The 144,179-nt window shown below is 35.6% G+C and overlaps 3 protein-coding genes across 10 annotated transcripts in view; 1 reads left to right on the top strand and 2 right to left on the bottom strand.

Moving 5' to 3' along the window:
• The window catches only part of LOC115215633 (cation-independent mannose-6-phosphate receptor), a 161,033-nt gene extending 137,997 nt beyond the window's left edge, over positions 1–23,036 (top strand). For both annotated transcript variants that reach the window (XM_029784884.2, XM_036505949.1), the window contains exons 36-44: positions 6,157–6,286; positions 7,505–7,573; positions 7,946–8,029; positions 10,591–10,787; positions 14,148–14,254; positions 15,505–15,590; positions 17,115–17,249; positions 18,528–18,597; positions 22,815–23,036. In XM_029784884.2, coding sequence (XP_029640744.1) covers positions 6,157–6,286; positions 7,505–7,573; positions 7,946–8,029; positions 10,591–10,787; positions 14,148–14,254; positions 15,505–15,590; positions 17,115–17,249; positions 18,528–18,597; positions 22,815–22,916 — 980 coding nt within the window. In that variant the 3' untranslated portion in view covers positions 22,917–23,036. The remainder of the gene's footprint in view (positions 1–6,156; positions 6,287–7,504; positions 7,574–7,945; positions 8,030–10,590; positions 10,788–14,147; positions 14,255–15,504; positions 15,591–17,114; positions 17,250–18,527; positions 18,598–22,814) is intronic.
• Positions 23,037–47,341: 24,305 nt separating this feature from the next.
• LOC115215937 (ras and EF-hand domain-containing protein homolog) lies at positions 47,342–108,068 on the bottom strand. 7 transcript variants are annotated; one of them, XM_036505953.1, is made up of 7 exons: positions 106,056–108,068; positions 105,143–105,899; positions 70,271–70,396; positions 67,982–68,060; positions 64,181–64,362; positions 51,727–51,870; positions 47,342–48,131 (listed from the first exon to the last, which is right to left on the bottom strand). In XM_036505953.1, exons 1-7 carry the CDS (start codon positions 107,675–107,677, stop codon positions 48,018–48,020), a joined length of 3,024 nt encoding a protein of 1,007 aa, XP_036361846.1. In that variant the 5' UTR covers positions 107,678–108,068; the 3' UTR covers positions 47,342–48,017. The 7 variants fall into 7 exon arrangements, with proteins under 7 accessions (XP_036361846.1, XP_036361845.1, XP_036361844.1 ...); XM_036505952.1 differs by having other exon boundaries at positions 105,143–106,065; positions 106,150–108,068; XM_036505951.1 differs by having other exon boundaries at positions 105,143–106,124; positions 106,203–108,068.
• Positions 108,069–112,210: 4,142 nt separating this feature from the next.
• On the bottom strand, positions 112,211–139,814 carry LOC118764668 (cilia- and flagella-associated protein 251-like). Its single transcript, XM_036505669.1, has 3 exons — positions 138,318–139,814; positions 112,829–112,870; positions 112,211–112,231 (listed from the first exon to the last, which is right to left on the bottom strand). Exons 1-3 carry the CDS (start codon positions 139,065–139,067, stop codon positions 112,211–112,213), a joined length of 813 nt encoding a protein of 270 aa, XP_036361562.1. The 5' UTR covers positions 139,068–139,814.
• Positions 139,815–144,179: the final 4,365 nt, after the last annotated feature.

The raw sequence follows: 144,179 nt of genomic DNA, 5'->3' as shown, positions 1-144,179 counted from the left end.
AGGACAACAATTTGTACCCTGCTCGCAGTTTATGATGGTGTGTAGAGGATGGCAGGTTGTTCTGGCTTAGTTTCCCTGAGTTGCTGTAGTCTTTTTAGTTATTGTGGGTAGAGAGCACTCAGACCAGCTGGTATCTCTCTTCCACGTTTCAGCAGTCTTGACAAATCTCCAGATTTGTCCATCTTCCCGAAGACTGAAGCTTTCCTGTAGAGCTGAGTTCCTATTCAGGGAAGCCACTACACGTAGCTTCGGACGTACATCGGACGGTAAGCCTGGGCGTGTTCGGAAGGTGGTCCGATTTTCCCGCCCAGCTTTAACTGAGGCCAGATGGTAAGAGGTTGCCTCAGTGGGGTCCGTAAAAGACAACTTGATGAGCCTAGGTTTTGGGCCAGGTCGTCCAAGGCGGATAGCACCCGTTGGGGGAACGCAGCCTAGGTCTTTGGCTGAGTTGGCAGCAAAAGCCTGAAGATCAGCCATGTCTTCTGGTACCCCAATGGCAATGACTTCATGGGTGGCAGAATCCGCGGTCTTAAATGCGACAAGAGGTACAGGTACAGGGAGGTTCTTTAGCAGAGCATTCCGATAAGACCCCTCATTGTGGAGTCCAACCTGAATGGTTGCTTTTATTCCTGCTACTTCCCCTTTTAAAGCACAGATCGATTGTTGCAGTTCTGCAAGAACCGCACTGGTCAATTGGTGTTGTTGTTGCTGCTGCTGCTCTGGTTGTGGTTGATTTTGTTGTTGCTGTTGTTGTTGTTGATGTTGTTGTTGCTGCTGCTCTGGTTGTGGTTGATTTTGTTGTTGCTGCTGCTCTGGTTGTGGTTGATTTTGTTGTTGCTGCTGTTGCTGTTCCGCCTCCTCCACGGGAGTGGCAGGGGGAGACACAATCGTCGGTTGTGGAGGCACGCAGGCCTGACACTGAAAAGTCCAAGATTTAAGCTGAACCATCTTCCAGAGTCTATCCATCATAGCATTATGATGGCTCTTTTTTTGGCCTGGGATCTTCTGAAAGTCCGTGGCACATTGGAGGCAGACAGAGATGAGACATGTCCCACATTCGACCCAGCGATTACGGAACGTATTTTCGGGTTCCGTACAGATGTGGCAGGTGTGATTTTCTGGGCAGTGTTCTATTTTAGAGCAGCGACCAGTCTTATCGCACGCCGCTATGGATTTCACCATGGCGATTCTGTTGGTTCTGGTCATCCGTAGAGACAGAAAATGTAAACAACAATACGATAAAAGTAAAATATAAAATATTTGTTTTTGATTCGTTCTTTTTTGTGTATATTCCTTGTTCTTAAATATTGTGTGTGTATATACACATGTTTCGTTCTTTTGAGCTTATCAATGTTTCGTTCTTTTGAGCTTATCAAAATAATTTTGTCATTATAAAGCTGGAGTTTAACAGCTTTAACATGAAATTCTGAAGGAAAACAAAATTCTATCATAGAAACAGGGTCAGTCTCAGGCAGGCTGTCAAAAGGGTTAATGTGGCAAGTCTAAATGGTTGTGTGATCGTGTTAAACTAAGCGATGAATTAAATTTTAAAAATAGAAAAAATAAAAAGAAAGAAATGTCATACAGAAGCTTATACTAAGTTTCGTTGGTATTAAGCAGTCATGAGAGACATTTTGTACTTATGTTTTGTTTTTCTTAAAATTTATTCATAATTCATGATATTCACTTGAAGGCATGTCGCAAATGCCAAAGAATAGTATTCAAGTTCTTTAACATTTCTTCTGTCTTTTACTTGTCCTATCCAGATATATATATATATGACAGGTTTCACTCACTTTCCATCTACCAAATCCACTCCCGTGGCTTAAGTCAGCCTGAAGCTATAGTGGAAGACACTAGCCCAAGGTGCCATGCACAGTGGGACTGAACCTGGAGCCATATGGTCGTGAAAAAAATGCATACATACACACACACACACACACACACACACACATACATGCATGCATGCATGCAAACAAACAAAAATTAAATCCAGTACAAGGAAAATAGGGATGAAAACATCCAATCTTTCACTGGCTCCACTGTTTAATACCCAATTTTGTAGAGAAAATTCTTAGAATTCACATGGATATGAATAGAAAATGAAGATATACAATTGTCAATTTAAAAATTAAAATTTATTAACATAATATTATATTATATTATTATAATAATATAATAAATATTAAATACAAATTACGTACAATTGTTTCAGTTCTTACCCATAATAAAATTATAAAAATCCATTCTTTGTAGATAAGAATCTCTTCAATTTAATTTTTGATTGAGGATTCACGGATCCAAGGAAAGACTGAATTTAAATATTTTTATGTTTTCAATCATGAACATCAATAATTAAAAATGAAAACAAAGATAAAGAATAAAAAATAAAATATGAAAAATAAATTAATTATGGTCATAAGATATATTTGTATATTATTAAGTATTTTAAACTAAATATATCTTAGCTCATTACTTTTTTTAAAATACTGGGAACAATATTTAAGAAAATATTTTTGGAAAATATTTTCAAAAAATCATGGCGAAATAAGAAATATCCCTTCCATTCTTTCGTATTATTGAAAAATACATGTTATAATAATAATATGCTATTTATTTAATATGCTATTTATTTATGGGTAAATAGCTAAATAATATATTTAAAATACTTTATTATCTCTAGTCAAATAGCAAATAATATTATAAATAACACTGCATTAATTATTGCAAATAACATAAAGAACAACTACCCTAACTGCTTTTAATGTAAAGTAATATCATGATTGTTTTATAACCACAAAGAGAAAAGTTGTTAATACTAAGTTGACCCTGATTAAAAACTTAAAATCAAAAACATCCCTTCCAAGACCATCTCATTTATTTGTATATCTAAAACTACATTGACCAGTGTGTCCATGTTTTTATAAAATGGTAGGATAGGATTTGAATAAACTTGACTGTTATTCTCAACAGATTGTACACCTGTTTGCAAGCATCCTAGTGTATTCTCCACACATGCACAATTTAAACATGTAATGTGCTTGGGCCAGTTTTACACCCAGCTGGTATAGTTTTATCTTGTACATGTTTCAGCTATCAGAATGTGGCTATCTGGAGCACTACCTTGGAGGTTTAGTTGGACAAATTGACCCATCTTCATACTTTTAAATCTAGTACTCTATCATCATCATCATCATCATCATCATTTAGCGTCCGTTTTCCATGCTAGCATGGGTTGGACGGTTCAACTGGGGTCTGGGGAGCCCGAAGGCTGCACCAGGCCAGTCAGATCTGGCAGTGTTTCTACAGCTGGATGCCCTTCCTAACGCCAACCACTCCGAGAGTGTAGTGGGTGATTTTATGTGCCACCGACACAGGTGCCAGACGAGGCTGGCGAACGGCCACGCTCGGATGGTGTTTTTATGTGCCACCGACACAGGTGCCAGACGAGGCTGGCAGACGGCCACGCTCGGATGGTGTTTTTATGTGCCACCGACACAGGTGCCAGATGAGGCTGGCAGGTGCCAGACGAGGCTGGCAGACGGCCACGCTCGGATGGTGTTTTTATGTGCCACCGACACAGGTGCCAGATGAGGCTGGCGGACGGCCACGATCGGATGGTGTTTGTTACGTCCCCAAAGCACGTAGTCCAGTCTATGCGGTACTGGCTACGGCCACTTCGGATGATTTTCTTGTGTGCCACCGGCACTGGTACCACAAAGATACAAATTCCATTATGTTCATCTATTTTGATTTGTTTTGATTTGATTTGATTTGATTTTCACTTGCCTCAACAGGTCTTCACAAGTGTCACTTGCCTCAACAGGTCTTCACAAGTGTCACAAGAAGGAAGGTATGCACAGGTGGACTGTCTACGTCGCCGGGTCTTCGGATGGTGTCTTTATGTGCCACCGACACAGGTGCCAGATGTGGCTGGCGAACGGCCACGATCGGATGGTTTTCTTGTGTGCCACCGGTACTGGAACCACAAAGATACAAATTCCATTGATGTTCATCTATTTTGATTTGTTTTGATTTGATTTTCACTTGCCTCAACAGGTCTTCACAAGTGTCACGCGTGTCACACACTTGCCTCAACAGGTCTCCACAAGTGTCACACACTTGCCTCTGCCTCAACAGGTCTTCACAAGTGTCACACACTTGCCTCTGCCTCAACAGGTCTTCACAAGTGTCATAAGAGGGAAGGTATGCACAGGTGGACTGACTACGTCGCCGGGTCTTTGGATGGTGTTTTTATGTGCCACCGACACAGGTGCCAGGTGAGGCTGGCGAACGGCCACGATCAGATGGTGTTTGTTGTGCCCACAGCACAGAGGCCAGTCGATGCGGTACCAGCTACGGCCACTTCGGATGGTTTTCTTGTGTGCCACCGGTACTGGAACCACAAAGATACAAATTCCATTGATATTCATCTATTTTGATTTGGTTTGATTTTCACTTGCCTCAACAGGTCTTCACAAGGGTCACACACTTGCCTCAACAGGTCTCCACAAGTGTCACACACTTGCCTCTGCCTCAACAGGTCTTCACAAGTGTCACACACTTGCCTCAACAGGTCTTCACAAGTGTCATAAGAGGGAAGGTATGCACAGGTGGACTGACTACGTCGCCGGGTCTTCGGATGGTGTCTTTATGTGCCACCGGCACAGGTGCCAGATGAGGCTGGCGAACGGCCACGATCGGATGGTGTTTGTTGTGCCCACAGCACGGAGGCCAGTCGATGCGGTACTGGTTACGGCCACGTTTGGGTGGTTTTCTTGTGTGCCACCGGCACTGGTACCACAAAGAATACAATTCCACTGATGTTCATCTATTTTGATTTGTTTTGATTTGATTTGATTTTTACTTGCCTCAACAGGTCCTCATAAGTGTCACAAGAAGGAAGGTATGCACAGGACTGACTACGTCCCAGGTCGGGGCCACGGGTTATGGCCTGACTAGTCTTGCCGGGTCTTCTCATGCACAGCATACTTCCATAGGTCTCGGTCTCTAGACATTTCCTTAGTGAGACCTAAAGTTCGAAGGTCGTGCTTCACCACATCAGTTATTTTACTGAACTGCTAATTTACTGGAACATAAAGAAACCAATTCTGGTTATCAAACAATGGTGATGGGGGAAAAATACAACACAATGACACACATAGATGCATGTATGTATGTGTATGTATGTATGTATGTATATATATATATATATAATATATATATATATATATATATATATATATATATATCGTGCCGGTGGCATTTAAAAAACACCATCCAATAGTGGCCGTTTGCCAGCCTCGTCTGGCACGTAAAAAAGTACTCATGGAATGGTTGGCATTAGGAAGGGCATCCAGCCATAGAAACATTGCCAGATCAGACTGGGCCTGGTGCAGCCTTCTGGCTTCACAGACCCCAGTTGAACCGTCCAACCCATGCTAGCATGAAAAGCGGACGCTAAACGATGATGATAAAGTAAATGTAAGGATAATAATGTTAGGCAAGAAATATTAAATACATTTAATACCAAAAAAATGTACATATCTTTACATATAAAAAATCCAACTTACACAGAATAGAAATGATATCAGGAATTAAACACTTAGCTCTCCACAAAATCATTCCATCTTTAATCCCCTTTATGTCAACACCTCAAATGTAAAAATTCTTCCCTGAAAATATAGGCTGGTGTTATCTGATGATGGAATCAATTTACAATCATTATTTTGGACCACCAAGCCTCCAGAAACAGTTGTTGGATTCATAAAATTTTTATTCTGGTATTTCTATCCTGTGTAAGTCACGCTGTTTAACACACACGCACGCGCACACACACACACACACACACACTTTTTCCAGTTTCCATCTACCAAATCCACTCACAAGGTTTTGGTGGACCTGGGGCTATAGTAGGTGTTTGCCCAAAATGCTGCACATTTGGACCAAACCTGAGATCACATGGTTAGGAAGCCAGCTTTTTACGCACACAGTTACACCTGCACCCAATGTGCATACACAGGTTTTGCATTCAGATGAGCATGCACAGGTTTTACACACAACATCCGTGTGCAAGTTATGTAGATCGTACGTATGGCCAACTTATATAAACTGTTTTAATCTATGTTGTTGTTACTCTGTTTTGTAAATGCTTAGGGAACAGTCCAGTAAATAACCCAGTGATAATCCTCCAGTATTCCAGTGATACTCCTGTCTGCAGCAATAAAAGGGCAACGACCATCATTAGGTTTTCTTGTTCTAGAACCATGGGCAGGCCCGTGTTCAGGTAAAGATTATAAATATTATGCATTTGTTTATTTGCTTCTTTCCATTGTTTATTTTTATTTTTCAGATTATTGTTTTGTTTTTCTTTTCTCTCTTAAATGTATCTCCACACACACTGTGTTTGTGAATAGTTAAATGTGTTCATTTAATAAGCATATACCTCATTTATTTGTATATCTGCATTGACCAGTGTGTCCATGTTTTTATAAAATGGTAGGATAGGATTTGAATAAATTTGACTGTTATTTTCAACAGATTGTACACCTGTTTGCAGGCATCCTAGTGTATTCTCCACACATGCACAATTTAAACATGTAATGTGCTTGGGCCAGTTTTACATCCAGCTGGTATAAGTTTTATCTTGTACATGTTCCAGCCATCAGAATGTGGCTATCTGGAGCACTACCTTGGGGGTTTAGTTGGACAAATTGACCCATCTACATACTTTTAAATCTAGTACTCATTGTATCAGTTATTTTACTGAACTGCTAATTTACTGGAACATAAAGAAACCAATTCTGGTTATCAAACAATGGTGATGGGGGAAAAATACAACACAATGACACACATAGATGCATGTATGCGTATGTGTGTGCACATATATATATATGTGTGTGTGTATGTATGTTTGTATGTATGTATATATATATAACGTAAATGTAAGGATAATAATGTTAGGCAAGAAATATTAAATACATTTAATACAAAAAAATGTACATATGTTTACATATAAAAATATCCAACTTACACAGAAGATAAACGTCAACTAGTTTCAAGAGTCATTGCCATCGCATTTTAACATGCCGTCTGCAAGTTAACCAACTTCGAAAAATAGGGTCTATTTACTCAAGATAAGGTACAGTGTAGTGCATGGTTTTGCACAATATTCCTGCATATTTGGAAGTTCCAGATTTCTTGAAGCTGGATAAGAGTTCCAGTACTGTACTACAAGAATCAAATGCACTTTGGTTACAAAGTGAATGAGCACATCATTAAAAATCTCACAAAACTGAACAGAACAGTGTAGTGTATATTTTCATCAGTAGGTACATTTGAAACTAAATGAATTTGATTCTGTAGAATGTACTTTGATTTTTTGCTCTGGACTTGGTTGTTAAAACACTAGTAATTAGTACCAGTTATTTTTAAGTAATCTAGTATTGCCATACAATTATCTTGCTACAAAGTTGAACCATATTGGCCTCTATTTCTTTTATAGTAAAAAGAATTTGGAAACATGTACATATGAATTTAACTGGGCTACATATTTGGCCTGCAAAGAGGATCGGTAAGTGGCTTTCATTCTTTCCTTTGGTTCTTAGTAAAATCAACTGACATAACCTTATTATAATGGAGATGTCATACCTAAATTCATGATCTAGTCAGATGCAATAGTAAATTTGATTTATTCGTTTGGAGCCATTTGATGATAACTTTCTCCATGAAAAAGTCCTGCACAAAATATTAGCCTCATTTTCTTTTTCACAGCAAACCTATTTATTTCACTTTTGTCAGTCTATACAGTCACATCATTGAGATCTTGAAGTTTCAAGATAATACATGTTTAACTCAAAACAATGTGAATAATTATTAATTTGACATAGTAATCTGAATGCTAAAGTGTTAAATTTAATATGTAGTCTTTAAATTCTCATTTCAGGGAAGCTATGAAGGAAGTTAATGGAGTACTTATTGACTATAAATCTTCTAGAAAAATATATTTTGGCAACCAAACCCAAGGAAGGTGAGTACCATTTAGTTAGTTTTGTGACTTTGACTTAATTTCATCATCATCATTATTTAATGTCCGTTGTCCATGCTGGCATGGGTTGGATGGTGTGACTAGAGCTGGCAAGCTGGGGAGCTGCACCAGACTTCAGTCTGATTTGGCATGGTTTCTACAGGTGGATGCCTTTCTTAATGCAAACCATTTTACAGAGTGTGCTGGGTGCTTTTATGTGGCACTGCATGGACGCTTTTATGTGGCACCACATGGGTACTTTTATGTGACACTGCCACAAGTGCCTTACACCCCTAGCAGGATCAGTCTTAACACTTCTGCTGCAAGGTATGGGCATTGAGTACAGCCAGGTATCTCAGTCCTTAATTTATCTTGGAGTTTTAAATACTGAAAACAGTACAAATCCTCTTGCCACCTCAAGTATGTGCGTTCCTGCTATACAGGTATTTTTTAAAAAATTTCTTTTCCCAGGTCTCCTTCAAACAACTTTATCCATTTGGGACTCCAAGTACTGATTTGTAGAAATTCAAGAATTCAAATTGAAATCTGTTGTAGTCATTGTAGAATTTTCAGGTCTGAGGCAGATGACTTTTATATTTAGAATGTTCTAAAAATATGTTGTGTGCAAAGATTTATAGCATGTAAAAGTGGAAGCTATATGTCTCCTAAAAAGCCAGAAGGTATTTAAGAACTGGTACTTAACTCCACTTTTATGGCATTACGAAGATAACCAGTATTTTGTTGAACGGGATTTCATTTTATCTTGGCTAACATTCTTAGAAAGTAGAAGATAACTTCGAATAGTTTCATACACAGATGTGGCTGTGTGGTTTGCTTCCCAACCACATGGTTCTGAGTTAGTCTCACTGCTAGGCACTTTCGGCAAGTGTCTTTACTAGAGCCCTGGGCTGACCAAAGCTTTGTGAGTGGGTTTGGTAGACAGAAACCAAAAGAATCTTATATCTGTGTGTGTGTGTAATCCAAATAATAAGACAAAGAAATACTTTAACTCATCCTTTGTAGTCAGCTACAATTGTTTCTGTTCCAACTCTGCTTGCAATGCCAGTTTGCACAAAAATTCCAAGTGAAAATTTATGCAATATTTGTGGTTTTAGACATTAAAGTGGCACTTCATCAGACTTGCATTAAAGGTGCACTTTCACATTGTCTTCTTGACATTGTTTTTTTCTTTTTTATACTCATCAGGAGGAAACAAAAAGTAAATAAAATTATGGTTAGGGGATGAATAATCAGTATAGAGAGCATATGAGAAGGATGAAGAAGAAGTACTAAACCCACAAAACAGTTTTACTGTCATGAAACCAGGATTTTCTACACCTAAAGAATTTCGGTATTTGTCTGGAATCCAACAGTGTTAATAGCCCAGAACACCCTACCTTTATATCCTGCCAGGACCTAAAAATGATTGTCAAAATCATATAAGCAGTGACATTAATTTCCAATATTCTGTGTCAACATTTTTAGCCATAGGGAAATATTACTTTGCTTGGAAACAGGTGGAGTTGGCAACTGGAAGAGCATCTGACCAGAGAAAACTTACCTCAAATGAACTCCATCTGATCCATGCAAGCATGAGAAAATGGATGTTATCTGATGATTACACATGGGTGTATGTATTTCATGAATCACTTGGGTTTTTATGCATGTGTATATGTGTGTAGTCTATGTTACAAGTCTGCTCGACGTGGCCTACATGTAACCCAGCAACAGTAACAGATGAATAAACATAATGAGTTGAGTGTCCAGTTTGTTTGGAAATTCAGTTAGCTATTTAATGCCATGATATCTTTGAAAAGCTTTTTCATGTGGAAAAGCGTAATCTGGGTAAAGAATTCAACATAACAAAATTAAAAAGACCCCCTTTGGTCATGAATGACCATGGGATTGCATCTAGAAAATTACCTGCCAAGGTACAAGCCTGGGCAAGCTTGTTTATGGAAGACCAGCAGTTGCCCATGCATATCAACCTTCCCTCTCCATGCCACTGATGTTATCTGAGGGAAAGGCAAAGGCTGATACAGCTTGGCACCAGTAACGTCACAAATCAGGTTTTATTTCTTTACTATCCACAAGGGGCTACACACAGAGGGGATAAACAAGGACAGACAAACAGATTGTCAATTATATTGACCCCAGTGTGTAACTGGTACTTATTTAATCAACCCTGAAAGGATGAAAGGCAAAGTCGACCTCGGCGGAATTTGACCTCAGAACATAGCGGCAGATGAAATACCGCTAAGCATTTTGCCCGGAGCGCTAACATTTCTGCCAGCTTGCTGCCTTATCACAAATCATTTCTACAGCTGAGTGAACTGGATCAATGTGAAATAAAGTGTCTTTTTCAAGAACACAACACTCAGCCTGGTCTGAGAATCAAACTTACTACCTCATGATTGTGAGACCAATGCTCTAACCACTGTAGTAATATTCTTGTATTGTTTCCATTCCATAATTTGATAACTTGCTTTTTTTTCTTTTTTTTTCTCTGCTCATTCCTCTACCAAGTAGTTAAACTGTTAACTGAATGTCATTTATTTCAACAGAACATTCCGTGTTGAAGAGACAAGGGGCACTGAGAAATTCTACTATGACATAAGCTTTGACGGAAAGCTTTACCCAGATGATGAAAATGAAGGAAGTGACACATGTAAAAATGCAGCTGTGTGCCAGCGCAAAAAAGGGGACAGTTCTTATTATAAAAATCTTGGTAGTGCTACTAAAAAACGTTTCTATATGGATGGTAGGTATTTGTTAATCAGTTTTTAACCTTTCAGCTCCCACCCTCTTCATGAATGTAAAAGGTAATTCAAGCAGGAGCTCCTGCTTGAATTACCTTTTACATTCATGAAGTTGCAATTCTCTCTTGAGTTTTCTTGAAATTGGAATTGGGAAATCTGTTATTTCTTTAAATTTATTTTCATGCCAATGTACCTAATGCCACATCCAGGGCTATAATACAGTATCCTTTTTAAAGCATTCTATGCTTCCTGAAATTTACTAATAGAGTACATGTGATGGCTCCTGCCCCTTTTTTAATTCATTCACTCTTCGCTTCTTGTGCATTATTCTATTAACTACACCTGAGTATGTAGTACACCTGAGCACTGTATACAATAAGTTTGTTTTTATTATCTTATATCAAATTTTAACCTCTTGTTACAATTTTTACCATCATTATTTTGTATCTTAAAACCTTTTGCTCTGTTTCAAATATCGGTTTGATAAGAAAATACGTTATTTTATTAGTTCACTTTTTTATTATTATTATTATTTTGAATTCAACATTTTAAGTTGCAGTTATGGCTGTATGGTTGAAGTCCTGTGGTTTCAGGTCTCATCCCACTTGAGTAGTTGTTTTCTGTAAGGCTTGAGCTGGCGAATACCTTGTGAATAAAATTGATTGAAGGGAAACTGTACTGAAGCCCAGTGTGTGTGTGTGTCTATCTGTGAGAGAGATTGTGAGTTTATTTCCATGTCTTCACATGATATTTTGGGTGATGTTGGTACCGTCCCTTCTGATAAAAGTAATTATTAAAATAGACCATATTTTTGTTTCATGGTGTATTGAAAATATCTTGATCATTTATCAGACAGAAGTTTGATAAATAACCATTTCATTCCTTTAGTTTACCTAATCAAAATATAGCCATATAAACATTGAAGTTCTGAGAGCTCAGTATAGCCAATATTAGTAATATTCAGATTATTTCATCATCATTGTAGAGAGGTCAGTTTTGGCATGGTTTTTACAGCTGGATGCCCTTCCAAATGACAAACACTTGACAGTGTAGACTATTTATTCATCATATTTTGTTAGTGCACTTATTTCACTAACATTCATCATCATCATCATTCAACGTTCACTTTTCCATGTTTCAATGTATCAGATGAAATTTATTGAGGCAGATTTTCTATGGCCAAATGCCTTTCCTGTCACCAACTATCACTTGTTTGCAAGTAAGATGATTTTTTTTCCACAGTGCACACGTTTTTCTCAGAAAAATGGAAACAAATGACAGTGCTGTTTGTTTTACAAGCATCCCATGATGTCAGGAAAAGAGTGCACAAACTCATGCAAATATATATATGATGGATTTCTTTCAATCCCTGTCTACCAAATTCACTCACAAAGTCTACGTAGGCTTGAGCTGTTAGGAGACATACACTTGCGTCAGAAATTAATTAGCACTTCTCAAATTTGTACATTAAATAGGTTAAATCAATTAACCTATGAGCTGTTCAAAACGTCTTACGCGATGAGAAAACTTAGTATGGTGTGATTTCGGTCCTTGCGAGGCGCTACCTATATCTATTAAACAAAGGAAGATTTGTCTGCATCCGCACTCCAAGTTGTTGTTGCACTGCTATGTCAACATCATAAGGCTGTAGACTCGCAAACTGCTCTGCAAACAAAGTTACGTCATCGTTCTGCGCAACAGTGAACTTGCAACAAAGCAATAGTTCGAGATATGGCCACTAGGTGACAGCACATACCTTGAGTGAAGAGCAAATCAAGGGTGCTAATTAATTTCTGACGGTAGTGTATGTCCAAGGTGCTGTGTAGTGGAACTGAACCTGAGACCACATGGTTGGGAAGCAAGCTTCTTAACCATACAGCCACGCCTGTACCTATTTATAGCAATTAAACTGTTGAAGAGGCACATGAAAGCTTTGTGACACACACACACACATCATTATATTTACTCACTTTTCTTGTCATAGGACTATATACAATAGTTACCTAACAAATATAACACTTGGTGTTCTTTAACATTCAGTATCATGGAGGGAGCTTTCCCTGGATTTTCTTTTCTTTCACATGTGCTCTGCTGCAGCACATCAGAAAATAGACTTCACTCTATTTTAACCTTAACTCTATTTTGCATATAAGTCCCAGGCCAGTGATTCACTTTGTTTCAAGATGACCAGAGTACATGGTATTGATAATAAGGCATAATGATAGTAACATGTCAGTATCTACCATTCTCAGTGAGTCCAAGGCAAGTTGTCTCGCCTGGTCTGTAACATTGTGTTCTTTACTAGAACTGCTTTTAATTCGTAATTTAACAACTCTGAAAATGATTTATTTTTGTTACTGTCTTTTTTTTTTTTTTAATATAATTTGTATGACTTAGAACAGGAAAGACAGCATCCATAGCCTGTTCTAGTGCTTCTGAGATGGATGGGAGGAAAAGGAAAAAAAATTGTCAGACCAGAGACCTGACTCAAATGTTTGCCACAGAGTAAACTATCAAGAGCATTGGAAAGCCAGTTGGTAGTGTTAAACTGAGCAGTAGATTAAATCTATCATTTAAGAACATGAACTGCTCCCTCCCAAGCTTATTTCACTACCTAATTTCACTCATATTTGACTATTTAATTCAGGGCATAGGTTTTAAAAGCCCTCACCCACCCCATATGTACCCTGGCATGTGGTAAAGCTTAATGTGGATAAAGAATTGTCGTCATCATTTAACACCCGCTTTTCATGTTGGCATGGGTTGGACAGTTTAACGTGAAGCTGGCTAGCAGGCAGCTGTCCGAACTCCAGCTGTCTATTGAGGTAGAGTTTCTACAATTGGATGCCCTTCCTAATGACAACTACTTAACAGAATGTGCTGGGTGCCTTCCATGTGCCTCCAGCACAGGTGCATTTATGTAGCACCAGCATGGGTGCTTTTTAGGTGGCACTGGCACTTGAAAGGGCAAATATAAGTGGAAGACAGCGATTGTACTTAGCTTGTACTTTTTGTATTTGCCTTTAATACTTAAAAAGGATGAAGGGCAAAGTTGGCCTCAGCTGGGTTTGAACTAAGAATACAAGGAGCCAGAAATCCCACAAAGCATTTTAGCCAACACTCTAATGACTCTGCCAATTCACTTTCTATGACTGAGGAAAAGTGCCCCAGGGGGTACATTTGTACACTAAATACACTTATTGTAGGGTCTCATACATGGTAGCATAGCACTTGCTCAAGATGCTACATTGTGGAATGGAACCAGAAACAGTGTTATCATAAAGCAAACTTCTTAATTACACAGCTATATTTTATTGTTATTGTTCAATCCTACTTAATCTTTGTTTATCGATAATTTCCAGCTGATTACATGGACCTTGAAATTACTTCACCTGAGAAATGTCACTCAAACCCATCTAAAAATATCGTCAGTGTATTTGAGTTCTTTTGCACCCGTTTAGCATCTCAGGTAAGTCAAGAGTTTCACTTCTGTCTAATAAACATCATATGTGGTTTGAGGTAGAGTTGGCTGTTATTTCTAGCAGCTTGAACGACCATATTGTCTAGGCACGGGCAACCTTCTTTGGGAAGTGGATTACCTAAAACATAGCTCGTCAGCAGGCTGGCCACACTACTAAAGAGATTCAAGGTAATTTGTCATTGGTGTACCAGTCCAAAAGACCAGCGGGTCACAGTTTCAAATTTTGGCAGAAGGCCAGATATTTGTGGGGTGGAGGTAATTGAATACATTGACCCCAGTGCTCAACTGGTATTTATTTTATCATCCCCCCCCCAAAAAAAAAAATTATGAAAAGCAAAGTAAACCTCAGCAGCAGTGGAGCTCAGAACATAAAGCTGGAAGAAATGCTGTTTCATCTGGTGTACTAAAGATTCTGCCAGTTGTCACCTTAGTAGTGGTAGTAGTAGTAGTAATGATAATAATCCTTTCTACTAAAGACACAAGGCTTGAAATTTTGTGGGAGGAGGATGGTCAATTACATCAACCCCAGGATTCAACTGGTATTTACTTCATTGATTCCCAAAAGGATGAAAGGCAAAGTCAACTTTGGTGGCATTTGAACTCAGAACATCAAGACAGATGAAATGCTGCTAATCATTTTGTCCACTGTGCTAATGATTGTACTAGCTTACAATCTTTATAATAATAATAATCACAGCAATAATGGTTTCAAATTTTGGAACAAGGCTTGTAATTTTAGAGGAAGCAGTTAATTGAATATCGTGGCCACATTGCTCAATTGCTACTTATTTTCCCTTCATTCCAAAGGATGAAAAGTAAAGTCATCCTGGGTAGCGTTTGAGCTCAGCAATGTAAAGGTAGAAGAAACACTGCTAAGCATTTTGTCTGGTGTACTAAAGGCACAAAGCCTGAAATTTTAGGGGAGAGGGCTAGTCAATTACATCAGTCCCAGTACATAACTGGTACTTATTTCATCCACCCCGAAAGGTTGAAAGATAAAGTCAACCTTGGCAGCATCTGGACTTGGATAGTCCAGTATGCTAATAATTCTACCAGCACACTGCCTTAATAATAATAATAATAACAGTAGTTGTAGTAAAAATAATAAAAAGTTTCAAATTTTGGCACAGGGCCAGAAGTTTTTGAGGGTAGGGGGAATTTGATGTTTTGTGTATAATTTGTTTTAAATTTTGTGTCACTTTTTTTTTTACCTGTGTTTCATTTATTTTAATTTACAGGAGAATCCTACCTTTGTATATGAATCAAACGAATGTGTCTTTCTGTTTTATTGGCATTCCAAATTAGCCTGCCCTCATTACAATAAGTAAGTAGTGTCTCCAGCTATTGTTTCTATTTATAAATGTATCAAACCGACCTTCCACCCTTCACACATACCTCATCTCCCTTAGATTCTGAATGGCTCACTCTTCATTTCAGGACTAGTGCCTAGCTCTAGCTTTATGGTGTTTAATAGATGAAAGTTATTAACTTCTAATTCTCTATACACACACACATACATATACTAAGATAGGGACCTATGAGAGAACCTCCATGTGGCTTTTTGAGTTGTTAGAAATACCAGCAAAATCTCTTTCAATTAACATTTTCTACCCCTATCTCTAACCATCTGGCACTCTCTCCTCACACTTATAACTGTCTTACATATCATCTCTTGCTTCTTCAAGGTTTTACTTTACCACTTCATCACTACCTTATTCCCAGATATTTCCACCCATTCATATAAATGCAAGAGTTACCATCTGTCTTCTTTATAGCAAGATATCTCTGCTTGTTCCTGGCATAAAAATCATGTCTCCATCCTTTGAGATACCACCAATAACACATAGTTGAAAGAGCAATTACCTTTCTCCCAGGTTTTTTTTTTTTTTCTGTCCACTTTTCTGTACACTTTGTTAGATGCTTGGCATTAGAAAAGACATCCAGCTCTAGAAACCATATCAAAGTTGACATGGAGCACAATGAAGCCTTTGTAGCTCACCAGATGCTGTCAACCCTCCAGCCTATGCCAGCATAGAAAACATAGGTTGAATGATGACCATTCTGTTATTCTCTAACAAAAAAGAGAATACACTAAATAACCCCAGATAACTCTAAAAATATAATTTGTTCTACAGTAGAAATGCTTTAGATCATAAGTCTGTTTGATCAAGATTCACCTAATCTGAACTATCTGTGTGATAGATGTAGTCTTTTGTCCACCTCATGACCCTTGGGTGCCTTAGTGGAAATCCAAATCCACTCTGTGACAAGCATTCAGGTTAGGTCTCCATTTTGAGGATAACACTTTCTCTCCTCCAGTTGTCCTAAGAGAACTTTAAAAAGGGTTACTTAAATAGTTGCCTATTCACCACTAGAAAAACATACAGATATATATTCAGACATATTTTCATGTATATAGACAAAATGGGTATAACTAACTGTCTACCAAGGAGGTTCTCAGTTATTAAAAGAGATCCACCATTAGTTGCTTAATTTGTTTAAATCGCAAAATTAAAATCAATGTGAGATAATAATTTAGTTGAAAATAAAATTAGAAAATAATTTGGTCAGAGACTTTTGTACAAAGTCGTAAGGGAAATAATTCTATACTCTGAATCGAGAAATATTCTCAGAAATGTTATTATCTGAGTCTCTGTTTTTTAGGTAAATGTTTTAGAATCCATAATTCCTCTACATTTGTGTGTGTGTGTGTAGATATATATGTAAAATCATTTGGGTTTCTTCTTGTGTGTGTGGGGGTGGGGGGTAACCTTTCCATGCTAACATCCACACAGACATAAATGTGTTCAGACATATATATTATAACAACTTTACTTTTACATTTCAGTTCTGACCAGTCACCCAAAAAGCAAGTTTCTGTGGCATCAAGCAATTATCACATATTAATTATTGTTACCAGTGTTACCTTCAGTATCATTATTATTGCTGTCTTACTGAAAATACTTATGAAACCAGAACAAAAGTAAGCTCTCATTTCATTTCTTTCATGTTTATTTCTTTTTTTTTTTTTAAACTTATTTCTGTTTTAAAAAGTTATTGTTGTTACTGTTATTGTACACCCATTTTCCACTCGTTGAAGTGCATGTGGTTTTTCTCTTTCCTTTTGGCCAAATTCAAACACGTACTCATTTCTATGATAATCTTTGACTGCTGAACTCTCCATATCGAAAGTTGGGTGACAACTAAGAAAACTAACTGGAGCTGGTAAGCCAGTGTTGCACCAAGCTCCAGTCAGTTTTGGCTTGTTTTCTACGGCTTGATGTCCTTCCTAATGCCAACCACTCCAGAGTGTACTGGATGTCTTTTATATGTCACTGGTGCCTTTTAATATGTCAACAGCTAAAATAGAGAGTTACTTACTTGCAAATAAATGTGTTAACATTATTGACCGAGGTTACCGTGGTCTTTTCCGTAGGCTTTTCTTTCCACGGATAAATCTCATCTGTTTCCCCCTTTACACTTTATATCATGACATTTCTGTGATATACGATCCCTATTGATCATTTTTTTCTTTTCTTTCCTTTTACGATCCCTTTTGATCGAAAACCTGTGCCCCCCCCCCTATTTTTTTTCTTTCTTCCCCCATAAAAAGCTCTAACTTGTAATTTGTCCTGTCTGTGTGAAGTCCTGTGTGGCTAATAAAGAAATATATGTCAACAGCTATCATATAGTGTATATTTCAGTGGGTTTTTTTTTCTTTTTTTTTTTTAGCAGGGTTTATTTTTGCCAATACATTGAAGTGATTGCTATGAACTTGCAAGGCAGTTGTGAGGAAGCCTGCTCCATATTTTATTTTTTTAGTAACTATGTCACTGAATCCATGCAATGTTGCCTCAGTCTCTTGTGTCTTATGAATCCTTCCAGCTGGTTAACAGGAAACCACACAGTAGATGGATGTATCATCACTACTTAATGTTCGTTTTCCATGCTGGCATAGGTTGAATAGTTTGACAGGAGCAGGCAAGCTGCAACAATTGTCTGTTTTGGCATGGTTTTTATGGCTGGATACATCTTCCTAACACTAGCCTCTTTACAGAGTGTACTGTGTGCTTTTTATGCCGCCAGCAAGAGTGCCTTTTATGTGGCACCAGCACAAGTGATTTATACGTGGTACACGCACAGGTGATTTATATGTGTATGTATAATATGTATATTATAAATGTAATTTTCTTAGTGTCTGATAAATTTCCTACATTTCTGATTTAATTCTACAACTTAGATTTTTTTTATATATAATCAGGCAAATTATGAAGGAAAATATAAAAAATATCTTCACCAGAAATCGAACAGTTAAAGCACGATACATTAATGTAAGTATTATTTATTATATATTTTATCTTTATTTCTTTCTCTAAAAGTTTATCATATAATTTAACGTCTACTTTATACTTGTTCCTAGTTTTATCTGATTGTACTATAATTCCTTCCATATTTCACATTTCTCTTATTCTAATAGCTAGATTTCTTAAATATTCATTATGTCTATTTGGGTATTTATGAAATTTAATATTTTTCACCACCTTCCCAATATTATCCTCTAAAACCTGTATTTCCCTATTATAAGGGGGTTCCTTTCTAGATTTAAATTTTGAATTGATATAATTATTATTCTCTACATCGTTAATATTAGATATGTTACAATTATTATAGTAGGCTTTCCATTTAATCCTATTAATAAAATCTTTAATATTATTAATAAGTTTCAAAATATATTCTTTTCTAGATGGTATAGGAATATCCATCAAAGATGAATTCCAAACTAGCAATTCTAATTTACCTCTAAGTTCCATAACTAACGAAATTGAGAGTTAAATACAATGATAAACATTAGTTATAAATATAAAATTATAATAATAATAGTAGGGAATATAATTCCAAACTTACAAGGAAAAATTCAATTTAGCAATTCTAAAATCAAATTTCACAATATATAATATTTGTATATAATTTATAGAAAAAACCTCTATTAAGCAATTTAATAGTGAAAGACGTTATTCACACCATAGAGAAAAAAATTAAATATACTATAAAAAACATTATTCTAAAAATCAATAAAGTACATAAACAATAAATAAATAGTAAATGGACTACGTGCGTTTCATGGCTATATCTTCAAATCGATAATAATAAAATCGATTTAAAATTAATTCTGCTTAAAAATATAGTCACTCATCAGGTCTAAAATAATAATAAGAATAATAAAATAAATGTACGTATCTTAACTTAATACATGTTTTAACAATAAATAATTGAATAAAATTTAACTATTTCTTAAAATAAAATCATAACTTATCTTATCGAAGAAATTCTGTTAACTAAAATTTTAAACATAAAACATAGGACTTAGCGTTTATAAGAAATTTATCACGTGAAAATGTGGTGTAAATAAAAATTATAGAATAAATAGATAGAAATATGCATTTTAGTTGTGAAAATGACAAAAATGAATTTTAGCAGTGAGAATAAGAAAACAACTGTAATATACCATTTACTGGAAAATTTTAAAGTCTATATAATTTAAAACTAAAATACATACTATACATAAATTATGTTAAATTACTATAACTTAATCTATATTTATTAATTTATGTATTTATTATGTAATTATTCTAATTATGTAATATACACTATATAATCTCATGCTAATTTCTACACATTATACTGCTACAAATTATAACTACAACAATTAGTAAGATAAAATAGGGTTTATTTATATGTATATATATATATAGATACACACACACACACACACACACACACACACACACAATTAGCTAAACTTATTATATAAGTAATTTAACTTATGTCTACATTTAATTTTTTGCTCATCTAGATAATTAATTTTTTATTATTACCTAATAATATTTCCTTAAATTCATTAGTACATAAACAAACAAAAATTACTACCTATTTGATAAGATTTTGCCTTACAAACTATCTCCCAATTTAAATTGTACTTAATACATTTAGATTTTAGTTCCCATATATATTTACTAAGGCCAGTAGAATTAATTAATTTTCTATTCTTAAAAGAATTCATGTGTTGAGCCACCTTTAATTTTATTTTATTAGCAGTCAGCCCTATGCAAATCGTGTTTAAATTATAACCATTCCTATTATTATCATCAATCAAAGTCACTACACATTTATAAACTACATCATCCAAATTACATTTATTGTTAAATTTACATGTAGACTTATCTCTACAATTACATTTATTTATATTTCTGGTCTTTATTATTATTATTATTGGAATAATTATTTGATTTGTTTTTGTAAAACTTATTCAGCTTAAATTTATTAAAAGAAGAAATAATGTTACCAACATTATTAGTAGTATAAATAATGTTACCAACATTATTAGTAGTATAACCAACTCCAAAATTATTACTAGAAAAAATGTTATATTTGTTATTATCTCTAATGAATACTTCAATTAAATTTAAAATCTCTTTAATGTTTGTTTTAACTTGAGCCCCATAAGGAATAATTAACCAAATTTTGTTATTATTTATATTATTATATTTATTCTTTATATTATTAAATTTATTATTATCATTAAACGAATTAAATCTAATCTTGTTTTTTTAGTCTATTATAATATACATGTTTTGTATTATCATAATACCTATTATTAAGACCATAATTACCTAAATAAAACTTATAATTCTTAACATTAGGTTTATTATTATAAAAAATATAGGAATCATTTATATTATAATCTTTTATATTATAATTATATTTACAATTATTAACGAATTTAATATTATCATTATATCCCGCCTTCCGCAGTGCTTCATTATAATAAGGTGTATGTTTTTGGAAAATCTCAAAATTAGAAGAAAGCAACAATATTCTTTTACCTATATTATCTATCAACGATTTCTTAATTGAGGGTGGATGATTACTATTAACATTAATGTATCTAAGGTTTTCATTAATTTTATGGAATGGTTGGGTTTTACCTGTTATTAAATTAAAATTAGCATCTAAATAATTAACATTATAGTTCTCATTATATATAGTAATACTTAATCCAGATCTTTTAAAAAGCTATATAGTTTCTTATATAATTCTAGTGTTCTATTGATGCAATTCTTAGTAATAAAAGGTCATCCCTATATAAACCACCCTCCAACTTTAATTTTTCTAATTGAAGTTCCAACAATCAATAAATACCTACTAAATCAGTTGCCCCCATAGGTATATCAAAATAGTCCCTTGTATCCTTCATAGCCCACAATTTATTATATCTAATCAACAATTTCCTAGCCGTTTTAACTACATTAACTTCATCATAAGTCATTCCTACCTTATTCATTGCATAAATTAGGGCCTTATTGAGTACAATCTCATTAATAGAAGAATAATAATTATCTATATCTATTTGAATGAATTTATATCTATTTTTATCGTTAGTATCATTAAACCATTTTAAAGTATCATTAGTACTAGTCCAAAGTTTAAGGTAATTAAGTTCATTTAATCAACTTTCTAGGAATAGCAGTGAAACTTACCTTAAAAGTACCTTCTTATCCTAAACAAAGGCTACTAGGGTGCAGTATAATGGATATAATCCTAGATACACAATGTCTAAACCCCATCCACACACACACACACATCATTTCCAGATCTGAACACTGCTGACTTCTATCAGAGAGAGAGAGACAGACAGAGAGGGGGTCAACACCAGTACATTCTTCCTCTGCTATCTGATATCTATTCCTTTATGCTTGTAACTGATCTTATTGCTTAGCTCAAGGTTAGCCCTATTAAGCCAAACTATGACTGAAGACCTACAAACAGTGACCAACCAACCATTCTTCCAGACACTACATTTATCTAAAATGATCTTACTTAATTTACCTAGATCTGATTTACATGGACAAATAAGTCTAAATTTTGGGTCAGAATAAAAGTTATCCTTATGATCTTTTAAAGTAATTCTAGGGTGCATAGGTACATAAGTTTCAGTTTTATTATCTAGCTTATATTTCATCATGATTAATTTAGAGGCCTTATTTATATCATAAAGAGTATTTTCTGGAACAGTTTTATATTTTTCATTTAATATTTATTTATTATGTACTTTATTGATTTTTAAAATAATGTTTTTTGTAGTATATTCAATTTTTTGTATATGGTGTGAATAACGTCTTTCACTATTGAATTGCTTAATAGAGGTTTTTCTCTAAATTATATAGATATATATATATATATATATATATATATATATATATATATATATATATAAAATACAGTGTACATTTAAACACATTAAGAGGTTTCCATCATAGGAATCCTTTACACTAGAAAGAACAGCTAAAGTCCAAACCACTAATTAGGGATAAATTCTCGAAGGGAATGAAAAATAAAAGCATTTACCATTTCTTTCCTGGACCATGGTCTCTGACTTATTTTAGTTAGATGTTTTTGTCTATTGTATATATCAGAATTGCTTTACATGTACCACCTGATTATTGTCCCATTTCCACAATTATTTATTAATTTATTTATTTTCTTGCAGGTGCCTCAAATAGATGATGGTGATGATGAAGGTCTGCTGGTCATGGAAGATGAACACAACATAACATATCATGACGACAGTGATGAGGATATGATATTGTGATGGAACCTTTTTTAACCGCCTGTTTTGTTCCCCTACCCCATATTTTTTTTCAGTACACCACTCCCGCTAAAAAAAAAGGTCCATAAAAATATTTTTCCCTCTGTTAATCATCATCATTATCATCACTAATATTATCATCATCACCAACATTATCATCATCATCATCATCATCGCCACCCTACTTATTTGCTATGCCAGTGAGAGAGAAACAATTTTGTAAAAAGAAAAAAGACAAAGAAAAAAAGTAAGAGAAACTCCCACTCTCCCTACAAACAAATAACAAAAAGAAAATCCAATGTAAAAAAAAAAAAACAAAGTCATCCCACTTTTTCTTCTTTCTTTCTTTATTTTTGTTATAAATGTAACAATAAAATAATAGAGTTAAGAGGGTTTAGATGGTAAAATGTCAGGTAATCAATTGTGTAGGATTATCGGTTTATATTTTGCCCACCAGCACTGCACTGTACCCACAGCCAAGACTTTAGGATCTTACTGGGTAGCTAGATACTGTGTTTACAACCTACAGAGAAGTGAATGACTCATCTTGTCTAGATAAAGGGTAGTTGCTTAAAAAGTAGGAACACTGCTTTGAAACTTGATTGCTTTACTGGGTTAATTTGCAGTACCAACCAACCTCCCTACCCTAACCTGTAGGTACAGTTTTATATTGTGTATGTGTGTATATATATATATATATGCCGTGGCACGTAAAATACTCCAATGCAACCGTACGACAGGCACCCATGCCAACCCCCCTCGACTGGCTTCCGTGCCGGTGGCACATAAAATACACCAATCTGACCGTGGCCGTTGCCAGCCCCGCCTGGCACCTGTGCAGGTGGCACGTAAAAAGCACCCACTACACTCACGGAGTGGTTGGCGTTAGGAAGGGCATCCAGCTGTAGAAACATTGCCAGATTAGACTGGAGCCTGGTGCAGCCTTCTGGCTTCCCAGAACCCCGGTCGAACCGTCCAACCCATGCTAGCATGGAGAACGGACGTTAAACGACGATGATGATGATGATATACACATACATACATATATATCAGTTACAGGATTCATTAGAATTTAGGTATATCAAGTAGGACACCAGGAATGACTGGGTATTTGGTATTGAGATCACAGTTATTTGTTGGCATTATACTGTATGTGTGAGAGTGTGTGAGTACACACACATGCACAAATATATACACATGTACCATACAGCCAACACAGGGTAGGTTCCAGGTGTGGCATGTGTGTGTGTATATATATATATATATATATACACACACACACATGCATACATACATACACACACACCTACATATATTGCTATAAGTTACATTCTGTGACCCACCCACACTTGTGACTTATGAAGGGAAGGTTTCAAGATTGTATTTTAGCATATCTCATTTATGATATAAATTTCAAAGGGTTGAATTGTGACAATTGTCACAGGGTATATATTTAGGCACACAGCACACAGTCTCATAAGTCTGGGTGACCATGTGCATATGAAAGAATTGTTTGACTGAACTGTGAAGAGGTTTAACTATTGAAACAAAAACTGACAGGAATTTCACACAGAACCTCTTCATCACACTGTCATTTGTAAGATATCAGTAATAATATCATAACAGGTTGGTTGATTGCAGAGTAGAGATGGATCGGTAGAATCGACAGAACAACAAAATGTCCAAGGTTAATAATTGCATCCTTTCAGGTTCTGACTTTGAATCTTGTTGAAGTGGACTTTGCCTTTCAACTTTCTAGCAGAAAGGGTCAATTAAACAAAGTACCATTTGAGTACTAGAGATGGATTTAATTAACTATACCTTGTACACAAAATTTTAGACTTCAGAAATTATTATCATAGGTGTGGTGGGAAGTCAGTGAAGTATGGCACAGACAACATTAATGTTCTTAAGGAATGCATGGAGGATGGTGCAGCTGTGTGGTAAGTAGCTTGCTTCCCAACCACATGGTTCTGGGTTCAGTACCACTACATGATATCTTAAGCAAGTGTCTTCTACTACAACCTCAGACCAACCAAAGCCTTTTGAATAGATTTGGTTGTTGGAAACTGAAAGAAGCTCATCATATATATATATATATAGTGTGTGTCTGTCTTTCCCATACCACCACTTGACAACTGGTGGTAGTGTATTTATGTCCCTGTAATTTAACAGTTTGGCAAAAGGGACTGGCAGAATAAGATACCAGGTTTAAAGAATAAATACTGGGGTCAATTTGTTTGACTAAAATTCTTCAAGGTGGTACCCCAGCACGTCCTCAGTCTAATGACTGAAACAAATATAAGAATAGCTTGCATTTCATTTCACTCCTCCCGTCCTTCCCACCAACTGAGGTCTTGCAAGGCTGGCCTGGTGTCTGTGTAAGAATTCACTCCAAGTCATTTTGGCAATGCTAGTAGTGTTGTCAGTTAGAGGTAAAGAGAACAATGAAGAAGAAAGGATAAAACTTAGAAAAGAAAAAAAGCAGATTGGAATTCTGTGTGATCTGGTGTGTATGTGTGTGTCTGTATATGGGAGTGAGGAGTTTCCAGTTACTTAGAGTAATGTATAAAACATGAACCAAACTTGCTCGTCTTTGAAATTGGTTGTTGAAACCTGAATCTCTAAGAAAGCTATGCATTCTTGTAAACTTGGTAGGTTGGTTTATCCTTCCTTCATCCATTGATCTCCTAATTTTACTTCTTACTTATGATGTATAATATCTGTTTACCACACCTCCTCCTTTGTCTTTCAAATGCACACACACACACACAGATATATAATACACATGAATGTATGTACATACAAACACATGTATTCAATGGTGTGACTGGATCAAAGGAGAAGGCTTTGGAAAAATTGAGATTTCTGTGATTTTAAAAACGTTTTTTAATATTTTTTTTTATATTCCTTACTCTCCAAGATTCATTCTTTGAGATTGTTGTTACCAGATTGGCAGAATTGTTAGAGCATTAAAAAAAATACCTTGTGGTATTTGTTACCGCTCTTTACATTCTGAAATCAAATCTCTCTAAGGTCAACTTTGCCTTTCATCCTTTCATTGTCAATAAGTAAAGTAACCACTCAAGTTACTAGGGATCAATTTCTGGCCCTTATGTCTAAGGGAAAATGGTTTGGCTTCACCCTGAACCATTCAGTTTTTATTCTTTTTTTTTTCTTTTTTTTTTTCTGAGATCATTCATATCCCACTGAGGTCAGCTTTAGCCTTTTATTCTTCTGGGGTCAGTGAACCACCTGTTAAATACCAGGATTGATATAATCAACTGTCCCTGTTCACCCCAGTAAAATTTCTGGCTTCATTCCTGGCTTAGAAATCAAGGGATGTGGATTTGCAGTGTGTGTATGAGTTCAAATTCTGCTGTAGTCAACTTTGCCTTTCATCTCAGGAATTGACCTAGTAAAACAGTAATCATGTACTAAAGTCAATTTACTTAATTATTATCAATTAACCCATGTTTTGGGGAAAGGTTCAAATTTTATTTTTTTTAATAAAACTAAAGTAAGTTAAGGAGAATTATATAGTGGTGTATTTACTGCTGTCTATAACAGATATTCCAGATAATTACGAAATATATGCTTTGCATTTGTGAATGATTGTGTGTGTGTCCATCCCAGAATGTGGTTATTTTAAGAAAAAAGAAAGAAAAAATTGAAGAATAGACTGTGTTGTTTATATTCCAAGATGTTAATATTTGAATTTAAATATTTAAAAGAGGAAATTAAAGAGATTTTAATTACTTTTTAACAGTTTTTTTTTGTTTCTTTTTTGTTATTTTGTTGTGTATTTTTTTTTGTTTTGTTTTTTTTTTTTTACTTTTTGCTACTTTCTTATTAAGATGAAAATTTAAAGTCTTGTTGATCAGCCCTAAGTCTTGATTCAACAGATTTATGGTCAAAGGTATTCCAACCCTAACCTTACTATCTGTTTTAAGTCTAAGAATACATACATTTTTCTTTAAAAACAAAAAAGACTGTAAGGTTGTCTTTGAAGGAGATTTGGCTGCTATTTTTTGCAGATCATGCAACCATACAGCTCACTTGTTTTCACCATCCAAATTTAATTAACCCTTTAGTATTCAGATTACTCTGTCAAATGTAATGCTTATTTATTCACATTGTTTTTAATTAATCATGCAGTATCTAGAAGCTTCAAGATTTTGATGATGTGATTGTTTATTTTTATAATGACACTGTAAGGTAAGTGTGAGAGGCTGTATATGACCAGTTTAAATGCAAAAAAGTTTAAGGATAATTAAAAAACTTTACATTAGATGTTTTACAGTCCATATTAAGCTATACTACTACTACTACTATGTGGTACCTACATAAAGCTCAGCAGACTGGGTTGCTGAAAAGTATGTATCTATTTCTATGAATTAAAGTGTTGTACCACTGAAGTTATGTATCAGCTGGTCAACTTCATCTGTTTCAAACTAGCAAAGGCTCTCAGTGTTAGATGTGCTAGAAATAGGAATCCAATCTCCCTCTAATCACAACTCTACCATATTAAAAAGAAAACAGTAAAGCATATAAGATTGTGTCCAAGATATACAAAAAGATGGTGTGTATATAGCTGGAATGTGTGTGATCATAGGTCTGCTTAATTAGGAATGGCCTAGAACTATACCGGCTAGAATTCACAGCCAAATTGATCTTTTTGTGGGAAAGAGTGAAAGAAAGGCAGGAGAATCATGGATGAAATACTTTTGATCCTGCCGGATCAGAAATGACCTGTGGGTAAAGAACTTATTGGTCAATGACACCTCTAAATTATGAACATTAAATATTTCCAATGGTATTGATCCAAGGACCAAATGGATTACAGATCAGCTTAAATACATTATTTAATAATATGTTCTTATATTTTTACAATGAATTTCATAAATTTGTAAGCTTTGGTTACAACATTGATCTTAGGATGGAACGAAATGTGAGAAATGCATTTGTAATTCAACTCGATACAGACCTACTACAATAATACTATTCAGCAAAGTTAATGACTTACAGTACAATCAACTAGTATAGTACTAATACATTGCCTTTCTGTTGTGGCTTTATACAATGCCAATATATGTGTGTGTATATATAATTTGTTTGAAGCTGCACATTTACTATCTCTAATCTCAGTTTTTTTTCTTTTGTTTTTGTACATTCATTCAGATAACAATTTAATGTTTACAAGCAAGAAACTCAGAGTAGCAACAATGTAACTTTATCAGTGTTTGAATGAAAGATTGAATACACTAAAAACATCACTCTACTATTGATTAATTTTTACTGACATAAACTACCATAGTCTTAGAATGTTTTATTTGTACTGTTCATTTTTACCTGTTTTATATACATATGAAGTTTCACTGTGATAAGTACTGGCTTGTACTTAATGTGTAAACGATTTTTGTATGCTTTAGACAGGTTGTACTGAACATATGCATTTGTGTGCTTTTTCCATGAACCACAACAGAGGGATATATTAAGCATTTAGTTCCTATTCAGTCACTAGTATTATGCAAGTGTCTGTGATCACTGACCTACATACTTAACTCACAACTACCCTGACCTCCTAAATAGTAGTAACCTTTTTTTGTATTTTATTACTTGCTAGGTCTGGTGGGGTAAAATAACATAGACTATAGCCTTTTTCAAGTCCTGTGAGACCGGTGAGATTGATGCTGTTGTTAATGTTCTGCTGAAACTGTTGCAGGTCAATATCTGCAGGGATGGAGTTCTGGGGTGGAAGGACTGAAATGTAGAGGTTAATGCAAAAGGAGAGATAAGACCAACAAACTCCAGAAAACATACCACCATAGAAGTAGTAATTGTAGAAAAGGCTGAGACAGGAGATAGCACATTTGTAAACCAGAGGCTGGAAATGGTCTGAGTATTTATGCTAATCAGCTGAGATAACATTGCACCTAAAGAAGTTAGTGGTGGCTTGCTTCAGTAATTAGCATGTATAAACAGTTCTAAAATGGGATTAAATTAGTTTGCTATTAGGAAGCAAGAAAGCCTTACATTTCATGCTGTACTCTTTGTCAGAGAATGAAATTCTCCAACAATAAATACATTTTTTTCCTTCCTCATTCCTTATTTGTTCTGTACCATCATAAAACATTGCCCCCAAAATTAGATTTTCCCTACTTTTTTTTTTTATGACAGACCAGATTCTTCCACTTCTGAATGGTTTACCTCTCAATGGTTCAGTCAGTGTTCTTTTTAAGTACTGACAACAGCCCTGTAAACTTGATGGATATGTTAGCTTAACAGTGTTGAGTTCAACTTTCTCTAGGTATACATCTCTCCATTGATGATACAAATAGTATGTTTATCTATCTCTTCTGACTGCTGTTATTTTTCTCAGAAAACAGATTACTTTTCTTCTCACTTCCTGTTTTGCTCCCTTTTTCTGTTGAACTGTTGAGTTAAAAATCTTTACATTCTGCTGATCAAAAGGCCCAACCTGTTACCAAATGGTAACATGTGCATTCAGTAGGTCTATTCTACACTCAACTTTTATGCCCAGTGTGGTTAGACCATATAACTCCAGATTAGGCTAGAATGCAATCAGCTCGTCACATATAGAAAATAACACAGTAAACATAGTAAGTATTAATGCTTTATATAATGTACACATGTTTTGCGAGATTGGCAGACATCAGTTACATGGGCATAAGACCTAGTTACATGAAAATACTGCTAGTCATATTCATTGGCATTAATTGGCAGAATTAGCTCTCCTTACATGAACTCCCTGCACATTTCATGTCCTATCTGAGTTGTAAGACTATTTACATTTCTGTCAAATTTAAAATCCAAAAGCTGGCTACATCTTGATTTTATGTTCTGTCCCTGTTCTTATTTTTAATCATCTTATTCTACCTCTACTTCTAGCTATCAATCACTGCTCAATATTAATAGTTATCGCCAAGCTAATATAGCAGTCCAGAAATATAGGACAAATGCTGCCATTGATTAGCTCCAAGAGGCCATCGCCTCTAGCTAGCTATGTGACACACGAACCTGTGTTCATTATAACCTTTGAACAGGGGAGGTCAGCCACTTCCCCTTGCTGGTCTGGCATCTGCAGACTAGTTCAGGGTATTTGCCCCTTATCAATGCAGAGCAGCCGAACCCAATTATCCCTCAAGTATTCAAAACCATGTTGTAATTTGTTGAGCGATGAATTATTTTATTGTCCTGTTCATAATGTCTGTCCTGTTTTCTTCATAAATGGTGGGCTTAAAACATTCCATTTCTCCTTTCTCTCTTCATTCTTAAATCTTTTTTTATTGCTGTGTCAGTTTAGTTTCCTGATTTTGTCTTTGTCCTTTTCATACTGCACACTGCACACCTTTGCATATGTATGTGTGTGTGCATGTGAAGGTACATGGCCTAGTGATTAGAGTCCTACAATCACAAGACCATGGTTTCAATTCCCAAACCAGAAGTGCACTGTGTTCTTGAGCAAAACAATTTCACATTGCTCCAATCCACTCAACAGTAAATGTTAACATTTAACTTTAGTATCATAGTACTTTCAATCATATCAGCACCCTTGTCATATGATTGCACCCTACAATCACTCAGAGCAATGATGTAGTCTTCCAAAGTGTCTACAATTAACTAAGTAATACCTTCTCCATGTTTATTGCTGTATTTCTGTTGGCAGTATATAAATTTAAAGAAACCCTGCAATGGATATGTTGTTAACTTAACAGTGTTGAGTTCAACTCTTTGTAGATATACATCTCTCCATTGATGATGCAAATAGTATGTTTATCTATCTCTGCTGACTGCTGTTGTTTTTCCATTCAAGGGTAATGTTGGCTTACCTATCCAGTATGGTGGCATCACTCAAAAGCTATAATAATGAGAAGAGCATTGTGACCAGCAGTGTACAGAAACATCTGACAGTCTGGTCAAAACAGTTATATATATATACATATACATACATATATATGGCTGTGTGGTAAGTAGCTTGCTTACCAACCACATGGTTCCGGGTTCAGTTCCACTGTGTGGCACCTTGGGCAAGTGTCTTCTACTATAGCTTTGGGCTGATCAAAGCCTTGTGAGTGGTTTGGTAGACAGAAACTGAAAGAATCCTGTCGGATATATGTGTATATATATATATATATATGTTTGTGTGTCTGTGTTGGTCCCCCCAACATTGCTTGACAATCAATGCTGGTGCGTTTACGTCCCTGTAACTTAGTGGTTCGGTAAAAGAGACCGATGGAATAAGTACTAGGCTTACAAAGAATAAGTCATGGGGTTGATTTGCTCGACTAAGGGCAGTGCTCTAGTATGGCCGCAGTCAAATGACTGAAACAAGTAAAAGAGTATATATATATATACATATATATGTGTATGTGAATGAATAAATGGATAGCTGGCTAGCTTAGGGACTGTTATTTGCTCTGCAAAATATTAACTGCAGATATCCTCATAAATGCTTTTCTGTCCCCTATCTTAGAATTTACCAACATGTTCTTTGCACCCATTTACATTGTGGACACGTTCTGTACAATTTTTTTTTTTTTTAGACTTAGACAATAATGCATATTAGTATATTTTCACAGAGTAATCCAAGCAAACTTCTCTCTTTCACTCACACACTTCACCTGATGCTGAAAGTTCACTCTCTTGCTACTCCAAGTTTTTCATTTATATATAATGCATAAAGTTGAATAACCTGAAGGAGTAGTAAAGTGAATAATTTTTGCTTTAAACAAATAGAACTCTATTTCTTGTAATGAGTACTTTCACTTCTATCTATACTCTCAAGTATATACACACATAAGAAGTTGATCGCTCACTCATTACTACCTATTTTCTCTATAAATGAATTATATACTACATTTGTACTTCCCAATGTGAATATTATATATATATATATCTGTGTGTGTGTTTATACATGAATAACTAAATATTTCTTCTGTATCTATATACATTCCAAACAGACTGTACAGTATATGTACAATTCTAATATGCAGTCTTACTGTCATCATCATAATTTTCATCTTTGATCTTCAGTCTGTTCTTTTTATACCTCTTTAGACTAAATAGTCTACAAAAGAAAAATGAAAAGCCAGTTATGTCTATGTTTTATTTCTATCTTGAATGTTGAAACAAGAACAGGCGAGCAAATATTGCTATAGACTGTGATATGTGATAAATTATACTGTTAATATGTAATGTGTTTTGAGATGATTGTTCACAACACTACCACCACACTGATGCTCTCACTTTAACAGAGGTAGAGGGAGCTTCGATGTGGTCACTTGACTTGTCCTTAAGATACAAGCCAAAGCTCCCCTGCATCACACCCTGCCATAATATGATAAAAAAAAAAGCAACATATTGGATGTAAATGTTGTCCGATATACACTATGCCAAAATAAAAGACAGGAAGATCACAGCTGAGATGCCTTTCTTTGATCACTGGTCTGATACTAATCTCTTTTTCTCTTTCCCTCTCACACACACATGCACACATACACTTTTAATCTTTCTCCAGTTACTTCACAAAATTCTGTCCACAGATATTTACACACCTCTACCACAAGACTGTTGAGCATTCTTGTGTTTTTGTACAGATATGTAAAGGGGCATGAAGTGTGTAAATGGATCTGTCACTGATTTTGATGAAACGCATTCTAGTTGTTCAAACAGAACCACTGAGTCATTGAAATATAAAGTGGTCGAGTATTCCATACACTTTTGTATTGTTTAACACATTTTAGACAGAACCAGCAGGAGAGTACAAATGGTCAATCAAAAAGTCAGTGGTTTGTATCAGATTACTGGAGCAATAATGTTCCTGGCTTGTTCCATCTGGTTGTAAATAATTTGCCACCCTGTGATTAGAGGGAATAAGAACAGCTTGGTGAATAGAGGCAAAAAAACAGAAGACCAAAATGCTGATCTCAGCATAATAAGAGCTCTGGCCTGCTGACTAATCTGATGCCCTGGCAAGGATTTTTAAAGATTCTTTCAAATTTCACCTCTAAAGAGTTTTACCAATTCTCCATCATCCAGGGACATCAGATTAATCAGTAGACCAGCGCTCTTATTATGCTGAATTTAGCATTTTAAATTTTTTTCCCCTTCAAATTATGAGTTCTGTAAGTAGTTACAACTCTGTAAACATGTTTTATTAGCATGTGGTACCAAATTCATATCTTCCCATAGGAAATGTTATGCTATAGGTCAACACTCTATCCCATGTAGAGATTTGTTTCTGGCCTACTTCTTGCTACAAAAATATCCTGATTTAGTGGATTCTGAAAGTCTGTAAAAGGAATATATAATAACCAGATGCATGTACTCACACACACGAAATACAGAATTTCTTATTAATTGTGAGGATGATTGGGAGAAAGAATATGTAAGCAGTTGACTTCACCCAGCAAAGTACTGGTGTTTATTTTATGAGTTTGTGATTGATAAAATGAAAAAAAAAAGCCACATCTCCAGTGACTTGAACTTGGAAAAAGAAAACTCTAACTAAAATTGTAATTTGAACTCAAGACAAAATTTAAAAAAAAAAACACATACATACACAAACTAATTTGTTTGAATAAAAATTTGAATTTGGATAAATTAATTTATTTTAAATTGTATTTGGATAAATAAAAACTTCAGTATATATTGAAATTTTTGATTTGTGTTTGCATTTCAGTCTTTTAGACTTTTTTATTTTCAATTATCTCAGATTTCAGTTTTTGTAAGTACTAGTATACCTGTGTCATCAAAAGTGGCAGTATTTTAAAAGAAATTAATCAAAAGTTCTATAATAAGAATAATTTAATTTATATTTAACACTTTAGCATTTAAACCAACCATATCTAGCCCAGATATTTTACCTGTTTTATGTTCAAATCAGCCAGACCTGGCTTTTCACACCTACCTTACAATGTCATTCTAAGAAGAAATGATCACATCATTGAAATCTTGAAGCTACAAGATAATGCATTATTAATTCAAAACAATGTGAATAAATAAGAATTACATTTGACGGAATAATCTAAATGCTAAAGGATTAAATATCTTGAAAGATTGGACCCAAGGAGAATTAAATACGAGACAAGATTTCTCCAATTATTACTTTATTAAATTACTTCTAAGCCTGTGTCATCAAAAATTAGTGATTCACACATCTATTAAGTTATATGTAGGACTTATGGAAGGAATGTCGAAAAAAGTCTGTGGAGTTTATTATCCACAATTAAGTTACTTTGGTTCATATCTAAATATCACTGCCAAAATGCCTTGAAAATGTTCATCTTTAAAAGGAGTTAAATTTGTATTGGCTTTTATTTTTTATTTCTGTCACTGAATTACATGATAAAAACCATGTAAACAGAAAATACAAATGATTTAAGAAAGACAAAATATATATTTAAAAAAAATAAACATTTCCAGTATGAGACATTTCTGTTTTTGATATTTCAGCATTCAGTATGTTCCTAAATATGTATGCCTGTGTTAATGTGGGACAATTTTTGAAAAGTGGATGGGGAAAATACATGTATTCATCAATATAAATACACACCATGCCAGCATGGAAAATAGGCATTAAATGATGGTGATGATGATGGGGTTAAAGAGTTCCTGAAGAGGTCACAGGATGTATGATGAAAGAGCTTTGATAAGGAAACTAAAATAATAGTAATGATAGTAGAGCTGAAGTGAAAATTAAATTGGGCATGTGTTTAATTGGCAAAATATTATATAATGTGATAAAGTATATCAATATTTGTTTCAACACACAATTTCACATCAAGAATCTTGCAAAACAAATATATATGTGTACATATATATCATTTAGCATCTCTTTTTTTCCATGCTTGTATAGGTCAAACAATTTGTTGTGGTGTATTTTCTATGGCTGGTAATATTTCCCATGGCCAGTCATGTTTTCAACAGACGTCTTCACACACTCTTTTGTATCATCATCATTTAAAGTCTGTTTTCTATGCTGGCATGGGTTGGCTAGTTTGACAGAAGCTGAGCAGCTGAAGGGCTGTTCAGGTTCCATGTCTGTTGTGGCATTGTTCCTGCAGCTGGATGCCCTTCCTAATGCCAACCACTTTACAGAGTGTACTAGGTGTTTTTACATAACACTGGTACATCCACATTTTATGTGGTACCACCAGCACTGTATATTTATATATATATATATATATATATACATACATATGTGTGTGTCTTAAGGAGTATCATTTGAGATAAATTTAGCAGCTATTTCTAGCATGGCAAGTAACAATGAAGAAGTGGTGGTATAGAGTCAGGCTAAGACCTATTCTAGTTAACAAAATGATGCTTCTTTGTTTGACACATGGCCAGCAATTAGGGAGATAGTTGATTACGCAGACTCCAGTACTTGACTGGTACTTTATTTTATCAACTCCAAAAGGATGAAAGACAAAGTTGACTTCGGTAGATGAAAGCACCTTCTAAGAAAATTCTACAATGCATTCATGGTTCATATTGCGATTCGAATAGATCGACATTTCTATCCTTTTGCTCTAAAATGAAAATTAATAACAAAACAATTTGGAAATACCAATCTAAATTTACAAGGAGATAGTTAATTCAGACAAATCAGGTTTAATTATGGATTTAAATGTTAATCGGATGTACAGCATTAGAAACTGTGTCCAAAATTGGACATATCTGACAATCCTGTTGTATAATATTTTCACTCATACATTCACAAAAGTAAAACAATCCATTTGTCTCATAGAGAAAATAAACATATTCCGGGGTGGGTGGAATATCTGACACATTGTCCATTATAGTCCAAAATAAGCAAAAATACTGACGAAGCTGAAAGACCAACACAAAAATACTGTTTTGGACAAAGCAGTAAATTAAAACTAGAAGAACTGATGTGGTTTGAAATCTTAATTGCACACAATTAAAAACTATTGTAGATTTTGACATTGTGGTGCTTGACTTTTCATTGTTTATGATATATATATATATATATATATATATATATATACACACACTATAAACTATAGGTTGTTTGCACCCACTATTAAAAAAAAATAAACCACATACTACCTATAAGGACCACACACATCAGTTGATGCACCAGCTTTTGTTTAGAAATACTTGTGACAATATTTTAGATATTCAGTAATTGCATAGCCTTTACAGCTATCAAAACAAAACTGCAGTTTAACCTGAGCAATTCATGAGAACAGAAGAGAATAACCAGTAGCAGTAAAATGGGCGAAACCTGTCCATGAAACTGTGGTTTTGAAATGCACAGAGAAACCTACTGTTACACACTGTACTAGTTAAAAAAAGAATCAAAGCCTGTTGTTTTGAGTACCATACATCATGTAAAAATTCCTTTTGAAAATAACCACAGGAAGAAGCCTGACACTATACTTTTTTATAACAAAAATAAGGTAGGCTTAGACGTGCTTGGCTAAATGGCAAGGCTTTATTCAGTCAAGCACATTTTTTATATTTTGGATGGTGCTCTTATAAACAGCTGGGTAATATACACAAGTGTTTGCAAGTCGTTAGACAACGGGAATATATTCAAAAAGTTGCTGAAGAGCTTTGTGGTAATTCACCTCATGGTCGTTCATGTACTATCAAACACCCTGTTGCGGAAACATCTACCTCTAGGAATGTGTAAAAACGTGTGAAAACAAAATGCCGAAACAGAACCACAGAAATGTATGATGACTTAAAAACCTCTGTGTGGCAAATGTGCTCTAAAACATGGCAATGAATGTTTATAATTTCAACAAATTTCTTTTTATTTTGTAAAGGTAAATTTCTTTCAAAAGATCAAGCTATTGCAACTAATATCATCACGAAGTCATAAAATTCAATGCAGTGGGAATGAACCCAGAACCATGTGGTTGGTAAGCAAGCTACTTACTACACAGCCACTCCTGCACTGTTATCTTTACTTAAACATTTATTATTTGGTGACAAATTTTTTTGTTGCACAACGACCTGGTCACTGACAAGATAACACTGCATCTCAAGGTTGACCAGCTCACAGTTTGTGCAATGAACATCTTGACACCAAATAACAAATGATAATCGTTCAAGTAAATTTAACAACCTTTCTGTGTTTTTGAATGGTTAATACATATATTTTGTACTGCAATTTGTATAATGCTTCATGTTTGGAAGAAACAATGGTTGAGTGGGTGCAAAGATGAAAGTTTACAGGGTGATAATGAAGTGTTTCTCATTGATGAGGGGAGCAACCCCTCCCAAAGATGGGTCTGTGAAAAGTAAACAAAAAGAGGACAAACAAATTGCCTTATCTAATAGAATTAAGATGGTTTTAAACATAGCATGCTTGATGTAGTAGATCAAATAATTTTAAATTTAAATTAATATAGAATACAGTGGGTAGTGAGCTTGATCTTTAGCAGTACAATGACAACTTTGGACACATTTCAGTATTATTGGACCTCATCAGCAAAACAGTGTAACTGTTACTGAAAGATCTTATGACAAGAAAGATATAGGTTTCTGTGAATGAATATTAAATGGTGTAATAACTTAAAAGGCTGATCAGAAATGTATGTTGCATGGAAAATTAATGGCCAAATGGAGGCTTGCATACTTGATGTTGTAAGCCAAACAATATTTTAAAGTTTTTTTTTTCTGCCTTTTTAATCAGAACTAGTCATTTAGATAATTAATCCTAATTAATTGAAATTTTTTTGCTTACTACATCAAGTATAAGATCTGCTTTACTATTAAGCTTTCATACAACAGACATCCCTGAGAACTTTACCAAGTCATTCTATTAGAAAAACTTCTCCTAAGCAATTACATTAGAAACATGTCTTCTTCTTTCTTCTTCAATAACTAGCATAGAATCCATGAAAAATAATAAGTTTTATTTTGAACATCTTTCAGCAACTCTTAATGCTTCTGCTTCAAGCCTTACTCCATTTTCTTCTTGTGTTTCATTTGGTCTTCTTTCTGTTATTATTTTTTACCTCCATTTATCATCTTTCCTTTTTCTTATTTCTTCTCTTTGTCTTTATATATCTTGCATTTCCCTCTTTTTCTCTCAATCAACACGTTTCCAACTCCTCTTCATTTTCCAACAGCCCACACTTCACTTCAGTTTCTCTCTTTCTATCTTTGTCATTCTCTTTCCCTCTCTCTCTCTCTCTCTGTTATTTTACCACATCTACAAATCCTTCTCTTTCTGTTGTGGAGCATTATATTTCTGCTTTCTATCTCCCTTTTCTTACCCACATTATTTTTGCTTTTTTAATTCTTTCTTCCTACAAACTAATAATTATTATCATTTGGTAAGTAAACAAATTCTTAAGCTCTTACTGTGAGTTTTTGCTAAAATATCTTGTAAACAAGTGGTAAAAATGATGATTTAAACTTAGAAAGACAATGATTTCTAACATAGGCAGAATACTCCAGATTTAATGGGAAAGGTACAATGTGTCATATCAACCCTAATACTTGAATCATTCCTGACCATGCACATCATCAATCACATCAATAAGCAGATGAATAGGGACCATGGAAGGAGAAAAATCAATATTAATTTTTGCAAGATTTGAACTCAGAACAAATATGGAATTTTTTCAACTACTCTGCCATTACCTCTGAGGCAACACCATTTGCCCTTATCTACCAATAATAATAATAATCCTTAAATCCTTAAAAATGTTTTAGCCCGAAGGCCGCGGCCATGCTAATAATAATAATGATAATAATAATAATAATAAATGCCCTGATGCAGTACCAGGCAGTGGCTCTCATGGCTTCTGATCTTAACTGATTGGAAGTGTTATCATGTACATTGTTTTGTCTTGGTATAAAAGATGGGCTACAACAAATATTCTGCTCAATACCACAGATTTGCTTGTCAGTTGTTTGACCTTAACCAGTTGAGCATGTCCCTTAGTGGCTGACGATATGTGCATCTCTGATCACGAGCAGAAGTAATGGGGGAGCATCATAGCCATGTGTTGAGAGGGATTCTTTGGGGTTTGAATAATTCACCTCTGGAAACATGGGTGGTTCTTTCAACATCCTTAAACAATCTTTATTCAGGGACCTTTTGAGCGGGATGGGCTACTCAACCTGAAGAAAATTCTAACTGGGCCCCACCTGCAAGGTCATGTGCTGTTTATCTTGATACGAGATCACCATGTCGCGCACATATGGTTGTGATGCATGTGCCTGGTGTACCTTTATCAGACGGGTAGTCATGATGGGTATATTGGGCTTCGTATATTTTACCCCAGTGTCACTTTGATGGCATGCACTGCTCTCTCACTCAATAATGATAATAATAATAATAATCCTTCCTACTATAGGCACAAGGTCTGAAATTTTGAGGGAGGGAACAATTGCACTGACACCACGAAAGGATGAAAGGCAAATTCGATTTTGGTAGAATTTGAACTCAAAATATGAAAATAGACAAAATGCCACTAAGTGTTTTGTCCACATGCTACCATGTTAATAATAATCTTTTCTACTATAGGCACAAGGCCTGAAATTTTGGGGAGAGGGGGTGGTTAGTCGATTTGATCGACCCCAGTATGTAACTGGTACTTAATTTAATACCCAGAAAGGATGAAAGGTAAAGTCAACCTTGGCGGAATTTGAACTCAGAACGTAAAGACAGACAAAATGCTGCTAAGCACTTTGCCCAGCATGCTAATGATTCTACCAGCTCGCTGCCTTTACCACATTAATAATGATAATAATAGTAATAACATGACCACTCAGAGAGTACAAACCTCCACCAATGCAACACCAATGCCCTCTCAATTAATTAAGGTCGTGAGCTGGCAGAAACATTAGCATGCCGGGCAAAATGCTTAGTGGTATTTTGTCTGTCTTTACATTCTGAGTTCAAATTCTGCTGAGGTCAACTTTGCCTTTCATCCTTTTGGGGTCTATAAATTAAGCACCAGTTGCATCCTGGGGTCGATTTAATTGACTGCCCCCCACAAAAAAAATTTCAGGTCTTGTGCCTAGAGTAGAAAAAAAATGTCCTCTCAATGATTAGTCAGAGATGATTCTTAAAATGAAAATTTCTGAAATAAACTCGACTGCCCTTACAAACGAAAATACTAAAAATGAAACCAACTGCTCTCAAAAAATTAATTTAAAAAAATGGAAAAATAATCCAGAGTCCTTGTCTTGTACCTGATCGATCCCAATGGTAAACATGGAATGTGAAGGTGGGTGTGCAGGCCATGTTTGTAATGCTGTGTGTGTGTCATCTGCAGTGGGAGCAGGGACAGTTTTCTCTATGAAGGCCTTTTTTAGTCTATCCATTGATATAGTGTCTTTATGATCATTAAAGTCTATAGTGAAAAATTTATCTGTGCATGAAAGAAAATGGAAAGGACCTGCATACAGTGGTATTAACGGTGGTTTAACAACAGGTAAAGCTTCCTGTAAGGTAGAACTAGAAATGTGATAATCAAGTAGGTAAAAGGTTTTAAACAGGAGCAATATATTCAAAATTGGTAAGACTAAAAATTGTTGAGGATAAATTAAATTTATTATCGTTACTGAATATGTTAGTGTTATTTGATTTCTGAACTGTTTTGTTACCATCTGTTTATGTAGTTTGATTTCTTTATCCATCATTTTCTACTAAGGTAGAGATGCAAGTAAAATTAATAATAGAGAAATGAAAATAAAATTTTGGAAACAGCAACTCCACCATAACTAACATGGAAACCATAAGTGTACTTTCAAGGGAGATAATCAGAGAAAGACTCGAAAGTCAACGTAAGATTGTAATATTTCATGTAAACTAAACATAACAAATAATCCAGAATCCTTGTTTGCTATGAGATCAATCCCAAAATCTAATCAGTCCATGCCAGTCACAAAGCCAAATATCCTTAAAAGTTTCATTCGAATCCATCCAGTAGTTCTTGAGATATCTTGTCCACGACTGAAAACAATACCTCCACATCCGGTAATAATACTTTCTTCCATAGGCACAAGGCCTGAAATTTGGGGTAGAGGCTAATCAACCACATTGACCCAGTGCTCAACTGACGCTTATTTTATTGATGCCTCAGAAGAATTTGAACTCAGATCATAAAGATGGACAAAATTCTGCTAGGCATTTTGTCCAGTGTGCTAATGATTCTGCCAGCTCCTGCCTTAATAAATTCTTTCTAATTTTCGCACAAGGTCAACAATTTTCACAGAAGGGGAAAGTCGATTACATTGACCCCAGTCCACAACTGGAACTTTATATTATTGGCCCTGAAATGAAGACAAGTAAATTTCAACCTCAGTGGTGGAATTTGAACTCATAAAACTGGAATGCCACCAAACATTTTGTCCAATTACCAATTATTCTGCCAGCTTGCACCTTAATAATAATCCTTTCTACAATAGGCACAAGGCCTGAAATTTGGTGGAGAGGAGACTAATCAATTACATCAGCCCCAGTGTTTCCCTGGTACTTAATTTATTGATCCCAAAAGGAGGAAAGGCAAAACTGACTTCAGCAGAATTTGATCTCAGAATGTTAAGACAGTTGAAATGCTGCTAAGCATTTTGCCTAGCATGATAGTGACTCGGCCAGCTTGTCACTCTATGAATAATAATAATAATAATAATGATAATGATAATAATGATTTCAAGCTTTGGCACTGATGTTTAGAACATAAACTAACATGATATTTTGATGAAAAGTTTAAATCTGGATTACTTTAAGGAAGTTTGCCTCATAGATTCAAGGGTTGTGTCAGGATGCAAAAGTTCTTAATGTGTAAGTGAATGTGTTGTAATATATAAATGAAGTATTATATGGGACTGAAACAGTTCCATGTGAAAAACAGTTGCATGTAAAAAAGCAAAACAAAAAAAAAACAGGGACTCTGTCTGTTTTGATGATGAGGGTTCCAGTTGATCCAATCAACAGAAGACTCTACTCGTGAAATTAACATGCAAGTGATTGAACACATAAGGAGGCACAATGGCCCTATTGGTTAGGGCAATGGACTTGCAGTCAGAGAATCGCGGTTTCGATTCCCAGACTGGGTATTGTGTGTGTTTATTGAGCGAAAATACCTAAAAGCTCCACGAGTCTCTGGCAGGGGGTGGTGGCGACCCCTGTTGTACTCTTTCACCACAACTTTCTCTCACTCTCTCTTCCTGTTTCTTGAGGAACACTGTGATGGACTGGCGGCCCGTCCAGCTGGAAGGAACACATACACCACAGAAACCAGGAAACTGGGCCCATGAGCCTGGTTAGGCTTGAAAAGGGTGAATAAGAATAAGATTGAGCACATACTCTTAACATAGTTCTCAGGAAGGTTCAGCATGACACAGAATGTGATGAGGCTGGTCTTTTGAAATACAGGTGCAACTCATTTTTGCCAGCTGAGTGGACTGGAGCAATGTGAAATAAAGTGTCTTGCTTGGGGATACCACATGCCACCAGGTATCAAACCCATGATCGTGAGCCTAACCACTAAATAGCCACACATGCTTTCATACATACAAGGATGCTTACATGTAATCACAAAAACACATAAATATGTATCTAGAAAATACGTCAAAGTGTATATTTTGTATCTATTAACACACATGTGAAGGCACATGGTTCAGTGGTTTGAGCTCACAATCGTGAGGTAGTAAGTTTGATTCCTGGACCAGGCTGTGTGTTGTGTTCTGGAGCAAGACACTTTATTTCCCATTGCTTCAGTTCACTCAGCCACAGAAATGAGTTGTGGTGTCACTGGTGCCAAGCTGTATCAGCCTTTGCCTTTCTTTTAGACAACATTGGCAGTGCGGAGAGGTGAGGCTGATATACATGAGTGACTGCTGGTCTTCCATAAACAACCTTACCCAGATTTATGCTTCAGAGGGTAACTTTCTACTTACTTATTTGTACTTGTGGCAACATTCACCCTGGGCGGGTTGAGTCAGCTTCTTCTACTCATGGAAGAAGTTTCGTGGGAATATGTGGATTTCACAAGTGGCCCCCAACAATCCCTCATGTGGAGACATCCTGTTTGCCGCAGATTGTCTGCAAATGCAGGGACAGAACGACCGAGGAGCCACCAGTTGCCAAAGCAGACACTCCGAGGATTTTCACCAGAGCCCTGTCTGCTGGGTTGTGGCCCTAATACCACTCGGTGTCAGACCAATCCGTCTTGGGTGGCCCTACCAGGAACCAAAGTTCCCGACAGCATAGCTCTGACACTACCCATTGCCAGCGTCCCCACCACGGTGAGGAGGGGATGGACTTTCTAGGTGCAATCCCACGTCATTCATGACTGATGGGAATTTCTCTCCCCCTTTTTCTATACTGTAATGGAATAAACAAACATGCACACATGCACATGCAATAGCAACTCTTTTTCCCTGCTAGCAAGGGTCTGATAATGCAGAGGTCTGCACCAAGTTCTCATGTCTGCTTTGGCTTGGTTTCTACAGTTGGATGTACTTTTTAGTGCCAACCACTTCACAAAGTGCCCTGGATTTTTTTCTTTTTTTCATGACACCAGCACTGGTAAGGCACCAAGTACTCACAAAACAAAACCCTCCAGCTGAGTTGAGTATAGCACTGAGACATGAATGGACTCGCTTTGGTCATGAATGGCCATGGGATTGCACCTAGAAAGTTCTGCTCCAGGGCACAAGTCCGGGCAAGGTTGTTTATGGAAGACCAACAGTCACCTATGCATACCAGTCTCCCCACTCCATGCCACTGATGTTATCCAAGGGAAAGGCAAAGGCCGATACAGCTTGGCACCAGTGACATTGCAACTCATTTCTACAGCTGAGTGAATTTGAGCAACGTGAAATAAAGTGTCTTGCTCAAAAGCACAACATAGCCCGGTCCAGGAATCAAACTCACTACCACATGATCATGAGCCTGACACTCTAACCACTGAGTCATGGACCTTCACATATTGAGGGATATGAAAGTATGATAGGACAGGAACAGGTGTCTTGCAGAAGAGGTGAATACATGGCATACCTATCTGGAAATTGAGGGATGTGAAGTCAAGGTACAAGGTAAAAATGAGAGAGAAAATACTGTATATGAAAAGTATATAATGTAGAAATCTATATATATAAAGCTGAAGTTGTCTGTGTGTGGCAGGTTTGGTAGCCTTCAACTAACACTATTTCCTCTGAAACCCTGCAGTGCAAGTTGACCAAAATTGAGAGTATGATGGAAGGCTTGCTCTTCATTATGTAGAAGATAAAATTAAAATTGGACCATGTTAAGACCAAAAATTATTTACATAAAAAAGATACTTTTTTTCTATGAAAATCCCTATTTTTTTAGGATTTTTTGACTGCTGTGTTGCCATTTTTCGGTGTATTTCAACCAGAATAATAACAGAGAATAACAAACTACATAATGCAAAATTTTTACTTTTCAAAAATTCCAATTCTAAAGGGTCGAAACAAACCTGAGCAACGCCGGGCGATACTGCTAGTATTATTATAAATCTTTTTATCACTGAAATTGCATGATACATCCCCTTGAATAAGCAGAAAACTTATTGGAAAAATTGGAAGATTCCTAACTATTTTGCTGTTTATTTAAGAGAACATCAAGCTGTTTTCACATCACTCATAATCTAACAGCTAAAAGGATTTCAAATAAATAGTTATGGATATTTCTATATTATACATGTTTTAGATATTATGATTTCAGCTGTTTTAAATATAAATACATTCCGTTTAATGAAATACATAACTGACTTAAGAATTCTGACCTTGATCTACGAGTGTATTAATACTGCTTTAAAGTTTATGCAATACTAGCTAGCAGCATTTATAGGGAATTACAATGCACTGAGCATTACAACTTTGAGATATGGAATGAACTATCAATTGGCTATGGGGAAATCTCAGATCATTTTCCATTTCAAAATAAAGAAATAAAACGAAAACAAAAAAATTTTTTTTTCACCAATTGACAAAATATGAGGGTTTTTTTTTCTTTTGTTAATTTTTGTTTATTTCAGTCATTGGACTGCAGCCATGCTTGGGCACTGCTTTGATGGTCTTAATCAAACAGATCAACTCCGGTACTTCTTTTTAAAACCTGGTATTTATTGTATTGGTCTCGTTTACCAATCTGCTAAGTTACAAGAACATAAACAAACCAACACCAGTTGTCAAGCATTTGTGGGGTACAAACACAAACACAAGGACACATACACCTACAAATATATACACCCAATGGGCTTCTTTCAGTTTCTATCTAACATATCCAATCAGAAGGCTATAGTTGAAGAAAATTACCCAAAGTACTACACAGTAGAACCGAACCCAAAACCATGTGGTTGGAAAGCAAGTTTCTTACCACACAGCCATGCTTGCACCTATAACCATGAAGCAAGTTAATGTATTTTTAAGAATTTAAGCAATTATATAATAATCTGACATTGCCATAAGATGGTTAAAATTGAGTAGTGTATGGACTTTGTAAGTATTTCATCACCATCAACAACATCATCATCATCCTTTGGCATCTGTTTTCCATGCTGGCATGGGTTGGATAGTTTAAGAGGAGCTGGTGAGGCCAGGTTCCATAGGCTGTTTTGGCTTGGTTTCTATGGCTGGATGCCCTTCCTAATGCCAACCACTTTACAGAGTGGAATGGGTGCTTTTTACATGGCACTAGCACCAGTGCATTTTATGTGGTACTAGCACTGGTGCTTTTTATGTAGTACCTGCACCAGTGATTTTTACATGGCACCAATATCATTATAATTAAAGAAATAAATAAATGCGCCCTTTTTAAAGCCTAGCCAGGTTCCTGGGCCTGGTTTCCTGGCTTCTATGGTGTATGTGTTCCCCAGCTGGACGGGACGCCAGTCCATCGCAGCGTTGCTCATTTTTGCCAGCTGAGTGGACTGGAGCAACGTGAAATGAAGTGTTTTGCTCAAGAACACAACGAGTCGCCCGGTCCAGGAATCAAAACCACAATCTTACGAAAATGGTGCTGACACCCTAACCACTAAGCCATGTGCCTCCACACATCATTATAATTAACATTATCATTTAAAAAATTCCTCAGGTACAGGTATGGCTGTGTAGTTAAGACGCCCATTTTGCAACTATATAAATAGTCGTGACAGATACTGGTGTCATGCAAATGGTGCCCATGCTGGTGGCATGTAAAAGCACACATTACACTCTCAGAGTGGTTGGCATTAAGAAGGGCACCCAGCCATAGAAAACCATACCAAATCAGACTGGAGTCTGGTGCAGCATTCCAGCTAACTAGCCCTGGTTAGGCCATCCAACCCATACCAGCATGAGCAACAGATGTTAAATGATGATGATGATGATGATAGTTATGAGTTCAGCCCCCCACCCCTTGTAGACCTCATGTGTCATCTACTATAGCCCCAAGCTGCCATGTGAGTGAATTTGGCAGATAGAAGCTAGAAGAAGCCCATTGTATAAATGTATGTATGTTTGTGTACTCTTGTCTTGACATCACATGATGGTTGTAAATGAGCATCGCCGTTGTACAACATTGGTCATTTCCAGTCTTCCATGGGAAACATGTCTGGCCAAGGGGAAATATTACCGAGCTTGGAAACAGGTGAGTGTTTGTGACAGGAAGGGCACCCAGCCACAGAAGATTTGCCTCAACAAATTCTGTACTACCCATGCTATCATGGAAAAATGGACATTAAATTATGCGGATATGTGTGTGTATGTGTGTGTGTCTGTCTTTGGCTCCCACCACTGGTGTTGGTTGGTTTACATCCCTATAACTTAGTGCTCTGACAAAAGAGAGCAATACCAGAATTAAAAAGAAAAAAAAGTTCTGGGATCAATTTGTTTGACTAGGCTCTTCAAAGTTGTGCCCCAGCATGGCTGCAGTCCAATGACCGAATCAAGTAAAAGGTAAAAGGCAGATGTTATCATTGTTGTCAACAATACACAATATTGTTAAAGTTGGAGCTGAGATAATACAATCGAAAGCATAAAAAAAAAAAAAGACAGACAAACATTTAAGATAGAAAAAGGGATGAGTAAAATGTTTCAAGCTGAAGCAGTATATTTATTATTTGTTGAGAAACAGGCAAAATATATATAATTAATATCTATTCATCATCTCCATCACTTTATTCTGTTTCTGATATTATCATTATTATTATTATTATTATTATTATTATTATTATTATTATTATCCTCTTCTTTCAATTTTGTTCCCATTTCTTGCCAAGTGTCTTCCTGACACCTAGGACAAAGAAACTCACTGTATACATTGGTAGGCCATTAAAATAAACACACCAGATTGTTCATTTACAAAGTCATGTGTATTATTATTATTATTATTATTATTATTATTATAAGCACCATCAAGTGGAAGCGAGCTTCTGTCTAATTGAGTCCACAACCCAGTATCAAATTCCAGTATAAGTTTTATTTGTTACACTAATGTCCTAGACAAAGAAATCAACTTCCTAGCTTTTTCCCCACCCAACATTAAAAATTTTAGGTTTCATGGTAGTATAAGGAACATTGTTCTTCTTCATCTTCTTCTTATTATTATTGTTATTATTATTATTATTATTACTATAGCTATTACATGCTATATTATTTAGCAAGGATGTTGTCTTGAGGGTAGGTGACAACAAGACTTCTCAGATCTCAAGAATCTTTCTTAAGATTCTTGCAGAATACAGGGTTGCACTTTTCTGCAGGTCGACAATGTGAATCTCGATTCCAATATCCAACGGTTTTCTACGTAGTATTATAGGTGTTGTTCCAAGTTGTACCAATTACCACAAAAGCAACTGTTGTCTTAATCTTGCACAGTACCTTCATCTCTCTGACTAAGTCTTGATATTTCTCAATTATTATTAATATTATTATTTGTAGAGTTCGTTTTTAAACTAGAGTAAAATTATTGAAATAAAAGAACATACAGGAAATGATTATTTTTGTTTTTCTTGATTTTTTTTTTTTCAGCTTTTCATCAGGAAAAATAAAAGAAAATATAATGGTTAAAAAAAAAAAAACAAAAGCAATAGTTATTTATAAAAACTATTTGGGTAATTAATTCAGAGTTCAAAACTTCTATCTGCAGCAAGATTTTTTTGTTGGTTCTTGTTGGTTAGCATTAGCTAATTGAATGCGTTCTTTATCTTCTTCTGTACTGCCTGTGTTCATATTTTGATCATTTTTGAGGATCTGAAGGAGAAAAAGAAGCATTTCCTTAAAAAAAGTATTTTATAGCTGATTTGTACATGTTAATAGAATTTACTTATTGAGATATTTAACTCTTTAGCATTTAAACCAGCTATATCTGGCCTGAGTACTCTACCTGTCTTACATTCAAACTAGCCAGATCTAGCCTCTTACACCTACCCTACAATGTCATTCTAAAAATAATTACATCATCATAATTTTGAAGGTACAAAATCATACAAGTTTAATTGGTGTTTATTTGAGTTACTGTTCTCCTAAACAATTTGGAGGACACTGTCTCACTCATACATTCCATTTTTGACTTGACTTCTAAGGTCAGATGTCTGTCCTAATACCAACTACCATTACAGGGTATGCTAGGTGTAATTTATCATTCATGGAATCAATGTTAGAGATGCCATGCTCTTGGCAAACCAAAAGGGTCCTCTCAGACAGAAGTTGTCCCTGCTCACTTACCAACCTCGAAACCCTTTAGCATTTAAACCAGCCATATCTATACTAAATATTCCACCTGTTTTATGTACAAAACAGCCAGATCCAGCCTCTCTCACTTGCCCTACAATATCATTCTAAAAAAGAAAAAATTATATTATTGAAATCTTGAAGTTATGAGATAATGCTTGATTAATTCAAAACAATGTGAATAAATAAGCATTACATTTGACAGGGTAATCTGAATGCTAAAGGGTTAAAAAAGTAAAGTTACATTCTCAAGTCATACCAACTCATAAGGGCTGGTTTCCTGGTTTCATGGCATATGTATTCCCCACCTGGACAGGATGCCAGTCTGTCACAGGATTTCTCATTTTTGCCAGCTGAGTATACTGGATCAACATGAAATGAAATATTTTGCTCAGGAACACAAAACGTCACCCAGTCCAGGAATTGAAACAATCTTATGATCATGAGCCCAACACACTGGACCACTAAGCCACTGCTAAAAGCTGACCCTTTAGCATTTAAACTGGCCATATCTAGCCGAAATATTCTACCTGTTTTATGCTCAAACTGGCTAGATTTGGCTTTTCACACCTACTGTACAATGTCATTAACAACCACATCATCAAAATCTCAAGATCATGCATAATCCAATGTAATGTGATTAAATATAAGCATTACATTTGACAGAGTAATCTGAACACTAAAGTGTCTGGCCTACGGGAATTTATTTAATGATGATTTCTAACAATGACATAGAGCCAAAGATTTGAAGAGAGAATATTACAGTAGATTACATTAACTCCAGTATTTTAAGTTCCACAGTGTGATGGCTCAATGACCCTAAGAGCAATGCCAATGGAGAGCAAGCTCCTGATTGAGCCTACTATGTTGGACAAGTCAAAGAACTGAGTCTGGACTAATATGGACCACTTCTTCTTTCTACAGACACATGTACCCTTAATGTAGTTCTTAGGGAGATTCAGTGTGATACAAAATGTGACAAAATGGGACAGGTATTATGCATTTTTGCCAGCTGAGTCAACTGGAGCAATATGAAACAAAGTGTCTTGCTCAAGAATGCAACAATCACCAGAAATAGAACTCACAGCCTTATTATCATGAGCTGGATATCCTAAATACAAAGCCATGTACCTTCTCTCTGTGGAATACTCAGCCATTTGCATATTAATTTCATGAGCAGGCTGTTTCATCGATTGGGTCAACTGGAACCCTCATTATTGTAACTGATAGAAAAATCCTAACTAAAGGTAATCATCATAACTGACAGTAAAAGAGGTAAAAATGGATCTGCAATAGAGCCACCACTTCTACTCAGAAAAAAAGCAAAGTCTCAATGATAACTTGAAACCATTACTTGGGAGAAAGTAAAAACAAGCCCAGAGTTAAATATGATGGAGGTCTTAAGACAAGACAGGAGGGTGGTATTTAAATGGTCCTGGAAGAATGAAAAGTAAGCTTTGAACTCAATGTAAAGAGCTGAGACTAAATGCTGCAAGACATTCTGACCAGCACTTATGATTGTGCCAATCCACTAGTTGTTGATTCCACTTAACAATGGAAAAGGCACCATGTGGAAAGGAAATAAAATCTATTACAGTATAGCTTACAGTCATTTATATTTTCATTTTTTAATGATTAAAAAATCCTCTAAGGGTATTTAGTCATGGTTTATGTTTTGTCCAATGTACAACATATCTCATAAGTCTTTCACGTGCAGGCACAGGCATGGTTGTGTGGTAAAGAAACTCACTTTGTAACTACACAGTTTTGGGTTCAGTCCCACTGCATGACACCCTGGGCAAGTGTCTTGAGAGTAAATTTGGCAGATGGAAACTGTGTGGAAGCCCACTATGTGTGTGTGTGTGCGTTTCCCTCCACACTGGTGTTGGTTTGTTTATGTCCCTGTAACTTAGTGGTTCAAGAAAAGATACCAATAGAATAAGTGCCAGACTTTAAAGAATAAGTACTTAGGTTGATTTTGCACTGTTGAGCAGTGCAGCTCAACATAGCCCACAGTCCAATGTCTATAACAATTAAAATATAGGAAATATATAAATCTTAATAACTCATTTGTGCATAGAGGTGTCTGTCTTGTTTTCAAGTGAAAGTACATGTTCTTATGAACCTGAAGTTGGGTTTATAATTTAAGTCATCAGATTGATTCCCAGGTAGTACATTGTATCCTTGAGCAAGACACTTCATTTCACATTTCTCAAATGTGCTCAGTTAAAAATGAGGACCTCTAACAGCAGTAGCTGGGGGTTAACCAACTTTCATAAGACTAGAAATTTTAAGACCCTCAAAATGAGTAAGCAAAAACAAACAAACAAAAATAAATAAATATGCATATTCTGTGCATCTTCTTTATTCTTCAAATAAAAATTCTGTCTTCTAATCCTTCCAAATATTATGAAGAAATGATTATCTCCCTTGTGTTAGCTGTCCACTAGGAGACTGCACATATTTTAATATTTTAAAAAAAAATCTAAACTCAGTAGAGAGAATAATCAACAGAAAGCTGAACAAAATGCCTTATTGAACTTAGTTACTTTCCTTTATATTCTAAATTCAAGTCCCACTAGATTTAATTTTGCTAATTGATAATATCAATACTACCAATGGTGAACAGGGTTGATTAAATTAATTGTTTGTTCTCTCTAAATTTGTGGCTTTATAATCAGGATTAGAGTTAATGGTGAGATCTCATTCACTTATTCACCATAGAAACTGGCTAACCAGCCTTTTGAGTTCTAGGGCTTGGAAAAATAAAAATTTGGATATTTTGCACAATAGAAACCCCTGAACAACCAATAGGGACATTCTAGCCACTGTCATATTTATTGGTTTCATTTCCAACATCTTCAGGATGGACAGTTTGACATGATCTGATGGGTCCAAGGACTGTATCGTGCTCCAATGTCATTTTTAGCATGGTTTTTATAACTGGATGCCCTTCTTAACTCCAACCACTTTACAGTACATACAAATGCTTTTTCATGTCACCAGAACTATTGAGGTTGCCATGCAGCTCACAAGTCAGATAATAGCAAAAAGAAAAAGAAAGAAAGAAAAATCAAATTATAACACATCAAAGTGACAAAATAATTTTCATTACCTGTCCAACCAAAAATCGAGCAGCCTCATCTATGTTAATATTTTCTTTTGCTGAAGTTTCAAACCAACTCAGGAAACCTTTTTCTTTACAGAAATCATCCATCTGCTCTGTATTATTCACAAGGCCTTCTTTTGTTTGATCACACTGGAAATGGAAGATTAATCCTCACATTAAGGTTCATTCTTCAAAAAATACAATTTCGTTAATTTCTACAAAACTATGTGAACGAATGAATGTTTAACAAAAATGATCTACCCAGTAAAAATAGAATATGCATGAGATTGCTAGAGACACAATAAGATAGCTGCCGAAGTACAGGAGTGGTTGTGTGGTAAGAAGCTGACTTCCCAACCACATAGCCCTGGGTTCAGTTCTATTGGGTGGCACCATTGGCAAACGTCTTCTACTATAGCCTGAGGCTGACCAAAGCATCGTGAGTGGATTTGGTAGACAGAAACTGAAAGAAGTCCATCGTATGTATGTATATATATATATATAAATAAATATATATATATGTATATATATATATATATATATATATATATATTATATATATATATAATATATATATATATATATATATATATATATATATATATATATATAAAAAGTTAATCCAAACAAGAAAACACAAAAAAACACAGCAATGCGAGGACATGGAACAAATAAAGCATTATTGGATGCTCAGGAAAGAAGGGAAGAAGGAGGTTTTAATGTTTCGAGCAGAGCTCTTCGTCGGAAACAAAGGAGAAGGAAAGATCCCGAGAAGGGAAGACAGAGGAAAAAAAATTGCTGGCGGTGCTATTGTTTGTTTGTGTGTATGTGCATGTGTCTTTGTTTCTCTTTGTCCCCCAGTATTGCTTGACAACTGGTGTTGTTGTGTTATGTCCCTGCAACTTAGCAGTTTCGCAAAATAATAATTGTTTATAATAAAGGCAAAAGACCTGAAATTTGGGGCAAGGGACAGAATTTGAACTCAGAGCATAGTGATGAGTGAAATACTGCTATGCATCTTGCATGCTAACGATTCTGCCAGTTCAACATCTTCAGCAATAATAAAAATAAGAATAAAATTAATAATAATAATAATCCTTTCTACTATAGCCAGTCGTATATATATAATAATAATCCATTCTACTACTGCTAAGCATATTGCCTGGCACACTACTGATTCTGCCAACTCACCCCTTTCTACTATAGACACAAAGCCTGAAATTTGGGGGTAGAGGGCAAGTCAATTACATTGACCCTAGTGTTTCATTGGTACTTAATTTATCAACCCCAAAAGGATGAAAGACAAAGCCGATGTTGGCTGAATTTGAACTCAGAATGTAGAGATGGACGAAATGCCACTAATCATTTTGCCCAGTGTGCTTAATGTTTCTACCAGCTCGCAACCTTACCGGTTTCAAATTTTGGCACAAGGCCAGCAATTTCAAGAAAGAAGCTAAGTCGATTACATCAACTCCAGTACTCAACTGGTAATTAATTTATCAACTCTGAAAGGATGAAAGGTAGAGTTGATCCTGGCAGAATTTGAACTCAGAACATAAAGATGGGTAAAATGTAGCTAAGCATCTTGCCCAGTGTGCTAATGATCCTACAAGCTTGCCACCTTAATAATAATAATAATAATAATAATAATAATTCTTTCTATGATAGGCACAAGGCCTGATATTTTGGGGGAGAGGGATAGTTGATTATATCGACCCCAGTACATGACTGGTATTTATTTCATTGAGCCTGAAAAGATGAAAGGTAAACATTTGAAAGGTAAAAATCTGAACTACGCATTTTGTCTGGCATGATAACGATTCTGCCAGCTTATTGCCTTCAATAACGATAATCTTTTGTACTATAGGCACAAGGCCTGAAATTTTGGGAGAGGGGTGGCCAGTCGATTAGAGAACGACCCTAGTACACAACTGGTACTTAATTTATTTACCCTAAAAGGATGAAAGGCAAAGTCGACCTCGGTGGAATTTGAACTCAGAATGTAAAGACCGGTGAAATACTGCTAAGCATTTTGCTCGGCATGCTAATGTTCCTGCTAGCTCACCACCTTCCTTCAATAATAATAATAATAATGATAATAATAATAATAATAATAATAATAATCCTTTCTACTAAAGGCACAAGGCCTGAAATTTGAGGGGAAGGGAATAGTTGATTACATCAACCCCAGTGTTTATCGACCCCAAAGGGATGAATGGCAAAGTTGACCTCAGTGGAATTTGAACTCAGAATGTAATCATTTTGTCTGGCATGCTAACAATTCTGCCTGCTTACTGTCTTCAATAATAATAATAATAATAATAATAATAATAATGATAATAATAATAAAATAATAATAATAATAATAAAATAATAATAATAATAACAACATCGTTGTTGTTGTTGTTGTTGTTATTCAAATTAAACACACACTAACATCTTTAAATACCAAATTTCACTAATCATATACATTCATCCACCCAGCTTTGACCCACTTCTATGATCCCATTAAGTTTCACCTTTTCTTTTGTTCTCTTATTTCTCCACCTCTGATTATTTCTTTCCTCCTTTTACTAATTCTTCTTCTTCTTCATCCGCTATTGCTAGCGCCTCCTTCTTGCTCTTTATCATATTATGTTTCTATTACTCATAACTACTAGTTAATCAGTTCAACCACAATGTACCTGAAAACTTATCATTACTTCATTGTGATGTATATTATTATCTAACATGTGACTAAATTTATATGTTTTTTTTATGAAAAAATTAGAACAAATTCCAAAACACAGTAGATTTTCTTAGTTTTCAAAATATTTGCCGTGCACAACTGAAATCTTTGTGGCTTTTCTTTTTTTTTTTTATTTTGTTACACTGCACTAGATTGCATTGTTTTTCAAATTCAAAAGCTTATATTATTTTTTGTAAGCTCCATAACAATCAATTGAATGTAATATTTATATTTTTATAAATCTTCATAACTCTTTCTGTAGAATTTAATAATTGTTTTATATTTTGGCACGAGGCCAACTATTTTTGGGGGGAAAGGGGTATCAGTTACATCAACCCCTGTGCTCAGTTAATACTTATTTTATCGACCTCCAAAAAGACGAAAGGCAAATTTCCCCTCATTGAAATTTGAACTCAGGATGTGCAAGGGAAAGAAATTTTTATTTCTTTACTACCCACAAGGGGCTAAACATAGAGGGGACAAACAAGGACAAAGGGATTAAGTCGATTACATCGACCCCAGTGCGTACCTGGTACTTAATTTATCGACCCCGAAAGGATGAAAGGCAAAGTCGACCTCAGCGGAATTTGAACTCAGAGCATAACAGCAGACGAAATACTGCTAAGCATTTCGCCCGGAGCACTAACGTTTCTGCCAGCTCGCCGCCTTACAAGGGAAAGAAATTCTGCTAAAGAATTGTAAGTGAAAGAAAAGCTGCTAAGCATTTTGTTCGACATGCTAGCAACTCTACTAGCCTGGCACCTTTTAGAGTGCAATAATACTAAAAACATGTCTAAAGCTGTCATACTGTTTGCTAACAATGGTCGAAATTTTTCATCTAAGACTGCAAATGAATTTCATGATAATGAATTTTAATTTTTGGGAATTATCTCCCCCTTCTCTTTGAGAAGCCGCTAACAATTACTGCTAGAGTTTTGTTTCCTTTCTTTAGGTAAAACAGAAGTTTCAATCAATTGTTCAAAAGAGAGGGCAGTTAAAAATGTACAAGAGTAAGAGTGGAAGCACAAGTCCTTGTGGTTAGGTTGTTGCATTTGTGATCATAAGATCATGCTTTTGATTCACAGATCAGGCAGTGTGTTGTATTCTTGAGCAAAATGCTTCATTTCATGTTGCTCTGCGATCACTTCCAGCATGGAAAATGGACATTAAATGATGAAAATGATGGCACATATAAAACTGTGCATATGCACACAAACATACATCTGTAAACAAAAAACACATACACATTTGTACAGACATCTGTATGCACACATGCATACATATACATGTATACACACTTACAAATATTTTTTTTTTCAACTCTAGGCACAAGAACCGAAATTTTTTTGGGGGGTGGGGGGCAGTTGATTAGATCGACCCCAGTATGCAACTGGTACTTAATTTATCGATCATGAAAGGATGAAAGGCGAAGTCAAACTCATCAGAATTTGAACTCAGAACATAAAGACAGACGATATACTGTTAAGCATTTCGCCTGGTGTGTTAACGTTTCTGCCAGCTCACCGCCTTACTCTTACAAATATATGAACCAGTGAGGAAGCCTTTACCTAGTCACTTAACCCTGCTAGAAATAGAAACCAAATTTTCTTCAAATCACATATTGCAAAAGTAAAGAAAAGGGAGAGAACGTTAGAGAATGTAGCTCTCGAAATGCCTAAATAAATGCTATATTCACAGCTGGAATAACTTTGGTCATAGGCCTGTATGAATGGGATTTACCTATTTTTCAACAATAACATAAATGTACATGTACATACAACATGCACACACGCACACGCACACATACACACACGCACAACTAGCTAAAAATCAATCTATAATTGTGAAGTTTATATATCTCCAGGTAGTATATACAGATTTCAAATTTTGGCAATTTTGTGGGCAGGGTAAGTCGCTTATATTGACCTGACTGCTCAACCGGTACTTATTTTATCAACCCCCAAAAGGGTGAAAGATAAAGTCAACCTCAGCAGAATTTGAACTCAGAATGTGCAGATGGGTGATATGCCATTATGCATTTTGCCCAGCAGGCTAATGTTTCTGCCAGCTCACCACCTTCCAGGTAGTATATATTCATCATCATCACGATCATCAACAACATCATTTAACATTTATTTTCCATGATGAAAAATGTCATCTTCGGCATGATTTCTATGGCTGGATGTCTTTCATAGTCTCAGCAACTTTACAAAGTGTACTGGGTGCTTTTTACATTATCATCATCATCATTTAATGTCCATTGGCCATGCTTGTATATAATGGACAGTTTGACCAAACCTGGCAAGCTGGGGAGCTACAACAGGTTCCAGTGAGATTTGGCAATGGTTTCTATGGCTGGATGCTCTTCCAAATGTCAACCACTTCACAGAGTGTACTGGGTGCTTTTTACATTATCATCATCATCATTTAATGTCAATTGGCCATGCTTGTATATAATGGACAGTTTGACCAAACCTGGCAAGCTGGGGAGCTACAACAGGTTCCAGTGTGATTTGGCAATGGTTTCTATGGCTGGATGCTCTTCCAAATGTCAACCACTTCACAGAGTGTGCTGGGTGCTTTTACATGACTTCACACAGGCACTTTTACATGATGTAGCACGGGTACCTTTATATGGTGCTGTATAGGTACCTTAACATGGTGCCATGCGGGCGCTTTTACATGGCACCACATGGATACTTTAATGTGGCATTGCCTGCCAAGTAATGTACAAGTAGGAAAAAGCCCCCTTGACTAAGTGGGAAGCAGCTTTATGATAGGTGTTCTAAAATATGATAGAGAGAGACAAGCCCAAGTGTCTTGCTATAGAAAAGATACATGGTTACTCCGCTTTATGTATATCTATTTCCAGTAAAGTACACACACACACACACACACACACACACATACATAGATACATAAAATTATTCTGTTGGACCAGTGACATCAATAACAAGTTGTTAGAACTCAAAATGCTTACACTTCACAATATTAATGAGCTCTGGTGGCAAGGAAATGTGCATTGGTAGATGTTCTGTTCCAGACTTTTATATAAACTAGCAGATCAGTATAGACAGTAATATTGGTTTCAAATTTTAGCACAAGGCCAGCAATTTTAGGGGAGAAGGTAAGTTGATTACATCGACCCCAGTGCTCAACTGGTTCTTATTTTATCGCCCTTGAAAGAATGAAAAAAAAAGTTGACCCTGGCAGAATTTGATCTCAGAATGTAAAGGTGAACAAAATACCACTAAGCATTTTGCCTGGCATTCTTGCGATTCTGCCAGCTTGCAGTAATATTAATTAATAGATGAAGGATAAAAGAACAGGAGTTACATAATCAATTTTCATTAGCTTATAGTATGTTTCTGCTATATGTAACAGTGCACCCAGAGTTGAGTGCTAGTGTGGCATCAAACAGCTTCTTCAGAATCACTCGTATGGGTCTGAGGAAGATATTTGTCATTCATAAATGCATGTATTAACTGACAAGTATGTATTTGTATGGGTAGTCAATAAAATAAGCAAGTTGCACATATATCTAATGTATACAAAAAATTCTCACACAACTTTGACACACACTATCACATATATATATGTGTGTGTAGATTGAAAGTTACATCTATAAGTTGGTTTGCTGGCCACAATAGATTAGATACAACATTCCCAACATAAACACAGATGCTAAGCAGGATTATTCCTTATATATACATATGCATATATATACAACAGGCTTCTTTCAGCTTCCTTCTACCAAATCTACTCACAAGGCTTTGTTGGCCCAAGGCTATAATAGAAGGCACTTGCCTTAGGTTCCACACAGTGGGACTGAACCTAGAACTATGTAGTTGGGAAGTAAGCTTCTTACCACACAGCCAACTGAAAGGAGAAGGTTGTGAAATTACTATGAATAGAATTGTGTGCACATATGAACTAATAATGTCCTGTATATTTTGCTCCTCTGAAGGCATGAATACCATTAGCCATACTCATAATAGCAGGTATAGCATCACAATTATACTAATGAAATGAAGGAGGTTATCTCCCTCTACTTTCTCCCTACCAACCTTCTTAACCCTTTAACTGCGAAATTAAATTTTATGTTTATTCCAGTAATGATGTTAGATATCCACCAAAATATAGAACTGGTATTTTCTGCAAGTCACATATCCTCTCAAAAATAGTTTCAAACATGACATTCCTTAACAAAAGATAGAATGGCGCAGGAGTGGCTGTGTGGTAAGTAGCTTGCTTACCAGCCACATGGTTCTGGGTTCAGTCCCACTGTGTGGCACCTTGGACAAGTGTCTTCTACTATAGCCTTGGGCCGACCAAAACCTTGTGAGTGAATTTGGTAGACGGAAACTGAAAGAAGCCCATCGTATATATGTATATGTATATATATATATATATATGTGTGTGTGTGTGTGTGTGTGTATATGTTTGCGTGTCTGTGTTTGTCTCCCCAACATTGCTTGACAACCGATGCTGGTGTGATTACGTCCCCGTAACTTAGCGGTTCGGCAAAAAGAGACCGATAGAATAAGTACTAGGCTTACAAAGAATAAGTCCTGGGGTCGATTTGCTCAACTAAAGGTGGTTCTCCAGCATGGCCGCAGTCAAATGACTGAAACAAGTAAAAGAGTAATGGTATATAAAACTGTTTTACACTGTGATGAGTGATGTGTCTTTGACAGAATATATCTGATCTCCACAGCAGAAGGGTTAAAAACCAATAAATAACACAGTGATATTGCAATAATATACACAAGTCCTGTCTTATTTTAATGAATCCAATCTCAATATTGCTCACTTTTCATTCGTAAATTCCAACTTGGTTCTATGTTACAGGAGAGGAGAAGAATGGAATAATGGAGAAGAGAGGGGGAAGAAAGTATTAAAGAAACAAAGAAAATAATAAAGAGCAAGAGGGAGGAAGTTATGGGGGAAAAAACAAAGGAAGTTATAAAGAGAGGAAGAAAATTTTAGAGAAGCAAAAAGAAAGTAATAGAGGGAGAGAGAGAGAGAGAGAGAGGAGAGAGAGAGAGAGAAGGAGGAAGTAATAGAGAAAGACAGGAATTGTGAATGGAAGAGGAAATAGATGGGATAGAGAGTAAAAAGTGAGAGAGAGAGAGTGTGTGTGAGTTTGTATATGTATGTCTGAAAGAGATACATTGAAAAGAAAAAGCTAAGATTCCTGACACTGCGTTTGATTGGCTTGATATAATTATAGCTCACTAGAGACGTTCCTGTTCATCAGGCGACAATGTTACCCCTTTCCTACACATACACACACACGCTCACGCACACACACACTACCCCAAACCTTACATCACTCTGAAAACTTGACAGAAATTACAGTTCATGGAAGAAAATCACCGCTTGTAGTTATGTCACTATGAAAAGTAGCAACAGTAGAAGTAACAGTTCAACATTGCAGACACTAAGACAAATAATTACAACAGGTCACCAAATCAGCCATGGCATAAATATTGGTATGACCAAGAATGGTTATGGTTGTGTCTTGTATGGGTTGCAATGGGTTAGTTAAATGATAGCAATAGTAGTATGTAGGTGAGTGTCAGGTGTGTTATTAGCCTAATTAATTGATCTAAATAACGAAGCTAATTTACTAGTATTAGTGATTGTTATTTTAATTTTCAGACATTGTAGCAATGAAGATGACACTGCATAGAAAGAAATGGTCCAGATGTTTCTTTGCAGTGCTACACCTCAAAGAATTTGAATCACAAGAACTGTCTTTAGTTCCAGCTCTTTTTGTTTAATAAATGAAATTCCAGTATAAAATAATGGAAATGGATTGATTATACAGGTATGACTGTTTGGTGAAGGAAGGAGCTCACTTTCCAACCACATGGTTTTGGGTTCAGTCTTCTATCGTAGACCTGCTGTGCTTACCTTGGATTGTAGGGTGACCTGCTGTGCTTGAGGAGACTTATTGAGTCAAGTATATCAACATCAACATCAAAATAAAAATCAAATGGAAATTGTAGTTGTGATACCAGTGCTGTTGGCATGTAAAAAGCACCATCAAAACGTGGCCGATGCCAGCGCCACCAGCACCAAACAATCATGGCCGTTGCCAGCCTCCTCAGGCTCCTGTTCCGGTGGCACGTAAAAAGCACCCACTACACTCACGGAGTGGTTGGCATTGTGAAGAGCATCAAACTGTAGAAACACTGCCAGATCAGACTGGAGCTTGGTGCAGCCTCCTGGCTTCCCAGACCGTTGAACCGTCCAACCCATGCTAGCGTGGAAAGTGGACGTCAAACGATGATGATGATGTAGACCTGGAGCAACCAATGCTTTGTGAATGAAAGTGGTAGACAGAACCTGTATGGGAGCCTCTCTCTCTCTCTCTCTCTCTCTCTCTCTCTCCCTGTGCATGTGTGGGTGGGTTTTTTTCTTTTTTACATTTATGAATTTGTTTTGCAAGATTCCTGATGTGAAATCATGCATTGAAACAGGTATTGTTATATTTTGCAATGGTCTTTTTTTTTCTTAACAAATAATACACACACACCCTTGTTCACTTGTTTATTATTGTTCTCATTTTATGTCCTTTGTCTGGAAACCTTTCATCACACACTTGTGACCTCTTCAGCAACTCTGTACCCCATATGTCTCACACTGGAATAGAGAGTCACTGAAGGGGTCACAGGTGTGTGATGAAAGATTTCCAGACAATGGTCATAAGATAAAATAAAAACAGTAATAAATGAGTGAAGAAAAAACACAGTGTGTGTGTTTATTTAGCAAGAAAAAAAAATGACCATCCCAAAATATAACAATATATATGTAACCTATATACTACATATATAAACTGGGCAAAGTTAACTATATCCCCACTGACTGAAAAAAAATGTTGAACAGCCATAATCATTTTCTGAACTTTATTGTGTTCCCATCAGAAGTGTTTACATCATGTGAATAATCCTTAAGAAATAAGCAGCCAATCTGTTTATATACTTGACAAATCCATTAGCTACAGAGAACTGGAGCTGTTAATTTGCATACTGTAAGCCTTTAATACTATATTTAATATCAGTGACTCGTCAATGGGGATCTCAGTCCACTCAATATCAAGGTATAATATAATAGATGCTCAGGAGCAATAAACACTGAAAATGTGCAGAGAACAACTTCTGCCACATTCCAAGGAGAAAAACTAGAAGTTGTTGATAGCTTCTGTCACCTAGGTGACCAAGTCAGTAGAGGGGGTGGGTGCTCTGAAAGTGTAGCTGCTAGAATAAGAATAGCCTGGGCAAAGTTCAGGGAGCTCCTACCTCTGCTGGTGACAAAGGGCCCCTCGTTCAGAGTGAAAGGTAGACTGTATGATGTATGTGTACAAACAGCCATGCTACCTGGCTGTGAAACATGGGCTGTGACTGCTGAGGACATGCGTAAGCTTGGAAGGAACGAAGCCAGTATGCTCTGCTGGATGTGTAATGTCAGTGTGCATACTCGACAGAGTGTATGTGCTTTGAGAGAAAAGTTGGACCTAAGAAACATCAGATGTGGTGTGCAGGAGAGACGACTGTGCTAGTATGGTCATATGGTGAGAATGGATGAGGATAGCTGTGTGAAAAAGTGTCACACCCTAGCAGTTGAGGGAATCTTTGGAAGAGGTAGACCCAGGAAGACCTGGGATGAGGTGGTGAAGCATGACCTTTGAACATTAGGCCTCACCGAGGCAATGACTAGTGAATGAGACCTTTGGAAATATGCTGTGCTTGAGAAGATCCGGCAAGCCAAGTGAGGCCATAATCTGTGGCCTATTCCAGTGGTGTAACCAGCCCACTTAGGCATACCTTTCCTTCATTGGACACTAAACTCAGCTTGTAAAGATCTGTTGAAGCAAGTGAAATCGAAGAGCATGATCGTTGCCATGGCTGGTGACTGGGTCCCGTGCCAGTGTCAGGTAAAAAGCACCATTTGAGCATGATCGTTACCAGCATCACCTTACTGCCAGATCAGATTGGAGCCTGGTGCAGCCATCTGGCTCACCAGTCCTCAGTCAAACTGTTCAACCCATGCCAGCATGGAAAGCAGATGTTAAACGATGATGATGTGTAACTTACGTAGTATATATGTATATATATATTGTTGTATTTAGGAATGGTCATGTTGCCAATTTAGCCAATAAAAACATGCACTATATATTTGGTGTTAATTTGCTTCAGCTTTATTTATTTTTTAGATTAATCTTAATCTTATTTCGGCCAGAGTTCTTTCGTCACACTTCTGTGACCTCATCAGTGGTCCTTTGCTTTCATCTTTCTTATTTGTCTGTCTCTCCTTACTAATGGTCAGCCATTTTGTATTTTGTATTTCTATTGTATGTGTCTTTATTTGCGCATGCTTTGTTTATATTGTTATCAGTTTATGGAGATCTTATTCTGTCATATGTTGTGGTGTGTTGGGGGTGTGAGCTAGTATTCCATTCCAGTTTCCTATTCAGGCTAGGTTTATCTTCTATTATGTGTGTAGCTTCTGTAATTTGTCTAAGTGTTGCATCTGTTCTATGTGTGGACAAGATTTTAACTTCTATGTTGTTGAGTGAGCCCCCATGTTCCTGCTCGGCATGCTGGTACAGAACCCATGAGCTCTTTTCTTCCTTAAGTTCTCTCCAATGTTCATTTACCCGCTCTTCTATGCTCCGTGCCATTTCCCCTACATACGTCGTTGTCTTGTTACTGTATCATCCCTCTGTACATCTTATACTATAGACTACATTTCTGGCTTTACAGTTTGTTTGTGGGCTAAATCTACACACAGTACAGTTCCTATCCATACGGGGGGTTCTACTAAAAGGGTAGGTTCTACCGATTAGGGATTTGATAGGGCTGTCTGGCCTTTCAACAACCTTAATCTTTAGCTTATGTTTGTCTAGGGCCCCTCTAAAGCGGTATGCCAGTTCACCTCTAGGGGTGGTGTCGACGAACATGACACTCTGGTATTTGTGGCTATCATACCAAGAGTTGGCCTTCCGTATTTTCTTCTTGGTCCTTTCAATAGTGTTCTATGACTTGCTCCTATAGAGTGGGCAAATCCCATTTATATTATTACATATGATAGTATCAAATTTCTTCCTGGCTCCTTTGTATACTCTGATCCTTTCTTTACGGCTGTAACCTGAGAACTGCATGCGGTGAACGAAATGTTGTATGTGTCTCTTTAACTCTGTCAGGTCACGCATGTGGGACACATTTCGCATTATTCTGACAAGATCTGCCATCAAAATATTGAATTTGGCATTGTCCGCGATAGCTGAGTTCTGGTGGATCAAGTATTTTGAAGCCATAGGTTTGGCATAGTGTGAATGAAGGATTCAGGTTATTTAAAGTTGTAATTGGCAAAGGTTTGTGGTTTAGTATTAAGGATACTCAGTTCATGACTGTATGGTCATCAGTTTGATTTCCTGGGGCACATTGTATCCTTGAACAAGACACTTTATTTCACACTGCTCCAGTCCTCTCGGCTGGTGAAAATGAGTAGAAGCTGTATTTCAAAGGGCCAGCCTTGTCTCATTTTCTGTCATCCTGAATCTTCCTAAGAACTATGTTAAGGGTACAAGTGTCTGTGGAGTGCTCAGTCACTTGCACATTAATTTCATGAATAGGTTGTTCCATTGATTGGATCAACTGAAACTATCATTGTCATAGTCAACAGAGTGTTAGAAAAAAAAAACTTGATGAAATATTGACTTACCTTATTTGCTAGTAATACACATGGTATATTGCTGCCATCTGGTAACTGAACCTTACTGTCTAAGTCATTTTTCCATTTAACCACAGCCTCAAATGTTGGTACCCTTGTTACATCAAACACTACAAATGCTCCAACAGCCTCTTTATAGTACACTCGTGTCATGTTACCAAATCGTTCTTGACCTGTGTAGTTAATGTTTAGAAAAAAAACATTACAGATTACAAGCATATTGGAGTGGAAAAAGAAATGTAACTAATAGACTCTTTGACATAAAAACTCATTGATAAATGTCAGATAACTTCGTACAGAATATACATAGAGAAATTATTTTTTTATTTTCTTTTTATTTGAATTAAATTTGTTCTATTTGATGAAACAAGGCTATCTCTGTAAGAACAACTCCTTAAGATTATCATAAAATATTTGGTGACGTGACATTGTACACTTATTTCTTATAGGAGAAAACTGAAACCTATCAGAGTATTTAATGTCATTGTTTATATATAGCTGACATTGGATGTAAAATTGGTTCAAATTTTGGTACAGGATTTTCAGGACAGGGAGTAAGTCAATTACAGTGACCTCAGTACTCAACTGCTACTTGTTTTACCAACCTCCAAAAAATGAAAGGCAAAAACAATCTTGGCAGAATTTGAACTCAGAATATAAAAGCAGACAAAATTCTTAGCAGCATTTTACCTGGTGTGCTAATGACTCTGCCAACTTGCTGTCTTGACATTATATGTAATATTCCCATTAGCAGGAAAGTTACCTTCCATAGCAGCATGCATTTTTTGCATTTTCTCCCAGAAAACAATACCTCACCAAAGAATCTGATGGATCTTTTAATTTGGATATTCCATCAGTATTTCTTGTCAGTTAAAATATAGATGCCTTCATGCTTATTGCTAGGTTAAAATGTAAGGTTTATTGATGTAGATCAGTGGCTCTGAACTATATTTTTTCTATGGACCCCTTTGATTCCTATTTTACTCTATTGGACCCCTATAGCTATTTGAAGTTTAAAATTCCCATTATATCTTTATAATTAAATATTTTTAGGAACTGAATAAAAAAAAATTGCTAGTTTAATTGTATGAAAAGTAGAAATATGACCAATTTATTGGGCATAATTTTTAAAACCTAAATCTTATATGGACCCCTCTGCCCAAGGGTTGTGTAGACTCCAGTTGAAAACCACTGATGAAGATGATACTGTTCATAAATATTTCTTGCTGTAACTTCATACTCCATACAAAATTAATATTTTGTTAATCTTAAAGGGCAGCTACTATTGATACATTTCATCTTTCACATTACTTTGAAAGAACCAATATTCATTATGTGGCAGTTTAATATCTCTTGCTCTGGTATGACAAGCAGACCCTCTTCAAAATGCTATCAAATTTAATTGCTAGTCATTAAAGGAATACATCTTTTCTTATCTGTGTTGCAGTGTCAATACAACTCATGAGATAATTACTCATATGGCATATTTACACTGATATTCAGAATATTTATACACCAGAGTTTTGCTTAGATAAATTTGTTGATATCTCAGCAGTGTACATGAAATGTCATACTTTGATATTCAGAGTATTTTTTGGAGAGAGGCAACTTCTCCTATTGTATTTATGTTTTTAGCTAAGAAGGAAGACAGTACCTACAGCCTTTTTACAGAACCTCTAAGATTGATGAGAGGGAAAGAAGATGATATTCTCAATTCAGAGACTTGACTCAGATTATTGCAACAGGATGAACTCCACTAAAAGTGGTACTACGTGGTGATGTTGAACCAAGTGACAGATAAAGTTTACCATGCCAAGAGCACCATCCGAGCGTGATCGTTGCCAGAGCAGCCAACTGGCTCCGTGCCGGTGGCACGTAAAAGGGCACCATTCGAGTGTGATTGTTACCAACGTCGCCTTACTGGCACCTGTGCTGGCGGCATGTGTAAAAAGATTCGAGCGAGGTCATTGCTAGTACCGCCTGACTGGCCTCATGCAGGTGGCACGTAAAAGTACCCACTACACTCTCAGAGTGGTTGGCGTTAGGAAGGGCATCCAGCTGTAGAAACTCTGCCAAATCAAGATTGGAGCCTGGTGCGGCCATCTGGTTTGCCAGCTCTCAGTCAAAATCTTCCAACCCATGCTAGCATGGAAGGCGGACGTTAAATGATGATGATCATCATCATTAGAGATGGAAAATACTGATGTTGCTGATAAAGTCAAGCTTGTCAGAAATTCTTAGTATCTTTTGTATTTTCATGTGTATAGTCAATTCTAGTATAGGAACAAAGTTTGAAATTTTGTGGGAGGGAGTTAGTTGATTTGATCATGTTGTCCTCAGTGCTCAGTTGGTACTCATTTTATCAACCCTGAAAGGATGAAAGGCATAGTTGACCTCAGTGGTATTTGAACTCAGAACATAAAGAGCCTGAAGAAATGCATGAAACATTTTGTCTGGTGCGCATGTGGCTCTGCTAGCAAGCCAATAATGTGGATGGCTTGAAGCAATCAATCTTGTACGGTAGATGTAATGGATCTCTGCTAGTGTCAATAATGACTACACTAATAAATCAACTAAATTACCTGCTCACTGAATAAATAAGTAAATAAATAAGTAAATAAATGACTGAATATTCCACAGACATATGTATTCTTAACATAAAAACTAGAATCAGCATGGCTCAGTGTGAAAAGGCTAGATGTTCAAATTACAGGCACAAACCATCTAATGGGCTTCCACACAGTCTCTGCTTACTCAACTGTTTGACAATGGAGAAAGGTAACAGTCCACCCAAGCTAAGCCTGCTTTTGCAGAAGATTTGCTTGCATCATCATCATTATCGTCGTCACCGTCATCGTCGTCATCATCATCATCAACATTTGACATCCATTTTCCATGCTGGCATGATTTTGGCAGCTTAACAGAAACCAGCAAGGCCAGGGTCCACAACAGAGTCCATGGTCTGTTTTGGCTTAGTTTTTATGATTGGATGCCCTTCCTAGTGCCAACCCTTATACAGAGTATACTGGGTGCTTTTTGCATGGCACCATCACCAGTGCATTTTGTATGGCATTAGCACTCACATCAATGCTTTTTACATGGCACCTTAGTTTTAGGATCTCAATTCTGTTGTGGTATGTGGGTCTTCTTGAGTACAGCAATGCACCACACATCTTGGTCCTCTGTCATCTCCATATCATGTGATGTCAAGATAAGGTAACACTAACACATATACACTGGCATTCTGTCTGTTATGACATTGAGGATTCCAGTTGATCTGATCAACAGAGCAGCCTACTCGTGAAATTAATGTGCATGTGACTGAGCACTCTACAGACACATGTACTCTTAATGTAGTTCTTAGGGAGATTCTGCGTGACACAGAGTGTGACAATGCTGGCCCTTTGGAATACTAGTACTACTCATTTTTGCCAGCTGAGTTGACTGGAGAAATGTGAAATAAAATGTCTTGCTTAAGGATACAGCACATTGCTGGGTATTGAACTCACATCCTTATGATCATGAGCCAAATACTCTAACTATTTGGCTGCATGCCTTCATTGCATGTAACTGATGTGTTGTAATATGTAACTGAATTTTTATAGCATGTGGCTTAAGTGTTATGTAACTGAAATTTTATGTAACTAAAATGCTGTGTAACTGAAATGTCACAGTATGTAACTGACATGTTGCAGTATGTATCTGATGTATGAAACTCTCAAAACAGAAGTATGACAGTGTGTAACTAAAATGGGATAGAATGAAATCAAAAATAAATAATCTATATTTTACCTGCAATGTCCCATAATTGCAATCGGATAAGTGTGTCAGCATCCCAACTAATGACTTTTAGTGCAAAATCAACACCTATCTGTAGACAATTGTTAAGGAAGCGAAATTAAAAGTAAGAAACCTGTACAAAAGGAAATATCAAATTTAAGAATTGCTATTAATTGATAGATTCTGATGATTTGGAATAAGACTATAACATATCCTTCTCTTATTTTAACACACAATATAAGTAATGCTTATTTGCCACTTCAATATGGCTGTTCTGCAGGAATCAACACTACTATCATTTTAACCCCAGGAGGATGCCTCCTCCAGATGGTTATTCGATGCAATCTGCACCCGATATACATACATACATACATACATACATACATATATATATATATATTGTGAGCAAGAGTGAACTACTGTTATCTCTAGTGGATGAGAATGCGCTACTTAGGATGAGCACAAAGAGCTCAAAACCGTAAGGTCTAGTGGTCTCACGGCTTGAAGATGGTAGGAGTTCTCTCCCCTGCCTCCAATATATATCGAATGCAGACTGCTTTGAATAACCAGCTGGAAAAGGTGTCCTCCTGGGGTTAAAATGGTAGTAACATTGGTTCCTACAGAACAGTCAGGTTAAAGTGGCAATAAACATTACTTCTCAGTATAGTTATTGCTCTGCCATTTGCTTTAGCATAGTTTTTACAGCTGGGAAGCCCTTATCAATACCAACTACTTTACAAAGTGTACTGGGTGCTTTTTCCATGGCACCAGCTTCAGCAAGGTCACCAAATAACTTGTAAGACACTCACCTCCTCAACCAAAGCAGGACTAGTATTGAGGAGGTGGTTTAGTGTCTGGTGATAAGTTAAAGTATGATGGAGAGATTAAAACAGATCTCGAGCTGTAGTGATTTGACCCCCTGTACTCTTTTTTTTTGTTGTAAGCCTGGTACTTAATCTATTGGTCTATTTACACTGAACTGCTGAACTGCTAAGTTATGAGAACGTAAACATACAAACACTGGTTGTCAAGCGGTGGGGGGGGGGCAAACACAGACACAAAGACACAGGCACACACACACATATACAATAAGCTTCTTACAGTTTCCATCCATCAAATCCACTAACAAAGCTTTGGTCAGCTTGATACTATGATAGAAGGTCCTATGCAGTGGGACTGAACCTGGAACCACGTGGTTAAGTAGCAAATTTCTTACCACACAGCCAAATCTGTTTACTGTAAAATTTCATAAACATTTCTTTTTTTCTTAAATGTTTAAAAAGTTTATGAATATGCTATTTTCTAATTTTCTGAATCAATTAGTAGCAAAAATCTAAATACACTGTAGAGCATTCTTCAGCATGAACTAATCACTGTTAAAGATGCTGAATCAACATGGCCATAGAACACACATGCACCTCATGCACAGACTAGACTGCAGCCATGCAGGGGCAGTGCCTAAAGAAATTTTAGTTGAATGAATGGACCCCAATACTTTTTTTTTTAAGTCTGGTACTTATTCTATCAGTCTCTTTTCCAAACTCTTAAATTATTAGTTGTCTGTGAGGGAAAGCTAATCATTATCATCATCATATATATATTCGAAATTGCTCTTAAATGTGGTTTTAGTCGTTTTGACTGCTACTTCTAGCATATAAGGCTGCCTGTTAAGGGTCGCCTCTTTTGTGTTTAAATGTACACTAATGTTTTATATATATATATATATATATATATATATATATATAAAATCATCATCATCATCATCAATTTCTGTGATGGTATGGATTAGATAATTTGACGGGAGTTGGCTTTAGTTGTCTGTTGGGGACAAACCAGATACAAACACAGACAGACACACACATTCACACATATATGATGGGCTTCTTTCAGTTTCTATCCATGAAATCAACTTACGATGCTTTGGTTAGCCCAGGTCTTTCAAAGATAATGTTATCCTAAGGTGCCACGCAGTGAGACCGAACTCAAAACCATGTTGTTGGAAAGCAAACTTCTTACCCCACAGTAATATGTTTTTATGCATTTTAAGAATATTAAATTTTGGCATGATGCTAGCAAATTTAGTGGGAGGAATGAGCCAATTGCATTGCGTCCAGGGCTCAGCTGATACATACTTTATCGACCCTGAAAGGAAGAAAGGCAAAGTTGAATCCTTTGCAGAATTTTAACTCAGAATGCAAAGGGATAGAAGAAAGCTGCTTGGCATTTTGTCTGATGTGTTAACAATTCTGTTAGCATGCTGCCTCCAAATAACTAAAAATAATGTAATGATATAAAGGATACAGTAGCTCGGTAATGTTGGGAGAAGAATTGATGGACATAACGTTTGATGATACTTGTTTTTCCAGTTCCTAATTCTCCAATAACAAGAATCTTATATAAGTGTTCTTTCTTTTCAACCCCAGATGTCTGAAAAAAAAAAGAAGAAAAGTAACAAACATGATAAATATTGATAAACAAGGGAATTAAAATTCATTTCTCTTTATATATAACTAATCTTTTCTAAGCATATATCCTATACACACATGTGAAGGTACATAGCCTAATGGCTAGGGTGTTTGCACTCATGATTGCAAGCTCATGGTTTCAGTTCCTGGGCCACATGGTGTGTTGTGTTCTCAAGCAAAACACTTCATTTCACATTGCACCAGGCCACTCAGTTTAGGGGGAATGTCATAATCACAGTCATTTATGTATTATTGGCCTGCCAAGCCAATGGGGTGGCATTGTTTGAAAGCTACAGCACTGCAAGGAAGTGCAATTTGACCTGCAGTGTACAACAGTATTTGAATGTCTGGTTGATACCATGATACAGATATCCATACATATATAACTGCTACCTTGGTGGTATAGGTATGTTCTTGAGTGAAGTTCCCAAATAAGGTTTTTCCAATGTCAAAGGATTATTAGCTGTTAGAACTCTTCCGGGTGGGAGTTTTTTGTGTTTTAATATTTCACTTAGGTATTGCGAGACTAATAAATCAGTGTAGAACTTAATACGTGTATTGAACGATACAAATTAGATTATTTTCTTTCAAACACAGAATTGCTGTTAAAACAGCAGAAAAACTGGGAAAATTACCCTTATAAAGCAGAAAAATTTGTCAACAACAAGCCATAGCACACGAACCCATATCCCTCAAAGACTCCAGCTGAGTGCTTTACCATTAAACTAAACTGCCTGCTGACAAATTCATGACGGGTTGTTGACAAATTTTACCTGTTGCTCTAGTGGCAATTTAGCATTGGAAAAAATATCATCTAATTTGTGTTGTTCAATACACATTTTGATGCTTATAAAACAAAACAAATGTTAGTTTGTTTATATTTATACATATAATTAATATATATATATGTTTCAGAATCCACTAACAAAGCTTTGGTCAGCCTGACGCTATGGTAGAAGGTCCTATGCAGTGGGACTGAACCCGGAACCATGTGGTTAAGAAGCAAATTTCTTACCACATAGCCATATCTGTTTTACTGTGAAATTTCATAAACATATATTTTTTTTTTGAAATGTTTAAAGAGTTTATGAATATGCTATTTTCTAATTTTCTGAATCAATTAGTAGCAAAAATCTAAATATACTGTAGAATATTCTTCAGCATGAGTGTAGAGCGATATTAAGAAAGAAAGATGAAAAAGTGATGAATGATTATCATATGAACTTCATCATTCATCCCTTTGTCATCTCTCTTTCTTATTACAACTTTATACTCAGCAAACACTTTATTCTGAAACATATGTACATTGAGTTCTACACTGGGTTATTAGTCTTACAAAACCTAAGTGAAATATCAAAACACATAACAGCTATTTAAAACCAAATAAACCATAAATTCACCAAAACATATAAACAGGAAATCTCAAAATCTGAAACAAAAACATACGAACATCAACATATCTACATATAGGCAAACAATAGGAATGTAAAGAAAAGAAAGAGGAAATTATAATGAAGCTTTTTTCCGAGAGTACAACTGATAAAAAAAGCAAATGGTAACAAACAGGGAATTGAAACCCAGACAAACTTAGATTCTTGTAAATATACTAACATTACTCTTTGACTCTGTTTTGTCCATTTGTTTTTATTTGACACAACACTAATTTTTACAGTTAATTGAAGCAATGTCATTATATCAATGATGCTATAAGAAACATTCTTCAAAATTACATTTGTTAAGGTTATCTCTATAGACTTTCTATAGAAATTATAGCCAGCACTATAATTTCTATAGAAAATCTGTACAGATAACCTTAACAAGTGATATAATAGCACTGCTAACACAGTAGAACACAGAATTTACTTATTAAAAAAAAAACGTTTAATTTACTTATTTACTATTTAAAAAAAAAAACGTTTTATATACTTTGCTTAATGAAATCAGTGTCCCTACAAGTCATAAAATACACTGTTCCAAAAGAAATTTCTAAACTTTTCTTCATTTTAACATGAAGTCTGTCAATGTTTCAAAGGGATACTTACCAGGCAAGTGATTTTTGTGCTGAAACCATGATTTTAAACTAAAATGATTGCAGCAGGGAAAGCACATATTAGCTATTCAAAGATATTAAAAGACTGTCAGCTTCACTTAAACACTTATTATTTGGTGTCATGACAGTATAGTCATGCAGATATACGAAGCAGCTATTTTGTCATTACTGCAGAGTTTATCTATTCCCATGTGTATAAATTACTTTTTGTTTGAATTATTCATAGACCAACATGAAAAATAATATGTGCAGTGAATAAAACCCCAAACAACCACAATAGAAATACATCAATCCTTGTGATAATTCTGTCAAATTGTAGTAGCTATTTCAGCATTACATAAATAAGGTGTGTGTGTGTGTGTGTGTGTGTGTGTGTGTGTGTCTAAGTAGGGGGGTTCCGAAAGGTGTCTCAGGGAGTAGAGTCCCTGCCTTCCTGAGCTAGTTTTCCATCACATTTCTTAAAAAATCATGGTAGAGGCCTTGGTTTCGGGACCACTCATGTCCAGAAAATGGAGGTAAGCAAGGGCATGCTCCCTGTAGAAAATCCAGCTCCAAAAGAATCTCATGATAGCAAAAGAAAATGGGCACCAGCCAGCCCAAAGGTTGGGGTGGGCTGCACCTGCCTACCTCGGTTGCTATGGCATTGAGGTAGATCCGGCCACACTCATTAATGTGGACAAAACCCGGATTTAAACCACTGGATGATGATGACGATATATATATATATATATATGTGTGTATGGCCCCACCTCCTTTGGTCATGAGATTGCACCTAGAAAGTTCCCCTTCAAGAAACAAGCCTGGGCAAGGATGTTTATAGAAGACCAACAGTCACCCATGCATACCAGACTCCCCAGTCCACCCCAACGATGTTATCCAAGGGAGAGGCAAAGGCTGATACAGCTTTGCACCAGTGATGTTGCAGCTCATCTCTACATCTAATTGAACTGGAGCAACATGAAATAGAGTGTCTTGCTCAAGAATGCAACACACAGCCTAGTCTAGGAATCGAACTCACTGCCTTATGATTGTGTGCCCAACGCTCTAAGTCATGCACATTCACACACACACACACATATATATATATATATATATATATATATATATGTGTGTGTGTGTGTGTATAAACACACACACACATACACACATATATAGTGGCACTCCGTTGTTTACAATGACAAGGTTTCCAGTTGATCCAATCAACGGAACAGCTTGCTGGTGAAAGTGGCTGAACACTCCACAGACACGTGTACCCTTAACGTAGTCCTCAGGGACATTCAGCATGACACACAGTGTAACAAGGCTGGCCCTTTGAAATACAGGTACAACAGAAACAGGAAGAAAGAGTGAGAGAAAGTTGTGGTGAAAGAGTACAGCAGGGTTCGACACCATCCCTGCTGGAGCCTCGTGGAGCTTTATTTACAAATTATGCAATATCAAAATAAGGAGAAACAACCACACACACTCACACACACACATACACATTATATATCGTGGGCTTCTTTCAGTTTCCATCTATGAAATCCACTTACAAGGTTTTGATTGGTTTCATAGTCACTTTGATCACACAGCCAGGCCTACACTTATTACTTCCATCTTAGTAAAGGCAGAGGTATTGTTTTCAGTTGCATTTGTTTGTTTGTCCAAGGACAAGATATCTCATGAACCACTGGATGGATTTGGATGAAACTTTCAGGGATATTTGGCTCCATGATTGGCACAAACTGATTAGATTTTGGGATCAATCTGATACCAGACAAGGATTCAGGATTATTTTTCGTTTTTTTTTTTACTTAATTTTTGAGAGTGGTTGGGTTCATTTTTAGTATTATTCTTGCTTGTGAGAGCAGTCGAGTTTATTTCAGATATTCTCATTTTAAAATTCATCTCCGGCTAATCGTTGAGAGGATGTTGGTGTTGCCTTGGCGGAGGTTTGCACTCTCTGAGTGTTCTTGTATTAATATTACTGTTGGTTTCTAATTTTGGCACAAGGCCAGCAATATCAGGGAGAGGATAAATTGATTACATTGATTACATTGACCCCAATGCTTAAATGGTACTTATTTCGTTGCCTGCAAAAGGTTGTAAAGCAAAATTGGCTTCAGCAGAATTTGAACTCAAAACATAAGGACAGACAAAATGCTACTAAATATTTTGCCTGGCATGCTAATGATTCTGCCAGCTTGCTGAATTATATCAATATTAATATTAATACTTCATTATTATTTTCAGATGGACTTCTAATTCTATTAATATCAATTCAGAGCAGTGTAATCCAGAGGTAAATCCTATGTTAGCATGGTAAAGATATCCATTTAGATTTCAAGAACAAAAATAAAAAGAAAAGAAAAGAAAGGATAAAGAAATCCCAACAACAAAAACAAATAAGAGTACACGATAATTAATTTTACATTATAAACAAAGAATCAAAAAGTTCAATGGGATTGATCCAGTACCAGACAAGGATTCAAGATTATTTTTTCCGTTTTTTTTTTTTACTTAATTTTTGAGAGTGGTTGAGTTCATTTTTAGTATTCTTGCTTGTGAGAGCAGTCGAGTTTATTTCAGATATTCTCATTTTAAAACTCATCTCTGGCTAATCGTTGAGAGGATGTTGGTCTTTCGTCAAGTAAAGAAAAACAGAGAAGAAAGAAGTGAATGCTTCAGTCTCTTATGCTGAACCACTAAGCTACAGAAACATAAACAAACCAGCAGATGCAAAGAGATTGATAGGAGATGGAACTGCATTGTGTTATACAGTGGTGTATAACAGCATCAGATGGTCTGGCCGATACTGTGACACTGTGATATATGTATTAAGCCAGCTTGTGTTTTTATTTATCATTCTACTTCCAGACCATCTCAATGAGGATTGTTCTTATAGCTAACTTTTGACACTGGAGGTACCAGCTCTGGATGTAGGGGTTGGATTTAAAGTTCTCATCTATCATCTATCTGTATACCATGCCTGTTCTGCATTCTGCCACATTGTGTGTGTGTGTGTGTGGATGTGTGCTTATGTAGCTTTGTCTTCATGTCATTCACCAAACATAAATGAGTGTCATTGTCATATAAGCAGTGATCCTCATTTTCAGTCTTCCATGAAAACATCTCTGGCCATTGGAAAATATTGGCTTGCTTAGAAACCAGAAAGACTTTGTGAGTGGGAGGGATTCTAGCTGCAGAAAAATCTTCAACAAATCTCACATGACCCATGTAGGCATGGAAACGGAAACTTTATACATCATCATCATATATATACATAAACATACTTTTACACACACATGTGTATGTGTAAGTGTTTATGTGTGTGTGTGTTTGTAACTGTGAGTATGTGTGTATTTGTGTATCCTTATACAAAGATCTCATGTAGTTGTACATGAGTGTCACTATTATACAAGGCGTCATTTATTTTGAGTATTTTGTAAAAATATGTCTGGTCAAGGGGCAATATTACTTTGGTCGCAAATAGAAGAGGGTTGGTGATAGGAGGGGTATCCTGCTGTAGAGAATTTGCCTCAATAATCTCCATCCAGCCTATGCCAGCATGGAAAAGTGGATGTTAAAATAATGATATTCACACACACACTTAGACTGTAACCACTCATAATATGAAAGAGTACTGGTGAAAACCTCAATTAAATGCAAACATAATAGACCAGATATTGTGATTTGAGATAAATTATGAAGAGAAATGATGTGTAATAGTGGAAATTTGTTGCCCAGTGGATGTCAACATAAAGTTAAAGATCAATGAAAGAGAAAACACCCACGCTGAACTATTGAGAAATATACAGCTACTCCACTTAGATTACAATTTCAGATTCATACCTGTAATTATTGGGGGTACAAGGATACATAAAAAAAAATTTAGCACCAATCTTCAGAAATTAATTTTCTGAAAATCAGAAAAGAGAGGATAATTAGAAGACTACCGATACAAGCCATCAATAGAACTGTCAAAATATGTAAATCGTTCCAAAGTTTAGCATATAAGTACATATGCATATGTCTAGACATACAGCTTATATGTATGAGTATACATAGATAAAATGAGACATATCTGACTCTAAATACTTGCACATATACATACAAACATGTACAAATATCCTGAATGGTGTTGAAATTCTAAGAAAGGAGCCATGGCTCTAGGTTAGAAACTGACTAACTCCGTTGGTAAGAAATCTAGAAATAAAACTAAATACTAATGATTACATACATACAGGACAGATAGACAAGCTAGTATATCCTTTTTATATCTCAGAAAGTGACACAGACACATATATTGCTATTATATATATATATATATATATATAATATATATATATAATATATATATATATATATATCCTGCCTTTACTCTATCACACTATTTTTCAATGTTGATATTGTTAAACTGAAAGTGTACTTGAGTCAATGTGTAGTAGTGTAGTAGAGGGATTAATGTCTTTAGAAGACTTTTTATCCATAACCATACAAACACTAATGTATGTACATCATATATCTATACACATAGAAATATAGACACACAGATACACACACACAATTGTTCAAAATGTATATTCATTGTTCACTTTTTCTCAGAATATTTGTACAAAAGTAGCTGATTAAAATACACTGACATACTTCTAGCCAGGAAGGGAGACAAGCTAACCACTACAGGTACACATATAACAAACATTGATACTGGCACAAATATATATATATATATATATATATATATATATATGGGGAGAAAGAGAAACAGAGATACATATGTATGATCATTGTTTTATAGTCATGACATTGTATTCAAGTTTGGATGAAACATTAATCCAAGTAAGGTCTTAATTTTCGTGGGGAAAACACAGAAACAAGATAGATTACAAACCTCAAGAAAGTTGTCAGTTGTCATGTTTTATAGTAATAATAAACACTTTCCAATCCTAATGAAATACAAGTCATGAGATTCATGGAGTACTGCAGTTATTTCATTATCAGCTGACATAGATAAAAATGACTATAGAAGATCAAAAATCGCCTTTTTATCTCTGTTTACACCCTGATCACTTATTTGCCCTTCGAAACGGAAAAAAAAAAGTGAAAGAAAGAAAAGAAAGCTATGTCATAATTCATCAACCTGAATGAGGCGTGCAGGGGTACGGGGTGTGTTTCTATGAATAGAACAGTGAAATGCGGAAGCAGAGTTAGTTACAAATCAAATCGGTTTCATAAATGTCTGACTGAATTCAATATCTCTTGGATTCAAATATTTTTAATTCAGATATTGCTTCTATTTTATTATTTTTTATATTCTAAAATGTTATAACACATGTACACAGGCATGGCTATGTGGCAGGGAAGTTATCTGATCAACCATGTGGTATTGGGTTCAGTCCCATGGCACAGCACCTTGATTGAGTATCTTCTTCTACAGCACCAAGCCAATCTGAGCTTTGTGAGTGGATTTTGTAGAAGGAAATTTCAAGAAGCCTGATGTATGTGTGTGCATGTGAGTGTGTGTATGTGTGTGTGTGCATGCATGTATATATATATATATATATATATATATATATATATATATATGCTCTCTCTTCTCTTTAATTTAGAATTAAGTTTGACCAGTCACTTGCTTGGTAGCAAGGTTGTAAAGGAAAGCATCTTGTTTCGTTCATCATCCTTTAAACCTTAAGAAGGTTTTGCAGAATTTTATAGCCCCAAATAGCGTGATCTTTTGCAGAGTATGAATTAAGGATTTGCTTTCTCTCCACAAGAACCCAAGTCCAGCCATACTTTGCTCGAGACAAGTTGGCATGTATCCTGTTGCTCCAAAAGTAATAGATATGAAACTGAACGTTTATCTTGGGTACTGGATTTGCAATCTACTTATCAATGGTCCATAGATGCCCTCTTTCCCCTTGTATTTTTCTAACCACATTGGGATCCAGAGGGCAGCTGATTTCCACAACAGAGCATATCTTTTTCTTGTGGTTCCATTCAACAATATCTGGCCAGTTGTGCTTTAACCTGGTAGTGGTTTTAATTTTTAACTTCCACCAATATTTTTTTCTATCTCAATATAGTCAACTTTATCTGTAGGTGTTTTCCTGTTTTGTTATCCTGTCCCAGACTGTTCTGGCCACGGCATCATGTATGTGTGTGTGTATATGCACATGAGTGCATTGTGTGTGTTTATGTGTGTGTGTGTATATGCATGCATGTGAGTGTGTGTGTGTATGTGTGTGTTTCTTTGTACCATTAGCTTGACATGTGATGAGTGTAAATGAATATCACCATCATATAAATGATACCATTTCTTTCTGATCTTCTTGTATAAAACATGTCTGATCATGGTAAAATATTACCTTGCATGGAATCAGGTAAAGGCTGGTATCTAAAAGGATGTTGAGCTATATAACATGTACTTCAATGAAATTAGTAGATGTTAAACAATTATGATGAAGATTGGGGGTGCATGGCTTAGTGGTTATGGTGTTGGGTGTATGATCATAAGATTGTGATTTCGATTCCTGGACTGTGCAATGCATTGTGTTCTTGAGTGAAACACCTCATTTCACATTGTTCCAGTTCAGTCAGTTGGCAAAAAAGAGTATTCTTGCAATGGACTGGAGTTCCATTGAAAGGAAGAATATATGGGAGAAATATATATGCCTCAAAACCTAGGAAACTGGCCCCATGAGTCTACATGACTCAGGAAGGAGCTTTAATGATGATGATAAAGAAGATGGTGAGAAGGAGGATGGTGAGGAGGAAGAGGAGGATGTTGAGAAAGAGGAGGAAGATAGTGAGAAGTGGAGGAGGAGGGTGAGGAAGAGGATAGTGAAGGGTATGAGGAGGATTTTTTATTCTTTTTTCTTTTATTTTACCATTTTTTTTTTTCCATTTCAGGTACATTAACTAAGCAGTATAAATGACTACTGCCTAACATTACAATGTGATTGCTTTGCTAGCTTGATGAATATATCCACACTTTAATGCTGCATCTTTTTATACACAGACGCAAAACGATGAGAACCAACTAGTGAACTTAGTAAAAACAGCACAGAGTACTAAAAGGGATATCTGCATAAGAATAGAAGTAATGGAGAAATATGTATAAACAGAGAGAGAATATTTATAAAAACTGTAGCACAATAGCCCTCACCTGGATTTAAAAGACTGGATAATAATAATACCGATACCAATACTACTACTTATAATAATTATAACAATAATCCTTTCTATTATAAGCACAAGGCCTAAAATTTGTGGGAAGGAGACTAGTCTATTACATTGACCCCTGCGGCGAGCTGGCAGAAACGTTAGCACACTGGGAGAAATGCACAGCCGTATTTCGTCTGGCATTACGTTCTGGGTTCAAATTTCGCCGAGGTCGACTTTGCCTTTCATCCTTTCGGGGTCGATAAATTAAGTACCAGTTACGCACTGGAGTCGATATAATCGACTTAATCCATTTATCTGTCCTTGTTTGCCCCCTCTGTGTTTAGCCCCTTGTGGGTAGTAAAGAAATATATTACATTGACCCCTGTGTTTCACTGGTACTTAATTTATTGACCCCAAAAGGATGGAAGGCAAAGTCAACCTCAGCAGAATTTGAACTCAGAACGTAGTGACAGGCAAAATACCACTAAATATTTTGCCTGGCTTGTTAACAATTCTGCCAACTCACTGCCTTAATGATGATAATAATAATAATAATGATGGTCTCAGATTTTTCCACAAGGACAGCAGTTTTGTGGGAGGGAATGAGTCAATTACATCAACCCCAGTGTTCAATTGGTACTTATTTTATTGACCCCGAAAGGATAAAAACTAAGTCGACCTCAGTGGAATTTGAACTCACAACATAGCAAAGAGAGTAAAGAGAGTTATATTTATTTTGTAAACTAATAATACAATATTACATAAGCATTTCATAATGTTTCTTTCTATTCTGGAAACTTGCAGCGTACCAGCAGCTGATGGCTTGCGGACTGGCACCAGTCCACTGAGCAGCACTGAGCTAGAGGACTCTGTCAAGCTTTAATATATCTGTTTTGACATGGTTTCTGTGGTTGGATGCCCTACTAATGCCAACCACTTTACAGAGTGTACAGGGTGCTTTTTTGGTGGCACTAGCACAAATGAGTGACGTCACAAAGTGGTTCACATGGCATAAATTCTACTCATTTCAGTGAAGAAGAGAGCATTATACCAGGTGTTTCACCTTCACTGTAGAAGAAATAAATGACTACCCCAGATGGAAAGAGAGGGAAATGAGAAAAGGTGGTGATAAGTCATCAGGGTGTACCTTCAAAGTGTGAGAAAGTGAATATAAGAGAGAAGAAAGACAGAGGATTGAAAAGGGTGTGTGGTGTAATCATTTTACTGCATTTCAGTTGTTGGGTTCCTCCTTTTACCAAACAGAGCATCAGTGTGAAAGACAACTTTTTTGATGATGAAACACATTTATACATACATATAGATATGTGTGTGTGTGTGTACATGATCATCGTTTAATATCCGCCTTCCATGCTGGCATGGGTCGGATGGTTTGACAGGAGCTGACCCGGCAGAAGACTACACCAGGCTTCTACATCTGTTTCAGCATGGTTTTTACAGCTGGATACCCTTCCTAACTCCAACCACACCGCAGAGTGGACTGAGTAGTTTTTATGTGGCACAAGCACAGGCAAGGTCAGTTTTAGCATGATTTTTATAGCTAGATGCCCTTCCAAATGCCAACCACTTCACAGTGTGGACTGAATGCTTTTTTACATGACACCAGCACCAGCAAGGTCACCAAGTAACTTGTAATATAAGGAACCTTTGAAAGGGCAGTGGAGGAGATGATTTTGTGTCAGATGATGAAAGGTGAGTAAATTATTGAAAATGACACATCACTTTGGGTATGTATTATCACACTGAGTGAAATGACAAGAGGATCTAACACAGGACTTTTTTAAACAATCACCTGAAGCAGCGCAATTTATATCTTGGATGTATGATAATGATTTACACAACACCTCACCTATATACTAAAGTTGTAAAAATGTGTTGAGACAATTGTAGTGATTTGAAATAAAGAAAGCTGTTCATTCCATTTTCTTTCTTTAAACAGGACAAGAAGAGACATGTGAGATGGGGAATCACTGAAGAGATTACAGGACACATGATGAAAGATTTCAGACAAAGGACACTAAAATAAGGATAATAATAAGAATAAAGCTAAAGTGAAGAACAAGTACATAGTGCATGTTATCTGGCACAAAAAAAACACATCCTGAAATATAATATCTGTTTCAACACATGATTTCACATCAGGAGTCTTGCAAAACAAATACCTAAATGTATACATATTTATATGTCCACCTACTTGGAATAAAGAACTCAAGATAAGGTCAAGAGTAAATAAAATATTCAATCTATAGTCATTAGTATGACAAAATGTATTTTGTTGGACTAATGGTTATGGATTATATATGGATTATATATTTTATATATATATACATATAGGCGCAGGAGTGGCTGTGTGGTAAGTAGCTTGCTAACCAACCACATGGTTCTGGGTTCAATCCCACTGCGTGGCATCTTGGGCAAGTGTCTTCTGCTATGGCCCCGGGCCGACCAATGCCTTGTGAGTGGATTTGGTAGACAGAAACTGAAAGAAGCCTGTCGTATATATGTATATATATATATATGTGTGTGTGTGTTTGTGTGTCTGTGTTTGTCTCCCTTGACAACCGATGCTGGTGTGTTTACGTCCCCGTTACTTAGCGGTTCGGCAAAAAAGAGACCGATAGAATAAGTACTGGGCTTACAAAGAATAAGTCCCGGGGTCGATTTGCTCGACTAAAAGGCGGTGCTCCAGCATGGCCGCAGTCAAATGACTGAAACAAGTAAAAGAAAAGAAAGAGAAAGAGATATATTTGTACATTAAGTGGGTGTTTAGAACAAAACATATCAAATGGGTCTTAGATTAAATTATGAGGAGCAGTTTTAATTTAAGCACAATTTAAAGTAAAAGCGTTTGTATTTAAGAGCCAAGGACTGAATTAAACAGGTCGGTATCAAAAGAGTTAACTTGTTAGAAGTAGCAGTCAAATCTCCCTCAGATTACATCCTACTGTCCTATATGAAGCTAAATATACATTGGACAATGTAATTTTTGATATACAAAATGATAGGATGATTACAGCTAAAATGCTTTTGATAATAGGTCTGTTCAATCAGAGTTAATGAGGAGGAGGCGGGGTGATCTAACAATGGCAGCAACATTATCATGAAAGATATCTGCACAAGAAACTATATCAACATCACACAATGGGTGCAGAAAATAGATAATGGAAACATACATGATACAACATAGTGGTAAAATCATTGCACAAATAATACTCAGGAATTTGTCTGTACACACTGATAAAGTAAAAGTTTGCTAAAAGACGTTTAAATTCTAGTAGATGGAAAATAAACCAATCCCATTAATAAGATATAATCTATTTATAAACAGACATGGTACAAATATACAAAGTAGAACTGTTAAGTACTGCATATATATTACCCAGGATACTAGTACTAGTATGATTAAAGGCATACCTGCATTATGTATGCATGTGTGTGAGTGTATGTCATCATCATCATCATCATCATCATCATCATTTAACGTCCGTTTTCCATGCTAGCATGGGTTGGACAGTTCGACTGGGGTCTGGGAAGCCAGAGAGCTGCACCAGGCTCCAGTCTGATGTCGCAGTATTTCTACAGTTGGATGCTCTTCCTAACGCTATAATCCTTGTGCATCGGCCGGGAATGTGTGTATATATAATAAATATATATGTATGTGCATATAATTGTGCATGTATGTATGAATATCTATCTAGCTATATCCACACACACACACACAATTATGCAAATATGAAAGAGTTCTTTCAGCTTCCATCTACTAATTCCATTCACAACACTTTGGTCGGCCCAGGGCTAGAATAGAAGACATTTGCCCCAAGATGCCATGTGGTGGGACTGAACCTGAGAGCACATGGTTAGAAGCAAGTTTCTCATCTACAGAAATTGTAAAACATTTAGTTCAGTGCCTGCCAACATCAATAAATATGTAATCTGCATTTAACTATGTGACTGATTATTCATACAAAAAGCGGCAAACTGGCAGAATCATACAACATAACAAAAATCTATTTTTCCTGACTGTTTACATTCTGAATTCAAATCTTGCCAAAGTCAACTTTCTCTCATATTTTTGAAGCCTACAAAATAAACTACCAGTCGAGTACTTGCATTGATGTCATCAGTTAAACTTCCCCAAGATTACTGACTTTGTGCTTAAATAAGAAACAATTATATATCCCTTTTGTTACTAACCCGGCCAAAACCGGCTCTGGCTCTGTGGTAAAATATCTTGTTTTCATAAGTTTTGAATTAAAATCTTCCACGAAACCTTAGCCACAATTTATGTTCCTAACACTAGCTGAATGATAACTAAATTGTTTTACTAAATTCTTTGTTATATTTTAAATGATTGAAAGAAACACAGAGCATCTCAAAATAAATACAGTAATGAAAGGGATATACCTGGTGTGTGGCTTTAAGTTTTGTTATGGAAGCCTGAAGGCAATTTGAGAAGAATGAAGATGATGACATCTGAGCAGAAGCATAAGTTGTTAGAAGTGATAGTGAACAGTTCATTGATTTCAAGGAAATGCAATATTACTGAACTTGATGTGCTGCAATACAGCAATATTAAAGGAAGTGCTGCAATACAGCAATATTAAAGGAAGATTCCTATCCTAACAATGACGGACGGGTAGAGCATATAACTAAGCAATTTTACCAGGAGATTCTTGAGCATGATATGGTTAAAGGTATTCTTAATGTCAAGGACAATAACTTTGCTTTTATTGGAGTTCACAAAGACTAAAGGTTATAAGAGTACAATGTAAGAAAGATGGCCTTTATTGGATCTATCTTGTAAAAATCATAATGATAGTCACAACAAAGAACAAATGTATTATATTCCAATGTGCTTTAAAGTCTAGATTCAATGAGAAACACAAACACACACACACACATATATATAAATGCATGTATATTTTTTCAATGTGTGCAAATAATACACAATAAATAAATAAATATATAAATAGTTACCAGGGTAGCAAAAATTCACATAAATGCCAAGGATGTTACAGCCTACTTATAAAGGTAGAAGTTCCAGGGTTTAGTGAAATGCTTTTGAATTACATAGATAAATTAAGAAATGGAGTTAAATGCAGGTATTAGTCAAACATTTATACTTCCGACATAGGTTTCGAAGAAAACGTTGGTGGTTAAAAAAGCTTATTGATGTGTTTTGTTTCTCATTTTTTCCCTGACAAGATGATTACATTGTTTTACATTATTTTATTCCATCGGGAATAATACCAATGTCTTCTTCAAAACATATGACAGAAGTATAAAGATTTGAATAACACCTGCGTTTAACGCCATTTTTTAATTTATCTATATCTATCTATATATATATATATATTAAATCTTAGGGAATAATAAGTATCCCAGGTTATCAGGACATTTACTATTTTACACTTTACTAATTCAATGTAAACAGTATCATTTATAATATTATTACAAATTTGGGATTTTACCAATAGAACCACCACTCTATTTCAGGATAACCTTATTGTATGGAATACACATAGAAAGTTATATCCAATAAAATAATATAAGCATTTACAAAACCTACTATAAAATACAATAAAATTATTTGAAAAAATATTCGAAAAAATTTTATATAGCTTACCTGTTATTAGTCTTCTTTCCCCACAGGTAAGTTATATAGATTTTTCAAATAATTTTATAGTAAGTTTTTTGTAAATGCTTATATTAGTTTATTGGATATAACTTTCCATGCGTATTCAATACAATAAGGTTATCCTGAAATAGTAGTTGCAATTCTATTGGTAAAATCCCCAGTTTTTAATAATATATATATAAATTGATTGTCCCTGTATCATATATTTGAAAAAGAAGCACACTCTAAAGCATAGAACAGTAATGTGTTTATATGTTATGTCTATGTCCAGTCAGAGGGACCAATGTTTTCACATCCATAAAGGGCTTAGCTACATGGGCGACTCAACTGACTCTAAAACTAAATGCCATATAGTTCTTTGGTTTTAGAGTCTTGCGAGTCGTCCATGGGGCTAAGTCCTTTATGCATGTGAAACCACTGGTCACTCTATGACTAGACATATACTTAACTGCATATAAATACATTACTGCTCTATGCTTTAAATTGTGCTTCTTTTTCGAATATATGATACACTGATGATCAATATGTTAGTGCGCCGGGCGAAATGCGTAGCCGTATTTCGTCTGTCGTTACGTTCTGAGTTCAAATTCCACCGAGGTCGACTTTGCCTTTCATCCTTTCAGGGTCGATAAAGTAAGTACCAGTTACGCACTGGGGTTGATGTAATCGACTAAATCCCTTTGTCTGTCCTTGTTAGTGCCCTCTGTGTTTAGCCCCTTGTGGGTAGTAAAGAAATATAAATATGTGCGTGTGTGTGTCACTAAAACCATTGGTCACTTTATGACCAGGCATATACTTAGCTGCATATAAATTTATACATACATACATACATGCACACACACACACACACACACATATATTTATATATGGCAGGCTTCTTTCAGTTTCTGACTACCAAATCCACTCACAAGGCTTTGGTTGGCCTGCGGCTATAGTAGAAGACACTTGTCCAAGGTGCCTTGCAGTGGGACTGAACACAGAACTATGTGGTTGAGAAGTAAGCTTCTTACCACTCAGCCACACCTGTTTCTATAAATATATTTGAAAATTATAAATTGAGAAAATGGGGTCTCATCACTCAGGTGACACAAAATGACTAAAAATAGCAGTTGCAAATGAAAATGAACTGCCCTTAAGGCAAATAGAGAAAATAAGCAGTAAAGTGGGATGACAGATTCTTAATTACAGTCAAGAGTTGCGTAAATTAGATGTTTTCTCTTATTATCTAAGGTATGAATACTAGCTGTTGCATTTAGAATTCCTGATTAGCTGTTGTCCATCTTAGGTATGATTAGATCAGATTTGACATGTAACATATATTGACATATGACACAAGCAAAGGTTTGAAATGAAGGCATACAGATAAAAAGAACCAGAAATGTTAGTGTGAAAATTCTAAAATTATTTTGTATTTGTGTGCATGTGACAGATTTAAGATGCATTATTATCATCATCATCATATAACATGTTTTCCATGCCAGCATGGGTTAGACGGTTTGACTGAAGCTGGTAACCTGGAGAGCAGGACTAGGCTCCAGTTGTCTGTTTTGGTTTGGTTTCTACAGCTGGATGCCCTTCCTAACCCCAACCACTTTACAGAGTGTACTGGGTGTCTCTTACATGTCACTGGCATGGATGCCCTTTTATGTGTCCCTGGCACGAGTGCTTTTTACGTGTCACCAACACAGGTGCATTTTACGTCTCTGGCATGTGTGTGTATATATTTATATATGTGTGTGTGTGTGTATATCATTTTATCTTTATTTGTTTCACTCATCCAACTGCAACCATGCTGGGGTACCATCTACATTGAAGGGTTTAGTCAAACAGATTGACTGTAGTACTTATTTTTAAGGGAGGCGCAATGGCCCAGTGGTTAGGGCAGTGGACTCGTGGTCGGAGGATCACAGTTTTGATTCCCAGACCGGGTGTTGTGTGTGTTTATTGAGCGAAAACACCTAAATCTCCACAAGGCTCCAGCAAGGGGGTGGGGGTGGGGGGTGGCGACCCCTGTTGTACTCTTTCGACCCAACTTTCTCTCACTCTTTCTTCCTGTTTCTTGAGTAACGCTGTGATGGACTGGTGTCCCATCCAGCTGGGAGGAACACAAACGCCATAGAAACTGGGAAACTGAGCCCATGAGCTTGAAAAGGGCGCATAAATAAAAAAAATAACTTATTTTTAAGCCTAATACTTATTCTATCAGTCACTTTTCACTGAACCACTAAGTTATGGGAACATATATAAATCAGTATTGGTAGTCAAGTAATGGTTGGGGACAAATTCAGATATATATTTCATATATATATAAGTAATTATTTGAACTTTGGGTATATACCAAATTCAGGCTACCTGATGTCATCTATGGTTACGATATAACTGTTACTGGATCTACATCATAAATGGAAAATGGAGTTAGCAAGAATCTTTATTCATTGAAATGATTATTTCAATACATCCTGCATCTATCTCTTATAGGTGGGATATTGTACAGCTAGTTGAGTTGCATTTATCTTTGAAGGCTGTATCTCATCAGTGTCATGTTTTGAATGACAAGATGCAGCCTGCAAAGATGGATGCAGCACAACTAGCTGTGCAATATCCCACTTGTAAGGGACAGATGCAGGATGCATCAAAACAATTGTTGTGTTGAATGAAGATTCTTGCTAACTCAATTTTCCATTTTCCTCATTCATTATATATATATATATACATACACACACACACACACAACGAGCTTCTTTCAATTTTGTTGACCAAATCCGCTCACAAGACTTTGGTTGTCCTAGAGCTTATAGCAGAAGGCACTTGCCCAAAGTGTCACACAGTGGGACTGAACCTGAAAGCATGTGGTTTGAAAGAAAGCTTCTCACAGTACGGCCATACCCACACTTATATGTTAACATAAAGGACTAAGAATTTATTGTTGATGTCTTCTCTTCGGGCAGCCCTGATTGAGCAAACCTATGATCAAAGACATTCCAACCACGATGATCAAGGTTTATATTTTTTTCAGAAACAGAGTTTCTAAGGCTACGTTATGTGTTGTTTCTTTTTTAAGATAGCAATATGTGGCATGAGGGACTACATTGTCAAATGTGTTCATTCAATATTTAAAATAGTAGGAGTGATTCGAAGCAAATTTGCCTATTTCTAGCAGATTGAGCAACCACGTAGAGGTTCCATTGGTGACTCATAATTATTAGTTAGTGTCTGTATGTATTATTAAACTTAACATGCAACTATACTCAAGTTTGACAGAATTTATTTCAATTTGATTACATTTTCTAACCTGTTTTTTTTTTTGCCATTGAAAAATTCATGAAATTAAGATAAAAAACGTCTTTTGAAACGGATATGAATATATAAATTGAATTTTCCAGTGATATCTATACTTGCATATAATGTTTGATATTTATTGCTTAATCTTGAAATGCTTGGAGCAAAGTACTTCCTATCAAGTATCAGTTGATAAACATTTTTTTTTTTTCTAGACCTGCAACAGGATGAGTACATTTTCAATATTAGGTGCTTGTCCTGTTTCCATGTGCATGCTCACATGCGCACACACCAGTGTGTGTGTGTATGTGTGTGTGTGTGTATGTGTGTGTGTGTGGTGTGTGTGTGTGTGTGTGCATGCATGTTTCTATATACATTTATGTAGAAATATGATAATAACTAAGGAAGTAAGTATGTGTCACCATCATCATCATTTAACATCTGTTTTCCATGCTGGCATGGTTCAGATGGTTTGACTGGAGCTGGTAAGGCCAGAGCCACACCAGGCTCCATTGTCTGCTCTGCCATGATTTCTATAGATGGATGCCCTTCCTAATGCCAGCCACTCCATAGAGTGTACTGGGTGTTTTTCATGTGGTATCAGCACCAGGTTCAATTCTGCTATGTGTAGAGGACAGGTCTTCTTGAGTATAAAAGTGCACCAGATATCTCAGTCCTTAGTCATCTCTTTTGTAAGGCACATTGTCTTGAGATCAGCCTTTTGTACTGTTTCCAGTTATCCTGATTATACTTGCATTTATGTATTCCTCAATAAGTGCATATGTACATGCAATTATGCCTATTTACAAATGCATATGTATATATATTCCTAGTTTCCTCTGAGATTCTTTCATTTTGAAAAATGAAAGTGCTTAAGAAATGGAAGACTATGGAAAAGGACATGGAAGCTTACCTTGAGTATTTTGTTCTCTGTGAGACAATAAGACAACATTCAGAAAGAGACTTTAAGAACTACAGACTGAAGCAGCTGTTGTAGGTTGCAGAAGAGATGAAAGTTTTAAAGAGATGCAGGAGAGAAAAGGTGCTACATAAATCAGAGGTAATGGTGTTCAAGAACAAAGACTGGTTCATGGTGATGGAAAAAAGGGAGATAGAAAAGGTTAGTGAAACCTTTTACATCAATCTGTTTAAATCATCATTGGTATCCAATCTTCCACTGTCACAAGTACTGGAAGAAGTGCCACCCAATTTGGTCAGAGAAACAGAGAATACTTTAAAGTTGATGAAGAGATAAAGCCCCGGGGAAAGATGGTGTAACAACAGAAATGCTAAAGAGTAGAGGAGGGGGAAGAGAGCAAGAAGTCCTTGATCCATGTTTCAATTGATATTTGAGAGAGAAAAATACCCTTGCTGTGGAAGGAGTGAAATATAATCTTGCTTTATAAGATGAGTGGCAGTGCATGGTGGCATAGTGGATAGGGTGTTGGACTCATGATAATAAGATTGTGGTTTTGATTCCTGGACTGGGCAATGTGTTGTGTTCTTGACCAAAACACTTCATTTTATGTTGCTCCAGTCTATTCAGCTGGTAAAAATGAGTAATTTGGTGATAGACTGGCAACCTATTCAACAGAGGAATATATTTGCCAGAGAAACCAGGATACTAACCCTATGCATCTTATGGAGTAATGAGGACTAACTTTATAAGAAGGGCGATAGAGAAAATTTAACAAACTATTATTGTCTCATATCTACAAGCTATTTAGGCAACAGACTGTTGAAGTATTTTGCTGACTAGCAACCAAGGGAACAAACAGGTTTTTGGAAGAATGATCACTCTAACACTGCTTCTGCAATGACTGAAAGAGTGCCAGTCACCTCTTTGGGGTCATCTTCATTGATTATGTAAAGGCTTTTGGCAGTATTGAGGTAAATGCAGCGCTGGAGAGAGTTATGGGCTGCCACAAAGAAATAAGAAATAAGAATAGTAACAAACTGCGACACAGAGGGCCATGGAAAGAGCTATGCAAAGAATATCATAGCAAGACCATAACCAAAATGAGATAATTTGAGCATGAGGTGAAGTGAACAATGTGATTTCAGAATACCAAAAGACACAAGTTCCGCTGGGTTAGACATGTTGCAAGGATCACAGACAACAGATAAACTTGTTGTTGAGTGGTATCCAAGGGATCAGAAAAGACCACTTGGAAAACCTCCTTCATAATGAGAAGATGAACTGTTCAAAATATATTGACCCGTAAAAATGAGAAAAGTATATTCAAAGAAAGAATGGAAGTACATTGTGATCAGCAATATATCACAACATTTGATAGTCTGTTCACATTAGCATTAGGTGCTTAATTTTAAAATATTTCCCTTTGTGGAGCTGCCATAAAGAATCATTACAAAACAAAAAGTAGTAAAACAGAAGAGAAGGGTTTTTGAAGCAGTTTTTGTAAAAAAAACCCTCCAGATTTATCTTTATTTAGAGAGGAGATATAGAAACCTCATCACAGACAGACTAAAAGGAAATGAAAAAAACTATTGTATGAAAATTTTCACTAATCATTATAGAAAGTGGCGAAATATTTCACTAATGTTTTTATTATTGGGATTCATGTAATTTTTATCATTTGATTCAGGTATTTTGCTTTAACAAAAATTCTTTGATAATTTCTCATAACCTTTAATAAGAATTATGTGTGCAGTACAGTTGCATTCATTACTGGATACACATTATTTAGATTGGGTATTTTTTTGACAAACAAAAAATAACTGGGAAGAAAATCTAATAAAACATTCCAAATTTTTGATATTCAAAACATGAAAACAGAAGGACAATTTTGACATATAAGAGAAAAAAGAAACCAAAAAGAAAAAAAAAACATGATAAAAACATAATGGGAGGGTAGTGTATGATTTAAAACTTTGCAAATAGATTGTTATTTATTTATTATTGAAACACAAATGTCATCATTGACAAATGTGGAAAATAGTAACTCAATGATTTGTCCACTGTACAATTCCACTGTACAAAGATAGTTTTGGTTGATAATTCTTATTTTTATTGTGATAATGCTCCTAACTTGTTGTTTCAAGTAAATGGTTTTTTTTTTTTTAGATATTAAGCATCTTTAGGTATTATTTTCTTCTTTCTAGTTATCATCAGCATTTAACATCTTTGGCACCAGCACGGGTGCTTTTTATGCAGCACCAGTATGGGTGTTCTTTACATGGCACCAGCACAAGTGCTTCTTATATGACACAGTCAATATTTGATAATGTTATTTAAAGTTATTTTCCTAACAGGTTTTCTGTTGTAATTGTTATATGTGTCTGTATGCATCTATATATATGTATATATGCAAGTATATGTATATATGTGTACGAGTATTATTATAAATACATACCCAAATATTAATAGGAAACCATGTTACAGAACTAAATATAGGCACTAAACATATTTACAATGTTATCCAATATTTACAATGTTATCCAATATTTACAATGTTATCCACTTCCTCTAAATGCATAATGACCATTTTATATTTTACATGTGGAAAAATAACAACCAAACACATAAGTTATATCACACACACACGCATGTGTGCACACACCCATACATGCACACACATGCGCGCACACATACACGCATGCGCACACACACACACATGCGCACGTACACATGAATTCTTTGTGGGTTTCAAAGGACCAACCTTGACCCACTCTGCATCATGCTGAATCTCCCTGAAAACTATGTTAAGGGTATGCATGTCTGTAGAGTTCTCAGCCTCTTGCGCATTAATTTTAAGAGCACCGCTCTGTCAACTGAATCAGCTGGAACATTCATTATCATGAAGTAATCATTATAACAAAGATAATAAAGGCAAAGATTGCTGGTGATTAGGAGAGCTGCATTCAGACAGGTTGCATTTCTATACATGTTATTGAATATGATGATAGATTTTCTTAAATATTTTCTTGTACATATCTTTAAAAGTATCTTTATGTATTAATTCTAAGCAAATGAATATAAGAAAATTAACTAATTTACATGACAACTGATAATCTTAACTTTTTAGCATTCAAATCAACCATGTCCAGCCCAAATATTTGACCTGTTTTATGTTCAAACTGACCACATCTGATCTCTCACACCTATCTTACAATGTCATTCTAAAGATATACAATATCATCATTGGAATCTTGAAGTTACGATATAATGAATGATTAATTGAAAACAATTTGAATAAAATAAGTATTACATTTAACAGAATAAATTGAATGCTAAAGCAGTAAATGTGTGAAATACTCTCTCCCAAGTTCAATATGAATAACATGAATTTACAATCTATGTAAAGTGGAGAGGATTGTTTAGAAAATTGACAGGATTTCTTGTAAACATGAAGTCTGCAAACATTTGAAGTAACATAACAACATAGAACTAACCTGTAATTACCATAACACATCAAAATTAATGCAAAACACACCTGTAATGATTGTCTTATATCAACTGTAAAATTGATTCCATTCAGACCATCCAGTGGACAATAAAGTAACCCTGTCTGTGGACAAATTGCAACATCACAATGAAATGTCGATGGGGTTTTTGAAGGGCATATAATGTCTTTTGTAGGAATTTTTTTCGTTTTTATCAGTTCATCATCTCTGTTCTCTGAACTTGAACCCTCTTCCATTAGACTACATTCTTCTTGAAGTCTTCTCCGAAAATCAGTTTGTATTTTGTCTTGGCATTGTGATACTGAGATGTCATCAGTAATTGAAGAAGTCTCAGTTTCCTTTTTATCTTCATCAAAAGCTATTTCACAGGAATCCATTTCCTATGTAAACTATCCAAAGCTAAGATTGATTTTTTTTATATAGGGAAATCTCCAAAAGAGACTGTGCTTAAGACAAAAAACAGAAAGTGTGTAAACAGAAAAAAAATTGGGGCAAACACTTACACGGCCAACTTAGAAAAATTTTAACTCAATAGTCACACTCACAGATGTACAGACATAATTAAACAATTTACTTGAGACGAAAACAACTATTATCTCACCAGTAGTTAGCAAGCAAAGAAATTATTTCAGACTATTATAAATACAGAGTAAATTTTGATTAAGTACCTGTATGATCCAGGTACAAATCAGGTTGTCAAAAATACTCATGACAGGATACAAACAAAGAAAAAATATTTTATTTATAGTATAAAAGTGTTATTTTTTATATTCATGTAACTTTTATTTGGTTTGGTTTTTATTTGTTGTATTAAGTACCATATGATGCATTATTTTCTGTATTTACATTATTTCACTTTTCTTTTTGCCTTCCTCTTCTTAGCAGTTAGATGCAATATGCAAATTTAAGAAGCTTTCCAGTTTAAAGCACCTTGAGTGAGACAAGTGGATAACAAATATTTAACTGGTTTGTTTATTTATTTATTTAATAGTTTTTTGCTGTATTGTGTATATGTTTCTTCCTGCATCTGACTTTTAGTGATCTACTATAAAAATGAAGCTGTATCCCTTAATTTGCTGCTTTTCTATACACATACCAAGAAGAAAACTTGTGAAAAAGATGTTATTTTAACAAGATACATCTTGTAATCACCTGAAAATACACATCTACACCGACAGATACTCCTAAACCAGTTGTTCACTATTCCACCCATGAGAGATAATGCTAGATGGGTCAAAACAATTGTAATCATCAATAAACAATCATGTATCTTCCATATTCCATCTCTCTCATTAATCAAATACCCAACAAACACTGTGAAAGTGAACATGCTTTACTGGTAAGCTACCAGGTATATACAATACAATTTATCTAATATATATATATATATCCAAATTACAAGACATTTACCTTGATGAAAGATGTGTTCAAGGCAAAACAGAAGCTTCTTTTGCTAACTCTGTATAATCTTTGTTTCAGAAAATAATAATGGCAGATCCTCAGCTTACTCGAGAAATGAAGAGGCATGTTGTTATTGTGGTTATGAAGGCTGGGTATAGCGATTTAGAAATAGCTTGATTTTTAATGACAGTTCCTTTGGTGGTACCACTTGACCTGTGCTCTTGTGTACAGGTGAGATGTGGGCCACTATGAAGAGGAAAGAACATCAATTGACTATGATGTAAAGTGGCATGGAAAGATCCATACGATGACTATCATGGTAAGAGCATACTCAAGATGAGGTAAATTGAGAATTGATGAACAGTGAATGATGTGGTTGCAGAGTACCAAATGCATAAATTCCACTGGTTTGGACATGTTGCAAGGTTCACAGACACCTCATGGACTTGTGTAGTAGCCAAGTTGTATCCGAAAGATGAGAAAAGGCTACTTGGATGAGAATGATGGGAAGAATAATTAGTAAAACAATTTAGGTCCAGATGGAAACACAGGTGCAGTTAAGAAAGAATTGGAAATGCTTGTAACCATCAATGTATAACAATATCTGATAGTCTAGTTGATACAGTGATATAGATGATATGTCTGTGTGTGTGTATGTGTGCGTGTGTGTGTGTGTGTGTACGTGTGTGTGTGTGTGTGTGCATGTGTATTAAGACATGTTCATATGTAAATACACACACATGTGTGTGTGTCTATGTATGTATGTATGTGTGTATGTAAGCATATATGTAAATATATATATTTATATATGTAAATCTCTCTCCCTGTACACATACACACACACTCTCTCTTTCTCTCTCTCTCTCTCACATGCACATTTAAAAATATGTGTGAGTGTGTATGTAAACATATGTATTTATATGTGTAAACATATATATTCATATTTGTAAGCAACTATATTTATATGTACCTTGGCATTTATGTTTATATGTATATATTTATACGCAAATTTCTCTCTGTGTGTCTCTATGTCTCTCTCTACATATGTATGTATGTATGTATGTATGTATGTATGTATGTATGTATGTATGTATGTATGTATGTATGTATGTGTGTGTGTATGTAATATATATATATATATATAATATAGGGTAGGGTAAAATTAGAAATAATTCTACCAAGTAGTCAGTACATACAAAAAATCCAGCAGAAGAAGATTTGATTTGGTGCTTCTCAAATGAGAAAAACTTCAACTAAGATCAAAAAGTTAGCAGAAGAAATGACAGATGGTTATGTGCAGACCCTTTTGAAGTTCCAAGTGTTATGCATACAAAATTTCCTGCAACTGTCATGGTTTTAGAAGTTACCAGCAATGAAGGAGATGTGATGCCCCCTTACTACATTCCACAAGGCCTTAGAGTTAACTCTGACACCTACATTGAGGTCCTGGAAATAATTGTTAATCCCTGGATAGATAGTGTATGCAAAAGAAGGCCATATGTGTTTTAATAAGACTCTGCACTATCACACATGACTCTAGTAACACAGGAATGGATGGCAGAAAATTTTCATGATCACATAACTCCAAACATTTGGACTCCTAATTACTCAGATCTCAATCCATTGGACTATTACATGTGAAACATTGCTGAGAGAGAGGTCAATGAACATGCCCATGAAACCAAAGATCCTTTGAAAGTTGCCATAGTCAGAGTAATGTCCAAAAGGAACCAGAACCACTCGATTCAAGCATGTAAATGATTTAGATCTCATATAGAAGCAGTTGTTGAAGCTGAAGGTGGCTTTATTGAATAACATCATAGAAAAGAAGATTTGCTTTTATCCTCATTACATTTTTTGATAAATAAAGTTATTATTTGTTATTATATATATGTTGTTTTAGAAAAATAAATCTATCCACGAATATCTAATGCACCCTGCATATGTGCGTGCGTGTGTATGTATGTATATATATATATATGTGTGTGTGTGTGCTTGTGTGTATATATATATATATATATATATATATATATATATATATAGGTGCAGCGTGGCTGTGAGGTAAGAAGCTTGCTTCGCAAGCTCATGGTTCCAGGCTCAGTCAATTGCATGGCACTTTGAGCAACTGTCATCTACTATAGCCTCAGTCTGACCAAACCCTTGTGAGTGGATTTTGAAGAGAGAAACTCAAAGAAGCCCATCGTATATATATCTCTCTCTCTATATATATATATCAATATGTATATATTTGTGAGTGCATCTCCCTCCCCTATCACTTGACAACTGATGTTGGTGTGTTTACATCCCTGTAACATAGAAGTTTGGCAAAAGAAATCGATAGAATAAGTACTAGGTTTACAAAGAATAAGTCCTGGGGATCAATTTGTTTGACTAAAGGCAGTGCTGCAGCATAGCCGCAGTCAAATGACTGAAACAAGTAAAAGAATAAAAGAATATATTTTATATATATATATATATATATATATGTTTACTTGTAGGGACACAATATTTTGTTATGTGACCATAATATGCTACCAAGTATATTAAAGGCTTTATAAGTCAGTACTGTATCCTACTATGTTAGCATATATATATATACATATATATATGTATATATGCTAAAGTGTAGCAATGAAATTTTCTTAGGGGATATAAATCCAGATTTTCAGGAGGGTGTTCAAAGCATTTTCATTGCCCACCAAAAATTTTAGGAGTGCACTTGCACCCACTGTTTCGATGCCTATGATATAAATATATGTATGTAAATATATATATAACTCAACCATCCAAACATAAAAATATACCAAATAATCAATTAAATGATAATGTAACTAGGAAGGTGTCAGGCATAAAAATAGTAAAATACAGATATGCTCAGAAACTAAACTGATAAATTTGCAGATAATCAGGAAGTTTTAATTAAAGTAACAAATGAACTTACCAAATCTAAAAATCTTAAGAGTGAATATACAGCTAAAGATAGAGTTAAAAACTGTAGCAAAATAAATTATATGCACAATTCTAATAATAAGATTGAATCAGATGGCCACAACATACTTAATACTAATATAAAATCTGACTTAAATGGTAAGATAAAAAATATCATAATCTATTCTGCAACACATCTTCAAAAAAACCCACAAGCATTAATTATGGTATAATTTGCATGAAAATTACTACCACCCATGAAAACTCAAAAATGTTAAAATGAGACACAGGAATGTAATTTGGTTTAACTCACAATAAGTGAAAAATTATTAGGACTAATATACCTGAAGTTTTCATTTATACATTAAGCAGGAACTTTCTTCCAAACTAAAGATATCACTGCATTTTTAATAGGTACACAGTTAAATTCTCTTACTCTACAGCACCAAATTTCACAAATATTATGATATATTCTGACATCTGCAAATAAGTTTTATTAAAATAAGATGTACACTAAAAATATCATAAACACTTGAATTAATATTTATCAATATTTATAGCCCTAAATTTACATTCTGAATTCAAATTACACCAAGGTCAACTTTGCCTTTCATCGTTTTGGTGTTAATAAAATAAGTCACCCCTCTGAAATTGCTGGCCTGGTGCCAAAATTTGAAACCAATATGTATAGCCCTAAAATCGGTAACATTTAGAATATAGAAAACAATAATACAAACTGACCAAATCATTAAGTTTTTTTGTTCTTTGTATAGTTACACACTCTCACTTCGTCTCTCTCTCTCTCTCTCTCTCTCTCTCTCTCTTGCTCTCTCTCTTCAAGTCAGGTGCATGTGCTTATATTATAGGTGAGTATGTATTTGAACTTTTACTACATTTTGTATGTGTAAGTTTGTATGCTTTGATGTATGTCAGTGGATGTAAGTAAACAAATGTTATATACATATATGAATACATGTGAATGTGTGCATATATATGTGTGTGTAGACATACATACAGCAACTTCTCATTAACCAAATTCCAACCTATTTTTCTCTGCAACTGAACCATTTATCATTGTTAACTTGAAATACTCTTTAATCAACAATTTTGTTGTTGGATTTCTTCATTTCCTAAGACACCCTCTCACTACAAACTTTCTCTTCCTTCTTTCTTTCTGTCTATCTGTATATAAAATTCTCTCCTAAATGTACATACAGTTCTTATCTAGCACTGGCAACCAACTGGGGTTAGTAAACAACAGTGAGTTAAAATACTATTTACTTCTAAAGTTCTGACATTTCAATGTGATTGTGCAATCATCTAGGTGATGATTACTGCACAAGATACTAGTATTTGATAGTGTAAAAATATTTAAAAATTATGTCATCTATGATGTAGTAAAAATATCAACTAAATCTCTTGTTTTATTCTGCTCTTGGGTATGTGTAACTGTATACATATTTATATATATTAAAAGTAATTGGGGCAATGTCCAGTCAAAGACCCAATTGCTTTTGATACAATACTGTTGTATGTTTTAGAGTGTGCTTCTTTTTCGGATACATGATACATTGATGATATATATATATATATATATATATATATACCTCCTCCATCCCCCTTCTCTGGCATATGCCTCCAATGTGTTTAGACCTTTGGCATTTAAACTAGCCATATCCAGCTCAAATATGCTATCTGTTTTATGTTCAAGCAGTCAAAATCTGGCCTCTTACACCTACCCAACAATGTCATTCTAAAAATATACAATCACATCATTTAAATCTCCAAAGTCACAAGATAATGCATGATTAATCCTTTAGCATTTAAACTCGCCATATCATACCAAAATATTCTCCCTGCTTTGTGTTTAAACCAGTCAGATTTGGTCTCTCACACCTACCCTACGATGTCAATATAAAAATAAACAATTACTTCATCTAAATGCCACAGCTATAAGATGATGCATGATTAATACAGAATAACTGAATAATAAAGCATTTTAATGAACAGAATAATTTGAATGGTAATTTGAAGGGTTAATTCAAAACAATGCGAATTAATGAGTATTAAATTTCAGAGAGTAATTTGAATACTAAAGGGTTCAATTAGGTTGCTGCTTGCCTCTAATTTATATTACTTTCCTGAGAATCTGACAATGCATTTGCTCCATGCTGTCCCTATAAGCTGCATCTAGTGGTTGCATCTATAGTGGGATGTCATGTGTTGCCAAACACTAAAACATATGTAACAACTGTAATAATGGAGCATTAAGTTATGCCCATGAACTTTTCCTTTATTATTGCTGTGCTGTTTGTATTAAGTCATAGCCAACCCTTGGACACAGACAGCCAGTGTCTATAAGTGAGGGTATATTTATTCTGTTGGTTCTGCTAAATACTAATAAAAATAAACTTTCACTCATATTTTGAGCTTTATTTTACTTGTTTGCATCACCATACCTATACACACACTCAAACACACACACACATACATATATATATATATTTATGTATGCATATATGTATTTATATATTTCTATGCTTGTGTACCAGCATGCACACACATACGCATACACATCACTATCTTTCTGCTGTGAGTAGTATTCATAAACCTTATTCAGAATTTCAGATTAAAATATTTTATCATATGTATTATATATTTCTATGCTTGTGTACCAGCATGCACACACATACGCATACACATCACTATCTTTCTGCTGTGAGTAGTATTCATAAACCTTATTCAGAATTTCAGATTAAAATATTTTATCATATGTATTATATATATATATATATATATATATATATATATATATATATTAAATTAGAGATAAAACCACTATTAGGCAAATCTTTTATCTCTAATTTAATATATATATTTATACTGTAAAATTAGATTTAATCCTAAATCTAATTTTTCCCTGTAAGTTTGGATTTACTCCCTAATATTATTATTATTATATATATATATATATATATGTATATGTATATATATCTATATATCTATATATATACATATATATATATGTACACAAACATACACATTGTGATTATTTCTTTTTATGTTTCCATTAAAAGTAGTTTTCTTAACATTTTTGCTTATCAACTGGTTTATTTGGGTGTGTGCATCTGGGTGTAAAACTAGGCTACTTCAGTAAATTGTTATTGTGTCTATATATATATGTATGATTATATCATATCTATATATCATTGTCATATGTAAAATATTATTATTATTTTACATATGCACAACAGATTAAACTGTTGGAAAAGAAAATTTCATAACATCGAGCTACAACAATTAACCTTAGATGCCAAGAGCCTTCCTAAGTATCCCAGGTGTCCCTAATGACACTGTTTTCTGGAGCTACACTAAACTAGGTTTTATACCTATTTTCTCTATCCATCTGCTCAAATCTTTATGGATAGTTTCTAATGCAGCTATGACTACAGGGGTACATTTTACTTGCACTTTCCATAGTCTCTGTAACTCAATGGCTAAGCCCTGGTACTTTATAATAATAACAACATCATCATCATCATCATTATCATCATCATCATCGTTTAACGTCCGTTTTCCATGCTAGCATGGGTTGGACGGTTCAACCGGGATCTGGGAAGCCAGAAGGCTGCACCAGGCTCCAGTCTGATCTGGCAGTGTTTCTACTGCTGGATGCCCTTCCTAACGCCAACCACTCCATGAGTGTAGTGGGTGCTTTTTACGTGCCACGGGTACAGGTGCCAGACGAGGCTGGCAACAGCCATGATCATATTGGTGCTTTTTACGTGCCAACGTAAAAAAAGCCAATCAGGGCGGCACTGGCATCGGCCACGGTCGGATGGCGCTTTTAACGTGCCATCGGCACTATTATTATTATTATTATTATCATTATTATTATTATTATTATTATTAAGACGAAGAGCGTAATTCTATTGTAAGGTATTTTATTAGTTGAATGTCTGTTGAAATATCGTTCAACTAATAAAATATCTTACAATCGAATTGCACTCTTCATCTTGACTGCTTACCTTTGTGAAGAGTTACGTCAATCCTTTTTAAAATATTATTATTATTATTATTATTATTATTATTATTACTATTGAATGAGAGAGCAGCACACACCATCAAAGTGATGCTAGGGTACAAATATATGAAGACCAATATACCCATCATGACTACCCATCTGATAACGATACAGCAGGCACGTTCACCATAACTATATGTGTGTGACATGGTGACCTCCTATCATGATAAACAGTGCATGACTTTGCAAATGGGGCGCCTAGTGAAAATTTTCGTCAGGTCAAGTTGCCCATCCCACTCAAAATAACCCTGAATAAAGGTTGTTTAAGGAAGATGAATGAAACACACACAATTCCAGGGGTGAATTATTCAAACCCCAAATAATCCCTCTCAACATACTACACCTGCTCATGATCAGAGATGCACATATCGTCAGCCACTTAAGGGCATGCTCAACTGGTTATGGTCAAGCCAGTGACAAGCAAATCTGTGGTATTGGGCAGAATACTTGCTGTAGCCTCTCTTTTACACCAAGACAAAACATGTACATGAAAACACTTCTAATCAATTCAGATTAGAAGCCATCAGAACCACTGCTTGTTATTGCATTATCATCATCATCATTATTATTATTATTATTATTATTATTATTAAGGAGGTTAGCTGCCAGATCAATAGCATACCAGGCAAAATGCTTAGCAGCATTTTGTCCATCTTTATGTTCTGAGTTCAAATTCCGCTGAGTTTGACTTTGCTTTTCATCCTTTTCAGGAGAATAAATTAAGTACCAGTGCACTAGGGCTGATGTAATCAACTAGTCCCCTCTCCCCAAATTTCAGGCCTTGTACCTTTAATAGAAAGCGTTATTATTATTATTATTATTATTATTATTATTATTATTACTATTATTATTACTATTATTATTATTATTACTATTATTATTATTATTACTATTATTATTATTATTACTATTATTATTATTATTACTACTATTATTATTATTACTATTATTACTATTATTATTATTACTATTATTACTATTATTATTATTACTACTATTATTATTATTACTATTATTATTATTACTATTATTATTATTATTATTATTACTATTATTATTATTACTATTATTATTATTATTATTATTACTACTATTATTATTACTATTATTATTATTATTATTATTATTATTACTACTATTATTGTTGTTGTTGTTGTTAAGGCAGTGAGCTGGTAGAACTGCTAGCACACCAAACAAAATGTTTAGTGGCATTTGATCTATCTACACTTATTTCTTCGACCCCAAAAGGATGAATGACAAAATGGACAAAATGCTGCTAAACATTCTTTCCAGCATGCTAATGATTCTGCCGGCTTGCTGCCTTATAATAATAAGAATAACAATAACAATAATAACAAGAGCCCTCTAAGAGCAAACCTCCACCAGGGCAACACCAACGTCCTCTCAACAATTAGCTGGAGATGATGTTTTTAAATGAGAATATCTGAAATAAACTCGACTGCTCTCACAAATGGGAGTGCTAAAAATGAACCCAACTGCTCTCAAAAATTAAGTAAAAAAAACTGGAAAAATAATCCAGAGTCCTTGTCCAGTACCAGATCGATCCCAAAAACTTAATAGGTTCACGCCAGTCATGAGGCTAAACATCTCTGATTTCATTTCATTTATTTGCTGCAAGGGCAAAGGATGAGGGGGACAATATAAAGACAGGCATAAAGCGTGGAGGTTTATATATAATGAAATGATAAAAAAAAAAGGATGATAGAGATGTGACCCTCCTGATACAGGAAGGCTTCTAGGGATAATCAAGGAACCCCACTGTCTGCGATTTCCCTGAAAACCCAGGAGCAAGTGCCCTCTCCAATTCCTACCATCCACTCTTTCCATTTTCACAACTTTCACCCACCTTTCAATAAACTCACTCGAGGACAGCACTTCCCTCTCCACTCTCAATTTCCTTTCCATGTGAAACTGGAAGAAGTCGATGAGAGCTCTGCCAAAGAGGAATGTATCTGTCCTCATGCCTTTCAGCCTTGTCCACCAAACAACCTCTTTCATCACAGTCACCAGGCAAATCAAAACTGCTTTGCCTGCCCGATTGAAGGAGGAGGGCAGTGGAGCAATCATTACTACAGACTCACTCAACAGATGGATCCATCCAACATATGACAGAAGCTGTTTGACATAATTCCACAAGTCAGCAATACCCAGACACTGAACTAGGGTGTGCAGAATGATTTCATCACTCTGCACACATGTCGGACAAGCCTGTCTGACAGCACATCCATGCCTGTAGAGTTTATCTTGAACCAGTAGCGCCACTCCCTCCCCAGTAGCACTGCCAGGCCAAGGACATCTGGAAATCATCCATGATAGTTCCTGACCAGAAGTCCTCTGGAACAGACAAGCCAGGACATTCTCATCAGCGCCCAGATCTCCCCAAAAATGTCGTTGCACATACCCGCCAATAATCCTCTATAAATTTCTAAAGCAGAACATCCATCAATCCCATTGCCCGACTGGGAGAGGGCTGGTTTCAGATTTTGGTGCAAGTCCAGCAATTTTGGGGAGGGTTAATTTGTTTACATTGACCCCACTGCTCAGCTGATACTTATTTTATCGACCTCAAAAGGATGAAAGACAAAATCAACCTCAGGGGAATTTGAACTCAGTATATAATAATAATAATAATAATAATAATAATAATAATAATAATAATAATAATACAGGAGGCACAAGGCCTGAAATTTGGTGGGAGGGGACTAGTCAATTACACTGACCCCAGTGCTCGACTGGTTCTTATTTTATAGACACTGAAGACATCAAAGATAAAATTAACCTTGACAGAATTAATAATATTAATATAGCTTTTAAATTCTAGCAGAATTGATAATAATATAGCCATCCTACTATAGAAGATTCATGAAATGCAAATTTTTAATAATAAGTCCTTAATAATAAGGACTTAGGAAAATTTCATCAAAAACTTGTTCCCGATTATGAGAAGCTAAGAGGAATCAGTGCAGCACAAATATTAGTTGCTGTGCAACAAAATTGTTTTTGTACTCGACTAGTAGTAGTACACTTGATCTTTTCAAACCCCACCCCTGATAGAGTTAGGTCAATGCAACTTATGTTCAAGTTGAGTTTCTGCAGGATGTTTACTGTATGTAAAACAGATAGTGAAGAAGTTACAAAGGTAATAGTTTTGAAAATTAAGAATGTGATACAGAGTTTCAGAAATGAGAAATCATAAGGTTGATGTGAGAAGAGTTGAGTAAATTGAATGAGGTTGCTTGAAGGTGGTATGCAACATGTTAGGTTAGAGAATCAGTAGTCTTGATAAAAGTACTTTGGTGTTTAAGTAATTGTACCGTTGTACTATGTTAGAGGTTGTATCAGTTTGACTGAGTTATTTTGGGCAGTTATGTGGTCTAAAATGTTTACATGAAACAGATGTTTCTAATACATAGTGTGATAGAGTGGAGCATACTTTTACTTTGTATAGGATCATGTTTATGTGATAGAAAATTTGTTGTGTTGGAAGATGTTTTTAAACAAATGAGCTATCCTATATTTTTATAAGCTTTTCCCAAGTAAAATTTTTTCAAGATTCTTAATGTTATTCTAAACTGAAAATTATAACTAAAGTATATTACAATTTATATTTATACAAACTGCTATCATGATTTTTATCTAAAATTATTATATAAAGAAGTTATCGCACTCATCTCCTTATAGGCATGACAGTTCATATTTGTTATGCTATACAAATTCTTACCTTTGAATTTTCCATTTGATCTGAAGAGATTTCTTTTGAGTAATTTTGTTGTGTTGAAGATTCCTCTTCTTCAGAACTCGATGAATAAGATTCATCAACAGGAGTATATCGATTAGTATCTTTTGGTTTGTGCAAAATTCTAATTGGTAGACTAGTTAAATTTTCAATTTCCTTTTCTAATGATTCTATTTCAGCATCAGATTTCTGTTGCATGGCTTGTACTTCATCCATTACACCTTCATCACAAATAGCATTGTTGTCATTAAAAAATTCTCTAGGACTCACTTGCTCTAATAAGGAAGGTCTGATTTGGCTTTGAAATTCTTCAGCACCTTGAGGTGAGGTTTCTTGTGGTGATTGTAACTTTGAGTACCCCCATTCATTATGGGGGGACATTTTACTAGATGGTACTTCACTATCAGCTAAAGCTTCTACTTCTTTCTTTTTCTTAATTTCTCCTTCATAAGAAGCCTCAACAGTGACTGCCCCATAGAATGGCTTCTCTTTTTTCTCTATATCCAGAGTTGGTTCTTTATTTGGCAGATTATGTTGAAAAAAAGCTTGGGTCACTGATTTATCTTCATGCAATCGTTCTTCTGGTGGTATGGTTTGTTCAGAATATGTCTGGGATACTGATTTATCTTCCTGGTTTTTCATATCCAGTCCAAGTTCTTCTTTTGGAATTCTTTCGTTGGCAAATGTCTGAGATACTTGTTGTTTGAAATCCAGTCCTAGATCTTCCTTTGGAATACTTTCTTCAAGAAATGTCTGAGATTCTTGTTTATTTTCTTCTTGATTGAAATCCAATCCTGGCTCTTCCTTTGACATACTTTCTTCAGCAGATGTCTGAGATACTAGTTTATTCTCTTCTTGTTTTAAATTCAACTTTACATATTCTTGTGGAATAGTTTCTTCACCAAATGTCTGAGATTCTTGTTTATTTTCTTCTTGAACGAAATCTAGTCCTAGATCTTCCTTTGGAATAATTTCTTCGCCAAATGTCTGGGATTTTTGTTTATTTACTTCTTGATTGAAATCCAGTCCTGGCTCTTCCTTTGACATACTTTCTTCAGCAGATGTCTGAGATACTAGTTTATCCTCTTGTTTGAAATTCAACTTTACATATTCCTGTGGGATAGTTTCTTCACCAAATGATTGAGATTTCAGTTTATTTTCTTCTTGAACAAAATCCAGTCCTAAATCTTCCTTTGGAATACTTTCTTCACCAAATGACTGAGATTTCAGTTTATTTTCTTCTTGAACAAAATCCAGTCCTAGATCTTCCTTTGGAATACTTTCTTCACCAAATGTCTGAGATTCTTTTTTATTTTCTTCTTGATTGAAATCCAATCCTGGCTCTTCCTTTGACATACTTTCTTCGGCAGATGTCTGAGATACTAGTTTATCCTCTTCTTGTTTGAAATTCAACTTTACATATTCCTGTGGGATAGTTTCTTCACCAAATGATTGAGATTTCAGTTTATTTTCTTCTTGAACAAAATCCAGTCCTAAATCTTCCTGTAGGATAGTTTCTTCACCAAATGATTGAGATTTCAGTTTATTTTCTTCTTGAACAAAATCCAGTCCTAAATCTTCCTGTGGGATAGTTTCTTCGCCAAATGATTGAGATTCTTGTTTATTTTCTTCTTGATTGAAATCCAGTCCCAGCTCTTCCTTCAGAATACTTTCTTCAGCAGATGCCTGAGATACTAGTGGGATAGTTTCTTCACTAAATGATTTTGGTTTATTTTCTTCCTGATTGAAATCTAGTCCTAGTTCTTTCTTTGCAATACTCTCTTCAGGAAATGTCTGATATACTATTTCATCTTCTTGTTTGAAACCCAACTTTAGATCTTCCTTTGGAATGCTCTCTTCAGCAAATGTTGGCCACAATGGTTTATCTTCCTGTGGTTTGAAATCCAGCCCTAGTTCTTCCTTTGGACTGGTTTCTCCATCAGATGTCTGTGATACTGGTCTATCTTCCTGTTGTTTGAAATCCAGTGTCAGACCTTCTTTTGGAATAATTTCTTGAAATGTTTCATATACTGTGTTAAATTCTTGTTTGAAATCCAGCTCCAATCCTTCCTTTGGAATGGCTTCTTCATGAAATGTCTGATACACTGGTTTATATTCCTGTTGTTCGAAATTCAACCCTAGTTCTTTGTTTAGAGTAGTTTCTTCAGAAAATGTTTGATATACTGGTTTATCTTCCTGTTTGAAATTCAGCTCTGATTCTTCCTCTGGATCAATGTGCTTCAAAAGGGTCTGAAACATTGGTTCATCTCCATGTTTCAACTCTGGCAAGAATCTTTCCTGAGGACTATTACATTCCACATTTGTTTGTGATCCATTTTTAAATCCAAGCTGTTCAAAACTTAATCCTGTTTCTTCACTTGAAACAGTTTGTGTAGGTAAAGTTTCAGAAACTGTTTTGGTTTCTATTTGACATGATTCTGATTCAGTTTCCTCTTTTGGCAATTTTGTTTTAATATCTTCTTCAGATAAAATTGGTGTTTGATCATAGCTAAAGTCCATTCTTATTGTTCTTATTATGTTTATCAATGTTATTGTTGTCGTTATTACAGAAAGTACGTGTATTTGTCTTTACATGTATGCTGATATTTAGCTTAGCTTTTTATCCCAATGGATTTACAATTTCTGAAATCAAACTTAAAGAAGTGTTGTTTATTTGTCAAAGAAATAAACTGAAGTATAATTAAACATACTAGGTTAGTTGAACTGCCTTAAACATAAAGAAACTTATCAGCCTGTGGAAGAATGTTGTAGTAGGTGTATGAAACCTGTCTCGGTCGATAAGTTACTTGTGACTTGAATCATTAATGACAAAAGTATACTATAACATTACTGTCATAACAGAGCAAGTTAAGCACGATCCCTTATTGATAACATACACTTTTCCCCCTTTCTGTGTCACTCTCTCTCCCCCTCTCCTTTTGCTGTCTTTCACTCTACTCCCACCCTCTCTCTACCTTGCTTTCTTTCACTATCTGTCTATCTTCTACGTGAATTACTACTTTCTCAACTTTCTGTAGGTGACTCAATTATCAATTTGTCACATGGTTTTGACAACTCTCCCACTTAACTTAGCTAAGATTATAGTAATAACATCAGTAGCTTCAGTACTGTATTTTGCTATTTAGTTTGGTTTACTGAGTTTCCAGCTCTTTAACTGAGAGGCCACCAAAGAAGAAAACAAAAAAGAAAAAAAAAAAACAATTACAAAATTAATCCAAATCAAAAACATTTTATTATGCATGCATGTATGTGTGTGTGTGTGTGTGAGCGTGTGCTTATACATACACATCTATCTATCTCTGCACACACATACATGTGTGTGTGTGTATATATATATATATATATACAGAGAGAGAGAGAGAGAGAGAGAGAGGAGAGAGAGAGAGAAAGAAAGAGATAGATAGATAGATAGATAGGTAGATAGGTAGGTAGACTGATAGATAGATAGAAGTGTACATATATATATATATATATATATATATATTATATATATATATATATTATATATAATATATATATATATATATATGTAACAAGAGAGAGAGAGAGGGTCACACACAAATGCACACACACACATATATATAGTCTCACTCCCTCTCTCCCAGACACACATACACACAACTACTTGGTTGAATTAAAAAACTTGCAGTCAACTAGAATTTGTATATCAATTCCACTCTGCATCACCATGTCCTATGTATCGAAGCTTGTATTTACAAACATGCGAGTAAGTATGAGTGTGTGTGTGTGTCACAAACTTACTGTAATGTAATTACTAGTTAACACCTAACCCGGTAAATTGTGTGTGCTTCTCAAGTTCTAATGAACCAATGCAAATAGGAAAGCAAAACCTTGATTAGATTCAATAAAATATAAAACTAAAAATAAACTCAACAATAACATTAGGAGACAATGGAAACTATTATCACTAAACTCAGTCCCATACCAAACAAGAAGAACAACAAAGGGAGATAACATTGATCTGGTGAAGTACATTGCCTACACACAAGAATAAACAAACAAACTAGAACATATAAACAAGAACATAAACATCACAATAACAAAAATCTTATCAAAACAAACATACTCTTTACTCTTTTTACTCTTTTACTTGTTTCAGTCATTTGACTGCGGCCATGCTGGAGCACCGCCTTTAATCGAGCAACTCGACCCCAGGACTTATTATTTTGTAAGCCCATTACTTATTCTATCGGTCTCTTTTGCCGAACCGCTAAGTAACGGGAACGTAAACACACCAGCATCGGTTGTCAAACAATGCTAGGGGGACAAACACAGACACAGAAACACACACACGCATAAATATATATACGACGGGCTTCTTTCAGTTTCTGTCTACCAAATCCACTCACAAGGCTTTGGTTGGCCCGAGGCTATAGTAGAAGACACTTGCCCAAGGTGCCACGCAGTGGGACTGAACCCAGAACCATGTGGTTGGTAAACAAGCTACTTACCACACAGCTACTCCATATGCATCTTATCATCAGATGCTCAGCTAAAAGTCATCACACACACACACACATATATATATATATAAAAGGGTAAAGACCCCCTTCGGCCATGAATAACCATGGGATTGTACCTAGAAAGTTCCCCTCTGAGGCACAAGTCCAGGAAAGGTTGTTTTATGAAAAACCAGCAGTTGCCCATGCTTACCAGCCTCTCCTCTCCATACTAATGATGCAATGCAAGAGAAAGGCAAAGACCGATACAGTTTGGCACTAGTGATGTCGCAACTTGTTTCTACAGATGAGTGAACTAGAGTAATGTGAAATAAAGTGTCTGGCTCAAGAGCACAACACAAGGACTGGTGTAGGAATCGAACTCACTATATCGACTTGCCTAACTTGCTTATCCCTACATTTACTCATACATACATATATATATATATACATATATATATATATATATATATATATATATATATATATATATATTCACAGACCCCAGTTGAACCGTCCAACCCATGCTAGCATGGAAAGCGGACACTAAATGATGATAATGATGATGATGATATATATATATATATATATATATATATACCATTGCGATATGAACATTTAAGGTGGTTTTTAGAGTCAGAGATTTGACTGTAAGATGTAGTTTATATTTATATTTGTATTTATTTATATTCACTTATACATACTGTACTTATTGTATCATATTACTCTTTCATGTACATTGTTTTGTTCTATTTTATTATGTTTGACCGTAATGTTCATATGTAGTGGTTTAATAAATTATGTGATTGGGTATTATCTGGTAGTTGATCATTGATTAAGATGTGTTTCTCCATTTTCTTATCTTGTATTATTAATTTGTGGTAAAACATTTTACCTTTGCCCATATAATACAGTAAATGAATTAATTGCATCGCAATTCTTAACATTTATGTATTAACTTTGTTGGGTACTTCACTAGCAGTATATTGGATATTTGTTATCCCATGGAGGGTTGCACTTGCAACCCCTATCATCATCATCATCATTTAACATCCGTTGTTCATACTGGCATGGGTTGGACAGTTTGACCAGGGCTGGTAAGCTTGAAGGCTGCACCAAACTCCAGTCTGGTTTGGCATGGTTTTCTACAGCTGGATGCCCTTCCTAACACCAACTACTCTGAGAGTGTAATGGGTGCTTTTATGTGCCACTAGTTTGGGTGCCATTTGTGTGATACCAGTATCATATATATAAAATCATCATCTAATGCTCACTTATATATATATATGTGTGTGTGTATGCGTGTGTGTGTGTGTATGTATGTGTGTATGTATCATATATATAAAATCATATAAAATCATCATCTAATGCTCACTTATATATATATGTGTGTGTGTGTGCGTGTGTGTATGCATGTGTGTATGTATGTATGTATGTGTGTATGTATGTATGTATGTATACACACACTTGCACACACATAAAAAGGAAAAGAAAAATATAAAGATGTACTAGTCTGTATTCTTTATAATTATTTTGGATTTACACTCCCTAAAATATTCATAATCCAGTAAAGTAAACCCAGGATTTACCCATTGGAAGAATAACAGTAGGATTACTCACCCTAAGTATTCCTAGGTATTTCTTACCACTCAGTCTGGTTAGTCTGAACCTGGACTATAGCTGAGTGCTTATACAGTACCCACCTGCTATTTATTATTGATTTTCTATAAAAATGAAGCTGTATCCCTTAATTTGCTGCTTTTCTATACACAAACTGGGAAGATATCTTGTGGAACAGTCTTAATGAGATACATCATGCTATCGCCTGAAGAGGCACATCTACAGCGAGGGATACTCCTAAACCAGTTGTTAAATATCCTACCTGTGAGGAATTGATGCTAGATGGGTCGAAACAATTGTAGTAATTGATAAACATTCCTGTATCTTCCATCTCTCTCATTAATCTCACACACACACACACACACCGTCATATAAGGACTAAAAGCCATTTTGCCATTTTGATATTTTGTTTTACACCAAAAATGAAAAAAGGTAATTTTTAAATTTCTTATCTCAAACCATTACTAATACTCTATATCAGGGGCTTGCTTTATTTAGAACTTGTTATGAGATACCTTTAGTGATAGATTATGTAATGTGCACCTATTAACATTATATAAAAGTCAAGTGCCAACTATTTGACAAATATCATTATATATAAAGAGAATTAGTTACAACATGACATAGATTCAATTCTTTTGACAACTCAGATTGTTGTAATAACTGAAAGTGAGTGGTATTTTTATGAGATAGGTAAATGCAGTAATCCCCCACAATATTGCAGTTCACCTGGCAGAGTTGGTGGTCTTATTCATCTGAAGAAGCCAAAGGAGTGTTTAGCAATTTAAAGACAGGTTTAAAGTATTGTACATTATAGAGAGCATTATAGACTATGTGCACTGTTGGATATATCCTCCTCAGATTTAATGCTATCAGTGACATTGTATCCATCCAATCCTTTTTCTCTATAAGTTTGATAAGGAATGAATGTTGTTGTCCAGAGTAGTGGTAATCAGTTCTCTATCCCAGACGTCTGGTATAGAGATAGTTAGTGAAACTTTCACTGTTAGTTGTAACTGCAGCCACTCCCTTATTTTTATAATCATGGAGGCTTGTATTTAGGTCTTAAAACATGTAACTTCTGTAGCAAGAGTGTAGAAGAATATTAAGCTGTTACATTGAATAGGTTGTGAATCATAGACAATCCTATTTTACTCAAACTAACCCTTTTGATACAAATCCATCTGAGATTGCCTTTGGTTCCATCATATGGATTTACTGTTTTTAAGTGATCCAAATTAAAACTTTTCATTTAAATTCCATTTAGATTTATGCTTCAAACACTTTATAAAAATGACAAGATTATTTTATTCAATTCTTTGTTATTTTCATAATTAATTGGAACAAAGGCAATATATTTTAGCAGAAATTTGATAACAAAAGGATTTTAAAAATTATATCATATGACTAATTGAGGTGTACTAAATGTGCTGAAGTGTTCAAAACAGAGGGAGAAAGCTTGTGTGAAAGGCAGCAATAGAATTTGAACATGTAACAGATTAAAGCTTGTGTTCAAAGACTATATTGACTAATGCTACATATACTTCACTACTACACTCAAGTTACTTACCCCTGTTTCAATTTCAGAAAATTTAGGATCAATATTAGATTCCTGAAAGCAAAAAAAGCATGATACAAGACTGTTTAGGATTTCATGCCAAAATTACCGTATTATATCGACCAACTTTAAGAAGTATTTTGAATGTAAGGTTTCAAGGAATTATCACATTGATTCTTTCAAGTTGATATAAAAAAAAATTCAGCAATATAAAGTTCATCCTTATCAAATTCTACTAGAAATGGTTAAAGCCAAGTGTTATTTGTAATATTATACTATTCTGTTCTTTATTAAATATATTCAAGCCAATCATTGGAAATTGATACTGGGATTACCGGATGCTACTTTAGCATACAGTATACTGCAGTATCCATAGTCCACACTGTATCCATTGTCATTTGAAGCACTGAGAAATTTGATAAGATGTCATTTTAAGAAACTACTCAAATTTAAATGATGCTATAAGACAGATGTAGATACAATCACCTCTGGGAATTAAACCACACGTCTGCCATATACTGGAAAACCACAATGACACTATGTGTGAGCAAGTGTGCATGCAGACACGCAAACACGCATATGTGTGTAATATGTGTGCGTGTGCGCGTGCGTGTGTGTGTGTGTGTGTGTGTGTGCGCGCGCACATGTTTATGCATACATTTTTATGTAGACCACACACATACAGAAATGCAACTATAATCACATTCATTCAGATAAAACAATACATACATGTAACAACCACAGGCAAAGATTACAGTTGTCATATGTTTGAATAAGAATAAATTTTTAACAGCTTAATTCTGTAAGTTGATCCGATTTATGGATAAACACTCTGAAAATATTCTAAATTATTTAAGTTAAAATTGGACCAAAAAAGGAGAGTTTATAAAGTTGTTATGAATTTTATTATTAGCCACAGCCTGGCATCTTGGGCAAGAGTCTTCTATTATAGCATCACACCAACCAAAGCCTTTTTATTGGATTTGGTAGATGGAATCTGAAAGAAGCTCATCCTAGGTTCTCAGAGTGAAACCAAGTAGATAAAAATTGCACAGAAACCAATCAGATGGATTGTATCAGTAGGTACAATCCATCTGATTGGCCTTGACATATGCTGTATCACCTTAATTGTGTTTGAGGATTATTGAGGGGACACATGACTGTGGAATACTCAGTCATTTACATGCTAATTCAATGAGTAAGAGGTTTAGTTGATTAAACAACTGAATACTGACCATTAAATCTAATGGAGATTCATTTAAATATTGGCTTATAAAAGTGGCTCTCTATTTATTTGGAGCTGTGTACTTCCATTCAGGAAAAACCACAGGTATTTATTAATCAGGAATAACAGACTAAGTTGTATGCATTAGCAATTTAGAACATACTATGCATGACTTAGCAAAATGGCAATGTTTGCCTTCATAAAGGTGTAGAGCAATATCAAGTCCTCACCAAACAGGCTTTTCAGGTAAAAGTCATGAAATAATTTCAGCATGATTAGTCTATCATAACTTGGTTCAGTACAGTGATAAATGAACACAACATGCAAAGGCATTCACTTTGTGGCAGTAGAGAAGGAAACTGCAATTTGGGTTAAGTTGGAGTTATTCTGTTAAAAGCTTTCATATTAAAGTGCAAATGGTGCAGGCATTTGACGGTATTAATGTATATCATTAACTGAAAACCAACGGAGTGCTCTACACATAATTAGACTATAATATATACATACAGACACACACACACATACACATATCATCATCATCATCATCATCATCGTCATTGTTTAACATCCGCTTTTCATGCTAGCATGGGTTGGACGATTTGACTGAGGTCTGGCAAACCAGATGGCTGCACCAGGCTCCAATCTGATCTGGCAGAGTTTCTACAGCTGGATGCCCTTCCTAACGCCAACCACTCTGAGTGTGTTGTGGGTGCTTTTATGTGCCACCGGCACAAGGCTGTGGTAGGCATGTGTGTCTGTAGATGGCATGCCACATCATGCTTTGGATGTGTGCAGGATCATCAATGCATCAGAGGATGGAGCTAATAGTAATGGACAAGAGGATGAAGCTGGCAGCAACATGCCAGGGACTGAGGCCAGTCCTGAAGTCCCACGGCAGTTGCAGAGGGAGCGATGCCCTTCTCACTGGTTGGCTGATTACAAGACAAGTTAAAGTGTGTGGTCAGGGTTGAGGAGAGGGTGTGGGGAGGTTAGTTGAATGATCTTCAGATCAGGGATGGCATCTGGTGTTATGAGCCAGGCTGTGTTGTAGGGAAGGATCAGAAGTGAGGGAGTATGCATGTCTTGTCGGAAGTGGGGCCTGTGGGTCCCACCAGAAAGGCTGTGGTAGGCATGTGGGGTTGGCGAGGCAGAGCAGTCAGTTGGAAGTGGACAACGTATGAGAGCAGACCTGTTCGATGGTACGGCAGCAGACAGAGCACGTGGACGTTGTGAGCGACCCCTTCCACATAGATAGACGGTACAGTGGCAGATGTTATGAGTGACCCTTCCAGATGGACAGGTAAGACTAGCATATTTCTCTCTCTGCTTCTTTCTTTTCCTCCTTCACATCACAACTGCCTCTCTCTCTCTCTCTATATATATATATATATTATATATATATATATATATATATAATATATATATATATATATATATATATATATATATATATATGCATATATTTGTGTGTGTGTGTGTGTATGGTAGTTGTCTACACCTTATGTTTCTGTCTACCAAATTCACCCACAAGGCATTGGTCAGCCCAAGGCTGCAGAAGAAGAAACTGGCCTAAGTTACTGTGCAATGGAACTGAACTTAAAACCACATGATTGCAAAGCAAGCTTCTTTATCACACAGCTAAAATACTGTTGTGAGTCAAAAATAATCTTTAATCAATGGAAATTCAACTCAAAATGAGAAGAAAAAAAAATGAACATAAACAACAATTTTTGTGAAGAAGAGCAAGGGAAATAACTCAAAAAAATTAAATTGACTGAAAATTAAATGGTGATACGTGTTCTTCTGTAGTATGGTTTTATACCAATGTCTAAGTGTTTGGATACAGCAATTTTTAGTGGAATTTTGGTGGCATGTACCGGTAGTAAATTTTTTTTAATGCATGCAGAGTTAAAAATCCAACCATTCATCTAGTTGCTTGCTTATATGTTTAATTTTGCTCAAAATTTGTATTGCTTTGTTTCTTGTCAGAAACAGAGAGAATATGATCAGAGGTTCCTAGTCCTTACACATGTACTGTAACACATAGAGCCAAGGCTTGCATAAGCCTGATGAATGCATGTTTCATTTGTAAGCAATGACTACTGTAACAAAAAGACAAACATGGTTTGTTGCATACAGTAAGTATCCAGACAGATGTGGTACCTGCCAGCTACACAGATGTTGTCCTAGTGTCTTCTCATTAGTGATGGAGTGATTTAGATCAGCCTTGGCCAGTGTTACTAAGTGCATTGGCAGAGTGGTGTGTTCTGTAATTACATCTTTACTAAACATAATACTAAACAGAATAGGAGTTTTCGAAAAGACCCTGTTTATAACAAAATAATTAAACTGCATTTTCAAATACATACATAATACATGCATGCATGCATGCATACATGCATACATACATGCATGCATGCATACATACATACATACATACATACATACATACATACATACATACATACATACATACATACATACATACATACATACATACATACATACATACATACAACACTTGTAAAATATTTTAGAAGCATTGTAAAAAATGTATAAAAATGAATTCTTAAAAGGAGTGTTGGTTGAAATACTGAAAATTAAAAACCAGTTCCAAAATACACTGCATTGGCTAAAATTGATTGTGTGTGTGTGTGTGTGTGTGTGTGTGTGTGTGTGTGTGTGTGTGCATGCATGTGTGCACATGTACATGCATGCAACTAAAATCTTAATATTATGTTATTGTCAAAATTAAACCAAAAAATGTTTTTATATTGAGTGTGAATTATGAGAAAACTCAAGAACAAAGAACTCTATACAGCTTCTCAACTACTAGAAACAGCAACTAAATCTTCCTCAGATCACCTCCACCCATAAAAGTCAAAAAGAAGGACACATTGGATTATGTAGTCCTGGGTGCATTGTTTGCATAAAAGAGAAGTTAAACATCTTTAATTGTAGGCCTGCTGGACCAGGACTGATCAGGGCCTTAAAACAGCAACAGCTGTCCTTGACTAACATTTGATACCAACCCACCTGAGACCACTGCTAGCTCTATGTAACAAGTTCCTATTTTAAATTGATGTACATGTTAATTGATAATTACAAAGTTAGTTTACTAAATTCTTCATTATTTTTAAAATCAATTGAAAAAAAACAATGCATTTGAACAGAAATATATTAAGAAAAGAGTTAAATGTTTACGCAACAGTTTTACATGATGTAGTATATCAAATTGTATGCTGGAAAATACACAAGGTATTTTAAGTCATATTATAGACTTGAATCGTTGTAAGGTGATGAAGTTCAAATGCTGATAACATGGTCAAATGTTGAAGTATTTACTCAAGTCATTGTGTTTGTTACTTGACTCTTCTTGTCTTAGTTTGTCAAGCAGAGAATATGTAGTGCTTCTTCCCTATAGTTAGTAATCAAAAAGCAATCCAGCAAAGAAATATTTCTTATGATTAATTATTAAAATTTCCAAATCACCTCTTCATGTTATCATAAAAAAAAAATGGGTGTGAAATAATTGTTGATCAAAATATACATCTTAATGTAGTATTGAAACTAAGTTTCATGTTGGCTGGTTTGACTTCCTACTCTACATCTTTTTATATAGAATCTTTATTTCTATAAGTATTATAAATACAGAAAACAATATCTAAAGAAATTCATTCCTCTAGAGTTGATATTTATATAAGACTGAAAGCCCTCACTGTTTCTCAATTCTTTCATAAACATTATTTTAAATGTGTAAATAGTCATCTATGACCCTACTGACTATCACAATATTATCTAATGCTTAGTTATTGCTATATCTATACAGCTTTAATTTTATGTTTATAAAATACATTTGGTGGTCATCCGTACTTTAAGCCTTTAGTTACCATAATTCTGTTGAAATACACTGCCTTTGTTTTAATTATTTTTGGAAGTAATGAAAAATTTAATAAAATAAGCAAAGAAGCTAGTTAGAAAATCTCTATGAGAAATGAAAGTAATAACTATACTGTGAAGTAATGGTTATCACCACAGTAATATGGCTGATCCATAGGACTTAACATTACTACCATTCTAACATCAGGAGGAGCCTCCTCCAGCTGGTCATTGAAGCAATCTGCACCTGATATATATTGCAAGCAGGGGAGTGAACCCCTACCATTTTCCAGCAGATGATAAGATCACCAGACCATACGGTGTCATCTGCTGAGAGATGGTAGGGGTTTGCTCCCTTGCTCACAATATCTATCAGGTGCAGATTGCATCAATAACTAGCTAGGGAAGGTACTTTCTGAGGTTAAAAACAATAGTAACGTTGAGTCCAATGGAACAGTCATAATGATGTGGTGGTAAACATTACTTCTTATTGAAATAAGAAGTAAAAATATTATTAATCTTGGATTTGGAACATAAATCAACACAAAGTTTTGATGAAAGGTTTAAATTTAAATCTGTTTAAAATAGGAAATTTATATCATAAAACTAAGGTTGATCTCAAGTGAGTTGGTATCATAAGGCTTCTTCTTCCACGGCTTCATCACTCCTGGAGGAGGAACCTCTCCTTGGGTTCCTTGCACTGCTGTCTGATTTTGGCCAGTCATAGCCATGTAAGTGCCAGGTAGTGGGTGAGATCATCATACCATCTTGTCTTTAGGTGACCTCTTCATCTTGTCCAATACCTTGGTGTTCATTCGATCACCTTAATTGTCCATCTGTAGTCCTTCAATTGCACAATGTGGCCAGCTCATTTATATTTGTTCCTCTGGTAGTTCCTTATGATATCATTGACACTTGTGTGCTGTAAAATCTAGGAATTGGTTTTCTTGTTCCGCAGTGTGATGCCAAGCAAGATTTGTTCAATTTTCTGTTGGGCTACTACAAGGGCATTCATGATCGTAGTGTTGAGAGCCATGTTTCACAACCATAAATCATCACTGGCAGGATCTACTCATTAAGGATCTTTCTTTTAATTTTAATAGAAGCCTTGGAACTTCTGATAAGGTTTTCCACCTTCCCAAAGGATTAAAACAATAGAGTCAACTGCTATTTACAGTATTATTCCTCATGTCAATTTACCTTTTTGATACCAAACTGCTTCATCTTACCCTTGATTCTATGGTACAAACATTTTAACTTATGTTCCAAACATCAGCTTAACCCTTTCATTACTGCATTTATTTTGAGATGCTCTGTATTTCTTTCAATTACTTTAAATATAACAAAAAAATTTAGTAAAATAATTTGGTTATCATTAAGCTAGTGTTAGGAACATAAATTGTAACTAAGGTTTGGTGGAAGATTTTAATTCAAAACTTATGAAAACAAGACATTTGTATTCAGAGCCAGAGCCAGTTTCAGCTGGGTTGGTAATGAAAGGATTAATAATGACAAAGTTATTTTACTAAACTCATCACTATTGTCAAAATTAATTAATATAAAAGTATTTCAACAAAAATATGGAAACAAAAAGTTTAACTCTTTGCTTTTCTAATCCACATTCAGAAAAGTTTTCAGGAAAAAAAACTGTCAGTCAATCATGATATGAATAACTAAATTTCTAGATTGTTTTTATTTGAAGAGTTTTCTATAAGTGTTGATGATGATGATTATTGTCTCAAAGTAAGTTTTATGCTGGAAAATTGACTAAACTAATGATATTTTCTATGTGGTGAAGGTTTTGTTGTAGACAAAAGAGTACTGAACTGAAGAACCATTAATTAACATGAAACAATATAGTATTTTGCTAATGAAAGCAATAATAAATGAAACCAGTCAAGAGGGAGCCATATGCAGTTAATCAACTTACTAAAAATAGCAATCAAATTCCTTCAAATGACGTCAAACCATTTTACCAAAAAAAAAATGGAAGGAAAATAAAAAAAAAAACAGAAAAGAACATAGTGAATAACGTAATTAATCTCTAAAAAAGAGAGAGGTTGCCTTTTTGCAATGGAACACACTATTGTATACTTCAGTAGATTAGAACAGACATCTGTAGAAAGAGAAAGACTATAGAGTTTGCTGGGAATAGAACTGCTCTCTTTCTTTATCTTTTCTCTCTTCTTATCTCTTTGAGACATATTACTTAAGAGAAATATTGAGAACAAATCAAATTGAAATTCACACAAGAAGCTAAAGAATCAGAGCCTATCTCACCATTAGTAAAGAGACAGGATAAAGAAAGATATATAATAGTAAAAATTGAGTCTTTATTTAATATGAGACTAATAATTTAGTGAAAATAATGTCAACTGTTTGTCATGAAATACATGAAATAATGTCTTTACATTACTGTCAAGACTTGATATGGAAACAACACTTAACCCTTTGAGCCCTGACCTCCTGAACCTTATTTGACCATGCACTCTACCAGTAGAGCAGTGCAACAGTGTTACAAGTTCAAAGGGTTAATTTTAAGATTTCCTAAAAGTAGAACTGCACTGATTAAGTAAGCCTGGTGTTTGATGTTGGTTGGCTGCTTGGGTAAATAGCTGTGAATATATATCACAATATGGAGACTGCTACATGGACTAATAAAGACTAGTAGATATTGATTTCAAATTTTGGCACAAGGCCAGCAATTTGGGGGAGGGCATAAGTCAATTACCTTGACCCAAGTGTTCAACTGGTACTTATTTACCCCAAAAAGGATGAAAGGCAACGTCAACCTCGGCTGAATTTGGACCAAGATCATAAAGACAGATGAAATGCCACTAAGTCTGGCAACAAATCTGCCAGCTTACCAACTTAAGACTTGTAAATATTGACTGCTAAATAGACAAGCAAGGATACAGAAGTCATTACATTTTAAGTTAACAGATTAAGCTTAATGTGTAGTTTAGCGGTTTAAAATGCCATAGTTAAAAATCATATCATAAGAGAGGAATGGCTGGCAAGACGATAACTTGGTGAAAGTACACATCTTCAATGTAAAATTGATGACTTCATTGGTTGTGTATGATTCTGAATGTGGGTCTTGTCTTTATTCACTTCTGAAGAAATCCATTTTGCCAATATTTTGTGTCTGTTAACATTAGCTTAAAATTTTGGCACAAGACCAACAAGTTAGAGGAAGGGGAGAAGTCAGTTACATTGACCCTGAAAGAACAAAAGGTGGTGTAAACCACAGTGCAATTTGAACTCAGAACATAAATCTGGATGAAATGCCAGTAAGCATTTTGCCCAGCATGCTAACAATTCTGCCAGCTCACCGCCTTTTTGTCTTTTAATATTGATTTAAATGAATATGTCAGGATATCACCTTGGTGTAAAATTTGACATTAAAACAGAATGGTTGCTTAATAACTCTGTTCGTAACTTTAAAAAAACCCAGTTGAATCAGTTTCTAAACAACTTGGAGTTAGAGATAAAAATTTGAAGGAGCAGTAATTGAATTTATCATTGAAATTAATGTTTTCTCGGAAATATAAACACATCTATAGTGCCATCATAACAGTATTAAAGGTCCCTGGACAAGGCAATGCACTGGGGCCTGTATATTGCTATAACTTGATGTCAATAACTAAATGATATATTTAGTTGGCATCAAGACACAGCAAACACAAATTGGCACTGGGCACCTAGTTTCTTGCCCTTCCCCAAGCATTTTTAGGGGAGGGAGTAAGTTGATTACATTGATCCCAGTATTTCACTGGTACTTAATTTATCAACCCTGAAAGGATGAAAGGCAAAGTCGACCCTGGGGAAGAGGTAAGTCAATTACACTGACCCCAATGCTCAACTGGTACTTAATCTATCAACCCTGAAAGGATGAAAGGTAAAGTTGTCCAGCAGAATTTGAACTCAGAACATAAAGATGGACAAGATGCTTGCATGCTAGCAATTCTGCCAGCTCGCTGCTTTTAATAATAATAATCCTTCCTACTAAATGTATAAAGCCTGAAATTTGATAGGAGGGGAGTAGTTGATTATATCAACCTCAGCGTTTTACTGGTACTTAATTTATTGACCCCCAAAAGGATGAAAAGCAAAGTCAAACTCAGTAAAATCTGAACTCAGAAAGTAAACATGGACAAAATGGCCGTAAGCATTTTGGCCAGCACACTAACAATTCTGCCAGCTTACTGCCTTATGAACACTTTAACATAAATATGTAATGGGATCAGGGGCAATTTGAGGCTAGAAATGGGTTTGGCAGATCAGTAAGAGGAGATGAGGTGCATATTAGTATAAAAAAATATTAACAATATATGTTCCTTATGCTATTAATATGTCAAAAATAAGTTCCAGGAAGTGATATGAATTAGGTCGTTGAATTGGTGGCTCAAAATACAGGAGTTCAGAACATCTCAGATTGAGGTAAAAGACATGGCATAATTTGATCCTTCAGTTGACCTAGATTGAAATATATCCAGTATACACTTCCTAACTTAGTATTTAGTATTAAATATAACAAATATAATATCATCATCATTATTATCATTTTAATGTTCACTTTTCTATGTTTGCCTGGGTCAGAGAGAATTTGCTGAGGTAGATTTTCTATGGCTGGATGCCCTTGCTGTTGCCAACCTTCCATTATTTAAAAAGTAATATTTCACCATGGCCAAACATGTTTTCACAGAATATTGGAAACAAATGACACTGCTTATATGACAGTGACAATCATTTTACAACTTTGATGCAATGTGAGGATAAGGAGGCACACACGCACACACATGACAGGCTTCTTTCAGTTTCTGTCTGCCAAATCCATTCATAAGACTTCGGTCTTCGAAGTTATAGCAGAAGGTACTTGTCCAAGGTGCCATACAGTGAGACTGAACCCAGAACTGCGTGGTTGGGAAGTAAACTTCTTACCACACATCCACACCTACGCCTGCTAATAATAAGCCATGAAAATAATAAAATATACAGATTACATAAACCAGTTTTTACACTGTAAAAAGAAAATGAAAAATTATTTGAGGAATTCAAACATTCTCTCTTGTTCATTCACACACACACAAACACACACATACACACGCACGCACGTATGCATGCACACATGCACATATATATAATCAACAGATTACTCATGATTAAATTTTAGTGTGAAACTCAAGCAAATATGAAAGCAGAAAAGAATGATACAGTTTACCATGTGACTGTCAACTGACTATTGTTTCAGTTTATTTTTGTTTCCCCTGAAACTATAGCAAGCACAAGGCTTTTTTTTTACTACTTTTGTTAAATATACGTAGGCTATCTAAACAGCTGCTTATTTAGCTGTCAAATGCTAATATATTCACCTTATAATTATACGATACAATCTGTCATAAAGAGATTATAATATATAATTCTTAATCTTATTATTAATAATTTTTTTTTAGGGAGACATTTGTTGTTTAGTAGGGTTTGGTTTTAAATGGAAAATTAGTAGTTCAGGATAATATTTATCTGGAGAGAATAAAATCGTGGAAATGACTGAAACATCTGCACAGAATGTGTTACTATGTCTAGTTCTGGTTTCAAATCTCATTGAGATTGACAGTATATGATCAGAGAGAAAATGAGGATATACCTTTCTTTAAATATAAAGGATTTTAGTATGATTAAAAGTAGAGGAGTGTTAAATAAATAAGGACTTCTAATTTGGTAAAAAGTAATATAGTTCAAATAGTGGAAAAAAAAAGAAAATTCTGTTATAGATACAGGCATTGCTGTCTGGTTAAGAAATTTGTTTCCCAACTACATGGTTTTGGGTTCAGTGCTACAGTGTGGCTTGGGCAATCCCTTTTACAGTAACCTCATGCTACAAGTGGGTTTGAGGCATGGAAACTGAAAGAAGCCGATTGTGTGTACATGTGTGTGTGTATTTCACTCCATAATGGCTACTGAGGAGCACAGGGTTACATAATCAGACTATTACCTAATACTCTGTTGAACCCCTAGTGTGAAACCAATTGGTAAGACTGGCCGTAATGGATATATAATATTGTACGCTTCGATTAATATATCTATATGCATATATATATATATATATATATATATATAAAGGCCAAATAGAGGGGAAAGCAATGGACTTGAGGAGGTAAAGGAGTATGTTGTTTACTTAGGGCACACAATGAATATGCACTAAGATATGGATGCTGAAATCTCAAAGAGAATAAAGGCAGGGTGGAAAGTGTTTACCTCAATAAAGGATGTATTCAAAACAAAGACAAACATCACCATGACGCCAGATGCTTCAATGCCACCATCCTACCTGTGCTCTGGTATGCAAGTGAGACATGAGCTACTACAAAGAAGATGGAACATCAATTGGCTACAACACAAAGAGCCATGGAATGATCCATGCTAGGTTTATCACTACACAACGACATTCAAAATGAGATAATTTGAGAACAGAGCAGAGTGAATGACATGATCACAGAATACCAAAAGTACAAGTTCCACAGGGCTGGACATGTTGCAAGGCTCACATTGATAACAGGTGGAACCACACATTTGCCAAGTGGTATCCAAGAGATCGGAAAAGGCCACTTGGAAAGCTTCCCTGACAATGAGAAAACAATTTAGTTGAGTGTTTTGGGTCGAGATGGAAAAGAATGATGCAATCAAGACAGAATTGGAACCGCATTGTGACCAGTAGTGTACAATAGCATCTGATGGCTTTGTCAATACTGTGATATATGTGTGTGCATGTGAGAGAGAATGTTAGTCTCTCCTTATCTTGACATCACATAATGGCTATAAATAAATGAGTCACCATCATACACATGGCATCCTACATTTCCAATCTTAAATGATGATGATATACATGCACACATACACACACATATATATATATTATATTTGTGCATAAGTGAATGGTTTATATTGTGTGTGTATATAAATAGGTGAGTATTATTATAATAAATGCAAACAAATCTAGACTTGTACAACTACATATGTGTGAAAGAGAGAGAGAGAGATTAACAAAGTGAGAGAATGTATGTGTTTTAATATGCACACTTTAGTAAAAACCTATGTGTATATATATATATATATATATATATATATATATATATGCATATATGTATGCACACCTTAGAGCAAAATTGGCAGATTTCATAAGATGATTTGCTGAAGGCTACAGACAAAACCTGTTGCTGATACAAGGTCACAGCCAAATGCAACGTGATGTGGTGGTGGAACAATACTGTAGACAGTGTTAGGCTTGGAAAGAATTGAAGAGAAGGAGCAGCAGACAATAATATCAAGTAACTGAAAAAGAGAAACTAAACATCAAGTATATATATAATAAAGTTTTGGGTAAGGATTCCTTCTTGAGTTATGTTAGTTAGTTAGTTAAGTTAATTTTTTGGCTCAAAAAGCAAAAAGCAAGGCCATGTAGGGGGACATGGAGTTATGTACAGGGTGGTGTTCATGTAAAGAGTTCAGGCCACTTGTGGTCAAGGGAGACTTTGAACAAAGCGGTCGTTGGCATCTTCACTATCTCGTCCGGCAGCTTATTCCACGGATTCGCAACCCAGACAGAGAAAGCCCCTCTCCTTCAATTGAGATGAAATCTTGCAGATAGAGCTTTTCAGAGTGGCCCCGCAGCCGACGCTCTGGAGCAGGAGTGAAGAACAGCTCTTTTGAGAGGTTACACTTTCCGCTTATGATGTTGTGAGCAAGAATGAGATCACCACGGCGTTGTCGTTTTTCTAGAGAATAAAGGTCAAGTGTCTTCAGCCTTTCTTCATAAGACAAATGCCTGAGACCAAGAACCATGCGGGTAGCCAGCTTCTGGACTCTTTCGAGATGCTGTATGTCTTTGAGGAGATAAGGAGAAGAGGCTTGAATCCCGTACTCCAATATGGGTCTCACCAGTGTGACATATGTTGATTCATAAGAGCTGGTTTCCTGGTTTCAGGGCATATATATTTCCCACCTGGGCAGGACATCTGTCCATCTCAGGATTACACATTCTTACCAGCTGAGTGAACTGGAGTAACATGAAATAAAGTGTCTTGCTCAAGAACACAATGCATTGCCTGGTCCAGGAAATGAAACCACAATCTTACAACCATGAGACCAACACCCTAACCACTAAGCCACACACCTCCACCATTATATATATATATATATGTATATGTATATATATATATATATATATATATATATATATATATATATATAGCAAAATGGGGAAGCAGAAAAGGAGTTTGTGACATGAAAATTAGAAGCATGATGTACGTCCACATTGCTAGATAGTGAACTATACTTTTTATCTTTTATTTGTTTCAGTCATTAGACTGTGGCCATGCTGGGGCATCACCTTGAGTTTTAAGTGAATGAATCAACCCACACACTTATTCTTTTTAAGCCTGGTAATTATTCTATCGATCTCTTTTCCCAAACTCCCAAATCACAGAGATGTAAACACACCAACACTGGTGGAGGACAAACACAGACACAAAGATAAACACACACATGTATATATATATATATATATATATATATATATGCATACATACATACATATATACATACATACGTACATACATACATATATACATACATACGTACATACATACATACGTACATACATACATACGTACGTACGTACATACATACATACATATATATATATATATATATATATATGACTGGCTACTTTCAGTTTCTGTCTACTAAATCCTCTCACAAGGCTTTGAACAGCCTGAGACTACAGTAGAAGATACTTGCCCAAGGTGCCATGCAGTGGGATTGAACTCTGAACTATGTGGTTGGGAAGCAAACTTCTTAGCACACAGCCATGCCTGTGCACACTAGAGAAAATTTAGAGGTTGTTAGGGAGAAATGTGTACAAGATGATAGTGACACACGTGCACTTACTGATGTTGATAAGAAAATTTTACTATAGTAAGCTGCCAAATGTGGAGAATGCATGGGAAGAGAGACCAGCCATCCAAACTGATAACAGTATGGTAGGTGGCACAATGAGAGGAAACAGAAGCAAGGAGAGTAGCTGAACAACTAGGAGAGTCACTAAGATACTTAGAATATCTAGCAAAGTATGGTACAAGAGAGTCACTTGAATAATGAATCAAGTAATACAGGAAGGTATATGGGTTGGTGGTTAGAACATCAGGCTCACAATCATAAAGTAGTGAGCTCGAATCCAGGACCGGGCTGTGTGTTATGTTCTTGAGCAAGACACTTTATTTCATGCTACTCCAGTTCACTCAGCAGTAGAAATGACTTGTGACATCACTGGTGCCAAGCTATATTGGCCTTTGCCTTTCCCTCAGATAACATTGGTGGGATGGAGAGGGAAGGCTGGTATGCTTTGGCAACTGCTGGTCTTCCATAAACAACCTTGCCCATATTTGTACCTTGGAGGGGAACTTTCTAGGTGCAATTCCATGGTTATTCATGACTAAATGGGGTCTTTACCCTTTTAATACAGGAAGGTACCTTAATCTATACTGGCACTGTGGTACCACTGCAAACTGCTACAAGGGGAAAGGAAATGCACTAGAGAGAGGTAATTACAGAAGCGTTAAACTGCTAGACCGGGTTATGAAGGTTACACAAAGTGCTGTTGCAAAATGACACTTTATGTAACCATCAAAGCCTGAATGAGATGTAGTTCAACTATATCTCAAGAAAAGGCACCACTGATGCCATATTCCTAATTAAATAATCGCAAGAGAAGTACATAACTAGGAGTAAACCCCTACATCTAGCACCCATCAATCTGGAAAGGCCTTTGATTGAGTCCCTGGCGCTGTTATCTAGTTGTCACTAAGGAAGTTAGGAGTAGAGGAATGGCCTGTGAGGTCTGTACAAACCATGTACAGAGGTTCAGTCAGCAAGATGAGAGGCAGAGGTATCTTGAGTGATGAATTCAGTGTGCAGGTAGGGATTCATCAATGCTCAGATTTCAGTCTGCTTTTGTTTATCATAGTTTACAAGTGATAGGAATTTGAGAGTGGTTGCCATTGGGGATTTCTGTATACTGATGACTTTATTACAGAATCTGAAGAAAACTTGAAACAAAAATTCAAGGCTTGGAAGTAAAGCCTGGAATGAAAGGTTTAAAAGTAAACTTAATGTAGACTAAAGTTTTAGGAATGACCCTTATAGCATCAAGGAAATGGCTGTGTTCCATTTGTAGAAAAGGAGTCAGTAGACATTCCATAAGATGGACCCAGAAAGCAACAGACAGAAAAGATGTAGTGGGGTCATAGAAAGGCTAACAGAGATTGTAGGTTACATAAGCAACAGGTACATTGGGGAAATAAGTACTAAGGGTGCTCAAGAGATAAATTCTTTCAGATACCCAGATAACTATCTCGAAGTAATTGACAGCAGTGAGGTATGTGTTTCAAAAGCATAGTAGCCAGAATTCAAACAGGCTGGAATAAGTTCAAGGAGCCATTACCTCTACATTTACAACATCAATGATCATGTGCTCCACTTACATTTTATGCTGCCAAACACAAGAGTGCTCAGGGCAGCAACAGCAAATTAATAGCATCAACAAAATCTGCAAGCTAAAGCTGCTAGGAATGAAGCTCACAGAAAACTTGAGACTAACAGTGGAAACTGACACATGCTGTGTGTTAACATATGACATTATTGACCGAGGTTACCGTGGTCTTTTCCGTAGGCTTTTCTTTCCATGGATAAATCTTATCTGCTTCCCCCTTTACACTTTACATCGTGACATTTCTGTGATACACGACCCCTATTGATCGTTTTTTTTTCTTTTTTTTCTTCCTTTTTACAATCCCTTTTGATTGAAAACCTACCCCACTTTTTTTATCTCCCCAAAAAGAAAAGCTCTACTTTGTAATTTGTCCCATCTGTGTCCAGCCCTGTGTGGCCAATAAAGAAACATATCTATAGATAATGGGAAACAACTGATAAACAACAGATTTGCCTTCAACAGAATGCTGCCAGACAGGCTCTACATAGACCCCAAGAAACTCTTGAACAGTGCTAGGCAAAGCAGAAAACAAAGTGTAAGATAAAATAGAGGATAGATCATGGGCATGACTATACATCTAAAACAATAGTTTCAATTGCTATCATGTTCAAAATTTGTGACATGTGCTTTACCAAGAAATAGAAACAAGACAAATGAAATATGTCATTATAATGAAAAGATTCATCTAAAGATCCTTGCTGATCCACTAGAGCCATGGCAATAGCTTCATAAAGCTGATACTGGGAAATCATGCACATTTTGAAGAACATCAAAATATATAACTCAATTTTCCAAATGACTTTCTTTGCAGCCAACATCATCAAAAGAAGAGAATTACCAAATGTCAGAGCAGGAGTTCTCAAGGGCATCCAGCTGTAGAAACACTGCCAGATCAGACTGGAGCCTGGTGCAGCCTCCTGGCTTCCCAGATCCCGGTCGAACTGTCCAACCCATGCTAGCATGGAAAACGGACATTAAACGATGATGATGATGATGGATCCCTTTGATTATTATTTTATTCTGGTGGACCCCCATAACCATCCAATGTTCAAAAACTAGTTTTATAGAAACTTCTTTCAAAATTCCTATTTTGTTTTACACACATTAGCTTGTGTAGGTTGAACTATGTAAAATGTTAGAGAGAGAAACCTAATTATTCTCAGGAGCCCTTAAAATACTATTGTGGATCCCCAATTTACTATTCTATTGCATGTACCTCCAAAAATCGTATATGGACCTCAGGGACCATATGATTCCCAGTTGAGAACCACTGTGTTAGAGTATAAGAACAATTTTACCAAGAGATTGGTTCACTTCTGCCCCTTCCCAAAGAACAGCCTTGATTTCTGCAGCTGTACTTTCTTGATGACTTGAGGTGAGGGGCTCACAATAGAAACACCATCTCCTCAGATACAAGGTTTGACTTGATTCTTAAACTTCAAAATATGGTCCATGCAAAGAACACCTAAGTTAGGAGTTTCAAGTATGCTTTAGAGCATAGCTTCCCAAAGTGGGTAATATTGCCCAGCGCTGGTGGGCAATCGGTGAATTTCTAGAAAATGATGGGCGATGTGAACATTTTGTGGGTGACGAAGAATTTTTAGAAATTAATTCTGCATTTACTTATATCTAGGCATGCCTAGAATAAGGATGCACTTTTATCGATTTGACTACTCGCATAAGATGTCTCTTGTATTAAATAAGCAGGCTTGTTTATCAATTGAATAGTTTTCTCACACAGTCATTGAGATGGTTGTCATATGTGCTAAAAATAGCAGCCTTAAATCACACTCCACCACAATTTTTTTTTTTTTTTGGCATAATCGTATGATGTCCCGCATGTAGAAGTGTGGTGGCAGTCAAAAGGAAACTGTTGTTTTACACTTTGTTGAACTGTTTCATATAATCGTACCGCTTCATTGATGGCTGCAAGCTGCGACATCTTTTTCTTTGTAATATATTCACAAAATTAAATGATTTGAATAAGTAATAAGTTATTGCAAGGAAACAGAAAAACTCTTGTTGATTGTAAATCATTTGACTACCTTCATTTCAAAATAGATGCTGTATAAAACTAACATTTCAAAATGTCAACTCCATCAATTTCCACAACTCGATTCTTTGAAAGATTAATTGGTTGATGAGGATTTAACTACCTATCACAACTATTCACAATCATTGCACAATGACATGTTGGAGTGATTTCAAGATGTTATTACGCTGAATATTCCAAACTGGTATAGCAATCTGTTTGAGGTCGATGCAGTCGATTACGTCAGGATTTTTTACACAGGTGGGTGATCGATGGATCATTCTTTGGCCAATAGTTGGGCAATATTGCAATTTGGCATAAAAAGTTTGAGTAACACTGCCTTAGAGTCTGCATCCACTTTGGAGTTTCAAGTTGTCATTGATAAACACAAGAGACTATCTGAAGAGTAAGCATGTCATTTCAGTGCACCTGAATGCAATGAGGTTGCTCTCATCATGCTGTCATCTGAAGTACTAAAACAGCACTATCAAGACCTTATGTGGGACACATAAAGCCAATGATGCATTACAATATAATAATTTCAAACAAAATAAAACTATTTTAACTTTCACTGAATCCTGAATGTTTACTTAATATGTTATTTACACAATGAAACAGTCCTTTCTACTATAGGCACAAGGCCTGAGATTGTGGGAGGAAGACAGTCGATTATATCGACTCCAGTGCTTGACCCCAAAAGGCAAAATCAACCTTGGTGGAATTTGAACTCAGAACATAGAGATTGATGAAATGCCGCTAACCATTTTGTCTGGCGCATGCTATACACAATTAAATAATGAAATATACTATTCATATTAAGCATGGATCTGTAGGTCAATGCATTCATTAAACATTGGAGATATTCATATATATATGTTTATATGATTGTGTATATATATATATATATATATAAAGGCCATTGTGAAGCTTGTTACCTAACCAAAGATCAAGCTCAGTAGAGGGTTGCACATGTATTCCAGATTTCAGTGTAGTACAATGTGGGGTATCACCCTCAGAATAGGCTAGTGTGTGGAATATGAGCTTAGTAATACAAATAACAATAATTAAGCAGAAAACAGATATGATATTTAATGCTTTATAGAACATGAAGCATTGAATACAATGCCTGCTTTCTGCTTGATCTCACACACACACATACACATACACACACACACACACACACACACAGAGGATGTTCAGGCTGAATTTGATGATTTTCCTTTTTATGTCTCTTTTTTAGAAACAGCTTCATATATTGGTGAACAATCAATGGCATTGGAGAGCATAAAGATTAAATTTGTAGTTGAGAAAAAGTTAGCTAACATGGGGGACTAGAAGCCATCTGAATACTGGAAAAGAGTTACTTGAAGTGTAATGATTCACACCAGGTATCAAAATGCGGACATCATGACTACTACCCAGTGCTCTGAGCAGATTACAAAGTCACTCACCAGCAGGAAGGGATACAGCAGGCGTTCTAACTGTGTTCATGCACCAGATCTCATCCCCACATTTTTTAACAGGGCCTTAGGCTCAATTAAGATGGTTATGTGAAGCTCCTGGAGACTGTGGTTAAATCCTGGCTGGAAAGGGTTGCTATTGGGAGGCCATATGTATAGCAGTAGGATTTGGCTCTTTGCCACACCTCCAGAAAGAGTGAGAAGTGTTGTTGGAGAATTTCTACAACTTCACCCGCTCTAATTTCTGGCCTTTGAAATTCCTGATTACTATGTGTGAAGTACAGTTGAGAAAGACACCAACTGCTCTGCCTGCAACAACAAGAAAGCACAGCTGCAGAAATCAAGAGGAATGCATGTGCCAGGACCAGGAGCCATTTTGAGGCTGTGGTGGAAGCTGAGGGTGGCTACTTTAAGTAAACTCTAACTGCCCAGCCACAATCTAGTTGACCTTTTGAAATACTTTTATTCTTGGATGGGATGTTATGTTCTCTTTTCCTTTCTTGCAAACTCAAATTTAGTCCAAACAAATATTATCATACTCTTTACTCTTTTACTTGTTTCAGTTATTTGACTGTGGCCATGCTGGAGCACCGCCTTTTTTAGTCGAGCAAATCGACCCCAGGATTTATTCTTTGTAAGCCTAGTACTTAGTCTATTGGTCCTTTTTGCCAAACCGCTAAGTTACAGGGGTGTAAACACACCAGCATCGGTTGTCAAACGATGTTGGGGGAATAAACACAGACACACAAACACATACACACACATACATATATATACATATATACGATGGGTTTCTTTCAGTTTCCGTCTACCAAATCCACTCAAAAGGCTTTGGTCGGTCCAAGGCTATAGTAGAAGACACTTGCCCAAGGTGCCATGCAGTGGGACTGAACCCGGAACCATGTGGTCCGTAAGCAAGCTACTTACCACACAGCCACTCCTACACCTAAAACAAGTTAGAGGTTGACTATGAAACAGATATTTGGCTGTAGAAAATCCTCCTCAATACATTCTCTCTGACTCGTGAAATCCTGGAAAAGTGGGCGCTAAAATGTTGCTGCTGTTGATAATATGTACACACACACACAAACACAATTATTATCATCATTTAATGTCAGCTTGCATGGCACTTTAGCTAATTCTGCTATAGCTCCAGGTTGACCAAAGCCTTGTGAGTGGATTTGGAAGAGAGAAACTAAAACAAGCCTATCATGCAAGTGTGTATGTGTACATGTGCAAAATTTTGTATGTATATTAGTATTTTTCAAGTGTAGACATCATATGATATAACAGTTGTAAACAAAACATTACCATCATATAAGTGTGTGTATGTAAAAGGGGGGTATGTGAATGTGTGTGTATGTGTTTGTGTATCCATGTGCATGGGCATGCACAATGGAAGTGAAATGGTTCATCTTTGTTTGCTTAGTGTTTGGGTTTATTTTTTGATTTGGTTGAATCTTGTTTTTTTGTTGGTCAGTTATTTTTAGCGTTTTGACAGAAAAAAGTCATTCTAAAATTGTTTTTAAATGTAAGCATGCTCAAACAAGTCGAATGCTTACACAGAGCAGGTTTTACAGCCACATCATCCAAACTGACCAGGTGAAACCACGCTTAGCTGCTAGTATTATATATATATATACATATAGGCGCAGGAGTGGCTGTGTGGTAAGTAGCTTGCTTATCAACCACATGGTTCTGGGTTCAGTCCCACTGCATGGCACCTTGGGAAAGTGTCTTCTACTATAGCCTCGGGCCGACCAAAGCCTTGTGAGTGGATTTGGTAGACGGAAACTGAAAGAAGCTCGTTGTATATATGTGTGTATATATATATATAACACAGACACACAAACATATACACATACACATACATACATACACACACACATGTATGTATGTATGTATGTATGTATGTATGTATGTATGTATGTATGTATATGTGTGTGTATATGTTTGTGTGTCTGTGTTTGTCCCCCCAGCATCGCTTTACAACCTATGCTGGTGTGTTTACATCCCCATAACTTAGCGTTTTGGCAAAAGAGACTGATAGAATAAGTACTAGGCTTACAAAGAATAAGTCCTGAAGTCGATTTGCTCGACTGAAAAAGGCGGTGCTCCAGCATGGCCACAGTCAAATGACTGAAACAAGTAAAAGAGTATATATATTATATATATTATATATAGAAAATGAGAATATCCAGTTTACATGTGTTTGTTTCTCCAGCTTTATCACACATTTCAAATCACATATACAGTGAGTTGACTTGGGATTCCTAAATGACAATGTAACCTTTATAAGATTAAGGTATCCTTGGCCTGATGAGTAGCTAGCTGAGCAACCACTGAGTTATTATTACATCAAGGTTCAGTTAACTAGGAAACATATGTAGCTTGGATTTTACCTATTCCACTCCTTCATTTTGGATTTTTATTTGTATTCATAGCAACTCTAGTTGCTAACTGTGAGCTATAAAGAAATTTTCAGTTTATCAAATTTCCTTGTGACTTCAACATGGTAAAAGTGTGTAATCTTTGACACCAATAAATTGTTATTGTTCCTGAATGTACACAGTCCACTCTTTGTTTCCTTTACCTACTATAGATTGCCTGAAGCTTACAAACTTCCTACACTTGGATTTTACCCTTATATATCAATAAATAATATATCTATGTGTATTATATTATATCGTGTATATATATATATATATATATATATATATATATATATATATATATATATATATATATATCCCTCTCTCGCTTTCGGAGAGGCACTGTGCAGCTATACACACACGTACACACACGGCAGTAACTTCCACCTACCGAATTCAATCACAAAGCTCCGGTCGGCTCGGGGCTATAGTGGAAGACACCTACCCAAAGTGCCACGCAGTGGGACTGAACCCGAAACCATGTAGCTAGGAAGCAAGCTCCCTAACCACCATATGACATGGAAAGACTGCACACTGCATGTAGATGAAACTGTAATTGTTGACTTGGGAACAACACGACACAAGATTGGTTTAATTGAAATCAATGAAAGAATTGTCAACTAAGCAATATATGCAATTTGCTAACTCCATTCTTTGATAATCTTTTATTATATACATGTACATACATTCATATACATATATACATACATGCATGCATATATATGTATGTATGTGTGTGTGTGCGCATGAGTATGTATATTCGCACATGGTTTCGGGTTCAGTCCCACTGCGTGGCATTTTGGGTAGGTGTCTTCCACTATAGCCCCGAGCCGACCGGAGCTTTGTGATTGAATTCGGTAGGTGGAGGTACTGCCGTGTGTGTATGTGTGCGTATAGCTGCTCAGTGCCTCTCCGAAAGAGAGAGAGGGAATACCTTTTACTTGTTTCAGTTATTAGTCTGCAGCCATGCTGGGGCTCTGCTTGAAGAATTTTTAGTTGAATGAATGTACCCCAGTACTTATATCTTTCTAAGCCTAATACTTATTCTTTTGGTCTCTTTTGCTGAACATATATATGTTTGTGCATGTATTTGTAAGTCGTCTAAGAATCCATAAGTCAGGGAAAAAAGGCAATCATATATCTCTCAGTAGAGTGGATATATTAATTGAAGTGTTCAGTATTATATATCCATTCTGGCCGTTCTTGCCAATCAGTTTCGTGCTAGGGATTCAACAAAGTGTTAGGTTACAGTCCAACTACATAACCCTGCACCCATCAGAGGTAGCCGTTATGGAATGAAATACAGTGACTACTCTCTATTGTTGGAGGTGAATAGACACATGCAGTTTGTGGTTGTATAAAGGGGTAGGACTCTTAACTCAATCCCCTGCTTGATTGATTCATTCTCTTTTCCATGGCAACCACAAACCGGATGTGTCTATTCACCTCAAACAATAGAAAGCAGTTGCTATATTTCATTCCATAATGCTACCTCTGATGAGTATAGGGTTACATAATCAGACTGTTATCTAACACTCCGTTGAATCCCTAGAGCAAAAGCAATTGGTAAGATCTGCCATAATGGATATATCATATGGTACACTTTGATTAATATATATATATATATATATATATAATTGTGGCACTCCGTCAGTTGCGACAACAAGCTTTCCAGTTGATCCGATCAATGGAACAGCTTGCTCGTGAAATTAACATGCAAGTGGCTGAGCACTCCACAGAACGTGTACCCTTAATGTAGTTTTCAGGGAGACTCAGCGTGACACAGAATGTGACAAGGCTGGCCCCTTGAAATACAGGTGCAACAGAAACAGGAAGAAAGAATGAGAGAAAGTTGTGGTGAAAAAATGCAGCAGGGTTCTCCACCACCCCCTGCTGGAGCCTTGTGGAGCATTATGTGTTCTCACTAAACACTCACAACGCCTGGTCTGAGGATCGAAACCGCGATCCTATGACCGCGAGTCCGCTGCCCTAACCACTGGGCCATACATACATGCAGATGTATATTTATGTATGTATGTATGTATGTATATATGAATTTTTTTTTTCAGAATGAGATAAAAACCATGGCTGTGAAGATTTTAGAACATTTATAAATGGATGGTCTTACAGCTGTTTCCAGGATATTTATTATATCCCTTCATCAGAGACGGTGTGATAGAATGGTTAAGCAATAGTTAATTTAGATAAGATATGAAATAGAGAGTGAAGTGGAGGAATGAAAATAGATGTGAGATATGCAGGGATATTGCATTTGTAGATCCATTATTAGGCAGAATGGTATACATATAAGATTTCAATACCTTGTGAGCAACTTAGTTTAATGCTCAGGAAGTGAGAAAGTGTCTTATATTTCGAGCCTACGCTCTTCTTCAGAAATGAACACAGAAATAAACATAGAGAGAAAATAAAAGTGGCTAGCAATCAATCATTGTGAATGCCGGACATACATATATATATATATATATATATATATATATACATACATACACATATATATAATATACATACATATATAGATACATACATATATAGATACATACATATATATATATATATATATATATATATATATATATATATACATACATACACATATATATAATATACATACATATATATATGCATACGTACATGCATGTAACATATGTACATACATATACATATATACATACGTTACATATATATATACACACTCACACACACACACACACAGATATATATATATATATATATATACATTTATAGATATGCTTGGATACATAGACATATGGATGCAAACACACACACACACACATACATAAAAACATATACATTAAGAAATACTTGAATACATATAAAGATACACAGAAGTCACCTGAATGTTTAGCTATGTATATGCATATATATGTGTGTATGTACATATGTATGTGTACATGTGTGTCTGTCTGTTGGATCATCTCAAATAAGCTGTTTGGATAGACTTACGACTTGATGCCTTCCAGCCATGAACAACCTGCCTTATTGCATATCTGTTTTCGAGAAGGTAGGATAAAATATTTGAAGGATTGTAGCTGTTATTTTAAGCAATTACATTTTATATATGCCTGACTTACAAATTCACAGAAAAACCAAAGGAAATCCCAGATATTTGGGAAATCCCACACATGTAGGAAATACCAAAGCTTGCCAACTCTATAGATGTATGTAGTGTATCATGTAACATAATAGACATAAAGAAATAAAATAAACTGGAAAAGATACCTATATATCAATTTAATGAATATACAAATGTTCAATGTCTATGTTGTCAATTTAGCCCTTGGTTAGTTATGACCTAGAAGAATTATGATGAAAGGCATTCCAGATACGATCATGTTTTCACTCTTTCTTTCTCTTTTGCCGGTCAAATACATTGTTATTTAAAATTAAATTAACCAACATATTCATTTTGGTATGATTTTTAGGAAGATTTTGTTGTTATTTCTAGCAGGCCAGATGCCTACATATCAAAGTTTTTGTATCTTTTAATGTTTCTCATATATACATGTTATTGATATTAAATATGTTCTTATGTTTCCCTTACATGTGCGTTTTAAAGTTGTTACAGATGTTTTAAAGTTGTTACAGATCCTAAATAAAAGGATGCAAATTGAGGGGAATTTGGTTGTTATTTCAAGTAGGACATTTGACTACATATCTAAGTTATTGTATTGTTTAGTGTCTCTCTCATACATGTTATTGATATCAAATATGTTCTCGTTTCCCTTACATGTGTGTTAAAGAGTTGTTACGGACATTGAATATGCCATCCTTTTTTGTAATAGGACACAAATTGAAGGAAATTTGGTTGTTATTACTAGCAGGTCTATGAACCACATACTTAAGCATTTTTTTTTCTAGCTTGTTACTGCAGTAAGGACTTACCTCCATCTCTTTTATAGATGTTATTGGTTTTTCCAGTCGTGGAGCATCTTCAAGTGTAACAAAATCAACAGTGGCAGGTTGGCCCAGTGGTGACTGCTCTGCGGCTAGTTGAGAGCTGATGTCTTTATCTTTGGTCTTTGCTTCTACTGAATCCTCTGACAGATGTCTGTCTTCTGTCACTTGCTCACCACTCAGATTATCCCTCCCTTCCTCATTCGCCTCTGCTACTGTCACTTCTTCCATTTTCTCACCTTTCCCACTCTCCTCAATTTTCTTCTCATTTCTCTCCTCTTCCTTCTCCTCCTTGCCCTCTGTTTCTTTCTCCACCTCGTCCTCTTTTTCTTTCTTTTCCTCCTCACCTGCCTCCACACATTTTACCTCTGATGAGTCAATGGCTACTGCAGTATTTGAAGATAGATCATCAACTGATTGTACTTTTGTAATTTCACCACTGGCTTCAGTCTCACATGGAGACTGGTTCCCACTCTTCTTATATTCAGCACTTTGACCAATATCACCATCTTTGGCCAGTTCGCTTTTATTGATGTCACTCTCATCTATTTTTTCCTCATTTCCCTGGCCTTTTTGTTTTAAATTCTCTTCTTCCTTTTCGTTCTTTCTAGAAACACCAATATTTTCAGGATCAACTCCACTTTCGAGATTCGTTGAACAGATAACTGAAGGGTCCACTTCTGAAAGGCTGTCCATTGACTTGTTTATATCAAGACTATCTTGCTCCATACTCTCCATTATGGAAAACAAACACAAAACTTGCCAGTATTATCCGAAAGGATACGGCACGTTCACAAGGATCTTTTTTTTTTATCAGAAAATCAGAAAATAACGCAAAATATTAATTAATAAAATAAACTTATCTTTCTGCTCTTAAATGCTTGGAAATATTCAGGAATAATTTTTTCTTCCGATTTTATAGGAATTTGTCTTTGTCACTTGAAAGTTGACGTCTTTAATTAATGAGTATTAATTCCAGGTAATAATGCATTTTAGAACATTAATTACAAGACTTTCATAACAGATTGATTTAAAGCTATGTGAACGAGTTAGAAGAAATATAGTTTTAACAGTAACTATTGTGAAGAGAGACCAGTAGGAAGGAACATAAAATTACACTGAAAATGTCCTGGTCCTGGTAAATTCCTTCTTATCATTTGATAAAATCTGTCAGCATCTTAGTATTTTGTCAGCCTACCTGTCAACAATTCTCACCTGCCACTGTCCTTTGCTAATATTCTACTTTTCTAATGTTCTCTCTTTCAGAAACATTATCATAATAAAAACTCATACAGATACACAGATATATAGAAGTGTTGCATACACACATGGTAAAAACGCATGCTCAAATACACATATATTTACATATAATGTTATTACCTCTTCATCATTGTCCCACCTTGCTAATTACCTGATTAACATATTTGCATAGATTCTGTATACTTTACATTCAACCACTCAACTTCTCAGTATCTCTCTCTCTCCCTCTCTCTCCCCCTTTCTCTCCTCCTTTCTCTCTCCTCTCTCTCTCTCTTTCTCTCTCTCCTACTCTTTTGTATGTCACCTTTCTTTGGAGCCTCCCCCTCCCCCACCTTTCTATGTCTATCATCCATCTTTTGCCATTGCCCTCCTCTCTATGGTTCCTTTTTACTTTTGTCTCATTCTTTCAATTAGTATTTTTTCTACAACACTCTTACTCTTTCTCTTTCTGCCTCTATATATATTCATGTGTGTGTGTGTGTGTGCTCGCATGTACACTCACACGCACGCACACAAACCCACACACACACACACACACATCACTGTCAACAGCCTCTCTTTGCTATATAATACTCGCATTTCTCTCCTCAAACTCTTCCTATTATAATCTCTATCTGCTACTGTTATTAACCACTATCATTAACATGTATACTTCAAAGGAAGACGAGGAGGAAGATGAGGTGGAGGAGGCAACAGTACAACCACTAATCTCTTTATAATATTTAAATGGTTTAAGTTTTTTTGCTGAGGCATGACCCATCACCACAAAATACATACACACATAAATGTACACAAAATATATTTTGCTAATCTGAGGAGGTGCAGTGCCTAAAGGTATTAGGGGACATTTGTTTTAAATTATTAATTATTGAGGACTCCAGGCTGGATAGAAGAAATATGTTAGAATAATAATCCTGCTGGATTGCATCTTCTGAGACAGGACTGAGTAGTATTTAGGAGAAAGTAATAGGGAAGGTGCATGGCTCAGTGTTAGAATGTTGGGCTCACAATCATGAGGTAGTGAGTTCAATTCCTAGACCAAGCTGTGTGTTGCATTTTTGAACAAGACACTTTATTTCGTGTTGCTCCAGTTCACTCAGCAGTACAAAATGAGTTTGTGACATCACTGGTGCCATGCAGTTGGATCACATCAGTGGCATGAAGAGGGAGAGGCTAGTATGCATGGGCAACTGCTGGAGTTCCATAAACAACACTACCTGGACTTGTGCCTCAGTGGGGAACTTTCTAGGTGCAATCCCATGGACATTCATGACCAAAGGTGGTGGTGGTGGTGGGGGGGGTCTTTAATAGTAAATGGTTATGAATTTGGTATTTAAGGGAATAGCATGAATTTTATAAGACAAAGAAGATACAGTTTTATGGTAATATGCATACAATATTCTTTTATCTTTTACTTGTTTCAGTCATTGGACTATGACCATGCTGGGGCACCACCTTGAAGGATTTAGTCAAACAAATTGACCCCAGTACTTATTACTAGCACTTTGTCTATTGGTCTCACAGGCTGAACTGCTAAGTTACGGGGATGTAAACAAACCAACACTAGTTGTCAAGTGGTTGGCAGTGATAAACACAGGACACAAAGGCATACACATACACACATATACAGTCTCAACCAAAATGGAGGTGATTACCAGCATTTTTAAGTGAATCACTTGAAAATTGTGGAAATTGTTTCCATATGAAACCATTGGAAGCATTGTTAATTCACAAATAAAATATGTTTATGCATATATGTGTGTGTCTGTGGTGTGTGTGTGAGAGAGAGAGAGAAAGAGAGAGAAATGAGCTTCCATAGTTTTTCATTTATAAAATTCAATCATAAGGCATCGGTTGGCCAAAGGTTATAGTAGCAGACACCTGTACAGGGTGCCACACAGTGCTTACACCATGCAGTTTCAAAACAACAATCTTCTTAAACATGTAGCTATTTGTATGCCCTTTTTAATGAATGAGTTAGAAGAGAAGAGGTAGTATCCAAGAACTTTATAGTCCCTCCAAATTGGTTAGATTGATGTGGCAGATATTCAGTTTGAACTTCTGTGAGTCAATCTTTCTAACAAAAATGTGGACAGAGATGGAAGTGCAGAGAGCTGTAGCTCTGCAAAAGAGACATACATATTGAATGAACAATATCAAAATAGATTGTTGATGTTTTATAAAATTTTGAAAGAATATGAAATAATTCTCTATTTAAGTTGATTTTACTTTTTATTTATTATTATTATTTATTTATTTTTTGTGGGAGTAGGTTCAGTAAAATGAGGGCCAATTCAGCACTGGTGCTGACGTAGTTGACTAGAGTCCTTACCTAAAATTTCAGGTCTAATGCCAATTGTAGAAAGGATTGTTGTTGTTGTTGTTATTATTATTATTATTATTATTATTATTATTATTATTATTATTATGTTGTTGTTGTTGTGTGTTGTTGTTGTTGTTGTTGTTGTTGTTGTTGTTGTTGTTGTTGTGTTGTTGTTGTTGTGTTGTTGTTGTTGTTGTGTTGTTGTTGTTGATGATGATGATGATTGATGATGATGATGATGATGATGAGATGATGATGATGATGATGATGATGATGATATATGATGATGAATGATGATGATGATGATGATGATGATGATGATGATGATGATGATGATGATGATGATGATGATGATGATGATGATGATGATGATGTGATGATGATGATGATGATGATTGATGATGATGATGATGATGATGATGATGATGATGATGATAATAATAATATAATATAATAATAATAATAATAATAATAATAATAATAATAATAATAATAATAATAATAATAATAAGGTGGTGAGCTGACAGAATTATTAGCATGCTGGACAGAATGCTTTGCAGTATTTCGCCTGTCACTCTGTTCTGAGTTCGAATTCCACCGAGGTCCACTTTGCTTTTCATCCTTTCAGGGTCGGTAAAATAAGAACCAGTTGAAAATTGGGGTTGATGTAATTAACTCATCCTCTCCCCAAAAATTGCTGCCCTTATGGAAAAATCATCATCATCGTTATTGTTATTATTGTTATTATTATTATCATTATCATTATTATTATTATCATCATTATTATTATCATTAGTAAGGAGGTGAGCTGGCAGAATTGTTATAACATGTCAGGTGAAATGCTTAGCAGCATTTCGTCTGTCCTTACATCTTGAGTTCAAAGCCTGCCAAGGTCGACTTTGCCTTTCACCTTTTCAGGGTCAATGTTATTGACTTGTCCTCTTCCCCAAAATTTCTGGCCTTATGCCTATAGTAGGAAGGATTATTATTATTATTATTATTATTATCAGTGTTGTTGTTCTCTTTTATGATCAGGTTGTGCATAATTATACCTCAGCTCTTGCTCGCACCTCAGAGACACAACACCTTCCTCAACACATGAGTCATTTCAAGCATTGCAGTCATTTGTGCACTCCCTAATATATCTGAGATGCTTAAAATTTCAGGTTTTGCATCCGGATCCTTTGAAACTCTTCTGAGTACACTGATAATAAAAGGGACAATTTTGACTGTTGTTTTCATGTGCCTGGCTCATCAATTTTCATGTACCTGGCTCATCAATTCCTGTTATTTGTCTACCTTCATTCTCTCACTGAGCTCAGAATTCTGGTCAGCAGGAACAATGCTATCTAACATGACCTATTCATGTGTCTTTATGTACAATGCTGATATCAGGAAAATTATGTTCCCCACTCATGTTTGTAAAGAAGGTTGTGTTCCTCATGAGCCTCACTCACTCATTCTCAACCAAGGCCAGTGGAATGTGGTCATACCACTTACTTGGGCATGGAAGATTGTATTATCATCATCATCATCATCATCCTTATGTTCAATAAAAGAAATCATTATTATTATTTTTTTAATTTTTAGATATGTTTATTACATATTTCCTTGTTAAATCTCCTTGATGAAGCCATCAATTTTCATTTATTCCCGCAAAATTAATAAAGAAAGTATGGTTGCCAAGGAAACAAGAAAAAAATGCTCTGTTGACTAACTGTAGGCTATGCTAAACATTGTAAAGAAAACACTTGAATGTTTGAACGAGATGGGATTAAGTTATTATCTCAGGAATATAACTTATGAGAGTGGTTAAGGATTAGCAGGATATTTCGACCTAATTATTGGCTTGTTTTAATTCAGACAGAAAATAATAATAAAAAAATGTAGGTATCTGACAATGTCTGATATCTTTCCTACTGGGTCCTAAGTCTACTTCCATAGAACAGCTATATTTAGTCTCATTCCTAAATATTTTTGAGAATGTTTTGGTCTCTCATTGTTTAATCTTAAGTCATCCTTGATTGAGGAAAATCACGATCAAAAGTACTCCAGTAATTATCACCCCGACTTTCACTCAGACATAAAGTGTATATAGGACTACAAACCCATTTTTTTCTATATTACAGACTGCAGACTGTGATTTGAAGGTGATTTGGTCGCTATTACTAGCAAGTTGTGTGACCATATAGAGGTTCCCTAATTGTCTGATATCAGAAAACATATTTTCTAGATATAATAATACATATATGTCATATATTCATAAC

Source organism: Octopus sinensis, linkage group LG9 (assembly GCF_006345805.1).
Source record: "Octopus sinensis linkage group LG9, ASM634580v1, whole genome shotgun sequence".
Lineage (NCBI taxonomy): Eukaryota > Metazoa > Mollusca > Cephalopoda > Octopoda > Octopodidae > Octopus > Octopus sinensis.
The sequence above is the reverse complement of the archived record's forward strand: the minus strand, read 5'-3'. Positions and strand labels throughout refer to the sequence as shown.

Excerpts from the sequence above, each read along its gene's own strand:
- LOC115215937 (XM_029785302.2), bottom strand. The coding sequence starts at position 107,677 with ATGGACTTTAGCTATGATCAAACACCAATTTTATCTGAAGAAGATATT. Across the intron at positions 70,397-105,142 it reads ATCAAATGGAAAATTCAAAG|ACATCTGGGGTTGAAAAGAA; the intron begins GTAAGAATTTGT and ends TTTTTTTTTCAG. Across the intron at positions 68,061-70,270 it reads CCCAACATTACCGAGCTACT|ATAGGTGTTGATTTTGCACT; the intron begins GTATCCTTTATA and ends AATTGTCTACAG.
- LOC118764668 (XM_036505669.1), bottom strand. The coding sequence starts at position 139,067 with ATGGAGAGTATGGAGCAAGATAGTCTTGATATAAACAAGTCAATGGAC. Across the intron at positions 112,871-138,317 it reads CATCTATAAAAGAGATGGAG|GAATCTAATATTGATCCTAA; the intron begins GTAAGTCCTTAC and ends TTTTGCTTTCAG. Across the intron at positions 112,232-112,828 it reads TTTCTGAAATTGAAACAGGG|ACGTCTGGGATAGAGAACTG; the intron begins GTAAGTAACTTG and ends TCTCTATACCAG.